At 40.6% G+C, this 144,179-nt stretch overlaps 1 protein-coding gene across 4 annotated transcripts; it reads left to right on the forward strand.

Annotated features, from left to right (window-relative positions):
• The first annotated feature begins 31,142 nt into the window (after positions 1-31,142).
• gria3b (glutamate receptor, ionotropic, AMPA 3b) lies at positions 31,143-115,601 on the forward strand. Of its 4 annotated transcripts, none has more exons than XM_069171202.1 (16): positions 31,146-31,407; positions 31,849-32,007; positions 55,980-56,219; positions 73,035-73,222; positions 86,562-86,615; positions 87,572-87,733; positions 88,461-88,628; positions 89,022-89,126; positions 91,165-91,269; positions 93,165-93,371; positions 95,558-95,931; positions 96,849-97,047; positions 105,459-105,706; positions 106,487-106,601; positions 111,022-111,269; positions 113,765-115,601. In XM_069171202.1, exons 1-15 carry the CDS (start codon positions 31,329-31,331, stop codon positions 111,265-111,267), a joined length of 2,649 nt encoding a protein of 882 aa, XP_069027303.1. In that variant the 5' UTR covers positions 31,146-31,328; the 3' UTR covers positions 111,268-111,269; positions 113,765-115,601. The 4 variants fall into 4 exon arrangements, with proteins under 4 accessions (XP_069027306.1, XP_069027305.1, XP_069027303.1 ...); XM_069171203.1 differs by lacking the exon at positions 106,487-106,601 and adding an exon at positions 109,480-109,594; XM_069171205.1 differs by lacking the exons at positions 111,022-111,269; positions 113,765-115,601 and adding an exon at positions 109,480-109,608 and having other exon boundaries at positions 31,143-31,407.
• Positions 115,602-144,179: the final 28,578 nt, after the last annotated feature.

Raw genomic sequence — 144,179 nt, forward strand, 5'->3', positions numbered from 1 at the left:
CTCTCTCCCACACACACACACACACACACACACACACACACACACACACACACACTAGTACAAATGTAACATTAGTCAGATACACTATACTTTAGTGCATCACCAATATTACTAGACTCCATTGTTGCCAATTTTCAGTAAATATTTACTTCCAGCAGCCATTTATCATTCAGCCATGAAAATGTGTGATGCCAACAAAATATTTAAAGCATCACTGAGCACCCAAAAAGAGACACGCTATTAGAGGCTAGACTTCAAAAGAGGTCACAGGGTTGTTTTTTTTCTTCCTCTATCGAGCCACTGTATGTATGGGAAAATGGAAATGGAAGTTAATAACACCGGAAGAGATTCAAGAGCTTACTTAATCAAAATGACAGGTGATCGTAGACCGTTAAAAACGACAAAGCAGAGGATGGCACCAGCGCACTCCTCAGAAATTAGATGGATATTGTCCCACCTGCCAAGGGCTGTATGATTCACAGCAGACACTAGTTACATGGTGAGTGTACTGTATACACACAAGCAGTATTAATCATGCATACATTCCCACAGGGAGTGTGTAGATTTTCAGTCGAACTCCACATCTTCCCGCAGATAAAGCCTTTGCTTGGCCAGAGGTGCAACATGTAGGAAACTCTGAATAATCACAGTTGCAGCGCAGTTCTTCAGTGTGCATCAAGAATACATTTGCAAATATTTTTGTGCTGTACTGCTCCACAACAGAAGCACTACGGATATATTACTACTATGTATTTTTTAGTAAATAGTACTACTACAAATCAGTAAGAGTGAGTGAGATGACACTGTTCCAAAAACATGTGCATTTAAAGATTAATAACACGACTAGTTGAAGTGCCTCTCTTTATTAAATCCTGAAGCCAACTTGGGTTCTGCAGCAGGACAATGATCCAAAACACACCAGCAAGTCCACCTCTGAATGGCTGAAGAAAAACAAAATGAAGACTTTGGAGTGGCCTAGTCAAAGTCCTGACCTGAATCCTATTGAGATGCTGTGGCATGACCTTAAAAAGGAGGTTGGTGCTGGAAAACCCTCCAATGTGGCTGAATTACAACAACTCTGCAAAGATGAGTGGGCCAAAATTCCTCCACAGCTGTAAAAGACTCATGGCAAGTTATCGCAAACGCTTGATTGCAGTTGTTGCTGCTAAGGGTGGCCCAACCAGTTATTAGGTTTAGGGGACAAACACTTTTTCACACAGGGCCATGTGGGTTTGGATTTTTGTTTCTCCCTTAATAATAAAAACCTTCATTTAAAAACTGCATTTTGTGTTTACTTGTGTTATCTTTGACTAATATTTAAATTTGTTTGATGATCTGAGACATTTAAGTGACAAACATGCAAAAACATAAGAAATCAGGAAGGGGGCAAACACTTTTTCACACCACTGTATATATAAGTCATTATGGTTGATTCAGCTACTGTTAGTATATTAAAACCAGCCAAGCTTCAGTGAGTGCTGACAGTTTATGTCTGTTGGCTGCAGTGTTCCTCTTTCACTCATCAGTTGATTATTGTGGAACATTCAACACTGCAGCTGCAGTAAATTTGTGTTTATGTGGTCAGTTTATTCAGACATGAGCCTCGATCTGTATTAAGATTTGGCGAGATTTCTATTGATTAAATCATTTCATGCTTTAGTTACTTTTCAGTTTAAGATCTGACCCAATGGATAATATTTCAAGCTTTTACAATACAACAGATCGTGTCAGATGAAACCAGTGGTTTCCAACGTTTTTGCCTCTTGACGTCTAAAACAATTTGTGTAGTCAGGGTCACATTTCAGATGTGTAAGTTTTTGACAGCTTAATGAAACAGTTATTTTCCCCTTGAAACCTTTCACATAGTTTAATTTAAATTTTAGTGAATCAGAAGTTAGTTTTTTCTCCTTTCCTCTCCCAGTATTCATCATACATCATACAGGACTTTTCTTTTAATGGAATATTTTTACATTGTTGTATTGATACTTTTACTTAAGTAAAGGATCCAAATACTTAATTTACCATTAATTGCTGTCCATGTGGTGTAACCACTCGGTCAGCGATTCAGATTCAGTTTAATATATTATCTGAAATACAAAGACATACTGATTTAAAAACTAGAATAAATGAGTGGGGAAGACTGATGAATACAGATGCATCCATACAGGGCACAAGGTTTCACTGAATGATTTGATGACTGAAAATAAAATGAATCATCAGCTGTGGCCTTCACAGTGACCAGATCTTAACTCAGTAAAACATCTCAGTGAGATCTGGGCCTGACGTGTCACAGAGATTTCTGCGACCATCATCAAACACCACATGAAGATATATAATTTACAAGAAAGCCAGTGACCTCAGTGCTTGCATTTATGATTGGTTATTTGACACATTTGGTTTATGATTAACCTTATACTGTCCTGACAGCCACAGTAACACATCAAGAAACCAACATCAAGAAAATAAATTGTGACATATAAGCAAGTATTGTAGTGTGTGATGCATTGCCTTTGTGTGTAAAGCAAACAATAAATCAGATCAGTTATTTACATAATTGGCAACTGTGCTTCCTGTGTTAGGCAAAAATGTTTCAGTCCAATCATATGCCTTAACCTGATGTCAGAGAAGAAAAATGAAGGAATAACTGAAACTCTTCCCATTCGTTTGCTTCCCTTTCATGATAAATGCTTAGAAATTCATACAAAATCCTATGTGCATTTCTAATGCACAAGAAAGTATTTCACACAATCTATGTATATTATTGTATTTGATAAAGTCACATGATTAATAATCATTTTCGACACATTGAAATGCAAAACATTGGACGGACTTCCCATCTTCACAGCTCACAACAGAAACTGAAAGAACTTGTTTATAGTAAATTAGCTCAGAAGAATCAGTGGTTCATTATCAAGTCAATTAATCAATGTCACACACACACACATCAAATCAATTCATCCTGAAATCTGAAAAAAGAAAGAAAAAAAAGGGGGGGAGGGGCAAATAAGGAATCCTTATAGAAAATTAGACCATATAGAAAATAATCCTATATGTTGTCACTTTAGTTGCACTGGTGTGCAGCGCTACACTGATGCACTCATATGGTTACTGGCATCAATTGAGTCTCCTGTCTTTTTCTGGCAAGCTGTGGAACTAGTCAGACCAAATGAGGACTTGTCAGAGCAGATGCAAATATACTTGATTTTCCTTGCCGTGATTGACAACAGCTCCTAATGCCCTGGTATATTCTGTCCTCCTACCATTCCTGGATGATAGGATTGAATGACGGCTTTTCTCTCTCTTCAACAGCATTTTACTTATTAATCACATTGAGCGTATGAACCGTGAAATGAAAGTCATCCCGCTAAACTACTCCGGCCTTGACTAAATAAATGGTCCTCCGAGGGAAATAACTTTTCACAGGATTGGTTTGGGAGCAATATTGGGGGACAAAGCAAAAATACTCCAAATATGTTGTAATTCAAACATCAACCTCGAAGAAAATTAAACAAGCTGCTTCTTTTCCATTGCTTTCATAGGACTTTAGTTACAGGAGATACATTTCCAAAATGAACAACAAACTTCAAGTGTTACCCAGAACCCTTTTTTTTTTATTGAGGAAGTTTTGGGGGAGATCTTTAATATTCTTTTGTTGTTTACTGTTTTTAATATGTTTTTGTTCAAGTAGATCCTGGCATGCATTTAAATCGAGGGGTTCTTGGCAAAATCGACCTCCTGTTATTGCTAATTTATACGAACTGTGCTCTAGGATAAAACAAACAAAACAAGCAGACTTAATTTTAAAGGAGAGACTGAAGCCTTGAATATACAGTATAGGGTTACTTCTGTTGCCAACTATTTTCAGTTATCGCACCATGATATGTAAGAGGTCACTGTAAAATTAACACATCACCATATAAGGATACAGTAACGTGAGATTAATAATTTGAAGCCAAGTCCCATTGAAACCACATTTTTCATAACAACGTAAATATAGTAGGGCCTAATGCTGCGCAGTGCTTGGCATCCGCTTTGCCACATTATTTGAAAATGAGTCAGTTGCATCCTTTGATTCATTCAAATGAGCTCAACGAACTGTGAAAGATGTTAATTTTCTTCATGGGGGCCTTTTGTGTTCCACATCCCTAAGGAAATGGCAAGAATACATTTCAGAAGTTGGACCAGCTCAAAGTTGGTTCACATTCAAATGTGATGTCACTCTCTGGGCACAGTAAAACATTTACTCATTTTAGGTGCGCTTTGACTCACTGAGCTCACATGGTGCTGTGGGTCCAACCTCAAGACAGTTAACTAATATCTAAAGATATAATTTGTTACAGTGACTCCATTTAGAAAATAAGAGGCTTTGAGTTCAGACACAGTGTGAACTATATGTTACTCGTGATGCCATTCTATTTAGTATGTCAGAAAAGGATTATTATGTCCCAGTATGTAAAATGCAGTATGTCAAAAGTACCAAGATGTCCTACTACATCCGGTCGTATTGTGCAGTATGCAGGCCAGCATCCTTCTCTGGCTGTTCTGACCAAGCCGCAACCAACAGTGAAGTCACCCATTGGTTTGTGAACGCCTGTTAGGAAGCTTTGAGTTCAGATTTTGGCCGCAGCCAGAACTGACCATGTTTGGACACGCTTAGTGAGATGGAGTGGTGGATCTGACTCGATCTGATTGGAAACCCGACGATACTACGTCGCGCCCACCAACAGCTGTAACCTAACTGCACCACAGGCCTGTCAATCAAACGCACATGCCCTCAGCAGCCCCCCCCCCCCCCCCGAGATGCTGCTGTAGCGAAAAAATTTCCCCTCGGGGATTAATACAGTACATATAAAATAAATAAATACAATTAAAATAAAATCACAACTTTTTGTGACTTATTTTTTTTCATTAAAATGGGTTTATTTTCAGATGGATAAAACTAATAAGGACGGACTTTAGCTAGCAAAATGGAAATAACTTTTTATGTGACTTATGAATGTGAGTCTATGGAGGATTTTTGGCGCCAAGGTCTAGCAGCACTCAGTGGTATTGTAGTTTAAGGCACTTCCGCATCGGCCTTATTTTTCAGACCTGGAAGCTATGTCACCTTTTCTATACAGTCAGTGGTTCTGACCCACAATCCCTTGCGCAGTGGAAGATACGTCACATCAACTGAGCCTCTGAGAGGGTTGGTGGCAGTAATGCTCTGTCCTGTTGTTATTTGCAAAAGGAAGAAGAAGGAGAAGAAGAGGTATTAAAAGTCCAAATCACATCTTTTTTTACTGTAGCTTCAAATATTGCGCTACAGATCGCAAAAGATATGACAAGGTTTAAGCTCCTTAAGAGTTTGTAAGAGACACTGCAGTATGTACTGAAAGTAAAAAGAAAAAGTATGTAATTCAGATCACAGCTGATGTTTCAGAGAATGCACATAGGCTACTGCATTTGAAAAGAAACACTTGGTTGATTTGTATATCTTGCAGATCAGACTTCATAAACAACACCTATCACTACATGCTATGTGCAGTCTAGGATGACATCAGCTTTTGAATTTAGTTTCACCTTCATGCTAGCGCATTATTCAATGTTCTTCCTCCTACTCTTTACACATTTCCAACATGGTGCATAGTTTTACAGATGATCAAAGACTTATTTTCTGACTCAAGATGATACAAAGTATCATATATGCCCCCTGGTATCCATGGACATTGTAATGCACAAAGTGTTTAATCTGTGATTATAAACTATGGAGGTTCATAATCAACTCTGACAATATATAATCCATCAAAGGAAATGTGACTCTGCTAAGACCTTCTACCATTTAGTTCAAAGAAATCACGTCAGCCCTATTTGATATCCACGTTATCTGATGGCTCCGTTTGTAAGAGGCTTTAAAGCTATGTCAAACTCACTACAATGATAATGACACTGTTTTTTCTTATTTAATGTTTTTTTTCTAACCACAGTTCCCTGTCCAAACTATTGTGCTGTTTCAGACAAATAAAACCCACCTTATATTACTCTTTACCCTGCAATATTTATTTTTACAAGAGCAGTGGAGGATAAACAGGTTCGAAGATGTTAAGGGCAATAAAAAGGGGTTTAGAGGAAAACAGCCATTTATTTTACAGATAAATATGGGTACACATTTTGTTAGATCAAGTGATTGTTTATTGTAATTGGACAAAGGTTGTCTTTGTCCAATTACAATATATAATATCTACAAAGCGTTGTACCTTTACATTTTTTATCAAAGAACCTGATATTGTGAGTTGAAATTCTTTTAAACGGGAGAGTTTTATGCTGATCAAAGCTGGAGAAGTGCGTTCTGGCCATCAAGGAATTCAGGAATTTTCCTGGTGGGCCAGTCTTGTGAGGGTCTGCCTTTTTTCGCCCCCAACTCTCGTATTATATAACTTCATTCAATAGGTTATCTTAGCTGCAGCGACACAGCTAGTGTAAGCCGCAATAGTAAGTAGCAGTTGCCATCACAACTGAGGGTATCGAGCACCCGTTGCCAAAATATGGCAAGAAAGAGGCCTCCGCCGGCCGTGAACAGAGGGAGCGTAAAAAAAAAAAAAAAAAAAAAAAAAAAAAAAGGCTTAAATGGTTGACACTGCAAAGTGGGCTAAGATAACAGATTTACTGAAGCCGTGTGCAGGTGATTATGAGGACAGTGGCAAAGAGGCAGGAACATCAAAGAGGAGTGAGCAGAGAACAGTGCTTTGTGAAGCTTTGTGAACACTGCTTTGTTCTGTGTAAGCTGTGAACTGGCTACATTCACTAACTAAAGAACAATATAGTATAGAGTCCTGCAGCAGGTTCCAAACTAGTCTGACCCAGTACACAATTATTTAGAGACGTTTACAATTCATTTTTGTGTTAAAAAAAAAAAGGGCATCCACTTTGACTGTAAACAGGTAAACATGTACATTTTATAATTTTGTCTGAGACCACTCATTAATTAATTCACTCATAAAGTGATGTAATATCAGATAAGCAGCCCAGCAATAAAAAAGGATTTGTTAAATACTCACTCTACAATCAAAATAAACAGATGAACATGGATCTGAACGAGAGAGGAAGGAGAAGGAGAAGGAGGAGGAGGAGAAAGATGAGGAGGAGGAAGAGGAGGAGGAGAAGGAGGAGGAGGGAATAGAAAGCATCACAGATCCCATTTAGACTTACATTGTTGAATGTGATTGTGTGACTGTGAAGCAAATTAGAGTACAATGCATCATTCATATGATCAGGTTGGAATATTCTATTTAAGTATATTGTTATCTGTCTATTCTGCATTACAAGAAATGTATGTCAAATATATTGAATAATACATAGCATATATATGACTATGTCAAGATTGGACTATTCATTATGCATTCAGTGAATTCAACACTATTTGATATTCATGTCAGACAGTTAAATGATCTGTGTTTGAAGCCTCTAACAAACAGGTGAACCTCAGTCAGACAGGGATCATTGTGAGAAAGTCTTTGCAGTGATCTCTAAGGCGACAGGTGTAAACACTGTTGATCTGTTTACAATATTTTAAATATTTCAGACATTAGAAGAAGGCTATTGAGTCAAATTCGGTGTCAGGTGATCATTACATTAATTCAATTTAGAATGACATGTCGTGTCAGTTTATATTTGTTTGTCAAATTGGGACCACTTGACTGATTCCCGGGCTGTGTTTTGTTGCCAGTCTGCTATTGGCTTGTACTATGAGTTGTGTAAGATTGTCTATGGGAAAACTAATGGGACTTTAACTTCCAGAACCACGGGGCCCCAAAAATAGCACCTTCCACTGAACAACTCTATACATGATGGATGTACAAAATATTTGTTTTAATTATTCAAATAAGCCTCATAGCAAATACGATATTGGACTTGGTCCATTTTGTCAAACAGGGAAGGAGATAACCATATTTTGGATTAAACTAATATATAGTTGCGGCTCCTGCAAAAACTTACGTGGAAAATATCTGTTAAAACAGCATGGAAGCATCAGACCTCTGAGGGGTATTTGGCAGCAGGCGGGTGTCGCTAGAATTCAGGCCGTCAACTCCTGTTGTGAGCTACTGACTGGAGCATCTCCTTTATATTCTGTGAATGGTACAAAACATTCTCTGTCTATTTAAAAGAGGCTGATATTGATTATGTGATTTAAGACCTGAACCTTTTTTTAAATATGAAGGACCCACCACTCTGTTATATTTGTGTTTCTTTAGGAAAATGGAAACTTGTATAGGCTGACTACCTAAAATACTTACATTTTTTTCTTTTTAATTAAACAACTAAATACCCACATTATATATATAGATGCAGTTAAATTTAAATATAATTTTTTACATTTAGCTGAGTCCGACAAGATAAAAGTCTCAATGATTTACCTGCTTAAAACCAGGGGAGCTACATCCCAGTTGTCTTACACTGTGAGCTCTAAACAAAAGGCTGAAATCAGCCACAAACAAACAGTATTCTCACTACACTGTGCATCACTGCTTTCATCACACCAAAACAGCTGGAAATAATTGTACACCATTAATTTTTTGAGGACAATTAGTTTCCCTTAATGGAAAAAACAAAAAACAAATGACCTTTTCCGTCGGTGAGAATATCAATGGCGATTTATACCTTTAGGTAACTTTGAATCCAGCGGTCTTGATGGATGTACATCAGAAAGCGATTCAGGAAGCTGTTATAAAGGTCTCAGGTTTGTGCTCTGTCAAACTCCTCTTGCTGAAGATGAGAGTGGATTCATGCAGTGCAGTCCGTGACAAGGCAAGACATTGATGAAGGAAACAGCAGGGGCCACACACTCTACGTCCCATCTCCATGGTGCAACATATTAAACTCTCATTTACTGACAAAAGACATTCAGCCCTGCTGTTAGTCGCTCTAGTGCTACAACAAGTAGTGGCAGAATGAGAGATGGCCTCTCTTTGTCTTAATCACCGTTCACGTATCTGCTCTCCACTTTAAGCTTTTCAGTAGTTTAAAAAACAAAAATGTGAAAAGCAGGAAGGACACAAAGTATCACAAAACTGAAGCACTTGCAATAACCAGCAGGAAGATATACAGTGCATCCGGAAAGTATTCACACCGCTTCACTTTTTCCACATTTTGTTATGTTACAGCCTTATTCCAAAATGGATTAAATTATTTTTTTTCCCTCAACATTATACACACAATACCCCATAATGATAACATGAAAAAGGTTTTTGGGAAATTTTTGCAAATCTATTAAAAATAAAAAATGAAAAATCACATGTACATAAGTATTCACAGCCTTTGCCATTACATTCAAAATTGAGCTCAGGTGCATCCTGTTTCCACTGATCATCCTTGAGATGTTTCTACAACTTGATTGGAGTCCACCTGTGGTAAATTCAGTTGATTGGACATGATTTGGAAAGACACACACCGTCTATATAAGGTCCCACAGTGGACAGTGCATGTCAGAGCACAAACCAAGCCATGAACTCCAAGGAATTGTCTGTAGACCTCTGAGACAGGATTGTATCGAGGCACAGATCTGGGAAGGGTACAGAAAAATGTCTGCAGCATTGAAGGTCCCAATGAGCGCAGTGGCCTCCATCATCCGTAAATGGAAGAAGTTTAGAACCACCAGGACTCTTCCTGGAGTTGGCCGCCCGGCCAAACTGAGCGATCGGGGGAGAAGGGCCTTAGTCAGGGAGGTGACCAAGAACCCGATGGTCACTCTGACAGAGCTCCAACGTTGCTCTGTGTAAGAGAGGAGAACCTTCCAGAAGGACAACCATCTCTGCAGCACTCCACCAAGCAGGCCTGTATGGTAGAGTGGACAGACGGAAACCACTCCTCAGTAAAAGGCACATGACAGCCCACCTGGAGTTTACCAAAAGGCACCTGAAGGACTCTCAGACCATGAGAAACAAAATTATCTGGTTGATGAAACAAAGATTGAACTCTTTGGCCTGAATGCCAAGTGTCATGTTTGAAGGAAACCAGGCACCGCTCATCACCTGGCCAATACCATCCCTACAGTGAAGCATGGTGGTGGCAGCATCATGCTGTGGGGATGTTTTTCAGCGGCAGGAACTGGGAGACTAGTCAGGATCAAGAGAAAGATGAATGCAACAATGTACAGAGACATCCTTGATGAAAACCTGCTCCAGAGCGCTCTGGACCTCAGACTGGGGCGAAGGTTCATCTTCCAACAGGACAACGACCCGAAGCACACAGCCAAGATAACAAAGGAGTGGCTTCGGGACAACTCTGTGAATGTCTTTGAGTGGCCCAACCAGAGCCCAGACTTGAACCAGATTGAACATCTCTGGAGAGATCTGAAAATGGCTATGCACCGACGCTCCCCATCCAACCTGATGGAGCTTGAGAGGTCCTGCAAAGAAGAATGGGAGAAACTGCCCAAAAATAGGTGTACCAAGCTTATAGCATCATACTCAAAAAGACTTGAGGCTGTAATTGCTTACAAAGGTGCTTCAACAAAGTATTGAGCAAAGGCTGTGAATACTTATGTACGTGCTATATTTTTGTTCTTTATTTTCAATTGATTTGCAAAAATTTTAAACAAACTTTTTTCACTTTGTCATGATGGGGTATTGTGTGTAGAATTTTGAGGGGAAAAAAATGAATTTAATCCATTTTGGAATAAGGCTGTAACATAACAAAATGTAGAAAAAGTGAAGCGCTGCGAATACTTTCCAGATGCATTGTAGTATACAGCTCAGTACTTAGATTTTTTTTTTTCATTTCATGTTTCACATCCAGGAAATGTAAATTTGCTCCACACATTTTTCTTCTTATGTTGATAGAGTCACTATTTTCCATTTCAAACAGAAATTAGACAGTGAATCCTTTTAACAGAGGCGTCTAAATTCCTACAGTACAGTAAGTGGTTTAAAAGCTGCGGACAGGGATAAAAAATAAAAAAAAATAAAAAAAAAAGTGACTGTCTGTCTAATGGGTGGATTTTGACATAGAAACACCCTAATCTGCTGTTACTGCTGGTGTAAACAGAAGTGTTCAAGACAACTCTATCAAAGGAAAGCACTGTCGTTTCATGGTACTGTTTTTATAACCAACCAAAATGGAGGAACTGTTAAAAGTGAAGGTGCTCAGACGCTTTAGTCTTAAGAAGTAAATTTAAAATGATTGAATAATGATAGAATTCTATACAATGTAACGTTAATGCACATTTTCTGGTTTTGTTTGGGTATTTAAAATGTTTTTGTTTATGTATTAAGCCTACACCATTACAGAAAGGGGACGCTCAATCACATAGTGAAATACCAAACACTCAAGGCGTCTCAGGGGTGTCAAGTGCCGTCTCAGAGATACGCACAACGTGTTTAGGCATCAAAAATCACGTGGTTAGATTTAGGGAAATACCATGATTTGGGTTAAATGTGATACAGTTGCAATTTGGTTTGGGTTAGGCACCAAAACTACTTAGATAAACAGTTAGCACTTGAAAAGCACTTTATCAAAACTTTAGAGGTGTCAAAGTGCTTTAGAGTTTGCCTCCCATTTACTCACTCTCACACACATGCACACACCAAGGTGTTCGCCTGCCATCGGGAGCAACTTGGGCTTCAGTGTCTTGCGCAAGGACACTTTGGCATGTGGACAAGAAGACCTGGGAAACAAACCACCAACCTTATGAATTGTGTGCTATTTGCAGGCACAGCTGGTGCCGGTTAAACTTCTTTTTGTATGTTACACAAATTGAATACACGATGATATACGTGATGTCAGTAACTTGCTTATGTTACATAAAATAAATCCACGGTGACTTGATCACTCACAAACTCGACCACTGAACAAGCCGAAACATCATATTATATAATTGTTTTTCCAGATTTTGAGCTGTAGTCTAACAATTTAGCCCTGATCAAAATCGTTCTGCTCTTTACACCTTCCCATTTCATGTTGACGATAAAAACTGTGTTCATTTAGTGTTTAATATGTTCCAGACATTTGAGATAATCAACTTCATTTTCTCAGTCGGTGAGTGGTCATTATGTTTGGGCTGATTGGTTAGTCATCCTGTTCAGTGTGAAATAAAACTTGTTTTAGAGAGACTAAAAAGGAATTAATAGAAGGAACACCCTTTTGCCTCTGTTGAGGGATTTCATTGAATTCCACTGCAATGAAGCTGCCATAGCTCTGCTTTTATTTTACCATGAAGGCAAACTAAATTAAGTCCTATATATAAAAAGTTGACTTCAGCTAATGTAAAACAACATTCCCCACACACCCATAAACCCCCATATGTCAAGCTTGTATAACCAGCATATGCTGAGTTGTTAGAAGACAAAGTTTCATTCTACTTTAGTCAAGACTGCTGTAGCAGTGTTACCATTCTCCAGAGGTCCATAAACTCCCTTTTACTTCCCTCAAGCTTTCTATCTTTGTGGTTATGTATACTGGCTTACAAACTGATGATATAGAACGAATTTGGTTACGTGGACTTTCAGATTACATATGTAACATGAACTTAAAAAAAAAAAAAGAAGCAAAAACAAACAACAAAATCTGACAAAGTCTGAACTTCTATGAAACCAGCAGAGACTTTAGTCATTCAGTAGTTTATCTTATCGCTCCAGACTAGTACAACACCAGTGTTGTAAGAATTCCTTGATTCAACTGAGTGAAATGTTTCCTTCAACATGCCCGGAAACTTTTACAGAAACCTTCGCAGAAACATTTGTTTCTGCAAGATAAACAGGAACAATAGTCAAGTTCAACAATAACAGACGCTGGTTTTCTCACTGTGCCAAATGACTACTTCTACTTAATCAGGAAGTCAACTTTAAGGAATGGTAATAAGGAAAAAAACAAAAGATAAGTAAATAGCACAAATCTAGAATAGAGGGACAAAGCTGCCAGAGGGAGAAGATAATTTGAACATACATTTGTCAGCTAACGATGATGTCAAATTTACCCTAAGGTCCTTCAAACATCACAAATCATTAAAAAACAAAAAATCTCCTGGAAACAAACTGCCCCCTCGTTTCACTAAGTCGCAGTTTTTATTTCACATTGCATTTTATCATAGGAAACTAATAGGAATAGTCATAAGACTTTGTGTGTTGCAAAAAATGTAATGGGATTTCAACATTTCCTTGACTCAAAAGCCAGCGTAATCTGTATTCCAGGCTGGATCGGTTTTGTGCTATTGCCTTGTCTTTACTCATTCACCTTGTTCACAGCAGCTTTGGGTGACAAACCCAAACAGAGCATAACATACTGAGGAGTGTTGCAGGAAGAGGGATCAGTGCCCAGGGAATGAAAGCTATTCGCTTCAGACACGCTTATGTCAATGAACTGTGATCTCTTAAAGGCACTGCAGCCCCACTGGACACAGTTTCAGCTGAGTGACTGAAAATACCTGATTTAAAATCAACTTCAAATTAACTGATAATCCTGTAGCTCCACATACTCTCACAAATATGTAATATTGAATAATTGTTCTCATTAAATAAATATTAAGTATCATATTTTTGTCACTTTTGTATAATTGTGTTCTCTTTTATGACTGGTGTGAAAATCCACAGATGTTTTAGGTCACACTTGTGCAGAAATAGGCTACACTAAATTCTAAAGGATTCACAAAGTTTCAAGCATCACTGTATTTCCCAAAAGGCAGAAATATTAACAAATAAAACAAAACCTTACCCACTGTGTTGTTGCATCAAAAGATAGTTGTTTTCCTCAATGGTCTCAGATTTGAAGTGCAAAACCCTTACCTCCATCGTGTAACACTATTTTAATATCATATACAGTATATTAATCATCCTTTTAAGCCCTGTTTGCTCTTTGTATAATCCTTGATGTAGAGGAAAAAACTATTTTGAAACATGCATATTGCAGCACTTTTTCTGTTTCTGTTCTGCAAACAGGCTCCCTCCCACTGTGCATATTACCGTATTTAGATGGGAATAAATTTTATCTCTCAGCTTCATATGACAACAGTTTTCTCTTTTAAACAAGGACAAAGCTCCACAGCGATAGGTTATTTAAAGCACAGCTGAGATTTAAGTGATTTAAAAAATAGACCGTAATTTCTCTTCTTTCCTGTCTTTAACAGAAAACAGTAACTTTGCACCTCAGCAGCGTTAAATCTGGTCATTTGGAATCATTTCAGTGTCGAGCTGTGGGTGCCTTGTGACATACCGATTGTTTAACTTCAGTCTGTGGAATAAAAAAAGGTGTTACAATTAGGGCCTATGTCATTTTATAGTACATCGGTGTTTTGACTCTGCCTTCAGAGCTCAGCGAAAATCCCATTACCAATTATCGTAGCTGCCTGAGTTACTACACGAGGGTAAAGCCTTTATTATAATGCAAGTTCATATTTTAGACAAAACATGCTGTAGCAAAAACAAGAGGCACAGCCAGCTTTACAAATTATATTACCTTTACTTGCTTTGTTTACTTGTATTAGTTTATTATATGCTTTGAAGAAGCGAACACCATGGAAACATTTAAACAGTAAACACAAACCTATTTGGGGTTATTTCTCTAATGTGGCTTTTTGTGGTAAATGAAATGTCCTTTTTCCATTCTTCATCTATATAGCAGTTTACAATTCAGAACAAACATTGTCCCAAAAGCAATCTAATGTTTGGCTTGACTTGAACACCACCATACTTGTGCATGTTTACGATGTTCATTATATTGCATAGTGCCTGAGGGATATGACAGGACTTCTAGGTTTTATTGAAGGCAGTGGTGCGTGTCTCATTCTAGAAAACCAACCTACAAGTTAAACATGAAAATAACCATATGAGTATACAGTTTAAAAAAGAAGCCTGATAATGCAGTGGATCCTCAATCACTTCAAATTTGCCCTCATTAACTTTAATATTGTCGTATACTGTACCATATCCATCTCTCTTTAGAAAGTCTGTGACTGATACAGGATACGAGGTGCAATCAAAAAGTTACGAGAATGTTCCTGTTGCGCACGAATGGAGTGCAGCACAGTAACGTACATGGAGCTGGGGGAGCCTTGACTTTTGTGAGTAGGTATTCCAAGTTGTGTCGTTTGATAAACATCAGCATCTGTACTACACATATTTGCGTGACAACTAGTATGTGTGCATGAGCAATTTAACACTTGAGCAGAGAGCCCTTTTTGAAGCATATCATTGGTCTCTGTTGCCGATATTCTGAATGGGACTCAAAAGTCGATGTGTGCTTTCTGCTCAAGTCCATGGTGAAACTGCAAATAAGCACGCACCAGTAGTAAAAGAAACAATCACGTAACTCAGGTGCTGATCTTATTCAAGGGATGTAACTTGGAATATTTACTCATGAGAGTTTTTGCTTCACCCTCCTCTGTGTACTTCACTGAGCAGCTCTCTGTTCGCGCACAACGGGAACAGTCTTGGAACATTTCGTTCGCACCTTGTGTACTGTACTGCTCTACTCGTTTCATATTTCATCTAGACAGACCGATTTTCTGTGATAAGCTGTTTAGTTAAGGAAAACAAAAGCTTAGTCAGGACTCAAAAGCAAAAGCACGACTAGGTTTAAAGGCCCAAAGGAGATATGTGGCTAAATCCTAGACTATGTAAATGAGTTCATAAGGGGGCGTTTGATTAATGGGACCTATGCAGGAAAGAAAAGTCCTCCGATATCCTCAACATAAATCAACTTTTACTTTAAATAAGGTTTTAGGATTCAAGGTGCATTTAACAAGTTTTTGATCTGACGAAGAGCTAAAAATCTGACAGAAAAAGATTGAAGAGATTTGATGTAACACTTTGATGCACACTTTTTCCTGCTTTTTGATGCATTTTTAAATGAAAGACTTTAACATGTATCACAAATTCACACTACTGCCGTCATACATTTATATACCGAGGTAATATAATGTTTTCCTCACAGCAAAAACACCTGTGAATTGTTTTGTCTAGGTACTGTATGTACTGTAGGTTGCACTAATACATAATATAGGGGAAGCTGCCGTCATAAGAGCTGCAGGTGGTTTAACTGATAAGATAATGTGCTAAATGTGAAGTCACAATAATCTTGACTTTAAAAAGTATCGTCACAAACCTGTCAAGCTGGATGTAGTTCAGCATTTATAATATTCCCTCCTCCCTGTGGCCACACAGTTATAAATTGTGTCATTTAACTTCCACAATATTGAGCAACTGTTACAAACACATTTCCCCATAGGCATTAATATGTACTTCTGATTCTGAATACTGCATTTTGCCTAATTTTGTCTGAGTTTTTTTTTTCTTTTTTTTTTAAAAGATTTGTGAACTCAAGTCTATATTGTATTTTTGCAGCAGTATTCTATTTTTCTTTGGAAATACTTGATTGGCATTGTAACGCAGAGTAAAGGTCACAATTTGAGAAAAATCTTCAGTATTTTATTGTTTCCATATTCTGAAAAGTTACAAAAATTTTAAAAGACGTAAACCTTAGTATCTTTTCTGAGTCTGTGCTGTCCACTAATGGCTTGAAACAGCCCGCAGCCTACCCTGAAAATCTGGACAACATCAAAAGTGGAGCGAATACTCACCATTTCTGGACCTTTTTCTGCAGGCAGGCGTCCACTCTGAAGTTGTAACGGCAGCCTCGATGGTGCTCAGGGCCACTGCAGGGGCAGATTATATAACATCTTAATACTGAAAAGTGAAGAAGATGAAGTCTCTCAGTGATGGTGTCTGTTTACCCCTCGGTGTAGGTACAGCAGGATAACTCATAAAGCCAGACAAACAGGAGCCAGCAAAAATTTTAAAAGGAACAAGATGCCTACAGTTGCTGCAGTATCAATCAAATGTATGAGATCTTTGTCCTTCAGTGAATTCTAAATTTAATAAACTGTAAAACCACAGCAGCCATGCACTTTCTGATATTTACTATGGATGGCTGCAGGTCAGGGTCACTGGTAAAAGCCTCCTTTCTTGTATTTGTGATCACTGAGTGTTTTCTAGAACAGTGCTTTTGTTTGTAGCATCCCTGCCACCAGCACTTCCCTTAGGAAACACACACAAGCCACCACACATAACCTCCACTCCAGTGCTCCACCAAAATTCTGCAAGGTGACAAATGAATGCTGTCGCTCGGCTAAACAACTACTTGCACTTTTATCACAGTTATGTACTGTACTTCAGCGCTTTGTTGTTGTTGTTTTGTGTGCACTGCTCAAAAATAGCACACTGATTTTTCTTGCTCAAACAAAATGCTGAACTTTGAATTTCTACACACAAAAAACAGGAAGGATAAAAATAGAAGCTTGCCCTTAACTACTTAAAGAATTTTTTTTTTTTTTAGAGGATCCTCTATCGCTGGTATCTAAATAAGAACACTACAATTAGAGAACATAGCTATAGAGTGGTTGAATAAACCTGTGACCTTGTGCCCTTCACACCACCTGGTTATGCACGTCTATCTGTGGACCATTAGGGGAGTCCCTGAGAGAGCGCGTGTCACTCTGCATTAGTCCAGCAGCCTCGTCCATCCATTGCATCATGTCTGATAGGATTCAGTCTTAGATAGATAGATAGTTACTTTATTAATCCCCAAGGGGAAATGTTTTTATATCATAACCCGCTGTGTCAAATCTGAAATCACATGTGCCGCACTGAGCATTATTGCCCCTGCTCTGATCCTAATCACGCTAATGCATTCTTTTATGCAAAGGGCTGGACATAATGTCTTGGAGGAAATATCAAGATGAAGTTCACACATGAGGGTTGTGGTAAATCACTATATCTGCAGCCGGACAGTGTTGCTCCGTGTCCAGACAGCATCACGAGGCAAAGTTTTGGAAATATTATTTTATCTTAAACTGACTGGAGACCGTACAGGTCGAAGAGGTCTGCCTCTCCTCCTGACTGACCACGAGAGAAGGAGCATGAAAATATGGAATATGAAAACCATATATATAACATATACTGTATATGAGTTCCAGTGCCTCTGTAGTTTGGTTTGTTTGTATGGGTGTACAATAACATACTGTAACATGTAGGGTGAGTTTTTTTCTGTCGTTTTTCATGTTGTCAAAAGTTAATGTCTAATAACTGAGCAGTCATCTTTTGAACCTGTGACTTCACTGCATTGTAGAAGTGTTTTATCATATTATTATGTAACACCTTACAGTTCCAATTAGATCCTCTAGAGCTGCAGGGATGATAGATAGTGTCTTGATGCCTGTAACACTTTCTTACTGGTGTTTCAAAAGATCATCCTGTCACATTCTTTATTGTTCTACATTGTCAAACTTAACAGTACATGCTGTACATAGTTTCTTATTTTAAAAAGGGTAGATTTACTGCTCTACATTCTTGATTTTCCATACAAAAATAAAAGAATATTATTGATTTTGTTGACAGAAACAATAACTGTTGCTCGTCGATTTTATCAACTGTAGCCACCTTGTGAACTAAGAGACTCCTTGTGTTGGTTGAAGGCGCTGCCTCCAGCTGACTTTATTTTCTGTTTCGAGCTGAGCTAAAACCCAATAAAGGGATCTTGAATATGTACTTGAGAGCTGCATATCATGCTAAAACACTGGGGCACTGTATCCTTATCAGTTTATAATCCAGCTGGAAGATAAAGAAACAGCATTGTTCCTGTAATGCAGAGTAGAGCTGGATTGAAGAGTTTTAAGTGTGTGTTTGAGTGTGATAAAGAAAAATGCGTGTATAGGTTTACACACTTGGACAAACAGGACGGGTTAGATTTATTATTTCCTGTTTGAATATGTTTCATGTTTAATAGGAAAAGGTCCACAGAATGACAAATAATAGACATATCTAACAAATAAAAACACTATCTCGGAAAATGATGTTGGCTGCAGTCGCTTAAATGTAAAATTCTACAAAATTAAGATTGAGGAGAACAAAGCTGCTAGTTTTATCTTAAGCGCTGATATACAGTAATAGCATGCAGGACCAGCTTCCACAAAATAATATTGTATGAAATGAATTTAAAGTTATTTAAAAAAAAAAAAAAAAGAAATCTGTAAAAATATGCTGAGCAATTGTAGATTTACTGATATATGCCATGCAATCATAACGCAAGTTAATTTGACATAGAGGCTCAATTCTTTGACTGCAACTTCCACCATCCAAACAGTCATGGTATGAAAGATGTTTCACATGGTGTCAAAAAAAAGTGTGTCACGTCATAAGACAAATCACATCTGGCTAGCTTTTAATTAACATGGCATTAGCTACAAGGTAACAATGATTTCAAAAAATTTAAGAGATATATTATTTTTATGTTAATGTATTCACACCGTCGTACGAGCAAAAAATGCCCACTGATGAGAATATCAAATGAACAGCTATTTAATTAAAAAAAACTGAAAAAACGTCTCTGGAAGTTCAAATGAACAAGTATTAAATTAAATAAATCATAGTCTATATTTTTCTTGGACTTATTTAAATTTTAATGGCGATACAAATAGTCTGGACAGTCACACTGTATAACTTTGAAGTTCAGAGGAAAATTATAGATAGAGATCTCTATTTTTTTTGATTGAAACTGATATTGTACGGATATATTAACATATTTTTAACAAATACAATTTTTTTTTTTTTTATTGTTATATGACTTTCTGGACAGGTAATATTGGAAGTCATGTCATCCACCCGTATGCAAACAGTTGCTCTTGCAGCTGGGTCTGCTGTGCTTACTCAGTGACATCGGACAGTGGCTCTTTGGGGGAGGGCTTTAACAAAAGGTGCATCTTAAAATTTTAGTCAGTGTTAAATTAAACAGCCTCATACAAAAACTGTTTCATGCTATTGGTTTCTTACAGTATATGACAGTTTAACCGAACAAAAACAAGTGTGTTCAATCTGACACGCTCCCATGCTTCCTCTAAAGTGCTTCTAAATGATGATCTAATATTTGTGAAATACTTCTCTCCGATGATTGGCTGATATTATTTTTTTTTTCTTTGAAAGGAAATTATCTAATTATCTTGCCCTTTCTAGAGAGCTTAACCTTTCAAAATGTCAGGTGAAGAGGTTTTAAAACAAGTGTGCCATATTCTCAGAAAATCCCTGTTTTCGGGGGCTCTTGATGACCTATAGAAGTGTGGCAAAAAAGAAGGTCCGACAGTGATGAATCTTACAGCCCTGAGCAATTTGTTATAGTTCAGATATGTTCCTGGGAATCCTGTTTAAAGCAGAACTCCCACTCAGCTGGACTGACCCATCTGTGGACTTGCATAACAACCACCTGTCAAGACTTTTTACAAACTTCAAAAATTTGTCATGTTGGGTTTGTGCTCAGTTGGGTGCCTTATTTCTACATAACATTGAACACAAATCTGGGTTTACTAGATGGGCAATAGACGATAAAGTGTAGCTATCCCCCTCAGTGACAGGGCCATTTGTTTGATCCGAGGCAGATTAATCCAACTCTATCTTCTTTGGGTTTCCTCTGCCTTTGTTGTCACCACTCGAGCTGTCTTTAGCAATCATCAGCTTTCATGTCATATAAATGAGGTGGTTTATTGCCGGTGTTGCCGTGGCTCCACCACTGGTCAAAATAAATGGAAATGAATAAGGGTTATTTTGCAAGGACGTACGTACATGTCGAGCAAATGTGGCCGAGCAATAAAGGCTTCTGTCAGAGGGAATTGGATCACACGGATGACACATCTAGTGCACTTTACCTCTAGATGAAAAAAAAAAAAGAAAATATGTGAAAATTTAATGCCTCTAAGAGGAATACGATGTTCAGAAAAAGTGATGGTGGAAATGTGATAAACTGCAGCATGTCCAAAAAGAGATGTCACCAGAACAGGATGTTAAAAATAAAACACAAGCTGTGACCAAAAATCTTCTTTCAGCATAAGAGCTCTTTTTAATTTTTTTTACATAATTTCTTTGCATGACAGCTTTGCGGTTATTAGTTAAAAGGCAACCAGTATTATAAATATTGTAAATATATATTTTTTTTATATTGTAATCAGAATGTAGTCATGGTAGGCCATACCCCCCCCCTGCTTTTAAAGAATGCATTACAATAAAATTATGTTATTTTCCGAACTTACCAGGCTGTTCTCGCTGTTCTACTATTTGCCTTCACCCACATTATATTTCACATTACTGACTATCATTTTTCAAAATATCTCGTTGTGTAAATATTTTGTAAAAGCACCAATAGTCATTTCTAAACATTTGTCATTGGGCAATTGAGAAATTTGAGAAAAAATATCTTGACTTGATATTTGATTTTTTTTCTGTATCACCCAGCCTGAACTGAAAGGGAAATGCAGTACTTACAGAATAAGCCCAGCAGCTTTCAGGGGTACGTTCTCAACATACAGCGGAGCATCTGCATTTGCTCTGTAAATAATGTACTTGATATAATATATAATTCACACAACGTATGCAGTGAAGCAGCCCTCACGCCCTTCACACAAGAGATGGGGACACTACAGAAACCTATCGCAATATGTTGCCAGTGACTTTTATTTGATCTTTAAAAGACTGGGTTGCAACTTTTTACGATAGCACTATTTTCATCAGCTTTGCCGCTCACCTGTATATCCCAAGGTTAATCTATCTTTACATAGAATCCAAGGAAAACAATGTAGTGCACAGCATGAATTGTTTATTTTCTGCATTTGTTTGGGTTGTTACTGCGTCCTTTCTTTTTCTCTTTCACATTATTGTATGCTGTATGACTCACTACTGATGGTAACCTTTCTGAGATGGCTCGGGCTCGGCCTCAGTGTTCTACAGTCATATAATCGTGCAGAGATAGTTTTGACGGGCTTGTATTCTGCAGGTGATGTTTATAGGCTCATGGCGGCTTTGCAGAGGTTCTAATATAATTATAGCAATAGTTGCCTCCCAAACTGAGCCTGTCTGTGCTCTGATGCCACCCACCACTTCCACTGACAGCACATTTCATGAGAATATGCAAATAAGTCTCAAACATTTTTTTACATTAGAGTTCATGTTCCAAGGTGTTGTTTCTAGGGTGATTTGTGATTGAAAACAAAAAAAAAAGCTTCACTCTCATTCGTATAATCATTTGCTGCGTATTGTCGGACTGGTAAAGAACTTGTGGGCATCATACATGAGAAATATTGCACCTGGTTCTGTTCAAAAAGGGAAAAAGGGGTTTCATTTGAACTTGCACTGCTAAACTGTTCTGTTGAAAGCATTGCATTAGCTTGATTACAGTTTTATCTGTCAAATGAATGCACGGAAATAGCTGACATAACGTTATGTTGCAAATCCAATTTTGTATTGATTGACAGTGCGCGATTCACCGAGCCGATGTTATGGCTTCCTCCAGTATTAGAGCATATTGCAGTGTTATTTGCATCGGAAAGAAGAGGGCATTTGCTGGGAGTAATTAGTTAAGCTCCTCTGATTTTGGAAATTTAATTGCAGGTACAGTAAAACCGGCTAACAATGGGATAACTGAAGCATTACAGTCTGCGTGGGACTAACAAACAGCAGGAGCCTCCCTCCTGACAAACAACACTAGTACACACACACCACACACACACACACACACACACACACACACACACACACACACACACACACACACACACACACACACACACACACACACACACACACACACACACACACACGTATGAGCATGGACATACACTGACACACACACTTAAAAAAAACCAACATTGGCTGCTGACCGCTTCATTCTTTGATCCATTAATGACATGCAATATTAATTCTCCTTGCTCGTGAATGTTTCATTAAAACTACAGAGACGCTGAGTGCATTATTAAGAAGTATGGCACAGACTACCTACCGAATGTCTATCATTTATCATGTACCGTTGGCTTCAGTGTGTTGTTTCTATGAAATGCTTCACCTTGAATTTCTGCTTTAATTGTATGTTGGAAATGAAAGCATGAGGGAGTATCATTAGCCTAACATTATGTCTGTATGCGTCTGAAAACATGTAGGTCTGTTATATAAAGATAATTACTTTCCTCGCTGTTAGAAAAATGACTCAGAGGCTGGATTCAAAATCAAACATATCGGACATTTATTCTTGCAAGACGGAGCAAATACTTGTACACTCAAAGAAAGATGTCCAGCATTGCTCAATGTCACTCCTCCGTAGGACAGCTTTTATACAGTTTTACAAACAGTTGACAGTCACTCCCACGTCCTCTTGTATTTCCGGTTAGCTAGTACTGAGTTCGGTTGTAGGTCACAAGATAAAGACACAGAGATGTCGTAAACGAGACAGTAGAAACATCCTTGAGCAACAGGTAGATAAGTACATCTTATTTTTTCCCATCACTCGCTTTTTCCAACATGACTGTAGTTATCATTATTTGCGCACAATTTGTGAACATGTACATTCAGCGCTGCTCATGGTATTTGCTGTTCAGCCTTCACAAAATCGTATATAACAGTGTTGTTAAGTCACCTTAAACTGTAGTATTTACTCATAGTGAAAATCTCTCATGTTGAATGATTGATTTCTCTTTACATTAGCTGGTTTATCTTAACCATCATAATAGCTGAAACATCAATCACAGGAACAGTGCTGGTGATGTGACACAGTGGACACTGGTAATTATTTAAAAGGATCAGTGACTATTAATGGCATTTTGCCTCACCTTGCCCATTATCTGTTGCAACCAGTTTGTTTTCCTCTCAATTAAGCACGGAGGCAGTGAACAACACCCATCTCCTATTACTGGGATATGGCAACAGAGGCCATGGGGGGAAGGGAAAATAACAGGCTGCTGTTGTTGTTGCTGCTGCTGCTGCTGCTGCTGCTGAGGGAATGTTTGGAGCATTTTCTTGGCTGTAATCATTTTTTTATTCCCTTCACCATAACCTGCTCCACCATTGAACCTTTATCACTCCCGTTTTGAGGTCTGAAATGACTGGGTCACCGAAGCGTGATCTGAGACAGAGCTATGATGTGCTTTTTTTGTCACCTTTATATTCCACTCCATTTTCCAATTTTATTCCATTTGAATTTTTACCTTTTTTGCTTTGGAGAGTACATGAAGTTGAAAAAAAAAGAAAAAGATTTGTTATCTTCCTGTAGAAATATCTTACAGCTCGTTTTTTTTTTTTTTCTTCTGGGCAGGCCTTTTGACACTGTCAGACAGATCTTATACAATCACATACAGGATCTGAAATCAAATTTTTATCGTCTCAGCTCAGGATTAACATCTTCAAGCCTTTGCTGGTCTACTCCAGTAACCACATTCATGTGGCAAAGATTGTTTGGTTGTTGTTATTGAACAATAGACTGATTTTCATTTAAATAAATGTATTTAAAGTTCTCAGATATCTTATCAGACACATATTGATTTATTTAACTGTGGTATAATCCAAACCTTAAATATATTTTATTTATAATGCTCTGAAGAAGAGAAAAGTTGCACACCCTCAAATCTACAAGCTATTTCAGAGACTAACTGGCCTATTAGAATTTGTAATATTTTTAGAATTTGACGTTGCTAAAACTATTGTGTAGACTAGCATTTTTAGCCAAAGATAGCAATTTAAAATGGCTTTGTAGCTAAATATTTTACTTTTAGACATCAAACTATCTTTTTTAGCCAAAGGCAGCAACTTTTAATCATTTTGTGGTGAAGAGTATCATTTTTAAATGTCAATCCAGCATTTGAAGTTAAAGTTAGCAATTTTAAGACACAAAGCTATCATTTCTAGCTGAAGGTAGAAAAAAAAAAAAGTAAAATAAAATGAGCTAAAATTGCTCTAAACTAGTATTGTTGGGACTTCGCACACCAAAATATAACCCTTTTAACATTTTATAACCCCAAACTAGCATTTCCAGCTAAATGTGAGTTGTAGTGGCTAATAAAGTATGCTTTTCACCTAAAACTAGCTTTGTTGGAAAATATTCAGCTTTCATGTCAAATAAATGTGGAGGTTCATTGCCAGCGTTGCCAGTGTTTAATCACTTACCGCATTATTGCCCATACGTTTTTCTTTATGTAAACAACTAATCATTTTAGCAGCAGACCACACAATCCTCTGACTGCACACACATATGTGATGATAGCATAATTACAAGAAATACCCAGTTGATTTATCTTGCGCACACGTGCGTGTGTGCATAAGCATGTTTGTCCTGTACATATTTGTGTGAAGTGGAAGGTACCCTTCTGTGTGCAGACAGCCAATTCCATGTAGCTCAAACCTCATGTGGTGAAGATGTCTTCCTGCCACACTGCGCTGACTGCCGCGGTCGCATGGTTCTGACTGTGAAAAGCCCGAGGCAAGAGAGTGAAGTGTGTCAGCCTGTGCAGCTGATAACACCGCCTCTGTCACACTCAGGCCAAAGAGTGTTTGCTGGGGAGCCAAAGCGCGTGATGGGTTTGTGACGCAGCACGCAGTGGTATTCGAATAGTGAAATTGGGATGGGCACTTTTTCCCTCATCCCTTGAACTGTCACGTCGTTTATTTTATGCCACACGTTGTGTTTTCATTTTCCTCACGGGGAGTTCACGGCGATTCTTCCTGAACACCTTTTCCATCAGAATGTTTTGCCTCGCTCTCTTTTTGCACTTTTCAAATCAAATGTGATTTTTCTATCGTACAGCGATTGCACAGAATGTTTTGTTCATCTAGATTTGTTGTTGCTTTATATCTGTGACACTGCCACAATGGCAAGTGCTTCTCTATCTCCTTAGGCCATTGCCTTCCCACAGTTTCTTTCATGGAAAGAGGCACTGACAGAATAAAGAAGAGCTCCTTGAGAGCAGACTCTCTTATCAGCCTCCAACATCTGGCCAATACTGATGGGCTCTTGAATAGCTCTCCAAATATCATTGAGTTTGAGCTACATAATGCTTGTTTAACTGCATCCTTCCTACAATACTAATTCACCCCCTCTCATTATGTTTCTTTTACCAGAGGAACCCATTTCTATGATTACAGAAATTAGTTCCTCAGCAGGGCAGGATTTATGTGAGGCAGTATACTAAAGGCTTGGAAAAGAGATATTGAAAGGTAAGTTAAGACATATGGGCGCAAAGGAAAATAAATATGGTGTGACCAGCCCTAATCATACATTACAAGTCAGAAAAATACTGATTTTGCACACTGTTAAGTGTTTTAAATCTTTGACATGAAAAGCAATTTTATATAAAATGCACGCAGTTGTTAAATGAGTCTTGCTAAATTGATAATCATTGTTGATTTAAAACATATGGCCTTGATGCACTACAACCTATTAGATTAAAGCTCAGAGGTAATCTGTACCAGATATAGGAGTTTATCACACCTGGTTCAGTATCTGCAAGTCACTGGGTGCCAAGCCTCTGATCATGCACGAGGAGGGATTGAGCAGATGTGTTATACGGAGCCAGTTTTGTTCATGTCACAATAGTCTGACATAAGAAGGATGGACCAATCAATTATGGTCATGCTTAGATCACAGAAGAATTATCTTATCATCTCCACAAAACATGTTTTGTTTTCCTGTGATCATGAAATAATTATATCTTAATGTAAAGGCCAAAATGGCTTTCTTTTGCGATAAGAACATTTTGGTTGGTTTCACCTGCAGTGTTCTTTTATTATTATTTTTAGGTTGGTTTATTTTTGCTATTTTCTGCCCTTCTTCCCCCATTTGTAAATGCCAAATCCCCATGTACCCCAGGAACTGCTGAGCTCACCCCCACTGTTCACCTGGGGAGGGTGTAGACAGCCATGTGCTGTCACCGATACACCTGCAGTCACCAGCTGCTTCTTTTGACCTGACAGCGAGGAGCTTCACAGCGCCTGCAAAGGTTCAGAGTGTCTCCGGCAGATCCACACATCTCCATGCAGATGCCCTTTCAACCAGTGGGAGTCACCAGCGCAGGTATGAGGAACTCTGCCAAGTGAGTTTTTACACAGCTGAAAACCCAGATGCCAACCAATGCTACATTTAGGCAAGAATATGGGCTTTTTGTTTTGCTTCCCAAATTGTATTACTTTATTACACAAAAAAACAAAAAAAACAAACTGAAGCCTAATCATCTTTTCATTAGGGACAGAGGTATCCATCAGTTGAGACTATGTTGAAAAAAATAAATAAATAAATAAATAAATCACCACTACATTTTCGAAAGATGTGATTGTTTTTCTCACTGATTGCTTGAATAAATGAGCTACATGAGCAAAGACAGTTTTAACATACACACAATGTGCCATATGAATGCAGAATAACACAGCGAGGGTCGGCTGACTCAGTATTATTACCTGTCCTCACCCATGCCTCACTAATTCACAGGATGCTATGCTAACACAATGCATGCTGTGGAGACATCCCAAGTAAGACACTGGTTTGTGAACGGCCATTATGAAGCCTCGAGTTCGGATTTTGGCCGTCAACATCTTCCTAATTCAGAGCGGATTGGAGCCAGTAGTGACAATATTTGGATGCCATCTGATGGCATCACAGACCTGTCAATCAAACTCCTCCAAAAACATGGCTTTTTGAGGCCTATTTTTCTAATCAATGATAAGATTATTTTCAGATGGACCGCCAGAAAATTAATAATAAAGAGGAACTTTAGCTAAATAACACCAGAAGAATTTGTGGAAAATGTTTATTGACTTTGTATTTCATGAGAGAAGTTGAATGAGAGTCTACGGAGCTATAGACTTTTTGGAGCCAACCTCAAGTGGACTTCGGTGGTATTAAAGTTTATGGCAGTTTTGCATCGGCCTTATTTTACAGACCCAGAGGCTTCGTACACTTTTATACGCAGACGGTGTTTCGTCAAGTTCGGCACACAACACCATGGGAAGGCTCAACAGCAGCCCTGGTGCCCCAGAGCTACTCTCTACCCTCAATACTCAAACCCACCACCAATGCTCTACCTGTTTAACATCTAATCTAGTTTGAATTGGCAACATTATTTGTGCTCAAAGCCACAAGATCATAACTGCAATACTATCACCAACACCATTCCTTCGTCACCGAATCCAAAGACTAACCTGCTCCCACCATCTCCCTCACTGCCTGCTGCAGGCTCCTTCCACGGATTCCAACCTCCCGCAACACTGCTGATGTTGAATGATGATGTTGCAATGAACCCTCAACACCCTATGGGACAGAGGTATTCATCAGTTGAGACAAGGTTTCGAAGAAAAAAAGAACAGAAATCCCTACGAACTTTTGGAGAGATGTACTTGTTTTGCTCACTGGTTGCTTGATTAACATGGGCTACATTAACACATGGGCCAATGTACTGTAACTCTGAGGAGTGACAAGATGTATCAGAGAATGAGAGAAAAAAACATTTGATCAAGCATTTCTCTAACATTTGCTGTTTGTCTCGTGGAATACTTAACAATTTCACCTCTTAAGACCACAAAAATCATTTGTACGTAGAGAAATGAGTACAGTTGGTTATTACAGTTGACTCATCTTGACGGTTTATTTGACAGTCACAGTGTGGAGAAACAGAAGGGAAATATGGGGAGCGAGAGGGGTATGACATGCAGCACAGGTCCCCTGATGCTCTCTATCAATTAGGCTACTGGGGCACCCTCATGCTCATGTTAATGCCAATAACTTTTGATGTTAACACACATTTAGATATTGCTTAATTTTAAAAGGGTCACAACTAGAGTTGACAGGCCACTATTAGCTTATTATTGGTACTTATTACTGGCATAGCTATACATGCAAAAGCTATAATTTAGGTAGTTCAGAAACAATTGTAGGATTGCAGGATTAGTTTTAATATTAGTATTCAGCTGTAAAATCTCAGTTTATGCTGTGGTCACGATTCCTTAACAACTACATCTCAATGAGTCTTATCAATAACATTTTGTTTTGGCTTTCATCATTAATAAGTTCAGCAGTGACAAAGATAAAATTACAGTATCAGTTGGGCCGTAGTCACAAGCCCCAAAAGGTGGGGAACTACAGACATGAGGCAATCTGTGGCAACACACATTCACATATCAAGATTAGTGTGATCATGAGAAAACATAAGCTTGTTACGTTCACATCACAGAATAATTATCCAGTCATGATGAGCACATCATAGCTACAGCAGAGAAGGACATTTTTTAAATAAATGTTATAGTCTCTAACTTATTTGCTCACGTATCCTCAAAGAGTCAAAGCTGAGGATTTCATGCTGTTGTGTTAGGAGGAAAAGGCAGGGAGCAAATTAATAATTCTTGCTTGTGAGGCTCGCTCCGCTCTGAGCTACAGCCTGTGAATCATTGTCATCACGAGATAAAAGGCAACATCTTTTCATCTGTTTTCGAGTCTTTTCATTACCGTCGCTTGAGTATCACTCCTGTAAGTGTTTTTAAATCCAAAAAGGCATATCATATAATCATTTGTTTTCACATAGATCATATCTGTGAATTTTTACACTCGTGACAGAATGGGATTCTTGCAGAGATTGAGCCTCAAGGATAACGGAGCGTGGCCAAAATGTCCTAATTGCAAATAATGCAGCAAGATCATCATTATTTAATATCAATTAAATCAAGGCCTTATCTCAACTACTTGGGCTCCCCTGGCAGCGAATAATGCTCTTTCTCCATGAATTTTGTTTGAAATGAGGCATGATAGCTGAGTTCACACAGAGAATCAGCATGCACTGTAAATGAACAATTAAATGGCTCCTTTGTTATTCTTTCAATTAAATGTTTTATATTGCATTTTAGCAACCCAACATCGCTGGTGGTCTTCGATTCCTTCTAAAACTACCATTAACATTTCAGATCAGAGTGTGATGTGGTGAGAGTTTGTGGAAACAGCAGACCACGGAGGTCAGCAGGTCACGCTTTGATATTGCTCATTATGACTTCAGCCATTAAGGTCGAGCAGCAAACAATCTATGACTTTGACACAGGGGCTGTGGGGACCAGAGAATCAATGTGATGTCTTTGCAGATTCATCCCTGGAGACCCAATGAGTTGTGGGAATAGACATCCACTTTGACCCTGTTTGGAAAGGAAATCTCCTCCTCTGATGACGAGGTCATACCCTGTCATTACTTGATTGATACCAGTGATTGACAGCACACTTTCAAATGCAGAATCCCAGTTATATGCTTGATCAGCTGCATCATGCTAGCCTAACCCACCACTGGCTCTTGCAGTCATTTGTTTTTCTTTGCTTTTTGCCCTTTATTGCTAAAAAAAATAAACAAACTGAAAGCAGAACACAGTCTGTCCTATGTTAAAAGGAGCTCAGGGCATTGTAATATCAATAGCTGAAGCCTTAGCCATTGCAATGCAATTAAAAACTCAATTTTCAAAGCGCTTTGGTGAGGGTGATATATGGGCCAGTAATCCCTTAATTGTTCTCTTTTAAGCAGAATCACAGGAATGATAGATGTTTCATTAGAGATGGAGTAAAACTTCAAGTTAATAGAATAAGATGCAGAGTTTAGAGATATCAGTCTGTTTATTATTACCGATCCACCAAAGAAAGCTAAATCTGTATTTTATATGCTTTTCGGGCAAGTAAAAACAGAAAATAAAAGGAGCCACATTTTTTTTGTTTTTGTTTTCATTCAGCCTTTTAAAATGATCAGTTTCAGGACCATGGACAGTTCCGCTGTCTCTGTGTCCCTATGATTCCATCTGCCAGCAGCATATGTGTGCGTGCGTGTGTCTCCATTCATTATGTGTGATTGTTTGAATTATAGCTTTTAGCTTTTCATCATTACTTATTGCTTCACCTCATTGGAGCCTTAAACATTTGATTGTTTTCTCAATCACAGAGGAGATAAACATGAAAAGACTTGAGGAGCAGGTTCATTATGGACAGGCCTGAGCACAAACTTTTTGGATAACCATGTTCCTACTTTGGAAAATAACGTAATCGCCTTATATGGCGCAAACGCAGCCTCTCCGAGGATGCCTGAAATGCAGCAGCTGCCACAGCTGGACGTGTCCGCGCTATTCAGAATCATCGGCCACCTGAGATTGCAGTGTTTTTATTGATTCGGTCGACAGCAGGCTAATATTGACAAGTGCCGCGTTTATTCTGAGCCGTCGTAAACCAGCGAGTTGAGGTCTTTTATAATTTAACGTCAGATCAAGTTGGGCCAACATTGGCCCGCCACGACGGGTCCAATCGGAGTTCAGATCAGCTCCTTCTTTCCCCCAAAGCCCAACCCCTCCTCTCCGTCTCTCGGCTTCTCTCTCTCTCTCTCTTTCTTAGTTGCAAAAAATGCTCTGCAGCTGGGCTGCACCTCAATGAATGAATTGGTGCACTGTGAGCGACCATCATCTATCCACTGGAATTCCATCGCGCCCGGCTTTCATCCAGAACATATGCATTTGGTTAGACAGACCCTTTTAAGGAGTTGAACAGATAGGTCGGAGAAAATGGCACAACGCGTGGTTTTCTTTCTCCTGTGGCTCTTTGACCGGTCCTACGCAGGATTTCCCAATCAGATTAATATCGGTAAGTGTTTTGCCGTGTTATACGGCTAAAGAGTGTGTGTTTTTTGTATGGACAAATGAAATGCAAGATTGCAATTTTATACCGGATACGGCGCGCGGAGCTCTGCGCAACGACAGAGACTAACTTGAATTTTGTCACGCTGCAAGCATAAAACCGATGATTTCGGAAAACTAAATTAAAGCTACACTTAGTGCTGATCGTATCTTTGTAATTACTGCCTGAAAAAAAGAGACGCTTTTAATAAGGGAGACGGAAGACGGTCAGTTCCGGCGAAGAGTTCCAGACAGGCGCGCTGGTCAAAAATGTATTGTCGCTTTTCTTACAAATAATAATTAGCTCCTTTTATAGCACTGTAAGACATACAGCGATTCAGCAAAATAAGGTCAACGGGCACTAGACTGGTTGCGATTGTTGTCTGATCTTGGTTTTCATCTTTTCAAGGGGGACTGTTCATGCGTTCCACGGTGCAGGAGCACAGCGCGTTCAGGTTCGCTGTCCAACTCTACAACACCAACCAAAACACCACTGAAAAGCCTTTCCACCTCAACTACAACGTCGACAACCTCGAGTCGTCCAACAGCTTCTCAGTCACCCATGCATGTAAGTGTGCCTCTGTGTCAGTCTTGCCTCGATTCCCACCACTTCCAAGTGCGGGCAGAATTATTCATGTCGAACTCGCGGAGCTTATTGAGGCTGCAGCTCGATGCAGGGGAAGCAGGGCAGCTCTTCTCACTTCACTCTGATTTATAAAGTCTCAATGGAAATCGCAGAGTTTTACCACTAAATGTATAAATCCTGTTAAACTATTTTTTATTCATGACGGGAACATTTTCACAGACAGCTGGTTAGGAACCAATTGCAGCATTCGTGACTGTCTGAGGTTTACAGGACGTGTTTTTTTTTTTTTTTTTTTTTTTTTTTTTTTCGTTTTTTACATGAATTCCACTTTATAAAATAAGTTCCCACGGCAACATACAGTAAACATGCAACCAATTACACAATATTACGACTCAGTTAATATGTTGCAGACAAGATACACATTTCATGGAGGGTTTTTAAACGGACTGTGCGTCAATATTTATTATTAAATCCCATTAATGACTTATCAATGAGGAAGATATTATATATATATATCAATATTATATGTTGCTTTTCTTTAATGCTTTTTGGTTATAGTCCTCTCATGGTGCACCTGGAATAACTTCACTTTGAGGCTGATTTTCCTTTTGGCTGAGGTTTCTTGAACTCAGCAGAAAGTGGGAACAAAAATGGACAAAATGGGAAGAAATGGGCTTGAGAGTGCCATTTTGTGATGTCATTTGAAATGAAGAGTTCAGTTTGACTGAATGGTCGACTCTGTAGGCCCACAGCTGTCTGACTGGTGCGGTTGCATCCCCCTAACCCCTGTGTGGCACGGTCATAATGGCCCCTCTGACTCTCCATGTGCCAGAGCGTCTCCGCCTGCTCCGTCCTCTTGACTCCCCCTGTGTTACAGAGCATGTCCCCGAGCATTGCAGAGTCAGCTCATTAGCACTCAGCCCTCATAGCACCTAACCGTGCTGTCATTGGGTGAAAGGGGAAAAAAATCCATAGCTCCCCAACCAACGCCAGCAAATGAGTTGGGCTTAGACCTGCAGAGGAGGTGGGTCTGAGCAGTGAGCAGTGAGGGAGACGAAGCCGAGCATCATATCACAGGCAGCAGAGCTGCAAGTGCCTTAACGAAGGCATCCATAAGAAACAATAAGCTAATGAGAGTGAATAAATAATAGATAGTGCTGTGCAATTTCACGCATGTTGAGGAGGAAGGGAAGCATAGGAGAAAAAGTCTTGATATCAGAATATAATTAAATTCAGGGGCAGACAGAGCTTTAGCAAAAGGAAGAGGTTCCTGTGGGAGCCATGACCCCGTTTCCTGTATTTTGCTGCCATGTCTGAGCATCTCCATCAAGAGTATTCTCTCCATACTGCCTCAAACTTCAGATTAGAGAACTACAAGCCTTTTAATGATGCAAAGAAACTGTCAAAAAGAGGAGGGTTATCGTCAAATGTCTTGATGTTTCGTGCATATTAATAAACTGCTCTGCTCGGAAATTCTACCCTGGAGGAATGTTTACCTGCTACAAAAAAAAGTGTTATACTTAAAACACTAAAAGTCTTCATCTTAATTGTAAGATAATCCATTAAACTTTGAGCAAAGGCTGCTCTCAAATGAGTCCGAGATGCAGCTTTCTTTTGAATCAGACTAGTGTAGTATATGATCTGTGACTTTTGCCAAGAGAGTTCCCTGAGACTCTTGTTAAGCTGAGCTCACAAACCGCAGACAGCTCATGCTGAGTTCACAACAGTCCACAAGCACCTCAGATTGCCTCGACCAATGTAGAGAACAAAATAGAGGTGACGGTTATTAAATATCCGAGTTTTACATTTGTCAGCGCCACTGTTTGTTCTTTAAGCTGTCACAATTATTTGGTGGACATTCAAATTCCCTTTGTCATCAATGGACTCATGTGAATGACTCAGACCTTTGTCAGCAATAGCACACGTCTACTCTGTGTCTGGACAAGGTTTTACAAAAGTGGCATTTTTGTGGGTTTGGGGATTAAATCTATTTTGAGACAAGCTTTCTTTGCTTTGATCGAGACGAGATGTGGCTTCCTGTTTTTTTGTCTGTGAGTTCAGATGTTGCATCGCTTTAGTGTGCATTCTCTCTTTGCTCTGAGACAGCTAGTGTCAAAGCCCTGCACTCTGACTCATCATAAAGATCACTCCCCCTCATTTGCTGTACATCCTTCAAGTGTACACTGGGAGAGCAACTGGATTGTGTGCTGGCACTCGAGTGAAACTTTAGTTTATTTCACTTTCGAGAAACAAAAATACGGAAACCCTTGTGTAGAATGAAGGCACAGTCTTGTGTTAGAACAATTTCTTTCAAGTCAGTTTAAAGTCGTATGCTATTAATTGAATTAGTGACCGTCAGAAAAACAATGCCTGCCTTCAGTAATCCTTAAGGCTTTGCTTTGTACCACAGCGGCATTTGTATGTGCTTTGATGGCAATACTGTTGTTGCTTTGAAGTGACATCAGAAATTGTGAAATGTGTAATTACCATTGCAGAGTCCATAATAGCTGTGGATGCTACGAGTCAGGTACGCTCACAGATGAGGCAGGAGGAGTTCAAAGCAAAGAGTGACAGTTAGAAGAAAGCAGAGCAGACAACATTAATGTTCCTGACGGTCACGGCCAGCCAACTTAATGACACCACCATCCATTTCTTTCCTTTTTACCCTTCTTCTTCTCTCTTTACCTGAGGCGAAATAATAATAATAATTAAAAAAACAAAACAAAACAAAAAAAAAAACATCAAGCCCCCCCCTCTGCCTCTCCTTGCCACGCTATTTATTAGATTACTCGCCTTGATTCCAGTTAAAGGCAAATTTTGCACTGCTTGGCTTTTGAATCTCATCTCACTACAGCTCATTCCTCATTCTGTCATTAAGCTAATGGTCTGTGTCCCCACTGCCAGCCGTTTTACATGTGCCTACCCCTCTTTTTTTTTTATTGAATCCTCCAGGTCCTTAAACCCTGGCAGTGGGAAGATGCTTCATTGGCTACACTGTTCACCCACCTCCTTCCACCACTGTTGGCTATAGACAAAACTGCTTGGGAGGAAAAAAGGCACTGTGTCTGTATTTGTCTTGTCCAATGGCAAGAAAAGGGAGAGGGACACGAGAGAAACGCTGTAAGGTGAAATGTGTCTTATTGTAAATGGAAGGAAGCGGAGGGGAAAGGAATAGTTTTGTCGCCGAGAGTTAGGCGGATGAGAAGATTGATGCAGCACTCATGTCTGTACAGTACATAGGAAGCTGGAGCAAACTGACAGTTAGCTTAGTTTAGCATAAAGACAGAGCTGGATTACTTACTGGCCACAAACCAGCTGAGACTTCAGGACGATACATAAGTGCTGGTAGCAACAGCAGTTTTAAACTTTGCTTTTGTACCGATTAAACAACCAAATATGTTTAAATCAGTGAGCTTCAGAGGTGCTGGTTGATGGGATTTTTGGCTCGTGGTTCACTTGTGCGAAAATGACCTGACTGGCTGATGGTGCCAGCTTCATGTACGCCAATTCAAGGATGGGACGAATCTTTTTCTCCACTGTTTGGCTAGAAAGTAAATAGGCATGTTAAAATGCAGAACAATTCCTTTAGCACATCCCTAAAGGATATATGTGTGTGTCGATCACAAAATAATGTTTTGCACACTGTACTTATAATACTGCAGGATGATCTCTGGTGATAATATGTGAGCCATGTCGCCGTGGTTACATGAGCACGTGGGATATGAGCATCAACGCTCAGGACTACCACAAACACTTCAGACCACAGTGCACAGGCCTGATTTCTGTCTAGACACATCCTTAGAAGCATCATCTCCCCTGACCTCTACGCCCACCCAGAGAGCGCTAACTCCGCACATGTTGGTGAGAAATACCAACAGCCTCTTTGCACCAGCGGCCTACACTATGACTGAGCACATGTGGCAAACGGCATATGTTGTGAGGCGCAGACGAAAGGGCCCTTACCAAATCTTCGCATGTATTGTTGAGTATAGCTTTTGGGGCTGCTGTTGTCGCAGTGGTGTGTGAATGGATGGTAAACAAAGCGACAGGGAGACATGTTTTCGCAGTGCTCGGCCTGACAGAGACAGGCTATGGTCGATAGAAGCTCCTCAGGTGATTGTAGTGGTGCCACAGTTCTTGTTCTTGCAGGCTGTAACTCAGCTTGAAAGGTGTGACGAGGGAAACACGGCAGGGGAAGCTGGGAAAGGGAGAGAGGAAAGTGAGTGGTGGGAGGACCGAGGCAAGGACTGCAGCAAGAAAAAAGAAAGAGGAAACAGAATTTGAGTAAGGGTGTTTTTTTTTTTTTTTAAGGTTGCTTGGAGTATGTGTGTCCAAGACTGTGTGTTTGAGAGAGAGACACTCCTCCAGGCTGTGGGGGTTGTACCGGGACATGCCATTGCAGTCCAGCTGTGTTGGAGGCACAGATGGAGGTTTGTTTATGGATGCGCAGGCATGTGCATATGCACGTATGTGTGTGTGCACATATGCACAGAGCCACACACAGACACATACAGAGTATAGGTGTAAGGCATGTTGTCTCCAGATCCACATTTGTTACTCGGTAAATCTCACTGTTTTGTACTGATTCTCACATGACACAGTTCATCATTCATCCACAGTAAAGGTCAGAGTAAAAATATTCTAGGCTGCGTCCTGTGTCTATGCAAACAGCACAATTTTAGAGAAAAACAAACATTTATATGCAGACTAGGATTTATGTGGAAAAAAAGAACGATGTAAAAAAAATCAAGTAGGAAGTGTGTTTGATAAGCAGCATGACAGTGCAGAAGCCTCGGAGCGAAACACGAGCCACAGCAGTGTAACATAATGGTGTGATTTTGAGGCCAGCAGGACAGGCGGTCTCAGAGGACAGCCGAGGTGGTTCTATGGGGGCCTAAGTCAAATGAGTGGTACAGACGAGGCCTGGGATGGGGTTACATGCTCTGGGAGTTGCGAGGCCTCTGAGAGGGGAGCAGGATGTCAGCAGAGGGGGGTGACTGACAGCGCAGTTCAGATAGAAAAGGATGAGGCACAGAAAGGGTGGTGACTGTCACACACGGTCACATGTAATCATTTTTTATAGTAAGTTATCATCATTATTTTTAGGAACTTCAAAATTGGCAAAATTCCCATTAAACCTATTTTAAATGTCTTTGCAAGTGCCACAGTAATAACTATTACATTACAGCAACACGCTTAATGTGTTTTTAGTACTGATGCAGTACTAATGACTTTTCCTAAATTTACCACTTTCTTGAAGTCTTGCTGGTACGACTGCAGTCACCGGTATTATTTGTTATGTTCACATGAGGCTAACGCTTTTTTCATAAAGCCAACATATAAAAGGCTGGAAATATTCCAAAGGCCAAACCTCCAAAGGGAACATTATTGTGACCTAATGTCCTGGCCATGAGATGCCCTCTGCTGTAGCTGCATTTTTTTTTTTAATTTTTTTAATTTTTTTTTTTTAAGTCAGGCACGTAGCTGATGCTGTAATGAGATTCAAAATAGAAAACATAGAACACACTCCAAGGCAGATTCAACACAATGCATTTTTAATCAGCATATCAAAAGATCCTCTTAAACCCAACCTGAGGAGAAGTGCGGCTGTCGGAGTGTTATTTGTCTTGGAATCAATGATGCCGGCAGATGTTGTTTGGTAAAACAACAGATTTCCTCCCTTGCTACCGTGGTGCCGTCAAATCTCCATATATCTTTCACAAACACAGAAAATGGCCAAATGCCCAGCAGTTGGCCTTTTTCAGCAGCTGCGGAGGCTGAAGAGTATACATAGTGTAGCTACAGATTTTTGATTTGGAATTACTGTTCGTACTTTTAGAGATTTCTCTCATCCTTACAGTTACCAGTCTTTTGTGGTGTGTTCAGACCTTCCTCTTCCTCTTTGAATTACCTATTGATTTCCTTTATCTATCTGCTCAGTTATCTCTTGCAAGTGTCATAAATAGCAAGTGAGAAGAGGGTTTTAAGAAGAAATGATTGTGGATTGACTGTCACGGGCAGCCTGAGGATATAATCACCCTACAGCCTGTAGTTTCAAAAACAGCAAACACAGAGTCACAGTGTATCAACATGATAACCAATGTTTTTTTTATATAATGCATAGTGATTCTAGGATAGCACAACAACCAAAAAAAAAGGAAACATGTGAAGCTATAACACTGATGAATTTCCTCATATATAAAAACTGTCTCAGCTAAAAACCCTGATGTCACTATTAACAAGAGTAGGCTGAGGTACAATTTGTGGAACACTCCCCCGTGCGTGAGCTTTACTGCAGAACCACCGATGCAAGGCGTAGATCAAGCCCCCTTTTTCGGCGGCAGACATGATGCAACATGACAGCCCATCTATGCTCCGCACATCTGTTCACCACTGTTCAAATAATGGGGTGGTTTCTGAACTATAAGTCAACAATGACAGTCCAAGTCCGTGTTCCCTTATTGAAGATGATATCAACACTGCCTTGTGATGAACAAGAGGAGCGGGCTGACCGTATAAAGAAATAAAAAAGTAGCAATAAACACTATGAGGGACTACACGGGAGGAGACACACACAAAATCTTAGTGGTGCATTGAACGCACTTGCTGCTGTGCTCAGTGCAAGGAAAAACGAGTTTGTGATAAGAAAGAGGCTCTACATGTGGCGCATTTTAAGTAAAATGAACAAGGGGTGCGAGCCACTGTTCTGAAGTACTCGTCTCAGGTGCATCGGGGATGTGTCTGCCAGCAGTCCAGCTCTATGCAATGGCTGCTTTCCATTTTGTTTGCTCTAAGAGCAAAACCTCTTAAGGAGAGGGAGCTATGTTGTTTGTGGCACAGATTCTTTTTCATTTCAAAATGTAATTTACCCTCATGCACCAGTTGTGTAAAAGGCAGGGAGAGAGGGGGTAAAACAAGAAAAAAAGGAGTGTTTTTCAAACTTGTCACTGGTAAAGATCTCTGACAGTGCAGTCAGCATTTTTTCGTACTTCTTTTCTCCCGCTCTCTGTCTTTCTCATTTCTATCTCCCCCTTTTTATGTATATTTAATCTTTCCCACAAAGCCCATTACAGCTATGTTCCCGCAGCCATTGCAGTCACAGTCAGCTAGCTATTGGCCATTCACTAGAATCCACTACAATACCCGTAATCACTGAATCAGTAATCCCCTACTTGAGCTGGAATAGCACATCCGCATCGTGCCTCATCGGAAGTTGCTGCATTGGTCTGGCTTCACTGGGTCCTAAAGAAAAAAGAAAAGGGAACTCTGTAGTCTTCCTCAATAGGAGCTGGTGACTGCATTGTCCTAACCAAGGTCAGACAGCTTTTAAAAGAAAACACTTATTATTTCCGAAGAAGCCCCAGAAAAGCATTAATTGGCACCGCTGCGCTTTTTAAGCTAGTCAGACCACTTGGACTACATTATCAGCTGCTTATCAGTTTGGTCTCCCTCCATATGTGTGTGGTGGAGAATCATTTCTGTGCTAAAGACAGTCAAAAATGAAGATGACATCGGGGCTGTGTTGTGATGAATACAAAGCACCAACAGGGAGTGTCACGATGTACTCTCCCAACTTGTAAATATTGGATCACAGTGCGATGGGGCTTCCAGCTTCCAGCTCTCCCGTCTGCCGACAGAGCAGATTGATCCGCACGTTTCTGGCCTGTTTCAAAAGAGGCACTCACTCGCAGAGTCCTGCCAAAGCGGCATGTCTGTGCAGAAACAAGGGCTCCATCATAACTGATTGCTTGTGACAGTTCACAGTCGCCGGGCCACTGAAGCATCATAACCTTGTGAAACTAGTGGATGGGCACTCTAGCATACAGACTGAAGGAGAGGAGGAGGCAAAAAAACAAAACAATTGGCATATTCCTTGCAGTGTTACAGGGATGCAAATAAGACATGCCGTGCCACGAATAGCCTCTGTGGTTAAAGACGTCTTATATAATGAAAGACATATTGCAGACTAACACCTCTGAAGATGGGCCAAATTTATAGACGATTACTGCAACTATGATTGCAGTTGAGGAACGAGAGCAGAGCCGGGTCAAGAGAGCGGCCTGCTGATGTGTTGGAATAAACTGCTATTGACAATGAACCAGAAATATCTTCTGGCAAGGCGCAGGGATAAAAACCCAGAGCCTCTCAAATCACTTTAGTTGTGTTGTCACCATAACAAGAGCCAATATATTTCAGATTGTTCGCTGATTCACGCCGAATGCGCGACTTTAATCACATCTGCATGAATGCTGTAAAGAGAAGAATGATAATCAAATAGCCGTGAGTAATATGCTTTAATTCGGTTGGGGACGATTACAAAGCTCCGCTGGTGCTTCGACTTGGCAGCTCCTTGCTCGTCAAGAAGGTGGTTGCCATTTCTGTCCATCAATTTGTCCAGCTTATATTAAGAGGATGTATGTGTGTGCAAAAAAAAAAAAGAAACATGTAAATATCACCCAGCGGTGTGGTCTTGCTTTACATGCTTCTTTCTGTCCTTAGTGCTCACTATCCCCATGAGTGAGAATTAAGCGAACATGATGTGCTCTTTCAACCATGACCCTCCTCTGTTTCTCCCTCCAATGGTTAATTCGGAGAGTGCTGTTGTGTGGCTCTTGCCATTTCACACATGGCTACGTAAAACCTGTGGGCGGTTGCTCCCAGGCCGCTGTCCCATGTTTGTGTGTCCATGCATGACTGTGTGATGAAATATTGAAGTGTTCTATCATTCCATCATCAACCATTGGGCAGCCGTCAGCGCCACTCCTGTCCCCTCATCTTATTTTTCCACCCTTCTTTATCTCGGCGATGTGGCTTTATTTTCTGCAGCGTGGCGTGCATATCGGGAAGGCAAACCTCATCTGGACCCATGACAGAGCTAATCCATCGCAGCTGCCGAATGAAAAGGCCGTTTGGAGTGAATCCATTCCAAAGGCCTCAATGGAAAGCTTCTCTCAGATGCCGGTGCCCTTTGCAGCCCTGACAGTGCTAGAATATGATGAAAAAGGACAAGAACGAGTTCAGTGGCTTAGCTATGTTTATACAAGGAGGGAATACTGGAGGAGAGGGGCACAGTGCTAAAGATGGAGAGATAAAGTGACCGGTTACTTTGTTTGTGAACGACGAGGTGTACGTGTGCCTGAGATGTGAACTGGATTGGAAGTAGATAGGAAGCTTTCCCTTTGTCTCCCCTCATTCTTCTTCAGTGCTGAAGTTCAACATTCAGAATATGCTGCCAGTTGAGAGTGAGCTTTTTGTACGCCTCTGCAAATGAGCCGCGCACCTGCTGTCGCAGACCCACAATGTCTGTGACGTGGACAGTGACCAAAAGTAGCTCTTTGAAATTAACTTACAACAAAGGAATGTCCTGTACGTTTGAATACTTGATGCGGAATGGCACCTTGTTCATTTATAGTGTAAATGGAGAGGTTCTAGCTTGTATGGCACCTTTGGTGACCCAATACCACTGTGCACTAACTGTAATTAAAACATTTGGAACGACACAAATAAAAAGTGCTAGAAAATATAAAAACATAAAAAAATAAAATGGAAATTAGAGAGACAAACAGTAAAATATTTGAGCTTATAAATACAAATATATATATTTTTTAATTTAATCATTACACTATTACCCTATTCCTGTCAAAAAACACACAAATAAAGCTAAATTGCCCAAATCCTATGCATATCTATGAAAAGGTGGGATGGTCCTCCTTAACAAACAGAAGGGAGCAGCATTGTATGTTTATTTATAGGTCTGGTTACCTCGGCTCTCTGGTTCCATTTGAATACAGTGCTTACAATGTCAGGTCACAAGACAGTTTAACATTAGCTTTAGCTCTTGTTCACAATGAACATGAAAAAAATGGGCTCAAATATTTTGCTGCTCCCAAATGGAATGAGTCCTGAAAACAATATGAAGTTACATCTTCTTATTACACTTTAACATTAACATAAGATGTACTTGTATGTCTGCCATCACACTTGTAAATGCTTCTCTTAAATGCATGTCTGTGAATTCTCTGTGTCTTTCTATGGTTAGCTGGGTTTTTTTGTACACAAGTTTTTCTTGAATAAGAGATCCTGATCTCAATGAGACTAAAAAAAATAATGATATGATAAATACCACACAAATACAGAAATAGAACAGCATACCTCTAAAGAAGAAACCCTAATTATTGAACTATTGCACTTGAGACAACAAACTAAATTCCACAACTGTTATCTCAATCCCAACCTTCCTTGACTGCTGGACCATGTATGAAACGTAAGCTTTTAATTTGAATTGGATACAGGAAGACGATGCAATCAGTGTAACCGATGGTGTTACATCATCACTCAGTCACTGAATTGGAGAACTCCTCAGGCAGTAGTCTGTTTGGGACACAAACTAGAATCTGCACAAACACCGATGAGGTTAACTAACCCACACAGAGACATGACAACTACTGACGTGACGTGCAAATGAGCTATAGAAAACCGATCAAGCAAATGTCAACTTTTTTTGTGTGGGTGCCCCACATGTCACCCAAAGCTAAAATCAGCTATTGTGTAAATAGAAAGTGAGACTGAACAAAATACCTTTCTTAGTTATGTCAAGGACACAGAGAAATATCTGTTTCTTTCTTCTCAAGGAGAAATGTATTTTCTTCCTGGCCATTGTAGCGCTGAAACTGCTGCCACTGCCGCTACTGTACAAGTGCCATCCCTAAGCTGTAAGGGGATAGACTTTGGGTCTTTTATGCATAAAGGAGCTTAAGTTTGAAAATTGCTCTCAAGTGACCGAAGTTTGTGAAAAGTCAGTGAACATTTCACTCCAATTTCAGGGGTTTGTCTCGGAGTAAAGCGTTTTAGCCCTAGGACACCCCTGTAACTGAATGAAATATTTAGGAGTAATGAAGTCTCTTGTTGCATGAGTTCTATTGTAAGAGTTGCGGAGCAGCAATGTTATTTTCACCATCAGCCAAACTCTGCGATTAGGACAAGAACTGATGAAAAATGCGTGTATGCAACTTCGGTCATAAAATGCTTTCATCAATTTTACATTAGGGCAAAAGCCCCAGGGTCAGACAATTATATTTGGAAGAGCGAACAAAGGTAACTAACTTACAGACCATTAGACACAGTCAAACTTCTTAGTACATATCAAACCTGCTCTACTTGCTGTTACTCCATTGGACCTATTTTTAGTGAAGTTACTGCATACTCAGAATCTCAGTGATTACTTTGAGCCAATGGCCAGAAACAAACTAAAATAAAATCCAAGTTGTAACTAGGAATATATCTACCTGAAAAATTTCCGTTTACAGCAAGGATTGTATATTTTCTTCGGTAACCAGGACATTGTTACTGAGATGTAATTTAAAATGTTTGTGTTGCATTTTGTGTTGCATCACCGACACAAAAATTCTGTGTTGGGATATTTTGGCATGAATCTCAAAATCACAGGAAATAAATTCAAAACATTTTGGTTTAGATGCCATCATAGGTCTTAGCTGCTTTTAGAGGTGAATAAAATAGGTTCTATCTCTTTCTGTGATTTAGTTGAACTTAATAATAATAATAATAGAAATACATTTTCATGGGAGCTTTACCAGTTTAGATTATAGGTAAATGTATACTGTATCATGTTTACTGTAGTATAAGGGTCAGCATTTAGTTGTTCTGACCAGGGAGACTCAGATTCCATCTATTACATTGTTTCTTTGTCACGTTAAAAACAGATCTTTCAAAGCCTTGGGCTTATTGTGACTTGACTACAATGTAGCCCGGTGACGATATCAGACAAGATATTAGACTGCCACCAAATCTTTTCATTGGTATCGGTGCCCGGCACGTATCCAGACAATGAAAGGTCCACCGAGAATAAAATGGAGCACATCTTTTCATCTAATGCGGGAAAACTTCTTGCTCTTCTCTCTCTGAGCAACAATATGAAATGGCTCTAAAGTGAAGCCCCTCGCTGAAAATCTTTATTGGTTTTTGTGGGGAAATTTGTTTTAGAAAAGTATGGCGAGTATGAGGCACATTTTAAGGGTCTGCATACTGTGGCCTTGGAATATAAAGGGAATACAACTCACTCACTTGTGTGGCCCTCTGTTTTCCATTTCAGTCTCTGTGCTACCTCCTCCAGCATTATCATTCAGGGACGGAACACCGTCTCAGCAAGAACCCTAATAAGATGAAAAGTGGTGCTGGACTCTACATACTTAACCAATGCCTGCATTGAAGCTGAGAAGGAAGTCTTTAAGTGATGTCCTCAAGGTTAAACAACTTGTCCCATCTCCCGTCCTCATTGACTTATTCCATCATTCTTCACAGAAAGACAAAGGGCTCGAAGAGATCGGTCCTGGAGAGGTGCTGCTTTACAATTCAGCCCTGTAATCAAGTTTCACAATGAAAATCCTTCAATGGCTTCGCTTGGATTGTTTCATTGCCGTAAGATATGAACGGTGATATGTAATTTGATTAGCGACACCAGGGGCAAAGGCTTAGTTTACATGCGCAGGAAGTGGAGCTCATGAGATTGGCAGATAGTCATCCCTTCTTCGTGTCCCTGTGTGGCACAATCTTGCCTTTGCATATGCTTATAAGCCATATATGAGACGTGGGGATCTGAAATCCCCCTAAAGGACAGAAACAACTAGTCAGGAAGCATTAACATCAGATGGTGTGCACTCTAACTGGAATATGGAAATTTCACGACTCCTCGCTGTCGTGTCTTGCAAATGAGAAGAGAAAACGACAAACAAAACTGGGTTATTAAGCACAGACAGAATTGATGTACATAGGAGGGCAGGAGAAACAATATAGCGTTTTGACATCGATGGAGAAATATACGTGCCTCCCAGCCAGACACCCACAAAGCTTGCCCTGCTTGTTTTTTTTGTTTCAATCATCCAATCATCCACAGGAACAGGAGAGGTTTTCAGCTGACAGGTATTCCCCCTGCTGTGTGGAATTGGATTCAAAACAAGCAGCTCTATATACCTGAAATATCACTACAAATTTGTACTCGCGTGAACCCGGCTCTCCTGTAGTCACGTCGAATAATTTAGAGGCATCTTCTTATACATTGCTTTAATCTCTTTGATTGGGCTGCGAGTTTTATTTCCCTTTTGTCTCCTTCTCTTAAAGGCAGTCCAAAGATTACCTGTCTCCTGTGATTCAGCAGAGCTAATCTGCCCGGTTTGTTGGCACAGACCAAGACTGACAGCAACAGTTTCACTGTTTGCTGTTGTGATCGGACAAGTTGCACTCCTCGCTCTTCCTCTCTCCTTTTTGTAGCTGCGCTCGGCACCCTGCCTCCTCTAACTCATCTCTCTCCCCACCGCAGAGATGGTGATCAGACCGGCACACCTTAAGTCGCCGTCCATCCTCATGCGGTCATGGCGCGATCCACCCCACGCTCTTCATTACTTCATGCATCACTCTCTTCTCGTCTTCCATATTCATCTGCAAAGAAGCACGCGCTTTAGGCCCGCAGTGCTGATTGGGAGGATTAGTGGTGTGTGAGGGACTTTGTCACCAGCTTTCTGGGAAATCCAATTACAGAATATCATAAGCCTTACATGTTTCATACTCTGCTGAATCCTCCTTAAAAATGCACACAGCCACACTCAAAGGGTCAGCCGCTATCCTCACTGTGCACTTGTAGTCACATCCTCCTGAAGGTGAGAGGAGAGATCATCTCTGAAAGGATAAGACAAGTCCGGCAGCACTCCTCCCGCCTCTGCATTGCAGCAAATGGTGGACTGCATGAGGCTGTCCAACGGATTGTTATTTGTTCAGCGTAATGGGCCGGGTTCTCGGAGCTTGGCTGTCGAGGTGAAGTGAAGGCCAAGGGTTTAGGTCTGCTCACAAAGATAGTCCTTAATTGCATGTGTCAAGGAAATGACATGCAGCGGACGTGGGGGCACACAAAGTGAGAATTCTGCATGTATCGCTTTGACTGCAATCTCGTGATCACGTCGAAGGGCTGTTATCTGAACTTTTGAAATGGCCAGCGTATTGAACATTTGAACAGCATTCCTGTTCAAACCTCTTGCTCTTTTCCTCTGCATAATGATGAACAGATGGTGTGGCCATGATAATGAAGACATCACCACATGTGCAGGTCGTCTTGTGGAGTGCAGCTCTGTTTGACCTGCACAATGTTTTCAGCCCAGTGTGTTGCTCTGTGTTCAAACAAAAGCATGAGGGTAAGACCTTGAAGGTGAAAATAGCTGTCAGAAGGAGATGGAGTTGAGAGTCATTGACTCCCCAGAGGATTGCTCACTGGCCACTCTCATAAGTACAGGACTATATCATCAGGATGGCAGGTGGAGAGGAGAGGGAGCTGATGGCTGAAGGGCTTCAGAGGAAAGTGAGAGAGGAAAGAGAATAGCAAATTAATTCCAGTGATAGGGAGGTAGCGTGCATGTAACTTTGGTCCTCGGGTCAGCTTTGCATTTACAGCACACTGTTTTCATAGTGATTTGCAGCAGTCAAATCTTTGATGTGTTGGCCATTATTTATGATGGCAAAAAGGTTTGGAATTCAGACCAAGGATGGGACTTAATCCAGTAGAAAGTAGAAGGAAAAGATATGCCAATACAAAAAAAAAAAGAAAGATATTCTGTCAGCCAGAGTTTTAAAAAAAACTGTTATTTGGTGACATTAAGCAAACCTGATTCGAACCTCATTTAATCTCTATTGATAGAAGTGTTACTTTGAGTAAATTATACAAATATTTTGTACGCATATTTACATGAATTCATCATTTAGATTTGTTTTGTATGTGTTACAATAATACCACACTAATATATCATAATCATTTCATATAATATATAATAATTTATTTTTCAATTGCCACAGAGTCCTACTTTTTAGTATTTTGGTGTCTTCTTGAAAAAATACTTTAAGGTATTATGTCATCCATCTTGCAAATATAATTCACTCACATATTCAAATTGTTCTAAAACATTGTGTTTCACTGGAATATTGGGTCAATCTATAAAGCAAACCATAGTTTGCATAATTATTTGTCCTTTGACCTACTTTTGCAAAATGTCAAATATTTGATGCAGAATCATATCACTTAACTGTGATGTGATTCATAAGCTTGTATTTCTGTCTTTGTTGCACACAGAGTTGAGAACTGTTGACATATTATTTGGACATCCTGGTATTTTAGGTTGGATATGCGAAGTCCATCAGAATGCTGTGACACAGTATGGTAGAGGATAAATATGTTTTCTATGGACACCTTTTAGGTACATTTCTTTAAACCTCGAGACTGTAAATGATCCCAGGTTTTCACACAAATTTTCAAAATGGCCTCCTCACTACTTTACATAAAGCTCAGACCAAAGAAAACTAAAATGAAATTTAAAATTGATCATTGTGATTATTCTAACTTTATAGACATTGTCAGTAATTATCAGTAATTACTATCTCCATACACTGTTTTCATCAGGATATTTAACCTGTTATCTGACAACACTCAACAGCTCTGAGTCAGTAACTGACCCAAACAAAAGTCAACTTTTGAACTTGGGTATAAATAAAAGTGAATCTCTGCTTATGCAATCTTGCATTTACACTGTACAACATTTTTCAGAAAAGCCTCCTGGCCTGCTGTGTATACAAAAAAATATAAGCAGCCTGGGTTTTACAAAATAACTTACACATACAGTGACTTACACATATCAAAACATGTGAATGTATATTTAAAAGCGCGTGTCGTATCTCACATTACATTTGGATTGACACTTGTTGTGTGTTGCCACACTGGAATAAGATGTTTCTTATACCCTCCGTTCATCCAGGCAGCGGTGAAGCAGAGATTTATCTGCTCTGTGTTGAGGCAGCTCTTTAGACACTGCTTCAATAGAGACACGCTAATTTGAGCCATTAAAGTTACTGGGCAGTAACCTTTTCCATTTGACTTTTATGAATGTATCTGGCAAACAAGGGAATGCATTGGGTGTTTACGATTAGCAGTTGTATACTATAGAAATAGAATAAAAAGCAGATAACCATTTTCCGTTATGAATCTACTGTATGTGTGCTTCATGCAGGCATCTGCATATATGAATCTTTGCCACAAAAAAAGATCTAAATTCAGAATAGTAGATAGAAAATGTAATGGAAAATGGACCACAGGAAGTGGGAAACCTGTCCTCTAGACGACAGGATCTCTCTGTGGGTGAGCTCTGGGCTAACCAGCTTTGGTGACAGAGCCGGGCTGCTTACCCCCCCACTATCATCCATCATGCACTCCACCAGTCAAACACCCATGTACATAAAGACGTGGGCACACACACACGCACACACACACACGCACGCACACACGCACACACACGCACACACACGCACACACACACACACGCACTCCTGAACTCACCCTTGGATTGCTTGTACTGTTTTTTTCCAACCCAAAGAGCAGATGAGGCACACAGTATTGGGCAATCCCGACCTGGCGGGGGTGAACGCGAATCAGATGAGAGATTCACTTAAACAAAAGTGGCTCTGTTAAAAAAAAAAAAAGAATATTATAAATGTCATCGCCTCCAGAACAGCTGGTTTTTTTTGGTTTAGATTAATTGTATATTTCCAAATGTACCCTGGGAAGTTTTCTTGTAATCAAAGAAGGCAAGAAGGTTCTGGGTTCAAACCTCGGCTGGGAACTTTCCGTGTGGCGTTTGCGTGTTCTCCTTGTGCCTGCGTGGGTTTTCCTTCCTCCCACAGTCCAAAAACATGCATGTTAGGTTGATTGATGATTCTAAATTAGCCGTAGGTGTAAATGTAAGTGCAGATGGTTGTTTGTCTTTTCTCTGTCTGTGTTGGCCCTGTGGTGGACTGGCAAGCTGTCCAGAGTGTATAAGAGTGAGCTGTGATAGGTTCCAGCCTCCCTCGACTCTGTTTAGGGATAAAGCGGGAGTAGATAATGTGTCTCCATGAGGACTAACAAACATGTGGAATCATTTCCCATCTTATAAAACCTTTGCAAGCTAGTTAACATCTTGACAACTGCATTGTTTGCGCTCTCACTGTTGTTTTCCTCTCTCCAATTTGCGCTGTTGTTTCTATGTGGAGTACTACCGCTGTTAATTGTGTGAAACCGTTTGGAGGTTTGTGGATCACATCGCATGCATGAAATCAATTCTGCATAGCTTTCCTAAGAGTCAAAACCTCCACAGGATACTTTTAAATCAGAATTTTGCAGAGGCAAACTGCTGTGGGTTCATTTCTGTGTTTTGTTGTTTTTTCTGTATTTGAAGCTCTTTTTTTTTCATCTAAATGCTGCGCTTATGTTGTCAATTTGGGGAAGATGTTTTCTTAATTTGCATGTGCTTTCTCAAGTCTAGAGCGTTGGGCTCTCAGGCCCACTGTAATCAGTTTTTTTTAAACAGTAACATGAGTATTTCACACAATATAATGTAAATAATATAGCCCTGCCTTTGTTCTAAGCAGTAAGTGCATCTTTTTGTTCTCTTTTCAAAGTGTGTGTACTGATGTTACTTAATCAAGCAGATAATTTAAAGTATAAATAGATCCTAGAAGTTGATTTAGCAGGACTAGTAACAGCTTCCTTTTAATGTTTCACGGCACAACTGCAGTTGAGTAGTTCTTGAATCTGGGTCTGCCATTCGAGTTCACAGTTTGAAGCACTTCACATCTCTATATGACAAGAGCTGATGCAATCCCCCAGGGCACTTACAAGCTATCTCCCTGTGACAGCATTCCTTCTTCCGAGCAGGACTGGCTGGTCCTGATGTGGGTGTGTGTGTGTGTGTGTGTGGGGGGGGGGGGGGGGGGGGGGGTACGTATGTATATGTGTGTGTGTGTGTGTGTGTGTGTGTTTGTGTTTGTGTGCGGAGGGTACCAGCAAGAGGAGCTACAAGGACCAGAGGGAGAAGAAGACTGAGACACAGGCAGGAAATGGAGGACAAGTGGATGAGAGGAGAAACAACGGTGCCAAAGAGGGAAAGCGAGAAGAATCGTGAAAACGACGAGGAAAACGGCTAAAGAGATACAATCATCATTGACATTTACAGTTCCCGGTGCTCTTCCCAAGGCTGTGCAACGCTCCAGATCATGGGCCGTAAAAGAGTACGGGAGTCGAAATACTCTTGAGTGCATGAAAAGTTTTTTTTTTTTTTTTTTATGAATTAGCCTGCAGGATACCACATATCCCTCTGAACTAGCATTCCAGGCCAGCCATCTCAAGTGATGCATCAGAAATGTAACATCCCCGTAGCACTGCCGAGTGTCCTGATTATAGAAGGGAATGAGGGCGGCACACTGTGTGTTTGACCAGTGAACTGGAGATGGGATGCATGGTTCCCTGCAGCAGGGAGAGTGAGGGGAGGGAGAGTGAGGGGAGGGGGAGGAGGTGGAGGAGGAGGAAGAGGAGGAGGAGGATGAGGAGCATGAGGAGCATGAGGAGGATGAGGAGGAGGAGGAGGACGACGAGGAGGAGGAAGCACAGTTAGCTGCAGACGAAGAACAAATACTGCAAATGAGATTGGAGAAGAAGGAAAAGTGGAAGAGTGGATGAGATAGATTTATACGTGTTGTGTTGTTTACCACTCAGACCTCACACAAGCTCCTGTGATGCACATGGTTGTCTGAAGACTTGTGAGTTAAATTACCATTATTGAAATTCAAGGTGACACTTGCAGAATCATTGAATTGTATGAACTGGTCTGTTATTTCTTCAGAGTTGGAGACCTGTTTAGCTGCCTTATTTCCACGGACAGCACAACATTTATTTCAATTTTAATTCATTACTGTGTGAGATGAAGTTGAGGCCAGCCTCTGTCCACTCCTTTTTTTTTCTCCCCAAAAGTCCAACACCAATCTTTGGTCCACTGACGGAGCGGGGCGATATTATGGGGCAAACAATCTGAAAAGGGAAAGAGAGAGCCACTCAGGTGGAGAGAGATACTGTCATGCTTGAAGAGGATGTGTGCTTTGGGGGATGACCAGATGGCTGAGGTAAAAAGCAGGCAACAACAGAAGAAGAGGTCAAATAGAGTGATGAAAAACAAGGAGAGTGGAGTGAAGCAGTCAGGTGCTAGAGGAGGGGGATCAAGACTGCACGGAGAGACATCTCTGGAAGAAAGTGAGTGAGGGAATATATACATGGCTCTTTTGATCTAAAATATGGTAATCCAGAACTTTCTAGAAGTGGAATATTTCAGATATAGTCAGTTCTATGTTTGATGTTATGAATCACAAGCAAGAGGCACCTGATGCACAAAGGTTAAATCCAGACCAAGGTCAGAGTTTAGCTACTTCCTGTCATCATGACCTACATTGGGTGCGTCTCTCTTGACACTGATTTGGTTTGTTGTCGGTGTGTCGTTAATTTGTAGCCTTTTCTGTTTAAATGGAGAAAAATTCATGAGCAGATTCATATTGTTGCCACTATATTACTATTATTATGGCATTAAAACCAGCATTTATTTTCCTCTCAGAAAATAAGTCCTACGTTTTGGCATTTTTATGTTTTTTCAAGTTGATTTTTGATTTCTTTGTCAGAACAAATTGCAATTAAAGTCTTTGCATTCCCCATGTGCTACTGCAGCGCTTTTTCACATCTCTTTTTTTCTTCTTGTATTGTTTAATTTGTGCCAATAGCCTGCCTCAACGTCCTATAATTGGTTCCAAAGTCTGACCCATTCAAAAGGTGTTCACACAAACTGAACAGTGATTCAGTTTGATCCCGACTGGAACCTCCATTTTTGGTCAGACCAAATTTAGGTCCTTTATACCGAAGCACCTTTCCCACCTGCTATTTCATTTTGGACCAAACTGCAAAGTCTGAAGGTCTGAATCAAAAAGATATAAATTAGGGTACCCTAAGAGATGAAGGTACAACCAGTCTTTTGTGTTCAAACTGCAGTTTTCTTTTATTTAAGTTGACTGACTTTTCCTTTTCACTGCAAATAAACTTGAAATTCCTGTTTGACCTGATCAGTGTTTCTACCGATTGCTTTTTGTTTGCTGTTTCCTATTCATAATCTTGCCGCCATATTTGCTCTGCTCCATTTGTTCTGCTGTCTTGTTACTCCCCGTAAAATGTAAGAATTAGAGTTATTTAAAATTTAAAAGGTTAAGAAATTTACATGTCCGGCGAATTAGCGAGGTAGAAAATTGGTGTTGCTTATAGCAAAAATGTAGATTAATTAGAAAGTTACAATGTTGTAAAGATTTTTGACTTAAATAAAAAAAATAGAAACAAAATCACTCATTCCTCACAGGCATTCCCTGCTGTTGATGATAAGAGACAATACTTCTTTGTTTTTGTCCTCGAGTGCTGGGTGAAACAGCAAATTGGTGTCCAGTGTTCTTTCACAGCAGTTTGTAAAAACGCTGGTTGTACCAGCCTGCAACAAGAAGGTTATTTTTTACTGATGAGATGACACATTACATAATCGATGATGACCAACAGCACAGCTAAAGCAGCTAAGCTCGAAAGTTGTGGAGCTCCGATATCACATATCACCTCTAGGCTACACTATATAAACGCCCTCTGAACCCACGAAGCCTCAAGATGTGGCATCATCGGTTGGCCTCCTAACCATGGAAATGGGCCAGTAGTGATTAAGAGTGAGAAAACATGAGGTTTCTGCAGAGCTCAGCTCAAGGCACGCCACTGGAAATCAATAACCCTGCTTCCATTAATTGTATGTTGTGTTACAGTAACCGAGGTTTGGTCTTTATGGTAATAATATGGCCAGAAACTTGTCACGAATGATGATGATGAGGACCGACTCCAGAGAAGGTGGAGGTGCACGTGGTGATTGTGCAGAATTCTTGTGATTCTCCAGGAAAAAAAAAAAAGTGCAGGTTGGCTTGTGTCTGATGGGCAGAGTTGCAGGATGCTGGCAGATCTGGTGCAGTGAGAGTAGCGTGTGCGTGCCCCCAAAACAGAACACATCATTCTTTGTCAAGAGAAATCTTAAAAATCTCGCCACCGTGGGACAACCTACCTGGAGCTCAGATCGCACCAGATGGCATTGCTCGTGGGATCGCTGCAACACAGAAGTCTTGCTGCACATAGACTCAGCTGCACGAATGGAGGAAGATGAGAGCAGAAAAGAGGAGGGTGAGGGGAATCAAGAGGGGATGCTGTGGACATGTCCGTTATTGAAGCTTGGGCATGCTCAAAGCTCAACCTAATAGGCAGAGGGCAGCTGAGCAGAGTGAAAGAGGCTGCCATATCTGGTCCCCGTGGATAGGTTCTGTGTCAGTACTGGTCCAAATTAAGAGGGAGTGCAGAGGAAAACTGGGCCTCGACAGGGGCTGCAGCTCCTACTGGCTCCCATTCAGTGTGGGAGATTGCACTCTTCACCCTGGAGCACTTACCCACAATACTGCTGTCCATCTGTTGATTCACTTATCAAGAAGCTCTGCTGTGTGTGTGTGTGTGTGTGTGTGTGTGTGTGTGTGTGTGTGTGTGTGTGTGTGTGTGTGTGTGTGTGTGTGTGTTTGTGTGTGTGTGTGTGTGTGTGTGTGTGTGTGTGTGACTGGGAATGGATACTTATACCTCGGAAGAGGTGTCTGTACCAGGACAGATAGGGAGGGAATAGAATTAAAAAGGATGAGGCAAATCCCAGCAGTGACTAGATCTCATTCACACAGCAGTGAGAGCCAACTGTGTGAGCACTGTCATGTTTTCCTCTGAGCATAAGTAAGGTTTTCACATATTGTAGCATGGTTCTTCACAAAGACAGACACATTCTCTCGAGGAGATAATGGAAAAACAGAGAGAGACAGAGCTATTATGTGTGTGATTGCATCTTCTGCTTGATTAGGGTGGAGGGACAAAATACAAACTGTCAGGTTGGTGATGGATTGTTTTAAGTTCAAAGAATACTCTGTATTTAGAGCAGCAACAAGAAGCAAAGATACAGCTGATGTATCTCACCATACAGCTTGAATGGATATCCCATCAGCCAATCAGAAACAAGTATTTACCATAAACATTAACATAAGATTGGGTAGCGTCTTTCCTCCCTGTCATCCTACGGCTGTATTAGAATATTCAAAGTGTTTACGGATGTTAAGAATGCTTGATTACCCAGTGGGATCACTTGAGAGTCAATCAAAATAAGTGAACAGCCATTCATGATAGGGTAGGGAAAGCAAAACACACCTGTAGCTCTAAATGTTAGTTTACACATTAATGGCTTCTGACTGAATGGAAGTCGCCCCAGCCTAACAATTTACGCTGTCCCACTAAAGTGCACGATGAATACACAAACAAACAGAAACATTTTCTTTTAGTCTCTCAAGAAATGTCAGCTGCACAAGCTGATGAAAAAAAACAAAACTGCTTGTTTTACTACGACGTTCAGTGAACTGAAGTGGTTGTTATAGATTTGCTTGACATTCAAACGATGTTGTAACCGTTAATTATTTCTTTTTACCTTTGGACTTGTCAGATAGCATTTCTAGTGCGCAGGGTTTAATTTTTGTGCAGCTAGTTGAAGCTTTATTTTCCCCTCAGAAGTAGACCTGCGAGCTCTATCCGTATACCTGTTCTCATTACATCTCATTTGTAATCAGAGCTATGAAAAGACGGCGGCTCCGCAGATGTAACCGACATTGCGGCATCGACAAAATACAGACGTGGGTATGAGGTCACTGAAAGTGAGTCCGTCTTCACTTTGCACTCGAGGCAGAGAGAGTTGTCTTTTTCAGCTCTTTCGTGGGAGGCAACAGAAGCGGCGACAGGCAGCAGCGGTGCTCACAGCCTCTGTGAATGCTGCAGTGAGTCGTTCACTGTGGATGAGGGAGCGCAGCTATAACTGGTGGGAGCTCCAAGTGGGAGCTGCAGACATTCAGTGAGCGGTGTGATGTTTCTATCCTTCCGCTTGCATTAGTGAGCTACTATGACTCGATCTGTTCACCTTCTGATGGAATGCATACTTTCTATTTGTACATTGACGTATATTTCTCTTATCCAGATGCAGATGAATGAATGTCAACACCTTATTTTTTAGAAATTTCCACCGTGAAAAAACACACAACTGTGAGGACAAAATTAAGACCCACATGCTCCATTGATAAGTGGAATTGGTGAGGATTCTGAGATACTATCAGCCTCCTTGTCCCCACCATCAGGCCAGAGTGCCACTTTAAATTGACGTAATTAATTTCACCTAAAGAAAGCTATTAATAATAAAAATAAAAAAACACTGATGTTATTGAACACATTTTAAAAATTCTATGCAACTGCAAGTCCTCCAAGTTTGATGCAACACATGTAAGGCACAGCGACATACTGTATATAAAGTGGACATAAATCCCATGACTCAAAAGTGAGGCCAATGCAAAAGTGCCTTAAAGTGCAATGCCACTGAGGGACAGTAGGGGATGACTCCAAAGAAACTCTAGCTCCAACAGATCCACAAAAAAAATGTCAACTTCAATCATGAAATACCAAGTCAATATGGTGTCATTAAAAAAATTCACAGTAAGATTCACCCTGCCCTGTCCTCCTCCCCAGCTTATCAAAATATGGTCACTTCTGGTTCCAAAAAAACCAAGATGGAGACGGCTAAAAAGCCAGATCAATCGGTGACTTCATAATGAGTCGCCACTTAGGCACAACAAATGTTACATTTATTTTAGTCCATTTTAGAAATGATGCCGGGCTGCACTTCAAACCAGGATGCGACTTGGTCCTGGCATAGGGACCGACAGGGTGAAAAGAGTTCCTACTCGGTGTAAACGGGAATTTTGACTGTGATATTGAGAAATGGATACATTTACTGGAGTTATGGGGGTCATATCAAGTCTCATGAACCCTTGATAGGCTATTAGTGGTGGGTTAGACAACCCAAATGAACCTTTATGGCCTAAAGGGATGAGCTACATGTTTGTGAAAAGTGCATACGTGTGTTTTGCTGACTACCATTTTAACATTTGTGTCTTCTTTCTCTCTGCTGTCCCTGCAGTTTGCTCTCAGTTCTCCCGCGGGGTGTACGCCATCTTCGGATTCTACGACAAGAAGTCCATGAACACCTTGACCTCGTTCTGCGGCGCCCTGCACACCTCCTTCGTCACACCCAGTTACCCCACCGATAATGAGGTGCAGTTTGTCATCCAGATGCGGCCCGCCCTCCGGGGTGCTGTCCTCAGCCTGCTCTCGCACTACAAATGGCAGAAGTTTGTCTACATCTACGACACCGACCGAGGTGGGTGACAGCGCAAGCCTTGAGTCAGGACTTAAAGCTTGAATTACAGCATAGGGCCACGTTACAGTGACTCAGAATAGCAGACGCACAGCAGGGTTAGCAAAGGACAGATTTATCCTGTAATATCTCATGAAATCCGTGCCTCTGTGCTGCACTATTTTATACAGTAGTTTGGTGTAATGTAAATGGGAAACATTCACAAGCAGCTCGTAACACTTGTAATAACACATTACACTTAAGGAAACGTCATGCTCTATGATCTATAACCTTTGGATTCCTCTAACAGTTCGCTGGTTGGTGTCAGTTAATCTTCTGTTTAATTGCGTTGTTGATATTGGCTCGTCTTTCATCCGAATTGAGGTATGTCACAGCTGCTGCTAAAATGTTTTCTCCAGAAATCAGAGGCTCTCCTGCTTGTGGGGGCTGCTCATTGTGCTGCGTCAATGAGGGTTCTGTGTAGTTCCCAGATTGCATTGCCTTGTTGACGCCGTGTATGTGACAGCTTGTCAACATGGCAAAGTGTTCATTTCTAATGTCAGACGAGAGAATGAGCTCATTATCTCTCAATAGAATAATGATTCCCTCCTCCTACGGAAACTTCAATTTGCTCAAACAGCACCTGGGCAGGAGGGAAGGATATGTTCAGGATGTGACAGACAAATCCAAATTATGTCTTCGTCTTTGTGACGGTGCCAGAAACGCTGGCTACAGTACGTCTTCCGACTGCACTGTACATTACATTGTTTATTGCTCATTATAGAAAGGTCCCGACCTGCAGATATGCTTCAAGCCACCCGTCTTCCCTCCCACATGCTCCCTGCTTTCTTGTTTGGCTCTGTTTTTTATGGTTCTACCTCCCATCCCCACTTCTCCCTCTCTCTCTCTATTTTGCTTTAAGGCAGAATATGAAGTGAGTTCTCTTTCTGTGGGTCTTCTAGGCCTGTAGGGTCCAGTGCTGAGGGCCTTAATCCTCCACACAGCCTGCAGATAATATGTGGTTAATTAGGGTCACTCTGACTAGGACACTCATTGGATCTTCCCTGCGGATGCTAGCAACCCACACGTCCTTCAGCACAACCAATACTGCATCCTCTCTGCTTTTCCACTTCTGTCTGGCAAGTGAGACTGTCTGGGGCAGAGTTAGATATACAGCAGAGGTGGGGTAAACAGTCTGAAATATCGAACACAAGAGATGGAGATTGACAAGATAACAGAGAGGGAGTGATGACAAACAGACGTACACTTTAAAGAGATAAAAGGGTGGCAGAGGGAAAGAGAAAAATAGAGGAGGAAACAAAACGCCGATTCAGTCCTGCAATTAAGTAAACAGCAGGCGTGTGTGATTTACAGCCTGTTACCTGTGTACAGACAATTCCCAGTGTAGAGTACATCCTCGTGCTGAGGCCCATGCCAAGCCACTTTTACCTCTCTCCTTACTGCCAGAGGTGTAAGACGATCCCTTATTAGTGGGAGGACATTGGCCCCAGGAGGGGATTAAAGTCGTTTATTGATGCACTCCATCCAGCACTTTGGGGGGCTTTGACACTTGGCTCATCAAGCAGACAGATGTGTCAGAGAGCCTCTACCTCCGCTTATCAGGTAGTGCAGCTCCCCTGGCAATATGGACACTGACTGCTGGCTAAACCAAGAGGAGTGACAAGGGAAAATAGTCTTCAAGGCTGCACGTTTTATTCCTTTTTTTTTTTTTTTTTTTTTTTTTTTTTAACCCTCTGGCTCTGACACAAGAGGAACATTTACAGAAAATATATTTCATTATTATTTTGAGTTGTTTCATCTATTTCAGGGTGGTCAAACTGTTTTGTCTGTCTGATGAGCTCAGGTGCCCCTTCATTAACACCACCTATTATTTTCCAAATCAGTTCTTTTGAATTGGTTGAAAAGTTGATTTTACGTGCTAAAAAAACATATTGTTCCAAACTTTGCAGCTGAACTGGCAGTGCTTCTCTTAGTTACAACAAATTGTTTCAACTGGTTATCCATAATTGTTGGGGAACTATTTTAACTGTTCATCACAAAGTTAATATTAAGGTATTCTTAGTGTTAAGTATTTACATTTCCTATTTAAACAGTAACTTGTCTTTACTTACCTTTTTAAACCTAAATCTATTCCTGACTTTCACAAAAGCTTTTGACTTTTTTTCATGCACTGACTTACAGCTGACTCATTTGAGTGGGATGTGTGTTGTGTGTGTTAGCCACTTGTAGCTGGTATATTGCTGCTTATACTGGGAAGTAGCTTTAGGTCAGCATCATACCAATTTATGATTACTTTTGCCAGTTTGGTTTTTCAATTTGTGGACACATTTACATTCGAGTCAAATCATAATAAACTACATCAGAATATTTCCATGTTTGTATTTGCAACGTCACATTTCCCCCCTCAGGTCTGCTTTGGGTCACCTGATGTTTTTTTTTTTTTTTCGTTGTCATTGTTGTTTTCTGCATTAGGATTGTCTAAAAAACAGAATTGATATGTTGAGAGAAGTCATCTATCTCCAACCTAAAACCTTATTTCCTATTTCTTCTCATGATACAGTCAATCCAAATCTTTTAATTCTGTTTGATTATGTGCAGCAGTGGTCACCTCTGTTATGTTTAAATGTGCTATTTAAATACATCAGACATGACTTGACTGGAATCTAGATAATCTTAACATAGGGAGAAAATCAGGATTACGTAAGGTGGCTGTGACATATTTCAGATTTTGCAGTAGATAAACAGTGAAATAAGCAAATAAACCCAAATGACAAATGACCTTTGCTCCCAGTATGCGATGAATAGCACCTGTTGCAATGTATTATTTATTTGAGTTCCATTCTGCCTTTTAATTTGTGTTTGATAAAAGCATTGATCATCCACAATACTGGAAGCAACTTTGCAATTATCTGCCAAACTCTCCTATTAGGGAGGGAAAACAGAGCGCTGCTGAAAAAAAAAAAACATAGCTGAGATCCACCAAGAGCTTTTATTCAGTCAATAGAAAAGATTAGTTACAGCCACACTATTCATTTGGTTCTGTTAGTGGACCGACAAAATAAATGCTTTTAGGCCTTAGTGCAGTGCTTTCAGTCAAAGAGTGATGGTCCATATGCTTCAGGCTGAGATGTATTGGAGGGAAATGGAGGTAAATTTGTACCCTAAATGCCAATATCAGACAGCTGCATGAAAGCCGACATTAGGATGAAGGAACTGCACTGGAAGCAAATGGAGCCTCCGCAGGCAGTGTTATGCCAGTTTAATGAGTGGCTACTCTCCTCTTATCTAAGGTAATATATTGACGTGCTACCTTATGTGTGTGTGTCTTAATATACTGTGTGTGGAGAGAGGAAAGATCCAGACTGATATCAGCAGTCTTTCTTTTGATTCACCCCTAAACACCACATATGACTAACCAGGAATAACCGACTGTCCCTGCGACACTCCTTCAAGCATATCCTCTTTTTTCTTACCTCTCCTACAGTCTGTTCTCTTTCACTTAAAGTTGCAGTGGCACACGAATGTCCTCTTAAAAACTGGAGCTGTATGGGGTGATGTGGTGAAGCTAGATGGAGCTTACCCTTTCTGTTCTGGCGGTCAGGTATGGGCTGATAATTGCCAGGTCTGTGCAGCAGAGACAGATGATTACAGACTTTATTGTCTCTCCCAGGCACAATCAACCCTGATTCAGCAATCTCACCTCTACTTGATTTATGAATCGCTCTCTCTCTTTCTGCCTCCTGTACGTACTTCTTCTTTATATGCTTTTAGCTTTTTATTGTGTGTCCCTGTCTCCTGAGTGTCTGTCTTTGAGCTCGCTGTGAGTACAACCGCTACAACTTTAAATACAGAAAAGTGGGGAAGAAAAGAGGAATTGGGAAACAAACCACAAGCGGTCAGATAATTTGTTGTGTTTGACGGCAGAGAACCAACTTGAATTTATCCAGAATGTAAGAGCTGCAATGTTATTGGTATTTGTGAAACAATTTGTCCATCATTTCAAGCAGAGGAATACAGAAGCAGACTTCTCATTATATACGACGACTTGATGGAATGACAATGGTCTCTGGCAACTTTTATCAGTGGTAGCTAGCTAATTAACCTTACGTTATCTCCATGAGTTGGTTGGAAACACTGTTTCTGGCCGAATGTTTAATGTTTCCAGCTTACTCATTTAAAAAAAGGAATCCTACAAGAGGGGCCTTCATTATTCACTTTATACCAACGTAGATAGTATTGAGGCTATAGCAGCACGTCCCAAGCAAAAAGTCAACATCTTCAGTTGATCATCTATGTAAAAGACATGAAAATAAAAAGCATTGTTCTCATATTGCTAGTAAGACCTAGTATACATACGATGTCTGTTAACCTCCTTAGGTTAAAGACAAAGTGGTTCGCTTGGCAAGCGTCTTGAATAATAAATGTAACACGTCTTGTGTAACATAAATGACCCCGGTGCATATATTTATCTTGGGCCCCTCCCCTCGCCCCAAACACAAGTTTGCAGTTAATCTATGCTGCTAACTCCTTGTCCATTTGCTGAAGATCTTCTTTCTAAAAAGTTGAAGCATTGAGTAAAAATGATCACACTGTCAATGCAAGTTATTACTACAAGGTCATTGGACAAACATGTTAGCATTTCCCAGCATACCTTCTTCCTCATTAACTTTTGAGAATAAAGCAACCAAACTAATAGGCCTGCGTGATGGGTAGAAATAATAACCTATTTATTTTTAATGCAGTTTTGGAACATTTCAATAAAGACAGATAAAGGTACATAAGACTCAAAACCATAAGTGTCATAGACAAGGTAGGAATCACAATTAGCAACACATCCAGTTATGGTGTTGAATGGTTACATTATAGACCGAGCGAGACAGTCCGTGCGCGAGCGGGCGCCTAAACTCCCAACATTGGGCCTCAGTGTGTTGCACTGGTTGCACTGCTAATTGTTAGTTAAGTTTGGCTCAGGTTGCTAAAGTATAAACTTCCCCTGAGCCAACAGAGAGCTCGGTAGAACTGCTCCAATTCCTTAACTCTGTTAGCCCCCGGTTGTATTTACCCTGGCTGGGATAATACATCTCAGTTGATTCATGAATGGAGAATTGTTTTCTAATGCAACGTACAATTCCACAAAATTAAGGTTGTTTAGATCGACATTATCTCTAATGCATGGTTACTACTGTAGGTATTAAGCTCGTCAGCCAAACATGCTACCGACTGCCGCTTATATTTGGGGAGATAATCCTCTCCTAACACATTTCCTCTTGTCTCTTTTGTTTTGAAAAGATATAAAAAGACACCACTATCCAACCACTTGAGATGCAGCGTATAGCTGTAAAGGCCTGCTGTGCCTGGTTACAGTTGCTAAGCCGGGACTGATCAATGTGTTTGGTGGAGGGGTTTAGCAAAGGGTCAATTGTGTGTCTATCCTACCTTCATCGCTGCTTTCTCAGTTGGTGTTTACATCTCTGCCTTGCCACTTTGCATAATTTTCATTCTACCAGTCTTGACAAACTCCAGTTCACCTTGACCCGAGCAACCAGATGAGAAAATAAAACATTGTGAATGATGTAAGTATGACTAATTGAGCCTTCTAATGGTGTGAAAACCCTTTTACTTCCATTGACATGTTGTGAATACCAATCTGCAGACAGCAATTCCAGTGATATTTTGCGGTAAGACCTGGAGCTGCCATCTCTTCAGATCCATCACAGTGTTGTGAGACAAAGGATTTCAGCCTGTCTCACAGTATCCACTGCCACACTGAGGCATCGATGGCATATTAAGAACAATGACGGGCCCTTGGATGTCTCTTTCCATCATTTCCTCCACCAATCAATATTCTGAATGTGATACAGTTAGAAGGAAAACGATCCAATATGTGGCTTCTGCACAGAAAGCACAGAGCTATTTACTTTCATCATTTAACTGCTGAGAGTCGAAACTACGGTTGAAATAGTGTTCGATGTCAAAGCCTCATTATAGCACCGGGAAGTCAAATGTTCTTTATACAAAAATCTGCCAGGTGGAAGCTGTATTCCAGCAGTCAGTCTTAACATATCTCCAGGGCACGTCTTTCATTTACACTGTCAATATTTCCAATGACCCGAACTGCAGCTGAGTCAATTTAGAGAACTAATGTGGAACAATAAGGTGCCTGTACAGTATCGATCATCAGAGTTTGCTCAGTTCTGAACTATGTGGTCTCCAAAGTATATTATACAGAGGTTTTTAGAGTCGCCTTTTTGTTACAGATTTCAATATTAAATTTGAATTGAACTGCTTTTAGTTTAAAAAAATAGGATATATCACAAGCAAGCCCCCACAGTGTTACTTAATACTGGAAGAAGTTGAACTACATCTCAGCTGTCCTCAAGAGAAATATATTTACTTTCTATAAAAAGTTAGGCGCATCTTCATTATCACACAGGCAGCAATCACCCAGACAACAGTCTGAACCTAAACCCGCATCAAACAAGCCAATCTGGGACTCCCATAATGAGAGCAATGACTGGTTTCTCTTGTTTTTAAACACAATTAATTTGTCCTAAATAGAAAACGAATAAAATCATGAAAATATGTAGTTCAGGCCTTTTTTTTTTCTTTTTTTTTTTTTTTATAGTATAATACAACTGCAGTAGTTTTTATTTTGAATGTGCTCCAAAGCAAATTAAACTCAAATCAAAATAATGATTAAGTAACTAAGAAAATAAAAAACATCTAATTCATATTTTCGACCCGAGCACCTGCAGAGAAAATTTGAATTACGTGTTTAACAATGTTTGTTGGATGACAGTTGGATAAAAAAGGGACCCTGAGCAACTTGGCTAAATGAAAGTCAAAGAGATAACAGAGCCAGTTAAAGCAGAGATGCATCAAAAAAAAAAGTGATGAGGTAATAAAAAACACAGTGAACTCAAACTGCAGTGTCATCTGCTTTACAAGTGCGAGAATGAAATATGTAGTATCTTGAGTGGCAACATTTGCAACCAAATCTGCTTTGTACAAAACGTAACAGGCAGTTTGTCATTGACAAAGTATCTATGAAAGTTTCATTTGGAGTTGCAAAGAAAAAGCCACTCTGTAACTGTAAAATAAAAAATAAAAAGATCATTCTGAGGAGTATATTGAGGGTCCGTTGTCTCAGTTAGAAGACATTGACAACATGTGACAAAAGTGAGTGAGTGGAAGAAGCGTGACACTGACAGAGGACATGCTCACACCGCTGACCTGCTGCTTGTGTGACGTGTCGGTGGGGAACGCCTCAAACAGCAGAATGGATCTCAGCTTTCCTGCACGTTCACACCAATAGCTGCAGGAGTCGACTTCATTACTAAGCACACAGTCAAGTAGGTTAAATTTCTCTCCTAACATAACATATCTTAATATAAATGTATGTATAAATCTGTATACCGTGTGTTTTAATATCTGATATGAGGTTTAGGCAATTTTCCGAGATTGTTTGGAATGTGGGTGAATGTGGAATCTCTCATATGATTACCTCTAACATGGCTGCTAATGTCAGTGGTTGGGTGACAAAATGATTTGCAAGCATGATAAAGTACCAAAAAAAAAAATCAATTAGACTGATATTATTCGGTCTGCATCGATCAAAAACCACTTGGCTTTGTATGAAACCCTCCTAACTCACCACAGGCCCTGTTAAACAGCCAAGACACAGATAACTCCTGGCCTGGCACAACTCGCAGAGTGATGTGCCAACAGGGCCAGGAGGCCTGCGAATAGGCGGATTGGATGACCACACATTGTTAGCCTCATCTCCTCGAGTTCCTGCCAAGCTACAGTAGATAGAATGGCAGATAGGGGGAAGGCGGGTTGGCAATCAGGCAGAGTCAGATGTACTGTAACTAAAGCGAACTTTGCTCCCTATTCCTCAGCAATCCCTCTAATTGGCTGTCCAGAGACAGTTGCCTTTGTTCCCTAAAAGAGTCAAACAATAAGTGATTCCCGCTGCTTCTGCTGGACGCCTTTGATGGAAAACCAAATCAAGTCTGCCCTCTAATTTGATTGGAGTGCTTTGGCATTGCTCTTCCTCTTGAACACAACAGAAACAAATCAAGGGATGTGATACAAAACCCGACGCACTAAGGATGGTCCAAACTAAAGTGATTCAACACATAAAGCACAATATTGCTTTTTACTCCCCATAGCCAGTGAAGAAGCTGTGTTTTTTTCATGAGAACTCTCTGTAGTTTGCATGTTATCTTTTAACCACCACTGGTTTGCAGATGTCTGCAAAACCAAAGCAACATTTTTCATGTCAGACTACAGTCATCTGCTTTTTCCCCTTTCAATTTGTTATACAAGTAATTTTTTATGCCACTTTGACACATTTCACACAAATAATGTCTATTCAAGTGCAATATTGTCACCCACAATTGTTGATTTACACTCTCTGCTCCCAATGTGAGATAATAAGTGTGAATGCCAGCTCCCCACTGCAACCATTCCTATATCATAGACCTCAGTTTGTTTCCACAGCTTTGTGGTCTCATCACAGACACCGTAATGGCACATCAGCTGCACCCAGCTGAGACTTTATACACACACACACACACACACACACACACACACACACACACACACACACACACACATACGCCTCCTGTGCTTTAGTGGCCCTCTCCTTCACGGCAGCTTCATAACAACTAAATTATGCATGCATCAGGAGAATAAATCAGCTTGGACACGCTGACAAGAAAGGGCACATCAGAGAAGCCATAAAATGCACAAGGAAAATAATATTAAAGAAATATGGATGAAGCTATGCATCACTTGCATTCTTTCTCTTTTTTATTTTGCACACATAAACTGATATCACTGTCAAAGTGACATCCCAATATACAGATAGTCCAACCTGCAGCACCAACCTCTGTAATTCAGTAACCCCTTGAAAAAGTACGAGTCAAGCACCTGTGCCTTAAAAAAAAAACCTGATAGGAGAGCCATCGTCTGTCACAATAAGCACACAATAAACCTCCATGCTCTCTCTGTGTCCTCTTAACTGAACCTGGAATAAAGCCATTTTACCACCTACCCACTGCTAGCTTCAGCAGCCATGAAATTACTGCCGGGAGCTTCTTTTTTTTTCATTATAACAAAATGTCCTGGCCTTTGCTTCAAGCGGCCATAGTAGAGGTAGATTGCTTTGATGTTAGTCCATGTCACAGAGCCAATTTGTTTGTTTGAAACAACAAATAAAATATAGAAGTCATCCTGGAGAGTAAACACAAGAGGAAAATAATATTTGAACCTTTTTCATAGAAGGTATAGCTCTCTTTTTTCTGTTTATTTTTCTCTCTGTTTTAGCTGATTAGCCAAAGCTGTCCAGAGACTTTTGTGAAGCGTTTCATCAAACGTGTGTGTGTGTGTGTGTGTGTGTGTGTGTGTGTGTGTGTGTGTGTGTGTGTGTGTGTGTGTGTGTGTGTGTGTGTGTGTGTGTGTGTGCCTCTCCGTGGATACAGTATGTGGCGATATGTCACAGTATGTAGTGTGAGCGAGAGGAAACAAAGACGGACAGGGAGAGATGGAGAAGCTCAGAAAAGTCTGTGGGTGGATTTTCATAGTGGAAAAAGCATCACTCTCTTCCCTCCTGCATGTATGCAGTTCTGAAGATACAGACAGCATGCAGCTTCTGTTTGATTTGACATGCGCTGTCATTTTGATTAGGACAAACACTTGGCAGTGAAACTGTTTTGGTTATAAGCCTACTGTAAATACCACATCAAAGCCTTGGCTACACACTTTTGGGCTACTTTGGTATTTTTTCTTCACGGTGAATGCTTCGTTTCCATCATCGCTGTAAAGCCTTCTTCTCCTCTGGGCAGGGGGGAGTGGAAGAGCTGGTTTCAAATCAGCTGTAACATTTCCTCTATAACATTTTTTTTTTTTTTTTAAATTAGATGAGTCAATCTGTTTCTATTTTTTTCCACCATTAATTGTCAGGAGTTTAAACCCTCTCTCAAAGGTCCTCTGATTATTGTGCTTCAAATACCTTCCACAGACAACCATCAGACATTGATTTACCTGCTCCTGTTTCATGTTACTGTGTATAGTTTTGCTGGTGAAGTTAAAAGTGCAGGTCATATAATGCCAACAAGCCACAAGCTATTTTATACAAGTTGTGGGTGCCAGATAATACCAATGGGAGGAGATATAAAGCCTTCCTCCAAAGCCAGAGATTTTGATCTCCACTACACAAACTCTGGAGGGATCCTCGGAGCCCTGTGAGCACGCTTAGCCCAGAGGCAAGTTACACTCACCAGACCCAAAATGTTGTCAGTATTTATTTTGGCTTCCTCAAAAGACGATGGAGAAAAAGCATCTCGGGAAGTATTAAAAAATTAGAACATGCATAGAGGCGCAGTTAATGAAGAGGGAGATGTTGACAGCTTGAGAAATGTTAGTGTCCTCCTGGTGAAGGCAGCTCTCAACTGTCATTTCATGGCCTATCAACTTGTTTCAAAGCCACTTATCAATGAAAATAGATGTACTAAAAATCAAGCAAAGTCAACCTACAATACACAAGTCAAGCTATGCATTAAACTATCCTTTGAACTTGGGTGACTTCTTCGGCTGGGTACAGAACTTCCTTTTATGGCACCATCCAAATTGCTGTGGTACCATCTCGAAAATGCCTCGTCATTCAATACCAAATTGCAATACCTTCAATACCATGCACACAAACACGTGTTCGTTTTAAACACAAAACTTTTGCTATGATACAGAGATGTGAACAGCATTTACCATACATAGGGGTGGCCTGCCCATGTAGGCAAACTTGTGAGGTTTTAACATAGCTAAGTCAATTTTACATCAGAGCGCCTTATTTTAGTTTTATCAAACACATTTTTGGCCACATATCTATCTGAGTTGCATGTGCTGCAGTAACGTTAGGCTTCTCTGTATGCAGCTGGGTATCTAACTGATTGTATGTGAGGTGTTTATTGAACATCGGTAACTACTAGCAGCTTGTTAATTGTAGCTATAGAAAACAACCTGGGGTACGCTCTCCCCCTCTGAAATGCATAAGATTTGTACAGTAATGTGTGATGCATTTGTCTTTAAAAAAAAAAAAAAAGGATTTCATAAAAATGGTATCAAAGAAAGTATCGCTTAGAAACCAGTATCAAAGTCAAAGTATTGGTGCCAGTGTCAAAAACTATTGAACAGTATCCAGCCTTAGTGACATGAGAATCTAACCTGCTCTATGTATAAATATGTACTTTTCACCCTTCATATATAATGTCTCTTTCACTCCCCAATTAAACTGATTTATGGAAAGGATTGAATTACAGCAATTACAAAATAACTTCCTCTCGTTGTTGGCGGCAGTTGTATCCAATCCAGTTGATTTTGATGCCCTCTGAGACCGTGTACAGTACTCAGCAGGTTGTTTCAGCCTGCCAGAGACCCTCATTTACCAGTGTATTAGCGAGTTAGAGGGGAGAGCAACCACATTTACTGTTGGCTCAACAACCAACGCCTCTTTCTCATGTGTGCCCCTTCAACTTTTATCCTTCAGAAATGGGCTCATGCTTTTCTGTTCCTACTTTCCGTTTTCTGTTAGCTGGTTGTGGTTCCCTTTATCTATTATGTACAGTACTGTCGTTAACAGTGACTTATTTACTTACATTTCATTGTTTGATTAGATTAGCAGATTAGGTTTTGGAGTGATGTGGATTATTATAATTCCAGCGATAACAGTGTAATCATACAGTGTAATATGAGCGAATGGTATAGCTGTGTCTCCAAAGCTGACAGTCGGTTGTGGCTAATGCTGAGGTGCACGCTTAGAGGCTTTTGCAATGTTTCTCTGAATTGCTTAGTTAACCCGGATCAGATGTGCGATATGAGACAGCGAGATGGAGGCCTGTGACACTCTGCACCGAACCCTAATGAGAGCCAGGGAACCAAAGGAGCTGGGCAATGAGATTAGATGCAACTCAATTCAATTACTGCTGAGCCGCCATGGGTGACGCTTCAAAACTCATCCTGTTAAGATCCGGTTCACAGAAGAAGAAGGGGGACTGCAGTGACTGTACGACACTGCCACGACATCTCATTCGCAACAGTTCTGATTTATAAGCACGCAGGGCGTCTTTAGGCTCCGTCTGGATTTAAAAGCAGAAAAAAGAAATAATTTAGTTTTCAGACACTGCAGAGGTTCATACACTGCTCCACAAATTATGCAGTTGTTTCAAGTGTGTGTGCGAGATTAAAGAGCAATTTAACACAACACCCCTTCACATAATCTGAATTTAGACTCAGACACACAACACCATCCCTCTGCCCTCACTTACCCCACTACCACTGACACTCCCACTCCCACTCCCCTCTCAACTCTGGAAGATCCTCTCTGCAGCACACATTACACTTCAATTGCAGCCTATATGACAACTGAGGCTGAAATTACACTTCTGTGAACATACAAATTGCGACTGGATGCAGAGAAGCGGGTTATGAGCAATCATAGGTCACAAAGGCGCCAAAGGAAACAAAGAATATCACAATAAAGCCTGTACTAAACAAAGTTTCACACAAATATCTCGATTACCAGACACACACACGCACACACACACACACACACACACACACACACACACACACACACACACACACACACACACACACACACACACACACACACACACACAAATGGACCCGCAATATTAATACATTTTGTTTACATATTTTATTTAGTTGATAACTTGTTGTAAAATTGCAACTTCAGTGATGCTTACGGATGTCGGAGCAAGCGCCTTGGCCCTGACCGCATCACTGTCATGCCAATAGTCACATTAAAGCACACCCTCTCGTGTAATATTGCTTAATTCAAGCATGTTTTCTTTCTTTGTGCCATCTTCAGTCGTCAGAGTTAAGCTTTGTTTTGGCCTGTATCCTGGCAACACTAACTAGTAGATGCAACACTGATGCAGTTTATCAGACGAAAAACAAACTGCAGCATTATAGTGAGTCAACGTGACATCACCCTGTTCACTGGGGTTGATCAAGTAAACATCATAGATTTTTCACAGAATTGTTTTTGATCAAATCACTGCTGCTGCAACGAATATTGAAATCAGTTGATAATGTTGTTCCCTAAATTTAAAGCAGGAACTGGGAAAGTCACAATAAACACTGCAACTCACTCCCTGTGATTGACGGAGGAAAGACATCCACGACAGCTGCAGTATTGAACCCACTACTGTCACTAGCTTCTGTAAAGGGCTTGCATGGTTAAACAGTGTGTTCAAGAATTGGTCACTTCCACAAATAATAAGTACATGAAATGTAGGGTGACATATTGCAAAAATACTAATGGTCAACTATCAATAATTGAATTCAAATATTTTATGAAAAAACAAAAAAAATGTAAAATAGCATGGTTAAAATTTCAAAAATACGAAAAAAGTATAGTATATATTGAGCGTAACCAAACCTTAATATGCAGGTAGACTGTATAATGTTGCAGTATATAAAATAGTTAGTATTCATGCAGGTGAAACTTAACTTCTGCTTAAATTTTACTCACAATAAATATAAAAAAATATTAGGTCCTGTGTATCTAGAGTTTACATTAATACATATACAAATATGTATACAATAATTGTGTTCAAGTATACGGTACAAATTGTTCCCTGCTACTGTTTGTCTGCTTTTATGTTTACAATATACCACGTGACCGGCGGCAGCGAGCAGCATGTAAAAAGTCTCCGTGTCTCGATGGCATGATTGGCACTGAGCATGATCAGCAGAAGCCGCTGCATGCTGCTGCATTTGTACCGCGGGGATTTATAGGTGGCGATAAGGAAACCTTGTTGGTGTCTTCCATAATTTATGTAGTTGACTGTATTACATTTTCAGATGCAACACTGCGGTGGCGCTCCTGATGGCAAAGAGGTGTATGGGATTTATAGCTTTCCTCATGTTGGAGATAAATATTGCTATCAAAAGCATTTATATGAGGGCCTCCAATGCTGTTCAGAAGGATGAGTTCATTGATTGGCTGAAGCTGGAATTAGACTCTGTTCCAAGGAAGGTGAGTGGCAGATGTAAGTCTTTGCAGAGAAGCATGGAATAGCAAAATGATTTATCATTTTTACTCGCTAGTAGATGAAGAGGGAACTATCAGTCTTGTTGCTGCTGTCAGATTAAGTTGTGCTCAGAGGGTTTTATTCATTTTCGATTTTGAAGTCTAAATCATAACAAACTTTTCTGCTGACTTTAGCATAAAACAGGAGCAAAAGTAATCCATTTCTGGACAGACTATTTACCACCACCAGATCCCATCTCTTAATTTCCATTCAAATGTAAAACTAGGCAGGCACGGAATTTCTGTGAATCTCAAATTAATCCAATTGTTCCCACACAGTTCAGGGTTTGCCAGAGGCACAGGGAAGACAAATTGCGCACAAATCAGCAATTTCAAAATAAAAGCCTTCTGCGATTGTAATCTGATTGACAGAACAGTGTTTCACTCTTTCACATAGCAGTTAGCATAATGCATCTGTTTCAATATATAGCGGGACAGGAATAAGTAATTACGGTGCACTAAACAAACAGCCCTGAAACAAATATCCGCCCTATCATTTGAACCCATATGCACGGCATGTCGTACACCCAATGTGATTACCGTGTATTACATGGTTCCTTGGAATTTTTACCTTTACCAGCCTTCTCAACAGTTTCCAAACCAACAGAGACCATTTTGACCCAGTTAATCTGCATGACACCTCTTAATGTGAGAGGCTTTCATTGCCGGGATGACTGCCATGCTATCCAGCTGTCTTGAGGTTGGTGAGGTTCTGAGCATATGCCTCAGGAAAATGAATAATGCATCCATGTTATTCAAACCTTCCCTCAGTAACTTTTGCTTTAGGTAGAGAGGATGTGAGGAGGTATGGTACATGAGAGGCTGCTGCTGCTGTGCTCATGTAAAAGTGATGATACTTCAGAGGAGCTTCAGATGTCTTCACTTCACCTGTAGTTTTTTCTTTTCCTATTTTTCAGAGGGAATTGTGGCATTTGTTCCCCTTCATATCGCTGTTATCCCACTACAGGGAAAAGTCTCAGACCTTGTATGTTGGATGCTCAGTTGTTACTACGGCTAAACAGTTGTGCCACCCAAAAACTTCAGCAACATCCCCTCAACATGTGTTATCATCTGAAGCCAGTGTTGTGCGACAAGTTACATATACTTGTCGCACAACATGTTAATAAGATGTGTTAGTCATTCACCTTGTTTTTTTAATTTTATCCAAATAAAAAAAAAAAAATAACTCATCAGTTTACATTCTGCATGTAACTTACTTTTGACTATAAACTATAGGCTACCTCCTTTGGGAGGTGACCTGATAACTGGGTTGCCACATAACCTTGAGGTCTGGCAGTCGGAAGTCTCCAGGCAGTGTGCCACTGCTCCTCTGGACAGATGACACGGTGTGTGTCGGTCGCCACTACTCGCTGTGCCGCTCGCCAAAAGGTCATCCGGTTGGAGACGTGGCTGTGTGATGTAGAAGTGGCGGCACACCGGGAACCCAGACACACATGGCGCAGTAGTCTCAGAGTCAAAAAGAAGAAGAAAAAAAAAAGCTACTTGACCATTTAGATGAAATGCAAAAGCAGAGCAATAAGGAGAGTCGCAAAATGGTTTTCTTGTTAGAGCTGTTGTTGTTTCTTTGGTCTCTGTGCCAGCTTTGTTGGCTGTCTGCAGCCGGTTCATGGAGATAAGGTTGTACAGAGAAATGTCTCACAGTAAAAGAAAATCTTTATGACAAATGTTTATTTTGCCCACTGTGGTTCAAACTGTAAGACAATTTGCATAAAACCCAATCACATCAAACTATATTAATCGTCAAATAAAATCTTTGCGTGAGCACGTGCCCCAGCTTCTTCTTCTTTTTTTTTTCTTTTTTTTTCCCTCTTTGTATCAGTTACCCACATGACAGGCAATGAAAAATGAATAGAGATATGGAAAAGAAGCTTATTGTACATCGAGTATGGAATTGCATTGTCCTTGGCTTAATGAAATACCAGCAAGTGTGTTTGATTTTCATTAATAACTTTCATGTTCATTCTCACTCGATGTACATTGGAGAGCCATTTTTATTCCAGCTGGCACTACACGCAATCTATCGCCCCAGAAATAGGGCTACATTATTCATTTTGTGGTATGTGATTTGACCATAGTGTTACTGAGTGCTCTGTTAAATGAAAATATTTCACGTGTGAATTAATCATTAGAAGGGCTCACGCTCCATTCTTCTGGTCGCATAATGATCTCTTTCTACCACTGGCCTGGATGAATCTTTCATTGTCTTTATCTTTAAACGAGCTGGCACAATCCTCCAAGGAGACACGGGCCGCAATGTGTTTCACCGCACTGTCAAAGTTAACATGTGGCTCAGCTAAATGCCATTATTTAATTCATGCCAAGCGCAAAAACATCACCCGCTGATCTTTTAATAATATGGAGATACGATTCCTGTCCTTTCACTTCATTATGATATTGGTTTCTCAATATGCAAATGAAAATGCACACACACTCACACGCTGGCACACAAAGTCTAGACTCCAGACAATATTTCAGTGGGCTTCAAGACTTTGGAATTCCATTTCAGATTGTAATGAGATGGCCTTTAACCTTTGGATTCAAGCAAAAACCTCTGCAGAATAAATTAGAGGCCACTCAGTTCGTGCATAACTGTTTTTGTGTGCCAGTCTCTTTTGTTTTTAATCCGCTGGGTCATTCTCTCTCTCTCTCTCTCTGCCTGCATCTCTCCTTCTCTCTAGGTTTCTCCATACTGCAGGCCATCATGGAGGCAGCGGTGGCTAAGAACTGGCAGGTGACGGCTCGCTCTGTTAGCAGCACAACAGACGCAGCAGAGTTCAAGCGCATCATTGAGGAGATGGACAGGAGGCAGGAGAAGCGCTACGTGATTGACTGCGAGGTGGACAGGATCAACACCATATTAGAACAGGTGGGCATCAGACTCGGTGTACAGGAGGTAACACATGTAGATAGCACAACACCTACACTGAACAGTTAGCCTTGTTTATTGCTTCCAGCTTTGGGCACATAAATGTCAAGCAAATTTAATAGACAAAACAACAGGTATTACAGCCACCAATTTTACGTGCCAAAGGTAATGTGGTGGATGTGGTGGATAACGGTCAGCCTGTGTAAACAGTTGCATCATGTCTTCTGTCACTCTGGAGGAGCTTTCTTAAGTCTGAGTAGATCTAATGATGTCAATATTAAAAATCTAGAAAATCTTCACTCAAGTGAATGTGTAGCTATCGCCAAGTGAGGTCACACAATGGTGATTGAACCTGCGGTCTGCTGATGAAAGCCATTGCATTTGCAATAACTAAAAAAAGCTTGGTGTATAAAGCAGGTAACTGAGACGAAGAAGAAGCCGCATACATTTTTTTTTCCGGTCTCTGCTAGCACTATGAGTAAACGGTTACAAATGCAAATCTTAAGAAACAGAAATAACGTCCCACCGGTGAAACTGTTTGGAGGTCAATGTCAAAAACACAGCTGCAATGATTGCTTATCGACATAGGCTGCGCCAAAGAGAGCAAAACAAAGAAGTGTGAGATTGGAACTTTAACTCTACAGTGCAGAACTTTTGTCTCCCTCTTCTGCCAGTGAAACTAATTATAAAAACCTATTCGACATGTGCTTACATTGTAGGATGCGCTGTAGATTTCTCTGGTACTACTGTTGTGGAAGTATAACAGTATATAAATGGTGGATGAATAAAAAAGAAGGCATCACACCCCTGTGAAATGACTCGTTTATCAGAGTTGGATCCATTCGGTCTGATGACATGGAATGTCTAAAAGAGTGGCATGATCTAAATATTTTATCCCCATTGAAGTTAGCACAAACTAAACTGGAAGTTACCCGGCACGGCTGGTGGAAGTCAGTGTGAATGCCCTGCCCATAGAGCATAGCTAGTATGCATTCATGCAGCCGACTTGGAAATATCACACCAGGCAACAAATGCACAAGCTTCTGTGAAATACAGAGATTTACGTGGCAGCGTGAGGTTAAATTAGCACGCATTTGAAATGTGAAACTCATTTGGCGTAGGCTTGAAGATAACGAATGTTAATATAAATATTAAAAAGTTCTGCACTATAGCTTTAGGTTTTTTCTTGATCTGGGTTGAAAGATGACAAAAATAGCACAATAAAAACTGGGCACATAGTGTAAAAAACAAGCAAAACAAAAAAAAAACACTCAGCAGACAAGCAGGGCCGGCCTTAGGCATCCAGGGGCCCGTTCCATCATCTCAAATAGGGGCCCTACCTTTTTATTTCTCACCCAATATTATTTACAGGAGCTTATACCAATTTGATCATACGAACTTGCTTCCTGTCCATGTTACACAGTTTCGGCAAGTGCCCGCTGAGATGGTCGTAGCCGTGTGAATAATCAACTGACTTCACTCTTGGTTCAATATGCATTGTTTCATGACAACTAACTTTGCAACTCCAGAAACACAGTAGAATTAGTCTAAGAACCAATAAATAAACCGAATACTGTTTGCCACATAATACTTGTGGTGGTATAGAAATGTGTATTTAAAAACAAACACATTATCTTAGAGAATGCTGGGAAACTCTCCGCAGTCCCCTTCGTACTCTTCCCCTGCCATTACCCAGCATGCCCCAATCCTTCGTGACCTGTAAGAATAAAGCAACCAAGTTGGTGATTGTTAGAAATTATCCTTTTGAAATTGAAAACGCATACAGTGTTGGAATATTTCAACAAAGGCAAATTCAGATAGTGTACACAAAATGAGTTGTGACTCAAAGCCATAAGCGTACAAGGTGGGATGGTAAATATATAACCATCAATTATTGTGTTACAACAACGTATTTCTGCTAACTGCATTACAAAATCAATTAACTTGCCATTGCTGTCCTAACGTGCAGTTAATCAAAGCCAACTATCAAATGGTTAGCAGAATATGAACAAGTCACTAGATAGACTGCAAAGCCACGTGATACTCGGCTCCAACATCGCGAACGACCTCCTGAGAGAAGCAATGTGAAGAATGTTGTCTTAAAATGGCCAAAAGTCAGTGGAGTCATCACTTCTTGCATGGCAATTGGAGGCCCCCTGGTGGCCCAGGGCCCATTTGAAACGGATGAAACATACGTAAGGCCGCCTATGCAGACAAGGAACAAACAGAATGGGTGGAATCGTGGGAGATGAAGGATCCATATTTTTGGAGCTTGGTTGATATAAAGGATGTTTCAACCTCTACAGCCTCTGTTCTTTAATCAATAATTTTCTACACACAATGGCTCACATGACAGATGTGTAACGTGAACGGTGTCCCTCAATTAACAAGCAATTCATCTGCAGAGAATTGTCACTGGACTCTGCAATTCCTCCACAGAGGATTTTAGCATGTTTTAATTCCCTGTTACTGTTCACTCTCATTGGCGTTATTTTCAGTTGTAAAAAAGTTCTAAAACCCGACTGTGCACTGTACCTGTCTGGTCGGCACGCTGATGAAATTACAGGGGGAACAAAAAGAAATGGAAAATTGTTGAACTGGCCCTTTCATGTTTTTAAACTCTACAATTTAGTACTTTGCAATTCGAGGATGTTGTCTGTAAAAGTGTTGGTATCCTGTGTGGTGACATCATCTGTCCTTCTGCATGTTTTTTATGAGAGTTTAAATGTGCAGCTAAATTTGGAACAAACTGACTTGTTTTTACTGACACCGAGTTTGTGTAACCGCCTTAAATCGTATAAGACACTGCACTAGTCCTACTTGTTTTAGTGGCTCAGTTTAGTTGGTTGTTAAGTTTGAGGCTGGCTTGTTTGAAAATCAGAGTGTGTTTGGAAGCTGCCCGAGAGCCTGAGGAGAAGAGGTCTGAGCGTGAGCAGCCATTTGGAGAGACCACTAATGATGCAGCCTTTCAAATCCTCCTCTAACAACCCAAAACCCCTCCGTGCCTCCATCACGTCCACGGCCCGGGGAGATGAAAGGTCCACCAGTCCTTGTAGTAGAGGAAACACAATTACCATGAATACATGAGTGGACATTATGCCATGCATCTCCTCTGTGCCCCCGCCCCTCTCCACCTTACACCCCTGCTTGCTGCTGACTGCATATAAGGCAATCAGTTGCCAAATTGGATTCTACTCGTTAACATTCATTTAGATATTGGCTTCTCTTTTCCTCCCAATATCCCCTTAACGACTGTTAGTTTCACTTGTTTTTTTTATGAATCTAATTTGATCCCAGAGTCATAGTTTAAAGCAGAATTGCTTTTAGTATTAATTTGCCGTGTCTAATATAATTCTTGAGCTGCAAATTTCCTCCCTTTACAATCCAGGGACTATACTCAAATCGATTTCCTTGCTGTGTTAAGAGTATGCATCAGCTTTCAAGAAAAGCCCAGAATATTCATTACAAATCACGTGAGGCATATTAATGGTTGTGTCTTTAATTGCTTTTTCCCCCTGCAAACAACAATAAGGATGCAGAGTAATAATCGGTTTGATGTTCTGCTGTTCCTCTCTTTGTTCCCATTAATGAATTATTTCTTTTCCCTGGTGCTCTCTCCACCCTTCAACCTCCTCCCGTCACCCTCATACATTTTTCTGTCTAAACCTTGTTTTAGTACAGAGAGTGAAAATAAAGCTTTTACAGCAGCTAACCTTCAAAGCAGCAGTGGGCTCAGTTTTGCCCCTTGTTTCAGTGACAACCACAGCGTCTGACTTATTTTTTAATTTTTTTTTTGGAGCTAATTGAAATAATCTGGCTAACACTGCCAATACGGATGAGTCACAGGCATTCAGGGAAGCTGCTGGACTTCACTCTGCAGCTGCCCCCTATTGGGCCATACCATTATACACTGAAACAGGAATGGACTGTCTCCCATGAGAGCAATCATGGCAAAAACTGCACCCACTGTCAGCTCTGTGGAAACCCGCTGTTTCTACCTGCTGCTGTAGTTCTATTAACCAATGATTTTAGACAGATAGCGCCTCAACTGCGGTGGACCGGTGGGAGAGTCTGAATAGAACCTGTTTTCCGCGGCCAGCGTGCGTGCGTGCGTGGCGTGTGCAACAATGTCGACAATGGCGCTTCAATCCGTCAAGGTCGCTGCCTGTTGAGAGAGGATCATGAGGCAGGGCAGATCCAGGCAACTGATTGCTGGGGGGAAATGGGAATCAGCTCAGTGGCTTAGTTTCATGATTTCAGCCTGAGTAATCCCACTGCAAAATGAACGTCTTTATACCAGGCAGTGAAGTTCATGGAGTGTACAGTTATCTTGAACAGGCAAATGTTAAGGTTTCACAATTTGGTACAATTGTTGTACAGAAACACACAAAAAAAGTCCTCCATAGTGCTCCTCATTACCACCGCTTTTGATCTAGTCGTTGCTAATGCGCTGGTCCTGCCGGGCCTTAGTTGCTCTGGACTTTCTAAACTTTCAGTGTTTCAATAATCTTCCGAAACGGCTAAAAGGACATCCAGTGGTAGAATATTTACTCAAGCACTGAGTAAAATGTAGCAGTATTTCTATTTTATCTTTATACTTATATTTTAGTAGGAAGGGTTCACTGTTTACTCACCAGCATTTATTTGATTATATTTATATCTATAGTTACTTATTTTCTCTATTTTAACAACAAAACAAAGGAAATGTAAAATAAACAATAATAACGTAATTACTTGAACCTACTATTTAGCTAAAACTTTCAAATGTGGCTTACCTGTTAATGCATCAATAATAATACTAATACCGTAAATATGAATTGTCGTTGTAGTGTCCTCGAATCCAGGGTTACATCTTTACTATAAGCTTTAATTCATTTATATTTATTTTAAAAAAAAAACCACCAACTGATATTCAGCGATTTGTTAGAAACCTATTCTCTGATGACAAACAACTGCAGTGCAAAGACTTGTGTACAGCAAAATGTGTCCAAAAGTCAAATATCTGTTTGTGCACAGTTCTGTTCAGGTACCATTAGTTATAGAAGCAGTATGAATACAGTATTAGCATTAGCTATAGAAATAGTATTATAACAGTATTAGCATTAATTATTTAAAAAAATTGTACCGTAACAATATTAGCACTAGCGATTAAAAAAAAATAGTATTAAATCAGCATAAGCATTAGTTATAGAAATAGTATTATAACAGTATAAGCATTAGCACTATAAATAGTATAATAATAATATACATGTTTTTGGTCTCCCAGAAGAGACACTTTTTTTTTTGTTCAATTTACAAACGACCGAGTTCATTTTATAGATTGTATTGCTCATTATACACCTATCAGCCTTAACATTAAAACCACTGACAGGTGAAGCATTCAGTATAATACAACAGCTCAGCCGTAAATGCTCCCTTCATAAGGATTATAATTGTTATTCAAACTAATTCAAATAAATACGGCAGACAACATATTAGGAACACCTCTCAGTATAACCCTGTGAAATTCAACAACACCACAAACCACAGTCTCTTAAATGGCCATTTAAATAAAACAAACACATTTCTCAATCCGGTTAAAATATTAGACTTTATGCTTCACCTGCCAGTGATTTTAATGTTATGGCTGATCGATGTAAGATGCTACATTTTCTGAATCTAATGTCCTTATTTATCGATGGCTTCTTCAGGATAACTATCTATAAAGTATAAAGGTAAGGCAACAGAGCATCTTTTCACAGCGAGGCCATTCTGAGTGGTGCTCTTAAGACATGGAAACATAAACACACAGACATATAACACATAAATAGGATTTAAATACAGAAATCATAAAACATTTCCACATAGGAAGCTGAAACCAAGGAAACTTTTTTTCTTGATTAAATAATGATAATTACAGGATTCCTAAAAGGGTTGCACGTGAACTTCCTGGTACCATAACCCCTTCATGAAGAAGTTGTTTTAGTTCTTATTCCAACTTCTGACAACAGAGTTCATCATAGATATAAACTACTGAATGTGTATTTCCTTTGGTTGAAGCACACCCAACCTAACAACACTTGTATTGCCTTCACTTTACATTTGACACAAAGTAAAAACACGGGAAGAGAAGTATTTGCATACTGCTGCATCAGGCCAAGTTTTGTTTACTCATACAAAAGCAGACTGAGTCTCCCCACAAATTTGTTTTGGGATGCCAAGGAGAGTGCGCCACCCGGCCATTATCATTTTATGCTGTAACAACCACTCTGGATTTATCGCCTATAGGAATTCTCCATCAATACTGCACTGCAGATAAATTAACCCTATGGCGAGCCTTCCCTCACAACAGAGACGGGAGAGCCTTTGCCAGCTCTGCTCTCTCAAACATATCCAATCAATGTGTTTCATTGAACCATCAAGGGTCATGATATTATATGTCCGCAGAAATGCTGGTGGCATTAAAGAGGGGCTGTAAACAAGAGCTGTGATTGAGTATAAGTTAATCATCTTTATATCGCTATCACTTGTCATAATGATGGGTTTCAACAGTAAGTTTATGCATTCTGGACTCTGACTGTCTCTTTGTGTGCTTGCATTTGTGTTTGACCCTATGTATACATTGTCATGCCTAATCTGATCCATCTATGAGATTGCCCATATCTGTCTGCATGCTCCTTGCTGGCCCTCTTTCCTCCCAGGATTTCAGTGCTGGAGTCTGCTCAGAGGCAACAACCTGCTCATCACTAGTGTAAAGAGAAGCAGACACAAAATAAGAAATAAAAAAAGAAAGCGAACAGCGTCTGGGACAGGCCCAGGGCAAGCAAGCTGTTCAAAGACAGGCAGGCAGCGAGCGCTCTGCCAGCCGCAAAGCTGCATTTTCATGAAGGGGAAAAAAAAAGAGAAAACAATAAAAACTGAAAAGGATTCACCGAAAGAGGGAGAAAAAAAAAACAGAGAGGTGCATCTGGGGATTTGTTAGAACAACATTCTGCCGCCTGTAGAGGCATTAAGGGTGGCCATATTGCCTCCCCATGGAGAATTGGAGATGGTCCATCTCCCCTTTTCTGTCGTCGGAGAAAATTCACAGCTGGTTATGTTGTAGAATCTGAATCTTCGTGTGATATCAAATTTAAGAAAGGGATGAAAATGTGACCATGGGAGATAAGAAGTTGTGGAAGAGGGAGAGAATGGCCGATTGACTGCCAGCAGAAAATTTAAAAAAAAAAATGCCGTCAATAAAAAGAACATCACTTAATCAACGTTGTGGATGACACAGTGAGAAAAGGGAGCAGCATCAGCGTTCTTTAAACCCGGGGATGACATATTGTGACATATTGACAAACACAGATGTAACTGAAAGTAATAAAAATGGAAATAAAGTCTAAATAAATGTACTTTGGCGGTCTTTAATTTTCCAGAGTTACAACACGAAATGTGACACATAAAACCCTCTCAGGCATTCACAGCGACTTGATTACTTTGACTTTGTTTTCAAGTAATGTTACTTGCTCGAAAAGATATGGGAGGGAAAAGGCAGGAAAGTGAAGTAATGTCTGTTCTGTTCTGATCTCAACATCCGCTTATTGTCCCCAAGTAGCTGAGAGTAGGGGCTGAAGGAAATATAGCCGAATCCTTCCTGCTCAATGTAAAGCTACGTGGTGCTTTAAAAATCCCGGCACCAACCTTGGCTGTTGAGGGCCATTTACAAACTGCGATTATAGAATTAAATGGGATTAAAGTGTTATCATTAAAGAGAATGTGACCTGCTGACTCAACGACTGAATGAGAGGCTAAAACCTGTGAGCTGCGACTGCGAGATTTGAACATGTTGCAATAACTCAGCAAGAATACAGGCAATAATAATGCAGTGTATAAACCAGAGAAACCCTTTTCACCTTATCAGTCGTGCGAAATTACCCTGATCGTTTTCAGCAAAAACAGAGTAGGCCATATTAGCGTTTCAAAGTATTGGCACACGAACGCGAGGGCATCTCAGCTGCAGTGTCAGTGATTCCTCGCTCCCAAGGTATCAAGTCTCAGGTTGTTCTTGTATCTCAGAGCAGTGATAGACATAATCATCTGAATAGGAGTCAGGTGTTTCTAAAATGTTCTGCATTTGGGGGAAGGCCAAGGCTTGTGCTCTCTTCAGGGGCATATATCGCTGCTGCCAAGAAAAGCATCTCAGCCACAGCCACTGCTGGCTATTAATTAGAGAATACTCTACCAAAGGCTCTTCTGCAGGAGGCTTGAAGTAAAAATGGAGTCTGAAGAAGAGGAAAGTCTTCTCACATCAAAGCACAGAGAGCTCAGATTCACCCTGTTGTCCTATAATATGTGAAGTGGAGCTCTTTGGTATCTCTGCAGCCACAAAATGATATGTAGCAGTTAAAACCGCTCCTAATTAACAGTCTGATTAGTAGTGCAAATATGATTTCAACTTTTGGTTTGAAAGGTTTCAATCAGAGCACACTTTTGTAACAATGATCCCCCTTTAAAAAAAAAAAAAAAAAAAAAAAAAAAAATGCATGTACTGTATACACAACCCTGCACCCAGTTATCTTTAAAATCCTAAAAATCAATGCTGTTATTATTAATTTTCACATTTTACAAGTTGTGTCAAAAACCTTCTCCTTTGACAAAGCTGATGAGAAACATGTAATTGGCTTCATCTTGGTGTTGAGGGCCATTGTCTGCTCTGCATGCAACTGACTGTGCACAGTTGTGGTTGACTTATGATAAGCTAGCTTCACCAGGCAGAGTTTGCACGGGACCTCATTGTTTCTTTTTTAAAGGATTTCTACACAGAACTTTTTAACTTTGTCATTGTTGCATGTCTTTGCTCTTTTTATCGTGGCCAGGCAATAACATGTTCTTCTTCTCCTGGGTTTGTTAAATTGTTTAATGGTGGTTTGTGAACAGCTTTTTGGTGCATTACCGCCACCTTCTGGATGTAGTAAAGTATTGCTACCAGGCACCTGTAAAAACAAGGGAAATATGACAAGAAGATGGTCGCATCACTGACTTGATTTTATATTTCTTAATGAATATTCCCACAAATTAACATTTATTTTGTTAGCGAGCCAAACTATAAAATTAGACTGTTGACACAGACCTATGCATTATAAAAACTGCTGCCTGTTTGAACAGCCAAAGATGGTCTGTTAGAAACAGAGATAAATGTCACTGTATTAATTTGATATTTAATACATTTAAAAAAAAAAAAAAAACAATTTAAGTAATTTAGTCAGCAATCATGTTTCAGTTTACATTGTCCAGCCCTGGATAGACAAACCTCCTGACCAACATCGAATATAGTAAAGAGGTGAAACTGTATTAGTCCAAATCCCTCGGCTATACTTTCAGGCACATCACAACAGTATCTTTTGCACCAAAAGAGCAGCAGCTTTTCAGTCTGTAAATCTAAAATGTTGACCAACATCAACTCCACAGCCAAAGGTGAGACTGAAAACTATCAAACACTTGCACCAATTTAGCTTCAACTGTAAGTGACTTCCCCGACGTGACATTCCACAGAGACAATGTGCATACCAAAGTAATGCAGCTATTGTCACTAACACTGAGCTGCATTAAATATATCAATAAGTATTGTTTCCTGACTCCTCCACTTGCACCTCCTGATGGCTTTTAAAGTAAAACTGAAGACTGCATCAATCTTAATAAAGTGTTAATAAAATGTGTGAAGCATTTTCATCACCTTAAATATTATACATATGATATTATATGATTTTATAATGTACTAAAATTCTAATTAGCGTATTGCATTGAAAATGTTTAAATAATAATTATCATATCAATTTAATATTCTTTTGTAGCACTCGAGCAGGGCTGTTTGACCTCCTTCCCAGACAACTCGTGCTCATTTATAGGCATACCAATTAGAGCTGCAATCAATAGCTGACTAATGGAAACGTTGATTGACAGGAAATTATAAACAATTTTGATATCGATTAATTGTTCAAGTCACTTATCAAAGAAAAATCACCAAAAGCAAATTGTTTTCAGCTTCTCAGTTGAGATGCTCTTTATTGCCATTATCCTACTGTTTTAAATGCAACATCTTTGGTAAATTGAGTGTCAGTTGGACAAAACAAGACATTTAAAAATGACATATTTTTTAAGTTTTTGGTCTATTTTTACTAATCTTAACAATTAATCAGCCTATTAATACAAAATGAAGATATTAATTAGATAAGGCCTTCATTGAGAAAGTGCACCTCACCAGTAAATAGTTAAGAGTCGGCATGTTTTTGGTCTCTGACTGTTCCTAGATCAGATAGCTGGTAAAAATAATTGCATCATTATTTGTTTGTCTTTTATATGCCTCAGTGAATTGTATGATATTTAAAAACTCTGGGGAACCTATCATTTTCAGTCTGCCTCTTCCTCTGTTGTGGCAGTGGAAAGGTCAAACTCGAAGGAAAACGATTATTTAAAATGTGGAGCTATAGTTTTACATTTTAAGCACTTTGTAATGTCAATTTAGAAAAAGTGCTCCATAAATAGAGATTATTATTATGAGATTATTGTTACATTTTGGGCTCTCTGTCTGGTGGGGCTGAAGCATGCCGAGACAGGATGAAGGTGAAGTCAAGGTCAGCCGAGTTGTCTGTCCCCATAAGGCTTTACAGAAAAACTCCAGTCTGCAAAACGCAGGCTTTGCTTCAGCTGCAGAACAAAAGGTGGGGGAGCCAGCAAGCAGATCGATCAGCAAGAGGTGCTGTATGAAAAACAGGAACTGCATTATTGAAGGGGTAGACACACTAAACACAGTGTCACTTGGAAACAGAATAATTGGATAGTCGGCTGGTGTTTGTATGCATGAATGCGTTCTACCGACGATCAACAACAACAAAAATCCCTTCATAGAGAATAGGAGGCAAAAGAATAGAGAGTTATGATAAACCAAGGTGTCTCAATAATCATTGCAAAATCATCTACTTTTACTAAAAACACATTTTAAGCTGAAGATCACAGCAGCACAGATGAACCTTTTAGGAAATAGCACTTCAATTCAATTTGTTTGTAGGAGTAAAATTTGAAAATGTATAAAAATCACTCCCATGTGTTTAGTTCAGATTAAAATACAGACTGGAGGCAATAGGAAGCGCGAGCTCTGACTCAAAGTCAAACAACAAAACATCTACCGACACCTCAAAAAGTCTCTAATTACAACGTAACTGATTTGTTAAAGCCATCTGCAGACTTTTGGTTGGTGGATTTTGTTTAACCCGGAAGAGAACATGTTTCTCCTGCCTTGTGCCAAACTACTTGAGTCCAGAAAGAAAGAAAGAAAGGAAGGAAGGAAGGAAGGAAGGAAGGAAGGACGGACGAACGGAAATAAGTGTTGTTAATAAAACTATGCCATGACAGATGCTTATTATATTCTTATTATATTATAATTAGTCAAATAAATTTAATTTTAAAAGGACATTTACAAAAAAATCATGATTTTTATTAATATCATACAAAGACAGTAATCACAATCTGCGCTATCTGAGGGTTTTATGTTCTGGGCAGTCAGCGGTGCATCACAACAAGAAACAATGAAATCTGTCCATCTCCACTGGAGTCGGGTCTTGCCGTCTGCCTAATTGAAGAGGTTGAAGGGAGAGGTTTGTGTGATTTGACCGGAGGTTCTGTGTATCTCTGTGTCATCAGCGTCTTGCTGTGCTCCATCCCAAGGTTGCCGCTTGTAGCCGTTGCCAGGCTGGCTGCGAGCTGCAGGCTGCAGGCAGGTGGCGAGGTCTTCCTCTGCCCAGCTGCAGGGCAAGCGTGAGGAGGGCTTACAGCCAGAGTCAAGGTTATCGCGCGGTGAAGGAGTGTGGCGCTTCTTTGTGACAAGAAAATGAAGCAGAGCTTAAAGGCCAAGAAGGCAGACTTGTGAACAGTTACTGTTAGCTCTGACATCACTGCAGTCAAATATTTCTTTCCATGAAGCTTCCTGTCACTTACTTATTAGAATCAGATTGATGGATCCTAAAAGCCGACTCCTGCTATTTCTGCATTATAATCAGCTCATTTCCTCTTTGTTTCCATTTCACTTTCTTGGTTTTTTCCCCGTCTGTCTGGCATCCTGCAGAGTTGGAGGTTTAAAGCCTTGATAATGGGGAAGCTGTCAGAGAACCTTGACCCACCCGAGCAGCTTGATAGCATGAGTGAAAGGCTTTGTGTGTTTGTGCTCCCTCATGTGCCATTTGTCGTGAAAAACAACTTCTCCCTTCGTGGACAACCTTCAGATGTCCATCATGAAGCAGACAAGCCTTTAATTTTTCAGGGTGCTCAGTTCAAGCAGGGATGATTGTTTAATTGTTTGGTGGTGCTGCATACTAAGTGCCCCTGGGTCAGATAGAATTAAAACTGCTAAATGAAATACTCTAACTGGAGATGAAGTGGGTGAAACTGAAAATACCCTGCGATGTGAAGATACAAGAGTGCTTTATATCATTCTCTCCTACTCAGCGGGAATGTCGTAAATGATCCGCAGTAACAAATATCCAACGTCCCCGGCTTGACACGCACACACAAACAGATGATAAACTGACAGTTTGTTTTTGTGACAGAGCCAGAGCCAGAACATGTGCAAACACGCTGATTTCGCTGTAAACTTGTGTTGCTGGTGTTTGTAGAACGCAGATGAAAACCAAGACATGCTTGACAGGTTTCTGCATGGCAGCCGCTCAGAAGTCCATCCACTGCAAAGTCATAAATAACAGACCTCACGAGGCCACAGTCGAAAACCCTGTCCAGCACGTAATGTACCGAAAGCCAGGACAATTTAGAGTTTCGCAGTTTGATTTATTTGCAGGCTCAGAACAAAAAAAAATGAGGAAAAAAAAATCCAGAATAAAAGGCAGCATATGGCTGATAACACAGTGATGGAATGGCTTAGAACACCACTTACTATTTTCAGACAAGCTGCGTGGGCTGAAACATGCTGTTATGCTCCAAAGGTGTGATGTTTTCAAAGTAGAGAGTGATCTTCATCTCACTGTCTCACTGTAAATTCCTTTGAAATTTTTCTCCAATGCCCACCTTCTGTCCAGCAGTTACTGAGGACTCACATCGCTGCACCAACGACTGACTTCAAAGTGAGCACAATATTCAAGGAGGTTCCACGTTGTTCCCGTTTCTCTCTCATCATCAATTTCAACTTAATGAACACCTGCTCCCTCTCCTCTTATTTCCACACAAGACTTTGCTTTGTTGAAACTTTGCTGGCATCCTGTGTGCTCGCAGGACCTTGCTGCATTTACACAGATTGTTGTAGCCACTTGGGCTCCCAATTCTCATCTCATGGGTGGTTTACTGTATCGATGTTTTTCTCTCTCTCACATAGGTTGTGACCCTGGGAAAGAACAGTCGTGGTTACCACTACATTCTGGCCAATCTTGTGAGTAATAACCGTGCCGCTCCCGTGGGAAGGAGTGAAACCTGCTTTCTGCTGCACGTAATGGAAGTTAGTCTCAGCCAGGAGCACAAATGTGCATTCACAATAAGTGGATTATAGGCTTTTGTATGAAATCAGAAAATACCGGCCTGTAAATGTTCTTTTTCTCTCTCCTTGTTATGTTTGTTGCTAATGCTTTACAAATGACAATCTTGCAGCCACACAACAGACCTAATGAACGACTGAATGTCCTAAGCACTAAATAAACAGCATTTAACCTTTTTTTTTTTAACTATCTTTGGAGGGCAGCCATCTTTTCCCATACTCTGGGGAAGGAAATGTTCACTCAGCCTTGATATTACCACGAGGGCTTTAATGCGAAGGCCGGCCCTGCTCTCGCCTGCCGATCTCCCACTGCTGTTTCTCCGACTTTAGAAGATGCGATTATGTAGCAGTCGGACACATGTCCTTGCGCACCACGACACAATGCTGCACTTTAAAAATACTGAAAAAAAACAGCAATTTGACCCTAAAAAGAAATAACGGTCATAGCCTGAGGGTAAACATGCAAATTTAAACGCAGTGTAAGTTTTTAAAATGCATTAGAATTTGGTATTTAACATGGCAAAGCTTTCCGAATGAAAGTAGGCCAGCTGGTTCAAGTAAAATATTTTGTTGTTACATGATATGACACAAACACGAGAGTGGCTGCTTGTTTATCAGAAAATGAATTCAGGTTACACCACAAAGTGTGAGGAGGAACGTTTGCCTCAGCGTAATGGCAAATACATGCTGCTTTCTCATGCAGCGTAGGACTCTTAATAAAATGCACCTTACGCACTGCCTGAGTAGCTGCTAATATTCTGTGGTGCTTTGCCCCAGGTTATATTAAAAAACCTCAAAGAAAAACAAGTTACACGAGTCTCCTCCTCCCACGTTTCCCTTGTGTCTCATCTCAGGGATTTTCTAATGTGAGCCTGGACAAAGTTTTCGCCGGGGGAGCCAACATTTCAGGGTTTCAGATAGTCAACCCTGAGAACCCGATTGTGCAGCAGTTTATGCAGCGCTGGGAGCGGCTGGATGAAAGAGAATTCCCAGAAGCCCGAAACACTCCTCTGAAGGTACTAGGGTGTGCAAGGCCTTTCATTGTGCATGCAGAATACAACGATCATCCCTTCTGAAGTGCTCTCTATCGGGTTCTTCTCCTCTCATCCTCTGTTTGCCTTTGTCATTCTCTCCTCCTCCCACCCCTTGCTTCCTCCGTCTTTGCTTTGCATCCCTCCGAGCAATCGATATATTGATAGGCGGTGCAAGCCAAGGTTATATTGCAGCTTCAATTTACATCTAATTAAACAATGATCAAGAAAGGAATGGATTTTGAATGGCATTTAATTAGATTTTGTCATGGTGCAGTGGTCAACAAACAAGTGGCTCAACCCTCAGTGGTGAAAAGGTCAGGCAAAGTTGGAGGGGAAGTGCGTGGGAGATAAAAAAATTTTTTTTTTAAAAATCACATTAATTCTCTGTTTTCTCTCCAACTCTGCACAAAAAGTTTTGAAAGAGGCCCTGACCCAAAGACGAGCCCTGGCTTTTCTAATCAAATCTGTCTAATCTAACTATTTTTGATCAAAAGCTAGGCGTCAGACCTCCACCCACACTGACCTGACCTGCAGGCATTGAGATGCATGGGCTTAAAACATCACATAGAGTGCCCCAATTTCACCAGAATGGTCTCATTGTACTTACAGCTTCCCAACAAAGACACTAGTCTTGTCTTATCTTGTGCCTCTCACCATGTCTTTGTGTGTCCCGCTGTTTTTGTTTTTTTTCTTTCTTTTTTTTGTACAGTACACTTCTGCTCTGACCCATGATGCCATCCTGGTGATAGCAGAGGCCTTCAGGTACCTGCGGCGCCAACGCGTGGACGTCTCCCGCCGAGGCAGCGCTGGTGATTGTCTAGCCAATCCCGCTGTACCTTGGAGCCAAGGCATCGACATCGAGAGAGCTCTCAAAACGGTGAGGAAGGTGGTGGGGGGAGGGAAGGAACGAGAGAGAGAGAGAGACAGAGAGACAGAGAGGGTGGGGGTAAGTCGGAAACCAAAGAAAAGGCTGGAAGAAGTGAAGCAGAGATAGCGAGTGAGAATGTGATAAAGATGGAAAGTGACAGAGAGAAGGGAAGAGAGCGCGGAGCGCTTCTCCTCCCTCATGCCTCCAGATATCTCAAATCCAGGCTCTCATTACCATAAAACTACATCTTTTATTAAAGTGTATCCAGTTCATCATTTGATTAACAGGCTGCGTGCACTCCAATAGCTGCGTGGACACGAGCCACCTTAATATACCAGCTATATATGCAAAGTGATGGCAATTACACACTCTACTGTCTGTGTCTGTCCGCCTGTCCATCAGGTCCAAGTGCAGGGGATGACTGGGAACATCCAGTTTGACAACTATGGCCGCAGGACCAATTACACCATAGATGTTTATGAGATGAAAACAGGTGGGCCGAGGAAGGTAAGGCAGACCGGATACCTCTAATCAGCTCTCATCCATCAACTGTCACATCCAGACCTGATCAAAAAAAGATCCTGGTCTTTAACGAAACACAGCTAACAGCTGGCACACATAAACACTGAGGTCATTACTTGTCAAAATGGTGGAATTTAGCCAATCGCATAATTCGGAATGACTAATTTATCATCAGCACTAAAGGAAAAAATGCTGGCCACATGTTTAGACGTCCCAAAACTTTGCCCCAAACCAGTTAGAGACAAAATGCGAGCTTGTGCAGAAGTGGAACATTTCAAACAAGCCTCCATCTCCATTTGTGAAAGTGTTGAGGGCTCTTGCAGTCGTGTGGGAGTAGCAGGGCTGAGAGGACAGCACAGAGTTATACTGATTGTCTCGCTCTACCTCTGTTAGGTAGCAGCGCTGATGAGCTATGCCAAACATTACAAGCCACACAAATCACACACAGCCTGCCATCTGATAGCTAAAACTGTCCTATCAAAAGGATGATATAAGACCATTTTGTTGCCGTGGGATAGTGTGGATATGATTTTTGGTCCTCTCCTGACAGTAATTACCATTCAAATAACCAATTATCCAAGGGGATCCAAGAATTCCTCTGGCTCCTCTTCAAAATTGTAATTCCCAGCGGTACGTTCACATTATAACCAGTACCATATGATGACCTCTGGTTTTATTTCATAACCTCACCGGGTTCCAAGAGATAGCTGTGAATTTCTCGTTAACTGGATAAGTGCGAGCTCAGTCTGATATGATGTGTGATTATGTCGCCTGCCTCCCAGGCCTCGAAAGCCCACACTTAAATTAGCATTGCATGCCCCCCCCCGCCCCCCGCCCTCTTCTCCAGCTTAACGGAGGAGGAGAGAGCGGCGAAAGAGATGGAGAAAGGAGGTCAGCAGGAGAGAGTGAGGGAGCGAGGGAGGATGAGACAAGCCGGGGCAGCACTTTGTCAGGACCTGGAGCCCCAGTCAGCCCGGTGACAGTTAGAGGATGAAGGTTCTTAGCTGAGACTGTCATGAGTGATGTATGGGCTGATGTCTGTCCCCGCTGCTTGGGGTGAGATCAGGACGCTGCCTCCGGAGCAACACTCCACGACACAAGTCCCGGCAGCCCGGTCCCCCGAGCAGCGTCTCTCAAATATCAATGTCGGACAAGAGCCGAGGAATGAGCGTTTAAGAGCTTTTCCCCTGTCCGGCACTAACGACATTCGCACAAACTGTAAGCACAGTTTGGGGCTCAACTTTGAGACGTTTGCTGCTTTCTAGCGCCTCCATTTGGTGCTGAAACTTGGTGCAGTGTTGTACACCTGTTTGTCCCAAACATTGAAAGATCTGAGGCAAAAAAAATGCAGACCAGATGCGAAGGGGGGGAATCCAAGCCAGCAACAGTTAGACTATTGGCAACAACATATGCAACATGTTTCATCGTGAGCCAGAGCAGCCATTATTTCAGATGGGCAAACAAACACTTGACATTAGTTTGACTTAAGCATCTGTACAGCAGAATGCCGAGTTAGCTGCAATGTGGAGGGGAAACTGTGGAGCCACTGGAATATTATACTAAATTATTAAATGTTTATGGAGTTCAAAGGCCTGAATATCATTATTTAACATAAAACCTGGGAAGCTGAAGGTGGGAGGGATCAAAGTTGTCCACCAAATGCTTGTATATTCCACAGTTCCAGCACATTTTGGCTATCTGAGCTGATGTTGATCATTATGTTTATTTGTAATCATGACACTTCACCGTATGTTGAATGTAGGAACACAAACTGTCTACTCCTTGCTTAGATTACTGGGAAACTTCTGTTTGTCTGGTCTGTGTTAGTCCTCTGTTCAGTCACTGCTATTGTGGTTGAACTTCAGGGCAGAGGCAGCAAGCCTTCTGGGAAATGCAGTGGCTTTTCAATAAGCCCTGCATCACTGCAGTTCCCAGTAATACTTGCAAGTGTGTCTTCTATATGCTCACTTATATGCTGTCGGTGAGTCGGGCTGCATCACTAAGCGCTGTTTTCTCTTTGCAGATCGGGTACTGGAACGAGTACACGCGATTTGTAAATATTATGGACCCGCAGGTCTCCAACGACTCCTCAGTGGAAAACCGAACGATTGTGGTCACTACTATTATGGTACACTTTCCATGCAGTTTTAAATGTTTCACGTATTCTGCCACTCAAGGTCATGGTGTTGATTCCAATGAGTGATACATTCTGTCCTGGGCGGGTAGAACCACATCTTTTTTGTGTTGCTTTCCATCCACTCACTACACGTTGAAACAGTCGGTCCGTGAGCGGGGGAGTGTTTCAACTGTATCTGTGTGGGTGTCAAAGCATTTTGATTTTCCATACTTCAGTGGCCTGTCGTAGCAGTGACATCACAATAATGGTATAAATGATAATGGTTGACTCCATCAATTACAAAAAGCATACAAACGCATACGTAAGTAGACCTGTCTGTCCTCATCAAGTAAATGTTCAGGGACACTTGGGATAGACTGGCCGCAGAATGACTAGAGAATGAAACTGCAATGGTTTCTCAAGCCGGGCAAAGCGAAATAAACAGTATTGGAGGGGGATAAGGAGGTGGGCTATTTGTCCTTGTTATCGCTTCTCCAATCTATTTTGTATTGCTCCTCCATGTGTTCTGTGTTGAAGTATACTTCCTGTCAGAAGCTTTAGACGAGGATCATTTCATGGGCCAAAGTATGATAAACAAACAACATATTCATGATTTATTTTCTTTTAACTGTATTTACTCAACTAAATGTCTCAGGCTTATCAGACAGCTTTCATTGCAAATGTATTTACTGCCTGTATAATGCCGTTATAATTACCTGATGCAGCACCTTGTTCTCTGCAAACAAACATTTTAAAATGATGAAGAAAAATGTTTGGAGAGCGATAAGCATCTCTGGAATTCATGCACAGTTAGATTTCATTTGTATTCTGAAGCGGCATCGCTCAATAGCAGGAGGAAACATTTAACGTCTCGAGATGAAAAATACAGTCAGGAGGTAAACACGTGTTAACTAGAGCGATATACTCAACAGATCCAAGGTGAGGGGATACGTTCAGCACAGAACAAACAAACCATTGCTCTCCTACTTGCACTCTAATTGTGTGTGGCTGTAATGACAATGCCTGCTCTCCTGAGCAGTCCTATTGTTTGATAATGATGATGCGCTCAGTAAGAGAAAAGACGAGCTGCACCAGCGTTTTGAAAAGGAGAGGAACACTAGCACGCTCCCGCTCTCCTGATGGAATTATTTTACTTTATGGAGAATTTATTTATTTATTTTTGCATTTTTCTGGATAGAAAATAACAGCTCATTGTGTATTATTTTAATTTGTTTTCTTTTTTGGAATGAAACAGCCTTTAACTGCGCATTGGTGCAATGTGCTTGAATATGTTGAGATAGTATGGGCACTCTCTGATCCCTCTCCTGTCACTGGCATTTACTTATGAAACCCATTCCCATTCCCATCCCCACCCACCTCTGAGCTGACCCACACCTTGCCGACCAATGACTCCCAGCCCTATTAAATCCTATTCCGGCCTTTTGTGTTCTACCTCAAGAAATGAAAAACTTTGCCCTCGCTTCTTACTAACCCTCCTTGATTTCAACACAGAGTTGCACCCTTGGGCTCCAAATGGGTTGGGTGCATTGGGCTTGGTGTCTGCTGGCTGCCACGGCTTGATGAAAGCAGCGTGATCATGTGGTCATGCTGCTGTTATCACTGCATATTCGTGCATTCGCAGGGGAATCATCTGTGTATGCACAACTGCATGGATGTGGTTATAGCAGCTTATAACATTCTGAATCAGTGCGTGTGTGTGTGTGTGTGTGTGTGTGTGTGTGTGTGTGTGTGTGTGTGTGTGTGTGTGTGTGTGTGTGTGTGTGTGTGTGTGTGCGAGTGTGTGTGAGTGCATGGAAACATATGACTGCATGTATGCATATTTCTGTATGACTAAATCTGTGCAAGGGCATGGGAGTGAATAAACCAGCGTGTGTTTGAATCAACAGGAAGCTCCTTATGTGATGTACAAGAAAAATTATATGCATCTGGAGGGGAATGACAGATATGAAGGCTACTGCGTCGATTTAGCATCTGAGATTGCCAAACATGTTGGAATTAAGTACAAACTGTCTATAGTAATGGATGGAAAGTACGGCGCCCGAGACCCTGAGACCAAGACGTGGAACGGGATGGTGGGTGAACTGGTCTATGGGGTGAGTACTGGGAGTCTCGCTTATTACATGACAGTTTGCAAGGAACTTCAACATGAGAGGAGATCTCATTTTTCTGTCTTAAGGTTATCACCAACCCATTGTGAACTCATCAGCTCTTGCCCAGTTTCAAAGTCTAATGCTGTCTCAGGAAGCTCAGCTGTGAGTGAATTTGTCAAATGCAGCCTCAAGCATTGGGGGAGTTGGTGATCATCTTGAGACGGAGAAAATGAAATCATTTCTCAGTGCTGTTCATTGCAATTAATCCTTCTTGCTTAGCCTAGAAAGCTCTCTTTCTCTCTCTTACAGTCGAAACAGAGGTAGGTACATGAAAACAATGAGTCCATATGGCAAACACACTGTGATCACTTTGATGAATGAAAGATTGTATGGCTTTGAAGTGATTGTGTAATTATGTTCAATGTTTCATGTGTATGATGAGTATGCCACATTGTAAATTCACAGCTGAGAAAATCTGCTTCAGAATCAACAGCTAAATGGTGGTTTGTGGTTTCAAACAACAAGATCCATATGTGTCGCTCTCCGTGAAGGTTGAACCTATCACATTAGCGAAGGGTCATGCCGTGTTTTGTATGACAGCGCGCTCAGGCTCTCGCACCACCTCAAGCATTCCCAAAATTATTCCCCTCCTCCTCCTCCTCGACCCGCTCGCCTTTCTCACGAGGCCGCAGTGGTTGAATAGGGGCCAAATACAAAATGCATGAGGGTTAGGCTTTCTCATCTGTTCAATTTCCTAACTATCAGCCAGAGAGATTGCCTGGTTTGATGTGCTATCACCACCAAATTATCTTTCAAATGGGAAAAGTCCACTCCCTGCAGATGGAAGATGAAAAAAATATCACAATCACTTCGCTGTCAAGTCCTTCCAGGCCAGTAATTTTACAGCAGGTGGGCCGGGACTAATAGTTTTGTACATGTTGACCTTTTGACCAGTAAATTAACTTGATTTTAGTTGTCTTTTAAAGGTTAGGCCCGAGGCTGCTCTTTATTGCTTGGTTTCCCTCACCATTGATTGAGTGCTGCTTACGCCTGCACAAGGATTAAATGGTTATAGCCCTTCAGATTTTTTTTTTTCTTTGACGGGGGAAAGAAAACAGTCATGTTTATTGGCTCTATTTGTGTTACTCCTGGTCTGACCTTGTAAGAAACATTTGCTGCTTTGCGCTGCTTCAATCCAATGTTTTCTCAGTTTCGACATAAAAAAAAACACAACACAGCACAGCACAATACAAAACAAAGAATTGTCTTTTACGTAGTGGCTCCTTTGAAGATGAGCAGTTATTTAATTAATCCCATACACGCAAGCTGCAGTAACACTGCCTAACATGATTAATTATTTGCTTTTGCTTTTACAGAGAAAGTCATTGTGATTTGTGAAAAGGCAGCACCACCTCCATGGACGCGTTTTGATAACATAATGTGATTGAAGCAGCAGAGCAAAGGAGGGAGATAAAGAGTAACAGCTTGGGAAAAAAAAAAAAAAGAAGCTAATGCCAGAATAAGCTGTGTTGGGGAAACACAGGGAACTGAATGGCATGTGATGAAGTGAACACAGCCAGCGCTTGCTGATTTCTACATATAGCAACCCTTTTACAAATTAAATAAAAACTTAACATCAATTTTTTTGTTTTTATTTTAATGCAAACAATTCAGTTCAGAGTTTCAATGCAAATGCAAATATAAAAATATGAAATTTATTGTTTTAAAAGGAACTGAGAAGCTTCTTTTCATTTGGTCAAACATGACTCAAACACCCCCCTGCCTTCGTGGATTGTTTCCAAGCTGCCTCTCAATGTGTTGCAGTGCCCTTATGAGCTTTTCTCCCTCTTACCTCTAAACGTGGCAACATTTCACTCTAGGATTTTGATTAATTTCACAGTTCTAATCTGACATGCATTAGCTAATATCCCAGGTCGTAACACTGTGCAAATGCAACTCTGCTTTTACCGTGTCTGTGAGTGTGGTTTTTCAGTCTGCCTTCAAAATGTGGCAGTCAGAGGCTTTTTTCTGAAAAATACTATGTAAAATGTGTGATAAAATATATTGTTTTATGCTTCATCTCCAGTGCCAGTCATTCACACATATATTTAAAATGACCTGTTTTTTGGGTTTTGTTTTTTTTAATGCGGGTAATGACTAACGCTTGCTGTGCATGTCCCTGTTTCCAGAGAGCAGATATAGCCGTTGCGCCTCTCACCATTACTCTGGTTCGAGAGGAGGTGATAGACTTTTCCAAACCCTTTATGAGCTTGGGCATCTCCATTATGATAAAGAAGCCGCAAAAGTCCAAGCCCGGCGTGTTCTCCTTCCTGGACCCGCTGGCCTATGAAATCTGGATGTGTATAGTGTTTGCCTATATTGGGGTGAGCGTGGTCCTGTTCCTGGTCAGTCGGTTCAGTCCGTACGAGTGGAACCTTGAGGAACAGGACGAGACCAAAGACCCCCAGACTCCCCCTGACCCTCCCAATGACTTTGGCATCTTCAATTCCCTCTGGTTCTCGCTGGGCGCCTTCATGCAGCAGGGCTGTGACATCTCCCCCAGGTGGGTCAGCTCCAGGAGATACCAGGAGTGGGCAGCAGAGCCCGAACCATTTATTGGTTGGCCAATATCAGCCTATCACAGATATATCGGCGTGTATTTCGTTCAATATGAATAATTTCCAAAGAGGATAATGCAGGAAAATAGTCTTGGGGTAATCTAGAGATTATCCTATTTGTGTGTTGTTGTTTTTTATTAGAATAATTTTGAATATTCAAGCCCCACTGTTTCAGTGCACTAATGTCATTTTGGACGATAAAGTTTAGCATTAAACTGGAAAATGTTCTGCCTGAATTACATATTTAGTCACAATAGTAACCATATTTCAGTTGATATATCAATATATTTTTGGCCATAATTGTAGTATTGGCTCAAAACATCCAGTATTGGTCAGGCTCTAAGGAACAGCAGAGCTGAATAGAAAAAAAATAGACTGCATGAAATTTTAACGGCAAGAGAAGAGATGTGTTTTCACTGAGTACACAGTCACTACAGCATCTTCATTTCTTGTCCATTTGCTTTAGGTGTTCATCATTTGGAGCTAAAGTCATTTCACATTTATTGCAGCTATTAAATGTGTAATTAAATTAGTTTATGCGCTGAAATTAGCATCACCAAAACAGTTTCATCAATACTTTCTTCAGGCTATGACAAGAACTTTGACCATGATTGTTTCGCAGTCAATTGAAAACTTGAATTAGAGCACAATTTTAAAAACCTGTACCACTTTCTGTGGAAATGTGCTTTTTTAGAGTGCTGACGCGGCACTGGGTTGTTTTAACGATTTACATGAAAATCCTGATGACTGATGCAATTACATAGAATAAACACGACTGGTAGATCTTGGTGGGTTGATAGGCACCACATGTCATTGTGTAACTACATTCTGTATTTCCCTGTCATCAACCTCCCTCCCTCAGGTCTCTGTCAGGCCGCATCGTCGGTGGTGTGTGGTGGTTCTTCACCCTCATCATCATCTCCTCCTACACAGCCAACCTGGCTGCCTTCTTGACAGTGGAAAGAATGGTCTCTCCTATAGAAAGTGCCGAAGATCTGGCCAAGCAGACAGAGATTGCATATGGCACCCTGGACTCAGGCTCCACAAAAGAGTTTTTTAGGGTGAGTAGTGCCTGAAAATTTGGTTTCACACGGACACACGACACTGAAGTAATCCGCCAGTGTCTCCTTTTCTTTCAGATTAAATAGTAAATAATGTAAAGGCCATACGATTTTGCACTCAGGCGTACAGATGATCATAGAAACTACTTTGTGTATCATCTTTGATAAAACTCTCCTTGCAGCTTTTCCATTTTCTACCTTTACTAAAGCACTCTTGACCTGCACAAGATTACTGCAAATGAGGCATGTTGACAGAGAAGCAGTTCTTGAACTTTGATGACATGGACGTGAAATTTATGCGGCAGTACTGCAGTGTGCAACCTTGAGGCACTGGGACTGTCAGCAGAAAGCGTGATAACAACGTGGAAGACTCAGAGGTGATGAAAACAGCGGGCTAATCAAAGCGCCCGCGTCAGACTCAAACTCAGAAGGGTCAGTTTATGAAGTATAATTAGCCAGCTGGCCGTGGCTGGCAAATTGGACCTGAAGAGGAAGAGCCCTGCAGGTCAAACAGAGCAGTCTCAAAGACATTTTAGACGGAATAAGCAATATGTCCATCGGCTTGAGGGACCAGCGTGGCAATTAAGACATGAATTAACTAAAATCTGGAAAATACATGAGTCTCTGAAAGGCATGCTCGCTATGCAGGAGTGCTCCATATCTATAAGGCGATCAACCCTCTAATGTAAAATCTATAGATGTCTCCGCTCATGGCGTGTCTGAATTGGCAGCCCAATGCTGTAAAAGAATTAATGACACAGCACTCTGCCTGTGACGACGAAAAGGCAATATGACAGTCTTTTATCTTGCGCTCTCTCATTACTCATCAGCAGGAGAGAAACAATTCATATGTTTCACAGCTGCAGCCTGTTGGCACAGAGAGCTCGTCATTTGTATTACCCCTGGGTTGAATTGCTCACAACAAAACGCAGAATCCGACCCATGTTTTTTCAGACAAAGAGGAACAAGATAACGTCTGCTGAGCTTGATGTTTAAAATCCTTTTGTTTCAAGTCTGTAAACTCTTCGGAGCAGCTTATAAAAGGCTGTACACGAGCGAAGATAGCGCTGTATATTTTCAGAAACATGGCACACGACATGTATGACAGCATCACTTTATTCTCTGTGCAGCGCCTCATAAAGCCTGTCATTACTCTGCCTTTCATCTGAGGTGCTGCACAGGTGTATGTTCAGTGCACTGCACGTCTTTGTGTCACAGACATGATGGATGCCAATTACAGATTAGGTTTGCAGCCTGACAATCGGAGCCACCAAAGGTCTGCCGGTGGAACGATGCGAGAGGTGGTCGGGAGAGTCGCGTTTTTTCCTCTATTCTGCATAATGACTGTCCTAGTTACATCCCAAAGTCTTCAAATAGGAAATGACATGTGTGAACCACTATTCCAGGGGACTTTTAATTAAAGCTGTAGAGGGCTGACAAGGAAAGAAAAAAAAAACACACACACGCTGATTTATCGGAGTTCAAGCTCTATTTCAGATCTGTTTTTCAGGAAATACATTCAGGCTTAATTAGAGCCATACGGCATCAGCCAGCTGGAAATGTTAAATCAAGTCCAACGTTTCAAACAAGACATATGTCATCATCTCTGACACTGCTGGCCTTTTAATTTTTAATGACTTCACCTGGTTTATCTTCCAAAACTCACTGACAAGAACAGCAAACTCAGCTATGTTAAATAGTTTTGCTTTCTGGTGCAAAAAAAAATTAGACAGAAACCCAAATATAGCTTTTAGACTTGAGCTACCAAACCCTCTAACTTGTATTTAGGTGGTTTTCTTGTATCAGTCTTCTGTGGGTTAAGACATCCCTCTAAGGCTATTTTTCTTAGCTCCTAATAATTTGACAGTTTGAACATGTAACGTAGTACCTGACAGTGACAATATTCCCATTGCTGTGTGTATCTTCATTTGGCGGGGGGAATGTGGAGACGCTGTAGAGGAATTTTCAAAGAGAGCTGTGTCAGTCGACCCCCACAGAAAGCCCAGATTCTGCAGCTCACAACCAACTAGGACAGCTGGCCTGGGAGCCCGCTGACGTGCCCAGCGGAAGCCTGAGCGGCTCTAGGCGTTTGGCAGTGCCTCCCTCCCCCGTTCTTGGCTCCCTCTTCCCCCAGACTACCGCTGCTTGTTTGGGCCTCTTCTCCTCTGTCTCCACCCTGTCTGTTGCTTTACCTTGAGACAATGCAGGATAGCTTTGCGATTTTGTGTGGCTCTTCCTCGTCTTAGCAGCTGTCATGCGCCACTGCACCACTGTGGTTTGTTTCATCATTTAAATTCCTGTCATGGATCTTTTCATGCAGTCAGTTGAATATTTGTGTTTTTGGATGATTAGAAAATGATGACTTGTACCAGGGAGGCCATGTTTATCCTCTTGATGAGGTTTTATTCCATCAAAAGGCTTGGCTCGGTTACATGTTGAAACGTACGTTGAAGGAAAAGCAGGATCGTAATAATGGCTGGGATGATAAAATGAGCTGATGTGGCTGTTTAATTACGTGTAAAGCCCGCTGTGAGACCATCAAAGCCAACCACACTGGTGTCCCTTCATGCACCTCATTTAACAGCGTAACAATGAAAGAATGATAATTGCGTGGAGATGAGACCGCAGCATTGTTTTCTGTTCTCCTCAAAAGATGATACATTACCCGAAGCCTCGACAGCAAACATCCAGCATCTTACTGATCTGCAGGTGTGCTGGAGATGGGAACAACAGCTTGAGTGCAGCCACCAATGCATTTTACTAAGCATGAAAATCAATTTCACGTCTCAGCTATTGTGGCACAGACACTATAGCTTCGGCATGCTCCAACGCAATGCTTAATAAGTAGCTTTTTATGCAGAGCAGACCTGCATTAGGGCAGGGTTGCATGAAGAAGAGCTGGCAAGGAGATTTATACGAGAAATCCTTAGGTTGCCCCGCAATCATATGCACCATATTGTTACACAACTCCCTGAGCTCTTGTCACTTTGTGTTTCAAAACGCAGAGTAAAGGAAAGGCTCCTATAAAGATTAGAGACTGTTTGCATAAAAGAGAAAGCTGACAAAAGTGACTAATGCAAGATAGGCGTAACCTCAGAGGAAAAGCGCTGCCCTCGGAGGGCCTCGTCGAACTTCACATGAGCTACAACAGCAGGCTGTTGGAGTCCAGCTACAAGCATCAAAGACAAGCAATTGGTATTCAGGCTGTAGCATGTGACACTTCAATGACAAAGTACACCCCCAGAGCCTCAACTTTCATCTCTGCATACTTGAGATACATTTAGTCCTGGCACACAGGATATTGGGTGAAAGTGGTAATGTCTACAAACAAAATGGAAGGGAAGTAAAGTCGAATGAAATGTAGTGGTGGGTGTTTACAGATGGGTTTTAGATACGTAAGCAGTGGAGCGTATGTGGGAGCGGCTGTATTGAAAGCAGAGGCACTGCCAAAGAATGTTAAAAAAAACAGGCTGCAGTTCGAGGAGCAGAGGTCTGGAAATGCTGCGTAACTCCGAATCGATACAGATTAAGTGGTTATTTAGAATAGAGAGGTCAATTTCTTTGACTTTGGACTTTAATCACTTGTCTCTTCTCAGACATTTTAATGACATTGTTGGAGATTCTGGAAGAACAAAATCCCCGATTTATAGATTTACCAACACTCTTAAAATGCAGAAACACAATGTCCTCTTGTCTTTCTTTTCTCCCCTGCATCCCAGAAGATTTTAAAGACGATTTTTTTTTTTTCAAGCCAATAAGCATTTTATCTCCAGATTTCAGAGAGATAGCTGCAGGTGTGAGAGTGTAGTATTCGTTTTAGTGTAAGAGGGTAATACTTCTATCTTCTAAAGCTGTTGCAGGCAAATAGTGCCCAGTGGCTGATGCATACAGAAAGGTTTCCTTTTTTTTATCAAAACTTTTATGGGACCTGTTGTAAATCTACTGCAGATAAGGACATGAATACATGACTATTGTAAATCCAAATAAGACATTGTTACACCGGCTTCTCCAATTCATTGATGCAATTTCTGTCATCAGTCGCTGTGAAAAAAATTAAGTGTGGTTAGGGGATTTCTATCTATATTCTACAAAAAAAATCACCATCCACCACAGCACTTGCTATGACAAACAGAAACCTTTTTATGACTTTAGTTAAGCAACTTTTACTTTAAGAGCAAAGAAAAACTACAGCACCTATGAGAAAAAACCTGCAAGTGAGGCAGGTGGTGACTGCAACGTGGTTTCGTCCATGTCCACTAAAACATACACGATGAAAGGTAGTTAAAACATAAATTATGAATAAACCACAAAATTAGACCAATTTCTTTTATTAGTCACCCAATCTAAGTGTTATCAGACTATTGATTTGGTGGTTATCATCACACTCTTTCCAAATGTACGGGGCCTACTGAACCTGCTGGTGGGACCTCTGGCGTGTGCAGTTCATGACCCAAAACAAAAGTCAGCAGGTATGTTTTTCAAGTCACGCACACAAATAACTTACGTAATGCTTTTTAATCAAGGTAACTTTTTTTCCTAAACGTCACCAAGTGGTTTTGGTGTCTAAACTGGAACAAACGGTGACAGCATTGACCAAGTGGTCATTATTGTTACCCTGATGACAAAGGGTCCGGTAAGTCTGTCAATGAAGGTCCAGTACGAATGTCGCTGAAGGTCATATACTCACTGTAAATGAAGCAGCTGCTGTGTGAATTAAAACACAGTTTAGTTCTAACTGTAGATTAACTGACTATAAAGTTTCACATCCAACAAATACAAACAGGTGATGTCTGAAAGCTGGCAACATGTTTCTCTCAGGCAACAAAAACAACAACACTTTCATTCAGACATAAATGGTGCAGGTAACTGTTTATCATGTGTGGAGGGACCATCAATACAATTTATATTCTTAAAGTGCAGCAGAGAGTAGCTATTAGCATATGAGTCATTTATTAGCAAATACAGTTTCAGTTTTAGCACCTACGTTTCACTCGGAAAAACATCTGCCCTCACACACCATTCAAAACAGCTAGCGGAGGAGATATTTTCCTTCGGAGTTAGAGGAGGCTACAGCAGAGCTAAAAGAACCACCAGTTCTCCTTTGGCTTTCCTTTAACCTCGTTTTGCTCGAGGCAAGTTCTGTTCTTTGTATTTCTCGTCTAAGGTCAGCCGGCTTGAATAACAGACCTGAGTTTGCCTTTATGACTATTACAAGACAGCAGGAGACTCACTGCGTCAGACAGATTTGCAGGAGGAACACCTACACAGATGATGTAACTGTGTCGCCTAGGTAGGAGGGCTGGCTGAGATCGCCTATTTAGGTACTCCATTACGAAGAGAGCAACACTGTGATTGCTTTAGTGTAATTTTAAAGACATTTAGAGGAGGAGGGGTATGCCACTTGCAAGTTACCCAACATAGAGGGATGTTATTTTTACTTCATATAACACATGAAATGCAGCCACTCCCTGTTAATTGGCAGGGAGCTAATTTTGAATTCAGCGTTATGTCCTAACAGGGTCATTATATGGCGTGAAGGACCACCACATGTATAAAGCTGTATTTATGGCTGTATTTAATTGCTCAACAAATTGTCTGTTCATTGATGATGGACTCCGCAGTCATTATTTCCTAATTGAATTTTATATGATCACCGTAGACTGCAATGTGAATGGCTACATTTTACAGGAGATGAGAATAGACTTTCAATGGTGTGTTCATACGGTTGTACTGTATGTGTGTGCGTGCGCGCGCGTTCGTGCGTGTGTGTGTGTGCGTGTGTGTGTGTGTGTGTGTGTGTGTGTGTGCGTGTGTGTTTATGTGTGTCAGCAGTCAATAATCAAATATCTCCCTTTCCCTGCTGGGCTTGCTGACTGTATCTTGTTTTCTATCTCTGTGTCTGCTGTAAGCTTCTCGCCGGTTGACTGTAGTAGCCGTGGAATCGACCTAATTGGGTTTTGATCGCACTTCGGCCCTGCTCTGATATTGACGAATTGACTTCATAAAGCACTGAGGCAGCACACTCTGTTGTCAGTAATCAATGCCCAGATCCATTCTTTTCTCTTCATTTGAGGAAGCATCTGGAGATTTCCCTCTGCTCAGCTGATGAGCCTTGTGTCTTTGGGGAAATGTCCTCCAAACTCATGTCCTTTTTATGATGTCTGACACATGCAAACTGAAACACACTGAACACGACTGTCGGCAAAAACATCGCATCTAACTTGGAACCCCCCTTCCTCCCAGTTGGTGGTATTTGCATTAAAATAGAGTGGCTATCACCCCAACTACAAGTCTTTTCCATCTGAGCGGGGAACATTCATCATGCAGACTTTTTAATTTGTGTTATATGTTGCGGTCTCATCTCGTCCTTGGCCTGATGTACTGTGACAGATGCCTACAAACAAATTGTACATGATTACATAAAGCCAGTAAAGCACTTTAGTTAGTTCAAGGTTAATGCTTTTGTTTATTAATAGAAATGCATTGGAGACAGATATGATCTCGTTGGGGGGGCTTTACCAATTCAAAGCAGTGATGTGTTTGTTCTGTATGTGTTTGATCAGTATGTTTGGACTCAGAAAGCCACAGAGCTCAGTATGTGTTGTGATTCAAGTGGACGTTATCTTCAATTTTAAATAAAGAGCTTTACATAAGATTATCTTAACCTTTTAACAAGCGGTTCAGGTAACAATTATTTGTTCTTGTTTTTTTTTCAATAAAGCACGTTCAGTCTATAAAATATAAAATTATAGTGAAACAACCATTACAGTTTTGGTCCAACAAACCATGCAAACATCTGAGAAGCTGGAAGCAGCAAATACTTAGAATTTTAGCCACTCTAGCTATTTAACAATAGTGTGGCTAAAAAGTGCCTTCATCAGATCAGACTTTAATTTTGTCCAATATTTTGGTTTCTGACATTCCAAGATGGTGAAAATGATACGTTATACCTGCTAAACCACAGCATGTTAGCATTGTCATGGTGAGCATGTTAGTGTGCTAACATTAGCTTTACCACTCTGCCTGTAGACCCTTAATCCAGTTGAATAAATTGGATCAATACAATTCATTGACAATTGCTAAATGAATGACTTGGTGCCATATGAGTTGAAAAAAAAAGGCACCGGGAAGAATACTGGTGTATCAACAGCTGTATCGATATTCTATATACCAGAAGCGCCCAAATTGCTTTCTATGAAGGGACGGAAACATTTATCCGGATAGAGGGAATTTTGCATAGATTTCTTATTTAAATATAAAAGAAAATTTCAGAATAAGACCAGTCTTTAATCTGTGTATTTATTGTAAAATGTTCGCTTGTCAGTGTGTCACTGCCGCGATCTTTTATCTTGACGGGCAGCCCAAAGTCAGTGACAAACCAACAGCACATGAGCATCAGCAGGAGAGGGAGAGAATACCATCATTCTTTGTAGATATGACGTAGGCTAATGTAATTATGAGGCCAAAACGAAGAAGGTCCAAATTGGACTCCTCTACTCAACACAAACCCCTTTATTGCCTATTTGTAGCCTTTACTTAAAGGAACTATATTTTTAATGTGGGATCCAGTCTTCTGTACACATAGGGGTAATCTGGAACTATGGTTCATCCCTGCTTGGACCGGGATCACACCAGAATGTGTGAAATGCCGATGCCAAAATAAATCCAGCAGCATTGAATAATTTAATTGATGCTTATTATAGATAGCGCCCGACTCCCCCAGCTTTTACAGGCTCGCTAAGCCAGACCCCAGGCGCTGGGAAAACGCTCATTTTTGTCACTTTGTGATGGGTTGCCTTGTTGTTCACTTCTCCTGCTTCTTCTGCACATCGCCTTCAAGTCACAGCTCGGATATTTCATTAACAGTGTTGTTCAAATGAATGAGTGTAATAACTACTACAAGTTAAATTAGGACGATAAAATAAGTCTCAGTTCACTGGGGCTGAATATTTCAACAAACTGATTCAAAGCCTTTACGAGTTTTTCAAGTAAAATGATCATTACCTGCAATTCACGGTCTCAAAAGTTGAATTATATTAAGATATGTATGCATAAGTGGTCCACAAATGCTGGATTTTCTACTAAAATCCAATTTCCATGACACATTTTACTGTAGGTGATATGTGATCTTCATTCACTTTCAGTTAATATTTGAAGAGTGTACATTTAAGCTCATGAAGAGAAATGGATTTTGTAAATTCTTGTACTTCATGATCTCGTAAAAGTCTGTCAGCTATATTTCCGGAAGTATTTAAAGATATCGTACAGCCTCTTTCCTAGATGTCTATAAATACTTCATGATGCCAATTTAAATCATGTGATCATTAAGCACAAAAATCCTCCAAAATCCATTATGCCCGTATGATTTTTTTGATTTCTGAACTACTTCTCTCCTTTTCTTCTCTGCACAGCGATCCAAAATAGCAGTGTATGAGAAGATGTGGTCATACATGAAATCGGCTGAACCCTCAGTGTTTGTTAAGACTACGCCCGATGGCGTAGCCCGGGTACGAAAGTCAAAGGGCAAGTTCGCCTTTCTCCTCGAGTCCACCATGAACGAGTACATCGAGCAGCGGAAGCCGTGCGACACCATGAAAGTGGGAGGGAACCTCGACTCGAAAGGCTACGGTGTGGCGACGCCCAAAGGCTCAGCATTAAGGTGGGTGGAATAATATAACAATATCCCCCATGTTGTTATAGTATTCCACCTACCCTGATGTCCCCCTGTTGTCATTCTCTTCTCTTTTTCTTGTTTTTTTTTCTATGGACACAGAGGTAACGGTAGTATGCCTTTCAATGCACTTGGATACAAAGGTTAATTAATGATGATCAATGTTTTTTCTATACTTTTATATATGTATGAAGAGTTGCTATTCTATAGTGGAGAAATCCAATCCAGATAATAAGGCTAAAGCTAACAGTCATTTCATATTTATGTCTCTCTACTGTTGCTTTTCTCTCTCCTTCGATCTCTCCTTCTGTCCCACGTGCTGTCCTACCTGACTGTTGTGTTGTCGCTTTTAATTTAACAGTTCAATGGTTTTTCAATTTAGCCCTTAAAAGCTGCGCTGTCACTTGTGACGAATGTTAATTGCATGATGTTTGTTGTTGTTACTTTTCTTCTCAATGACAAGTGTCCCCATCCCGCACACTTCAGTTCTAAACTACGTAACCCTTCATGCCACCTTTTCCAAGATTTAACACTGTCTCTACCTTATATGAGCCTTTCTTATCTCTCCATATTCCTGAAATTCTTAAACAATTTGTCCTTTCCTAGACCATTCTGACCAACAGATAGTCGTCTGTGCATAAGCCCCTGCTTTGACAGTGGTAGTGTCACTACCATCTATTCTTATGATGCTTAGTACAATTATTACTTTGCATTAGATTTCTCACGGACCTGTGCATTTTCTTACAAGTTATGTTTTATCGTTTCAAGAAATGCTGTTAACCTGGCAGTTTTAAAACTGAATGAGCAAGGCCTCTTGGACAAATTGAAAAACAAATGGTGGTACGACAAGGGAGAGTGCGGCAGCGGGGGAGGTGACTCCAAGGTCAGCCTCGATGTCACCACAATCGGGTACCATAGTGCAGAGTAATCGGCAAGGCTGTTACACTAACCCAACCATAACCAAAGCAACTGTTCACCCCGACCAACCGGCTGCTGCCTCCAAGGCAGATCACCAAATTTACTGATAGTCTCACCAGACGGTTTAACAGCGCAGATCAAACCATGGAGCTCTTGCTTAACCAACAGAAAAATAGTATTTGTAGAAGTTGACTGTAATGTTTGAAGATATAAAAAAAAGTACAAAGAAGAATTAGGAGTTTTGTGTGTTTGACAGGAGTGACTGGAAATTCTCCAAAATAAAGAATACAGATGAATGTGGCTGCCCTGCAGTTGTGAAAGGTTGAGCTTTGTTTATTCACCCTTACACATGTGCAGGGCAGATCACCATAGTCCCAGATATTTAGGCTTTATCCAGGTAGCTTTGATAGTTTGAGGGAAACCAGCTGATGAATTCACGCAGATGCAATTCAAGAAGAGACTTCGGAAGAGGTGAAAACCTTCACACCTCCATGTAGGTGAGGTTTGCTAATCCAGTCAAATATGGCTCTGCAGTAGTTCACTGCACTGCTGCTTCACATCCGTGACACTGGCCCAGAACCTTTGAGCTTGAAAGCCAATTCTACTTAATAGTAAAAATGGCTGCTCAGCCGAGGCCGACAGGGAAGCAAGGGGAACAGCGGCGTCTTGAGGGGACTAAGCATTGCAGGCAAACGTGAGAAGTCTAATTAAATAAAAGACTGAAGTTTTTTGGGTTTTTTTAATGGTTGATCCGATAAACCACCTGTGGTTTTATTCCACCTCATGCACTTCCTATCTTAATATCCCAGCTGTGACCCTCTTTCCCATCAGATCTCCATCCTTTTCTGTGGTTAAATGATGAATGATTTTTCCATTATGGCAGCTAATGGTGCAAAGTGACAATTTAGTGTTACTAAGATTATGTGCCATGAAGCATTGGGCTATTTTCACAAAATTACACAAAAGGCAGCGGCATGATATTCTTTACAATGCAGGTCAATTTAATGACAAGTGATGGTGTCAGGTAATTGGCTAGACTGCAGACAAGCTGCAAGGTCCCATGGACTGCAGACTGTGTGATTGCATATTCATAATATCATTTGTCATGGATTGATGTGGAAAACGATGAACCGTCAAGCAGCAGCTATTCCTTTTCAAAATAGCACCAACACAAGAAGCAACATGAGGCACATATCAAATAATGTGTAGCCTCAGTTTCAGTGTCAAAAAGGATTTTTGAAGTGTTTTTCAATGTATTGCTAACACTGCTATGTTCTGTAATCACCGAGCTCAGGAAGCCTCCCTGTGCCACTCAGAGCATTTGAAAGCATCTGTCTCTTGTGCTGCCATCGATCCATTATCATGCAGAGGTATGTACTGTCCTGTCCTGTCTGTTTCCTGGCTTGTTTTGGCTCTCCGGGACTCAGGGAAAGGCCCAGATTAGGTGGAATAAAGCGGCCTGGACCACTGTGTTCCAAACAGTGGATCGCTTGGCCCAGACCTGCTCCCAACTACGGCTTCCAACAGACATCAGGAGATGCACATAATCATGCACACAGCTGCATGCACATCCGCTCGCACACCGTTAACACACCACTCTTTCTTGACTTGAGGCGCAACACACTGCTACCTAGATTGAGTTTCAGACACAGAGCATGTTACAGGGTAATTGCATTGTTAATCAATGTCTCTCCAAGCCAAGACAATGGTCTGGTCTTCACAGTCTGTTTCTCCAGATTGGCTATGAGGGATATGCAGTGGTGTAATCTTCTCTCAGTGCATTATGTGTTGCATGGATCCCCTGGGGGGACATGACTCCCAGGGAGTAGTCAGGTCGCTCATTTATCAATGCACTATTTTTCTTTGCCTCCAATTTGCTTTTCACTTTCACAGAAAGAATAACCTAAACCACAAATGACCCACTGTTATAAATACAGACGTATATTACGCCTTCAAAATGTGATCGTTATCTAGCTCTGCACTTGTTTTTTTTTTCCTGAAGTAATTTAGTGCAATGGAACATTATGCTACTTCCTGTTGACATACAAATGTATATGTCAAAATACAACTTCTAGAGATATCAAACAGCAAGAAACATCTGTGTCAAAACTTAAATTATGCAGCTACAGGCAAATATGAGATGAATTATTCCACTGATACTGTTGAGCCTGCAGCTCTGTGCGGTTTTAGTTGAGACACATTCATCTGACACTAATCTGGTGTAATTGGAAGATAAGGTTTTCTTAGTGATGTGTTGGGATAGAACACATAAGAATTAATTAAGCTTTCACTTTTGGGCACAGTTACTTGAATCTGTAATTGGTTGTAATACCTGCAGAATTGACTGTTGTCAGTGTAGTGACAGTAGCATTAGCCAATCAGAGGGTTAAACACACACTGTGCATGGCAAGGCAATGTCTATTACGTAGATTTTTTTTTTTTGTGTTTGTTAAGACAAAGCTCCTGTTGGAATCAACTTGTTATTTGCTGTACAGAAAGCCTCTGAGACTACCTGCCCCCCCACCCCCACCCCCCACCCACCCACCCACCCACCCTAAACCAATGTACCATGGTGCTTTTGGATATTCATAGACTTGCAGATTGTACTTTCGGTACCTGCTTGTCGTCCTGTCAACAGCGTCTGCCGATTACTCAAAGCGATATGGGTAGGTCCTGGCTTTAGACTAGGGGTTATGAAGGTAATAGGTAGAATGCCTGCTCTTTGTGATGTTGACATAGCCAGGTGCCCTGCTTTATCGCTTTGTAAAGTATGTAGTAGTTTAAAAGTTGAATAACATAAAATAACATAATATAATGTTATTTATGTTATTTCCCACGTGAAGAACTCCTGTAAACCTTGCAGTATTGAAACTCAGTGAACAAGGCATCTTAGACAAGCTGAAAAACAAATGGTGGTACGATAAGGGTGAATGTGGAACCAAGGACTCTGGAAGTAAGGTCAGTCGCTGCAGGTCTTTTGTACTGATTCCAAATTGCATTTTGACGTACTGTTCATATGCAAGACAAGACTTCTCTGACATCTATAGTATGCATTTTGTTTATTTGCTACATACAACTTTTCTTTTTTTCTTAGTATTTCAGTTTTTCTGCCACAGGCTGTAACAGTTTATATGTGGCTTTAACCCGAGGCACTGCTTCCCCAAATTCTTTTTTTCTTTTATACTATAAAAAACAAACTTTTTTAAGCAATATAAAATGTAGAAACTCTTTTTTGTGAAAACCGTAATGATAATACTTTGGGGGAAATTGCCAAAGTGCCTTTCAGACATACTATTTTAATTGAATCACAGCAGTTAACAATTGTTGATAAATGCTATTTTTGCTCATTTTCATTCTTGACATTCATGACACTTTGACCATTATGCTGCTGTTTCTATTTACCAAACTGTTAATGAAAATTTGATTTATTTGTGTTGTTACTAGTTTGCATCGAGATGTGTCTATTAGATTCCTTGGCCTCCTGTGGTGTGATGAACAAGCAAAGCCTCTTATTGTGATGATTTACGCAAATTCGACTTTTTTAAGCGGCGAGAGCACCGTAGGGTGTCCTCTAAATCTTGTAGCTGCTTTGAGACGAGGTTAGAGGCTTTGTTTGCACATTATAAGAAGTTGAGGAATGTAATAAACCCACTATTTAACCCTCTGAGATACAGCCAAGGCCTCAGAAGATAGGTTCCCCATGCTCATAGGGTTAAACTGCAAATAGTAAAACTCTCATGAACACATTTTTTTATGAATATATTTGGTAGGTAAGCAGCAGCAAAATGGTTTGACATTTAGTGGATTTTTTTGTTTTTTTAACTTTAATCGAGCTATCATTCATTTACAATGAATTTGACTGTACTGTATGACAATGTTGCCATGAAAGTTATACGTACATGTCGCTAAGAAGATGGTAAAGACAGGGATTTTCAGAGTTGTTGACCTATGCGATACTGACCAGCTTCCTTACATGGTCAAGAGCAGAAGCCATTTTAACATACATGTAGCGCAGGACAGGGAAAGCTCTACATTCACCAGCAGATAAGAGTAGTTGGCTTCTTTCTCCTTAGTGGAGAATGGTTTGACTATGGCAGTCTGAAGTTCCTTATCAATATTTGTGACAGGACAATCAGTTCAGTTGAAATTTTAGGCTAAGCACCTCATTACATGTTTAATTTTTGTTGCGCGTAGCTGTTAGTATCTATAATCTTCCTTTGGTAGCATCAGTAAGACAGAGCAGGATAATTTTCTACTAAATCAGTATTACTGTTGAGTCAGGACATGACTATGTAAGGCTCAGTTTGAAGGATACATGCTGCATTTTGTTCTGCTGCCCTTGCTCCACTGCAAAACTCTTAACTATGTTCTTCACTTTCCCCCAGGACAAGACAAGTGCTCTCAGCCTAAGCAATGTGGCTGGTGTCTTCTATATTCTGGTCGGAGGGCTGGGGCTGGCCATGATGGTGGCTCTGATAGAGTTCTGTTATAAATCACGACAAGAAACCAAACGGCTGAAATTGGCCAAGAATGCCCAGAATTTTAAGCCGACTCCCCCGACCAACACCCAGAACTTTGCCACATACAGAGAAGGCTACAACGTATATGGAACCGAGAGCGTTAAGATCTAGAGGTACGTTGCCTCGCCCAGCCGTCTACAGGGTCCCTGTGGACTGCGATAGAAGAATTTGGTGCACAAGAAATCTTTTTTTTTTGTTTTTTTTTTTTTAAATCAACACGGGGTCAAAATTATACATACAGCTTAATATTTGGATAAATGTCCCAGAGCAAGTTGCTTCTTGACCAGACGCCTTTGGTAGCCATCGACAAGCTTCTGGTTGAATTCGTGTTGGACATTTAACGTTCTTCTTGGCAGAATTGATAGAATTCAAACTCATTTGTTGGTTTCCTGGCACTGAACCCACTTTTGGGCACAGTCCACATATTTTCAATTGAGTTGAGATCAGGACTTTGGAAAGGCCATTGAAAAAAATTCAACATTAGCCTGCTTGATCCATTTCACAGCCAGCTTTGTCGGTGTCTGGGCGTCTTAAGTCCATTTGGGGCAATGAACCAATTCCACCGGCAGCAAAATAGTCCCAGAGCATGATGCTACACCATACTTACAAATTAGTACAAGGATCTTAGGGTTTAATGTCTCACCTGTACTCCTCCCAACATATCTTTGGTAATTTGGACCAAGCAAGTCAATCTTTGTCTCATCTGAACATAAAATTTGTCTCCCAAAAAAATATTTCTTTGGCCATGTGGTCAGCTGCAAACTTGAGTTGTGTTTGAAGGCATCTGTGTTGGAGCATGGGCTTCTTTCTTGGATGGCAGCCTCTCAGTCCACGACTTAGTTTCTTAGTTTTTGTCTATTACAGATGCACGTTGTACACTCATTCTGCCCCAGAAAAGGAACAGTTCTAAGAAATCATTGAAAGCTAAATATTGTGGTGACATTCATGTAAATTAGTTTATGTAAACTTCTAACCACAACCGTATATCACTTAAAAATGTATGAATATGGGATAGCAAATTTGACATCTATAGTCTTTTTTACCAAATTATTAAAAAAAAACATTTTCCTACTCACTTCAAGATGGTTTTTGTTTTACTTGCCAAGGTTTTAAGATATCTACCTCTTAGATTTCAGCCTCCTTCTCAAAACAATTAAGAAAAATGGGATGTAATTTGTGGTGTTTATAGCATTGAAGCAATTGCATTTAAAACAATACTGATTTAATCATTTTTGGGCACCTACATATGCAACAAAGCATGATGTAAACACAACATTGGAACATAATCATTTATTTGGATAGCTTTTGTGGCTTGATGAATGCAAGCCCAAAATTCAAACTTCTTTTTGCTAATTTTTGGCCTCCATCAACAGTTTTCACACACAAATATGGCTGCTAACTTGCTTTGCTGGAAACTAGGGTGTATTGAAATCATTTCAGGAAGCTATTCTTGCTGAAAACGTCAGCATGCTTGGTTGAAAGCTTGTTGAATAAACCGACAAGAAAGTTGCAGCTCATGAATCCAAATGAACCGAGCTGAAAGATGTTAAAATGCTCCACGAAGTTTAAGGCATCCGGAGTCATATGAAAGTTCTCTGTGGGTTCATTCACTTCGAGCGACCCCTGCCTATTTGCACACGGTCATGCAACCGATTGCAAAAATAGAAATAAATAATGTGCAGCTATTTAAAACTTCCACAAAATCCTTTCTTACCAGAAAAGGAGACCATATCATCAGAGATAATCCTCAGAACACAGTAGTTTTCATCGGTACAATCTCTATTTAAGTTTCTCCAGAAAAAATTAAATAAACACTTGCAGCGAAAGCTCGCTGGAAAATATCGCTAAAAGCCAGAGGGAAATCGCAAAATAACTGCACAGCAGTTCTACAGAATTTCACTGAACAAAGGGGAGTATGCGCTGAGAAGTACACAATTACATGTTAGTTTTGTGTTTGATTAGACTGATTGAATGCGTGTTCTCATTAAACACAAAGCATGACATGTCAACCTATTTTAAACACCCTCATAATATATTTTCTTAATTAGCTTCTTACTTTGAGTGATGGGATCCACTGACGCAGACAGTATTTACAAGGGAGACTTCTGTGTTTTTTTTTTTTCTCTTGCAACTGGTTTGAAGTGGGCAGGACTTGGTTGGAAAAAAGTGATGTCACGCATGTTAAAATAGTTCAAATCTGATGACAGTTCGGGGGAATGTTTTTCTTTATTACCCGCAATGTCAATCAAAATGATCAAACCACATCCACTGACCTGATGAAGCAGATCAGTTTACTTCAAATTAATAATGATAAATTGTGGGTTTTTTTCCTCCTACTTTCACGAACTTGAGCTTTTGTAGCTAAAATATTTGATACTGTTGAGTGACTTGGAAAGGTTTTCAAACCAAGCTTTACAGGCTATAAAAAAAAGTAAATACATTTCGAGGTCAGACGAAGAAAATCCCCACATTCACTGATTTGTATTCATTTTGAAATGGAAGTTTTGAATTCGCAGTCACATATTTCCAGCATGAGTTGTGTAGCTGTAAATTTGTAAACGTAAACCTCAACTCTTCTCATGTTTGCTTCTGCTCTGTATGTTGACAGGTTTAGGAAACATTTCCATTTTCCCTTACAACTGTGACTGAACATCTATGAAAGGCACAGGATCACGGGGATTGAGCTTCACGCCAAATCCTCTCGGGTGGACTCGGCACGATAATCTGCAATGACGACACGACTGGACTGGTCATGGGAAGAGAGCCGATGTGGTTCCCTCCTCTCAGTGCCTTATGGAACTCAGAGTCCAATCAATGCAACTCATTCACAATGATATTGCTTTTTGCTTGAAACTCATACAAAACAAAAGAATGGTGCAGTGAGAAAAAGTGTGATATATATATGTATATATATGTATATATATATATATATACATATATATATATATACATACATATATACATATATATGTACACACATACATACATACATTTAACATGAATGAGAGAACTAAAGCCATCATTTGCAACCCTAAGCACATAATGAAGTGCCAGAAAGACAACGAATCTTACATGACAAGTGTCTAATTGGTTTCTTGTAATCAATATGATCGGATTACTCTTCATCCTTCTGCTGCCAGATTTTCACTGGTTATATGTGTTCAAAGTATTTTATTAGATCTACGCAGTGCACTGTAAGACACTGGTAATTAGACAATAGCTTTTATACTACTGTAAGTCACTCCTCGTGACCTTGTACTTGTTTTAAAAGATGGATTGATCTTATTGGAGTGAAATGCCATTCAGCCCAAAACAATGATGTGTGTTTGTACTTTAAACTCTGGTGCTGCTGCCACTGTCTTCTGAAAGTTTGACGGGACTCATGAAGATGAGAAGATGATCTGGTGTGGGCTTTTACGCACTACACAACCAGGTCATAATTCGCACTTCCAATACTGCCAAGAGTGTGTTTTGTATGACGACGAGTGTGTAAAGCAACGTATTCATGCCTGAGTAAAGAAAATCTGTTTGGGATTTACAGTTTGTAAAATATCAAAGGAGTGCTGACTCGCTAAGGTTTGTCGTTCTGAACAGTCTTTCCCTAGAAGTCTGGACTCATTCAAGTCTCCTGTACATCAAAGTAAAACCAAACAAAAAGGGTAATTCAATTGTAAATGAACTGCAATCCAATTTAAGGATAACAGTAATGGCTTTTAAACTGTAGTATTTTGGATTACCTTTCCATTTTCTTTAACAATTGCACATTTTACAATGAGCTGTGGTTTGCTTTTAATTTGATTTCCTTTAATGAGCATTACAGTGTTTGGTGACTTCACTTAGTAAAATCAAAAGTATATGACTACAACGAAAAATAGATTTATACAAGATCATACCAGGGAGAGTCCTGAAGCTTAGCACATTTCCATATTGCTGTAATAATTTCTTTTCTTTCAAAAAGACTGTGATTCCATAGGATTTAGGAAGATACTTATCTAATCACCTGAAACTATGGGCAGATAGTTTTATAAAAAGAATTTTTGAAAAAACTGATAATGTGAAGAAAAATAAAGAGAAAGTTGGGAGAGATGTGTAAATTTAGATAAATGAGAACTATTTATATTACATGATGAAATATTGGTTTTCCCTTTTTCTGTTTTTTGTTTTTTGTTTTTTTTTCTAGGAAAATGCATGTGAAATCAGTGATGCTTGACAAGCTCCGCTACTCACAAAACAGACTAAGGTTAATATTAGAAATCCAGCCCTGGTAATTCTTTTGTAAATCAGTTTCACCTTTTTCTTTTTTGTACGTCTGCAAAAACTAAAATCGCCAGGCATAGTAGTGGGTACAAAAGAGCAAAAGATGCATGCATAATTTGCTGAACCTCATTAGTGAGGCGCTGTACAGAGAATTTTAATACATTTTGTAAATAAAATGTACAGAAAGGGTCCTGTGTCTGTGTTCATGTCCTTTCGCACAATTTTTTTGAAGCTGCCTACGTTGAGCGTGGATGATTCTGTGGCCTGCGGGGATTACAGGAGCACAGCTCAGCTCAGGTTAAACACACACGGCATACTTTAACGCCAGCATGGGGGAGTATCAGTAGCCTGTGCAGCCCTCTGCAGACGAATATACAGAGAGGAGTTTTTTTCCTACAATAGTCCAATATTGAGCCGTTAGTCAGAGGAAATGTGTGCATGTTTTGGATCAATAGTAAAGCACCATCTGCTTCACTCTCGCTCTCCTGCCTTGCATCCACTGATTGAGGGTTCCATTGACAGCTTCATCTGGCATGTGGTCTGTCTTTCCTTCTCTCTCTTCATAAGATGCATTGTGACATAATCAATAATGTATTATAATAACCACCAATTGTTTATAAAACATACTCGGCGCATGCTGTGTCACTTATAATTCCATCACAAGCTTTAAGCCTTTATTTTAGGTAGGATGTTTTCGTCAGGATTTCCTTGAAGTAAATACAGCAAAGGGACAGTTAATCATTTAAACCCCGCTTCTTCCTACAGAGTAAATTCGCACGTATACAGTAAAGCAGCACAACGCTCACTAGATTGGCCCGTCTGTGTCATTTTACTGGTCTCTGCGTCTGCATTGTGTGTCGAAATGAATTCCTTCTTCCAGAGATCCAGCCAGCCACAGCTCAAATAACAAATCCAACAAACATGGCAAAATACCAGTGTGCGTATGTGTGTGTGTTTTTTTCATTCATTTTTGGATGCAAACACTATGATTCAGGATTTATTCACTGCACCAGTCATGTGGAAGAGACTTGGGCTGTATGAAATGCTATTCTACGATCCAAACAAGCCATTTCTGACAAACCATGAAAGGATATTGCTTTTTTGTTCTTTCTCTGCCTCGCTGCCTCTCCTTTTGTATTTTTTTTTCTTTGTTATGCCTGGACTGCTTCCAAATAGGAATAAGACAATGTGGGGGAGTGGTGTGTGAAGATGCCACTGCACTGCAGTACATGATGCTCCTGAGACTGTTCTCTGGAATTAGTTTACTCACCTATCAAAGAGGGTGACACACTGACACTGTTTGTCCTGCAAGAATAGGAGAAAAACAAGGGGCGACTGGCAATTAGGACAAGGCCATTCATTCAGAAAGTGACACAGGGAAGAAAAAAAAAAAGCCTGCTAATCTAATCAGAGGAGCCAGAGAGCACATTTCCTTTCACCAGAGGACGACTAATCATCCCCCGCTGCGTCGTCGCACACTTCTTGAACGTGTCGAGCAATGCGACTGTAAGGGCTGGCTTCTCGCTGCCTCTTCGGGCCTGTGGCTGTGAAAGCTAATCTGATCTAACATGGCCTCTGTCACTGAGAGGAAGAAGGTTATATGTGTGTGTGTGTGTGTGTGTGTGTGTGTGTGCGTGCGTGCGTGCGTGCGTGCGTGTGTGTGTGTGTGTGAGAGAGAGAAGAAGAGATAGAGTTTGTGCCTGAGAAAGAAAAGAGAGGAAAACTCAAAAGGCTGAAGGAGGACGTATCACGGGGAGGATACTTTGATTACTGCTGGAGAAAGGGTAAAAAAAAGCTTTCTGGTTCAGTAGCTCCCTCACTTTGCAGCGAAGTGCAGTCTTTCACCCCATCTCTCTCTTCAAGGACACAATGAATAAATCAGATTCCAACTCACTTGTTCCATTTCCCCTCTTTTCTCCACTTTAGCTCTGCAGCTATCTTCAAGTGCACCTGAGGAGACCTGCAAGTCGGCAAGTTCAGCTGGCACTGATCAGCTTCTCAAACATCAAAAAGACAGTTCAAAGTCACTGTCATATTTTTTTGAATTAACTTTTGGCGTAAGCGTTTTTCTCACTTCGTCTGCGCTTTGTTCTTCTCAATATTTCACTCCTCTGACTTTATGAACATTACCAAATTCTCGTTTGATTTCATTAAGCTCTTTGAAGAGCTTTTTAATGAATGCAGAGACAATAGAGACGTAGAGAGATAACACATGGAGATCATGTGTGGAGCCTCTGGGGCGCCGCAGTAACCAGAAATGAAAAGAATATTAGAAGAGAAACACCATTCGTGTTCTGTGGCAAATAAGAAATAATGATTTGCATAAACTGTGTCTCACCACTCATTCTTGATTTACATTTGCCATGTTTTGTAGACACGTCTCCCATTTATGCAAAAAGCCCCACTTCTCCAGACGGTGAATAATGCTGGTGTGACTCAGAAGCTATGCACAAAGCAAGAGGAGATCCCGTTACTGTTTGATTAAACCAGAATGGGCAAGACTCACGATGCGACTCTGAATGGCGTGTGATCGCCGGCGATAGGTGCACCAGCTCCAGCATCTGCAGAGACAGCTGCCCTCATGGGAGTTTTGTGCATTACGCACTCAGGGTCTACAGTTTATGGAGAATCAATGCTGAGATATGTAAGACACATGCAGTCATGACAGCAGAAACACCTCAAAGTGAGAGGTCAGATGAGAGGCTGCTCAATCTGACACACAGGAAATTCACATATTTGGAATAAACTCTGAGTTCAAGTCAACTCTTTTTGCTTGTACATGTGAGTCCATCAAATTCACTCTCAAGCAGAGTGAAAGTAACTCATTTCTTAAAGTTGATTTTTTTTTTTTTAACACTTTTCAGGAGTTGAACCTGAACTCTTGGGGAGTTAAAACGCGACTCCTATGAAGAGTAAAATTAATTTTGTTTAAAAGTGAACTCTTTCACAGTGTTTACAGTCAACGCTTAAAAGCGTGTATTGTTAGACATTCATGGAGTTAAAATGTCATCACACTATAAAGGTTTTAGGTAAGACTGACAACAAGATAACGTCATATTCACCACAAATGTATATGCATTGTGATTATTTTCAGTGTCCAACAATTAATGCTGCATGAAAATTTTGTGTAACAATTTGGAAACTAACCAATGTATTGGTGCCACTGTGATTGGTATATACAGTATATATGTTATGTTCCTACACTTGTGGTTTTGAATGATAGCCCCATTTTATTTATCATTATGTCTTCATTGAAATATTAATAAACAGAATGTTTTAGCAAAATTAAATATAATTTCTGCCCATCACTTAGATTTAATTTGGTTGCTTTATTCTCAAAAGTTGCAAAGAAATAACTATGGCATGCTGGGAAATGCTAATACGGCAACAAAGCTGTGCAGTCAACACTCAGCGAATGAACATCAGAATATAACCACACCAAAGAGTAACACTGAACACAAGCTGTAGTCTAACTTAGAAAATAAACTCTCAAAATCAAACTCTGTTTAACCCCAGGATATTTCACTCCAGAAATGTGCTGTGCAGGAAGACCCACATCTATACAAGTAGAAGCTCAAAATATAAAGAGGCAACTTGTCCAACAAAATCCTTCATTCTGCTGCAACACGGTGGCTAAATAAAACATTTTAGCTTGTGTACATTGAAGCTTTAAGTGATCAGTGCATCAAAGCTGCAGGACTTGTTCATTCCCTCCAGACAGTCAGTCCCACTCACACAAACCGCTCCGGGTTCAGGAATATTGCAGTGGACTAAAGAAAAAGTCCACTTTCAGAACCTCAAGCCCCGTAACATACCGCAAGTGTCGTTTTCACTTTCCTGCAAACTGCCTCAGTGATTCCTCAGGTCATCATTACCTGCATTCCTGTCATTTCCAACCAAAAATAAAAGTTGTGCCCAGGGAGGCCTTATAGGAAATGTGGGGCCCCTTTGCGCAAAACATCTCACGGCTGCATTACATTATTGATTGTTAAAGCTCTGAGGAGAAATTGATATGTTTTCCTCTAGAAGAGGGATTTCACTCCTGTATTACTACATCATGAGGCTTTGCATTTCAATTGAGGGACACAAAAACTGATGTTTAAATATTGCCTGATAAACAAAATAATGTACTATTTGACTTTTATTTGAAGATTTCTTCTTCAGTAGCCTAATGGACGTTGAAAAACAGCTTTTGGTGCATTACTGCCACCTTCTTGCAACTGGCAACGATAAAAAAATATTTGTAATGACTTGCTGATATACCAAAATATCGAAGATCATGAATCATCTGAGGCTGTATCATCTAAATTTGTCACTTATTCTTCACATTAAAAATATGTCCCTTCCTAATAATCATTTTAGTGTAATACAGTAAATACACTCCATGGTTTATGATACATTAAATTTTGTTCTAAGCAGATAAAAGGACGTGTTTATCAACAAACTTGTACGAAGCATCTGTAACTGGTGTGTAAACAGCTAGATGAATCCCTGTACAGTACAGCTGACATTATATTTAATGACATATGTTAAAAGGTGCAAATCATTCACATGTGGGTTTACTGCATGTTCATAGAAAATATTTGTATTCCCTTTCTGAGTATAGTTCAATGAGAAGCTTGATACCACTCTCATATCTGTTCGATAAATATACACTTTAAAAAAAAAAGTCCATAAAAATACAGCTCAATCTATGATGTTAATATTAAGAAACTTTCTGCATCAATTTTTCTCAGTTGTACGCATTGTATTGTGGGAGCAAACACCTGCATCAAGCTCAAGAAGTGCAAGAGGCACAGCAGCCATCAGGCTTGTCCGTTACTCAGTTAAAGTTTCGGACCCCGGAGTTGGAGAAACTTTTCTGACACTTCTGTGGTGTAAAATTTAGAATAAAAATGTTCAAACTGAAGTGATTTATGTAAAGGACCACATGAAACTTGTGATGATTTGAATTTTCAGTGGGAGGAAAAAAAATATTTGGCAAATGCTACTGAAGATGAGGATGTACAGCCCAGTTCAGACCAAAGATTTGCGAGCGAGATGATTTGAAACCCGGGAATAATCACAATTCACCAGTCTGCAACATTCTGAAACCTACTAGTTTACACCAAAACAAACTGGATTAAACGGTTCAACATCTCCATAGCAACGACATTTTTTAAGTGCTATTTTTCAGGCTTTTTCATGGCTGAATATTATCTGTACCACCTTAAAACATTAATGAGGATGTGATAGTGAGTCACTTGCAACAGCCCCTTACAAAAAAAAAAAACAGGAATTTCACATGTATGTGATCACATGACCACATGTGAAACACGTATTTTGCCCATGGAAAACATGTAGTTTTGGAACATTTTCATGGTGTAATGTGTGAAGCCTATGTAGATTCCTATGCGAAAACTTTCCCACATAGTTTCACCATGTTATCATAAGTTGCAACATGTGGTAAACATGTGTCATACATGCGATCACATGTGTGCCATGTGGGAAACATGAGAAACTCGTGTATTTTCTGTAAAGGGCAGCATTTCTAGTTGTAATGAAAAGACAAAAGCATAAAAAAAAACCGAGAGGATCGAAAATTTGGAGCTGTCCATGGATGTTTCAACAAAAGGTTTGTGTCATACAGACACAGCTGTTCCTTAAATAAACTGATAAGGTGATATTTTCTTTCCTTCATCCAAAGCTCTGCAAAGAGCAGAGTTGCCAAGCAACCAATTGTCCTATTTACACTTTGGATTTTCTAAATATTAAACAGAGGTGTCAATCTTCTCACCAACAACATATCTTGAGGTGGATTCCTGTGCAAATTCACTGCGGTGAGTCCCAGATCTCAAAGCAAATACTTTGGGATGAAGCAGAACAATATCTTCACAACATGGATGAAAAAATCTGCAGATATTACTTGACAGACGTGTCGGAGGGAACTGCAGTGTTGGAAAGAAGAATTGGAGGGGCTGAAGGCATGCAGAGCTTCGTTAATCACATCATTAGAACTGACAAGCATCTCAGTGTGACTTCACATCTGGACACTGCACTTGCTCAATAAAGCTAACAGCAGTGCTCTTTTATACACCAATCGATTTGACATTCAGCTGACTGCAAAAATATACCCTTTCAAATGTAATTTATGTTGACCAGATGTATTACACACTTCAGTCTACATTTATAAATTGAAATGATCATCGGTCATCAGCTGCCAAGATACAGCAAGTACTTCTCTAGCTAAGAATAAATTGTCTTAATGTCTACTTGTTTGAGTTTTGCTGGTCACTGGTCTCCAGCGTGGTCTTTTACAGCGTAATATTATTATTATAATAATAATAATAATAATAATAATAATAACTTTATTTATATAGCACCTTTAAAAACAGAGTTTACAAAGTGCTCTACAGAGAAGCAAAGCATATACATAACGTCAAGGAGGCAAAAAAGACCATACCATAAAGGTAATGAATACAACAAAACCAAACAAATAACCAAAACGAGCAAATGGAATAGAAAACAAACAAATGAATAAAATAAACAAACAAAAACAGGGGAACAAAAGAACTGCATAAAATGACATAAAAGGACGACATCACTTAAAAGCAATTCTATAAAAATGGGTTTTAAGAAGTGATTTAAAAGAAGTTAATGATTCTGCGAGCCTTATCTCCTCAGGTAGGTCGTTCCAAAGTCGAGGGGCCCTAATTGCAAAAGCACGGTCACCCTTTGATTTAAGTCTGGACTTTGGAACAGCCAGAGGAGCCCCACCGGAGGATCTAAGGCTGCGAGTTGGCTCATATGGGGCTAACATTTCAATAATGTAGCTCGGGGCCAGACCCAGGTGGGCCTTAAAAGTGATCAACAAAATCTTAAAATCAATTCTAAAACCAACCGGGAGCCAGTGGAGAGAGGCCAGAGCTGGAGAGAGGCCAGAGCTGGAGTAATGTGATGTCATCTGTTAAAACCAGTAAGAAGCCGAGATGCTGCATTCTGGACTAGTTGGAGGCGGGAGATCGATTTTTGGTTTATGCCAGAAAGGAGGGAGTTGCAGTAGTCGAGTCGAGAGAAAATGAGGGCATGAATTACTTTTTCCAGGTCAGAGTGTGACAGTATGGGTTTGATTCTGGAGATGGTTCTTAATTGAAGGAAGCAGGACTGGACCATTTTTTTGATCTGTGTTTCAAAGCTTAACTGAGAGTCAAACATTACTCCTAAGTTTCTGGCAACAGGTTTTAAATAAGCAGGCAGGGGACCAAGTTGAATCTCAATGAGACTGGTGTTATTGTTTGGGGAATTGAACAATATGACTTCTGATTTTGAGTTGTTGAGCTGATGAAAGTTTTGAACATCCAACAGTTAATGTCAGAGAGACAATCTAAGACAGCATCCAGGCTCTTTGGGTCACCAGGTCTCAGCGGAAGGTATATCTGTGTGTCGTCTGCATAGCAATGAAAAGATACATCGTGTCATTGGAGGGTTTGGCCGAGTGGAATTATGTAGATAGAAAATAAAATTGAACCTTGTGGTACACCACAGGTAATGTGTGTCGTGGAAGACGAGTAATTACTTATGGTGACCGAGTAGTTTCTTTCTGAAAGGTAAGAATAAAACCAGCTAAGTGCAGCGTCCTTGATGCCAACCCAGGTTTTGAGGCGATCAATTAAAATGGTGTGATCTATGGTGTCAAAAGCTGCACTTAGGTCTAAAAGAATTAAAACTGCACTCTCCCCCCTGTCTGCTGATAAAAGGAGGTCATTAGTTACGTTGAGGAGGGCAGTTTCTGTGCTATGTAGTGCTCTAAAACCAGACTGAAATTTCTCAAAGATGTTGTTATGATTCATAAAAGCTAAGAGTTGTGTTGAAACCACTTTTTCTAAAACTTTTGATAAAAATGGAAGTTTAGAAATTGGCCTAAAATTGGGAAAAACAGAAGGATCAAGCTTGGGTTTCTTTAAAAGAGGTTGGACCATTGGATGTTTAAAAATCGATGGGTAAGTGCCATTTGCTAAAGAGCTATTTATAATCAATAAAATGCTGGGCCCTACAGTGCCAATAACCTCTAATGTGTGATCTGAACATCATAAGAGTTTTTCTATGTTTCTACTTCACACAAGAACAAAAGGGGCTATGAGTCAGCTGCTGTCCATCCCTCTATAAACCACTGATTGGCTCCTGATCAAAGTCCCGCTGGATGTTGTTGCTCAACTGCAGCATTTCCTAAATCACTGTGTTTGTCCTCGGGGGGACTACATAATGGATTTTCTACTAATCTGTGAGGAATGATAACATTGTCACATATTCCTAAATAAACAGATCAACCCATAGAAAGGTCACTTCATCATTTGTTGACTCATCTGTCAATCTAATGCAATAATAACTGAGCCATGCTTCCCAAAAGCTTCTTGAAGCTTGAATGATTGTAGCACACAGACTTAAAATCGTAGTCAGATGACCTTCGCCTTGAAGGAATAGTTTGACCTTTTGGAAGATCTGCTTATTTGATTTTCTTGCAGGGAGTTAAAACTCTGTTACACAGATCATGGATTCACAATTTTTAAATACACATAAAGGAATATAACCACAAAGACACACTCCAAGATCAACTGTTTTCACCTTGAATAACACACATGACAACAGCCATAACAGACATTTTATAGCAATGTAACAAGTAGCCGGCTACTGGATAGAGTCCATAAAAAACACAGTCAGATGTTAACCATTAGGACTGTTTAGCAGTAAAATATAATTCTAATGAAAGGGTGTTTACCACTGCACAAAGAACTAGTGTATATAGTACGTAGCCTGCAGTATGCGTACACTGTACACAGCACGCAGCCAAGCCAAACATATGACTGCAAGCTGTTGAGCTATTTAAATTAAGGACGGGCATTTCAAGCAAAAATACTGTTCGATAATCACTCGGAACTAATAGAATTTTGTCTGACTATTACACACAAAAAGAGAAAAAGAAACTCACTTGCGCCGTAAAGTTGGGCCCAACAAATGCTATCCAACTTCTAAAACCATCGACCTTGGACAGAGCTGATGAGAACAATGACTGGAGCTTCATCTTTGAGATGAGCGTGGTTGTTTGCGCTGCAGATACAACATCAAACTTACTTGTTGCCATTGATTATTGATCAGTCGATGCATTATCTGCTCAGTGCTTCACTTTAATGACTGTGCTCAGCTGTGGCAGACTGATGATCTCTGCTAGCTTTACCTGCAGAATTTGACTGCACCTCATCTTCATTTGTTTTGAAGGAGTTCCACACAAAATGTTCTGACCGCAACATCCAATCGCACAATTTTACCTGCAAAGCTGGACAGCCTGGTAACAACATGTTCTTCTTCTCTTTAACTTGTTAAATGGCAGCTGGCAGACAGCTTTTAGGTTCATTACCGCCACCTGCTGATGAGAGTAAAGCATTACAACCAGGTAAAAACTGGAAAAGAGGAAAAACAATAGTCGCACATACTAACTGATTTGTTATAGTTCAATGACTATTCAGATATTCAAAAGTCATGACCCACCCCTAATTTAAATGATTAAAAACTGTAACATCCGCGCATAAGTCTCCATGGACTTTATGACTGAACTGATCCACAGTAAGCAACATTTGAACTATCCAAGTTCTATTTGGCCTGAAGTGGAATTACAATTACAGCCTCATACCAAATTACATTACATTAAATTAAATTATATTTTAAAAAATATACTTCCAGAGAGCCACTGATCATAAGAGTACCTATTAAAAACATTAAATATGGCTCCAGAGCTAATCTTACAGACTTTCACAGAGTTGGATTCTGTTATTATAGTCTGCTCTCTTTAGCATTAAAGCAGTGCGAGTCCATTCGAAGCTCATTATATCAAAAGCAAAAAGGTTCTGTCAGTACCTGACAGCGCATGGAGGCCCATCATTGTTTTAAAATACAAAGATTCCACTACACTACTAGTCAAATGAGGTGCAGGCCGAGACGTTACTTGAATAACAAGGATGAGATGAGTCAGAGAAGTAATTTCATTCATTCACTGAAGCGTCAGCAAAGAGGAAAAAAGCGTGTTTGTGTGTCTGTAAGCAAGTGTGAGGAGGTAGAGGAAAAGATGTGGTAATAGTCTTGTTGTTTGATGTTCCTATTCACAACTGACAGCAGTTACAAGATAATAGCAGGGCTTTTTAAAATGTGACAAGCCCTTAAGCAAATAAATAAAACGTACCCTCTGAAGGAAAGAATGTAAAAAAAAAAAAAAAAAAAAAAAAGAAGAAGAAAAAAACGTGAATGAGACAAACAGAAGGAATGGGCCCAGCTCATTACTGCTGGAAATAAAATGTGCGTGTACAGTCGATGAGCGACAAATCGTCCAGATCTTTGAAGAGGAAGTGATGCTCCTGTCACAGTCGCTCCTCTAGAACCTAATTAGAGCACAAAAGGCAGAGCGGCTCTTGCTTGTCGTCCAGGTGAGCAGTGACGATGTACCTCAAAACGCCTTTGAGCACTCATGAAAAGTTGTATCAAAGCTTGACTGTAAATCGCTGCTCTGCACTCCCTTTTAATCACACATACTGGGCTACAGTAGATGAGATAGAAAGTGTAAAAGGCCAGCCGTGCTGCGTGTTTCACATACAAAAGTCTACACGTAACAGTCGCAAATGAATCTCATTATAAGCACACATGAAGAAAAAGGTCGATTACAAAGAATTTCTGCATATATTATTTTACTACCACTTTTTCCTGTAATTTCTACTCTTTTGATGAGCTATTTTATCCTTGCATACATGCTGGGGTTACTTAGTGTTAAAATGTCATTGTTTTTGAATGGAGAATTAATGAGGTGTTATTTTATTCTCTCCGAGCGTTACACTTTCATATCTTGTAAGAGCCATAAGGTCAGGGTAACAGTGTTTGCCAGTAGATGTGCATGACTTGATTCTCTCTTCTCCTCAGTTGCTTCAGTCTGTACAGTTCATGTTGCTGATGCAAGAGCATTATGTTGTTTTTCTGTCAAATATTTACATCCTCATGTTTATGTATTCTCATGCTGCACCGACGACTGACAAACCAAAAAACTGGATTACAGAATTGTTTAAAAACTCTGCTTATTGCATGGTCTTACTCACACATTGTATCACACTGCCCTGGACAATATTGCTTGACATCACGTGAAAAGTGAAATCCCTGCCAACAACATGGGAGACCTTGAAAAAGGAGGGTGGAGGGCTGGGGAGGGTGAGACTGTGATGGAAACACTACCTCGTCTAAATTCAGAGGAATCGCTGTTTCAAGCGGAGTCATCAGCATATTTTCAAATTCACTGTCATTTCCTTCATTGACTGTAACAGCAAAAACACTTCATCTGCTCTGCTGCTTGACGGGCCGCGCTATTCAACGGGGACCAGCTCAATAGAAGTGCCGAGCCTGCAGGAAGGCCACGTCCAATCACGGGGAGCGGACAAGCGTACTGGCCTCAGAGAGAGAGAGAGAGAGAGAGAAAGAGAGAGAGAGCTGGAGCAATGGGAGAGATATTATTGTCTGGAAATTGCATTACAGGGATGCATGAACAATAGAAAGAGGCCTGGTCAAAAGATTCCCTCTAAATGTCAGCAAGGCATTTTTAGTTACCTCATGCAAAGTTACTTGTGAAAGGAGTGTTAAAGAGATGAGGACTGGTACATGAGCTAAAATGCTTCCATTCTAAAAATACACACCACTAACCTGACACCCTCTGGACTTGTCTTCAACACAAAACTTTCTTTTTCTGCACTCAGAAGGTAATGAAGAGAGGAACACTTCAAAGAAAGAATCCTTAAGGAAAAATGTTTTACAGTGGCAAATTTATGGGATTTTTCAATTGTCTGCGCATAACACCCATGTCTTATGTGGAAGGCTATTTTTGAGCAATCTCCCTCAGCAATAGCTCACTTTAATAGAACAGTAACGGGATACTAGCCTAGAACAGTGTTCAATTTGATTACGCAGTTCATGGGGACTGCGGACTTTGATAAAGGATTGATTTATTTTTTTCAGGGAGCTCGAAATAATAATCCTCTGCTAAACCTTCACAGCCTCCAGGCTCAAACTTTTAATAACGTTATGAGAGAGATGAGAATAGTGCATCACTCCGGGCCTGGTGTGGCTCTGCTCAGTCGCCTTGTACAATACAGGCTCTTCATGTAGCTTTTGGTGCTACTGCATGATGGCTTGTTTGTTTTTGAGTCCTTTATAAGCCATCCAGGAAGGTGCCCTTGGGTTTTATCTTAAAAGTCATATGTGCATTGAAATAACCTGTGCCATGAGTCATAGCGGCGATGAGTGTTTACACGGACAGTAGCTCTTTGTAAAGGCTACGGAATCCTTATAATAGATGTGAAGCTCGGTATTAAATACCAGGGGAGAGCTCAGAGGTTATAGGCTTTGCCGTGCTGCAACTAAATGCAAAATTAAGAAAGGCCAAGATAAGGACACATGAGGGAGATTGTGATATAAACAGGCTGAACTGCCTTCGACTGCCACAGGGGGCTCATAAAAACTGAATGGACACTGTGCTTTGTGTGAATTATTTAAATCTGGAGGGCAAAGAAGACCGTGCAGATGCTGCACTCTCAGTGTGTGGGGACGGACGTCGCTGCTGACATGACAAGACACCCGCATTTAGAGAAATGATTCATAGAAAACATGTCAAGATGTGTTGATGAAAAGAAATCAGAAGATGTTCACATATGTAGAAAATAACTAGTCATAGTTACAGATTACATCTATAGTTTTGCTACAGCAAACATCTAACCTGGTTCTTTCTGAATGTAAACAAATACCAGCACCTTTAAAAAGGAGCGGTGTGTAGGATTTACTGTCATCTCGTCCTGAGGTTTCAGACTGTAAACAGCTGAACAACCCTTCACCTCACCCTCTTATTCCAAGCATGTAAGACAATCTACAGTTGCCACAAAAAGCATGAAAGGCCTTCTCTTAAAACAGTGCTTGGTTTGTCCCTTCTGGGCTACCATAGAAACATAGCGATGCAACATGGTGTGCTTAATGTAAGAGGACCCACTCCCTATGTATACAAAGACGGGCTCGTTTTAAGCTAATGAAAACCCAATGATTCTTAGTTTCAGGTGATTTTACACTAATGAAAACATAATGATGAAAATTATATTCATCATTTTTTTTCAATATATCTTCTTAATCCTTCACACTGAACCAGTACAGCTTACTTGCTAATGTTATCTATTGGCTGCAGGCCGATTTTGCTACCTTCAAACTGGTAGTTGTGCTAAGCCAAGCTAAGCTAAGCAGCTGCTGGATTTTGCTTCAAATTTACTGTACAAACATGAGAGTGACATGCTGCAACAAATAAAATCGGTGCCTTTTGGGGAGTTGAAACAAAACCATGTAAGCAACATTGGGATTCAACTTCAAGTCCAAAATGATTGTCTTTTAGCTCCTGTTTTGGTCACCAACTCCAAAAGGGAATACCTGGCCTTTTAGCAGCCAAGTGCTAAACTAGGTTCACCAGCGAGTCGCTAACTTTGTCTCTCTACCATTTGGTGCTAAGCAGGTAGTGTTTAGTGGGTTTTTAGCAGTTCGTAGATGAAAACAGCGGCCTGCTTTGGCCAAAAACAAAGCGACAAGAGTAAACCCAAACAGAAAAGTTGCAGAAAAGACAGTTAACATTAGGCTGATGCCCAATAAGCCAAAGGTAAGCTGCAGGTTTGGTCTGTACATTTGTCGTTACCAGGAAACCCTTTTAGCAACACCTGGATACATTGTTCATATAAAACCATTGAATACGGCGGCTTGAAGGAAACTAACTCACAGAAGGACTGTCACACGAAATGTGATCGTCACCATTTCAATACAAAAGGCATCAATGTGCTTATGTTTCCATCTGACTGGTGCTTAGCTATGAGATACTGTATGCCCATACTACCTCCCAGACACTCGCCATCATGTCATTAGAGGTTGGGATGAGATAGGTGTCTGGCTTTACCCGCTATCATCATATGAAGATGTTATTATTTCACCAGCCGGCGCTCGTCTACCACAGCCACAAAAGCTCATTACAATTGATAACTGATAGCATCTCTTAATCATGACTGGACAAAGGCCATGGACATCCCAACAAGTCACCAGATTGAATTAATGGTATTCATTAAGGCCCAATGAGAGCCTTTAGAGATGCTGCGACCTTATCCTGCCACTTCATCTTCTTGGGGATTGACTGAGGTATAAAAAAAAGAAGCTCAGGGAGGGAAAGGAGTTGAGAGGGAAAAAAAATAAGAATGAAAGAAAGAAAGAGATTAAGGGAAGATGATAGAATGAGTCCCAAAGAAGGGCAAAACACAGGAATGGAAAATATGAGAGGTGTTCATTTCAATGCTTGTAGACATCACCTTTCCAACAGGAGGACAATGGTGCCAGCACAGATTGTCCCAGAGCAGATTACCATCAGCTCTGCAGTGACTTGAGCATGCCTGGACTAATGGTCCTCCAATGCCACATTTCATCAGAAGTCTCCTGAAACATATGTGAACAACATTACAGAGAAGGAGAAAATCACTTCTCCCTCATTAATAGGAGTAACCTGAGGCTTAATATTCGCTCAGGGACCCAGGACCTTGAGTTAGAGGACATCATTCAGCTGCTGCTTTCAAATCAGAACTAGCCCAAACGCGCCTGCCTGTACTATATGAATCATTTACGTCCGTGCTCCAACAGCTTGCTAACACGCTGCTGTGCTCTCGGACTCCCCCAAGCAACCCTGAACCAGCAGCTCAGGAATACACAATGATTTGACCCCATATGCCCATGCAGAGAAGCTATGTTATGTAGTTAAGGCAGCATTGCACACTTTCCCCCTCACAGGGAGGGCTTAGTGTTGGGTCAGAGCTGACTGCACTCTTCCTCTCTTGACGGTGCTTTGGACCTGGTTTAGGCTTGGCTGGTTAGGACAGACGTATTCAGTGAGTTCTAGTTACAGCTGTGCTTTGTGATCCCAGTAAATGGACTGAGACCTTCTGAGAGTTAGAGCTAAAAACAAAGACGTGCAATCTGGATTGAAGATTTATTCACTGCTCAAAAAAATAAAGGGAACACTTAAATAACACAATGTAACTCCAAGTCAATCACACTTCTGGGAAATCAACCTGCCCAGTTAGGAAGCAACACTGATTGTGAATCAATTTCACCTGCTGTTGCGCAAATGGAACAGACAACAGGTGGAAATGATCAAGACAACCCTATAAAGGAACGGTTCTGCAGGTGGTGAACACAGACCATTTCTCTGTCCTCATCCTTTCTGGCTGATTCTTGGTCACTTTTACATTTTGCCAGTGCCCTCACCACTAGAGGTAGCATGAGGCGGTGTCTACAACCGCACAGAAGCTGCTCAAGTAGTGCAGCTCATCCAGGATGACACATCAATGCACACTGTGGCAAGAAGGTTTGCTGTGTCTGTCAGCACAGTGTCAAGAGCACGGAGGACATACCAGGAGACAGGCCGGTCCACCAGGAGGTGTAGAGGGGGCCGTAGGAGGACAACAACCCAGCAGCGGGACCGCTACCTGCTCCTTTGTGCAAGGAGGAACAGGAGGAGCGCTGCCAGAGCCCTACAAAATGACCTCCAGCAGGCCACTAATGTGCATGTTTCTGCTCAAACTGTCAGAAACAAACTCCATGAGGGTGGTACGAGGGCCCGACGTCCACAAGTGGGGCCTGTGCTTACAGCCCAACACCGTGCAGGGCGATTGGCATTTGCCAGAGAACACCAAGATTGGCAGCTTCTCCGTCGGCGCCCTGTGCTCTTCACAGATGAGAGCAGGTTCACACTGAGCACATGTGACAGACGTGACAGAGTCTGGAGACGCCGTGGAGAACGTTCTGCTGCCTGCAACATCCTCCAGCGTGACCGGTTTGGCGGTGGGTCAGCGACGGTCTGGGGAGGCATTTCTTTGGAGGGCCGCACAGCCCTCCATGTGCTAGCCAGAGGTACCCTGACTGCCATTAGATACCGGGATGAGATCCTCAGACCCATTGGAAGACCAGATGCTGGTGCAGTGGGCCCTGGGTTCCTTCTGATGCATGACAATGCTAGGCCTCATGTGGCTGGAGTGTGTCAGCAGTTCCTGCATGATGAAGGCATTGATGCTATGGACCGGCCCGCCCGTTCCCCAGACCTGAATCCAATCCAGCACATCTGGGACATCGTGTCTCGTTCCATCCACCGACGCCACATCGCACCACAGACTGTCCAGGAGTTGACTGATGCTTTGATCCAGGTCTGGGAGGAGATCCCTCAGGAGAACATCCATGGTCTCATCAGGAGCATGTCCAGGCGTTGTAGGGAGTGATACAGGCACGTGGAGGCCACGCACACTACTGAGCCTCATTTTGACTTGTCTTGAGGAATTTCCACAGAAGTTGGATCAGCCTGTGATCTGATTTTTCCACTTTTATTTTGAGTATGATTCTGAATCCAGACCTCCATGGGATAATGATTTTAATTTACATTGATCATTCTTATGTTATTTTGTTCTCAACACATTCCACTATGTAATGAATAAAGATTTCCAACTGGAATATTTCATTCACTGAGCTCTAGGATGTGTTGTTTAAGTGTTCCCTTTATTTTTTTGAGCAGTATATTTGCTTCTAGATAGAAAACGATCATGCTAACACTATGGTATACAAACTGTACATACTTCTACGAGTTGTAATATTTGTATCATATAAAGAAAACATTCCTTCCCATTTTTTGGTAAATGATTTAAAGTCTGACCGGTATATCGGCCGGCAGTTTCTATCGGGCGATATTGGCCTATGGGTTGAACACTTAACACTTTAAACGCTTGCCCTGCAGGTAAAGTAATTGAAAGCTCATTAGCTCTTTTCAGACATGCAATATAGAACATTTAATCTGATGTTCTTTTTTTTTTTTATTTAGACAAATGTGTCTTTTACTTAAATGTTTCTCACAGCTGTATTTAGACATGACAGGACATTTAAGGAAATACCCACAATATGATGTGATATTTGCCATGTGGCACACAAGATGAGATCGTGTATGTAGTCAGTGTCTTTACAGAAACACGGAGAACAAGAGGCAGTTTACATTAAGGTTGGGGTTGAGAATATAATTAGTGCAGTAAGTCAGGAGAGCACCCACACAAATCTGCTAATATCCTCAGCAGCTACAGATAAATACATGTCTCACAGCAAGGTTAAATTGCATACATTTTCACTTGCATTGTTACACATTGCCCCCATGCTGTGCCGTCACACTGGATAAAGTGGGTTAATCGAACGAGTATGAAGCACTTTGCAGCACGCATTTGAGAATCTCTCGCTGCAATATGGCTCCCTCTGATAAAACGCTGTCACCCCACTGCTGGCTTTGTTTAAATGGTTATTCTTTGAAGTGCATACATTTCTTTTTTATTGTACACGTGAGGTACAGAGCTTCACATATGAAAACAGACCGGGAGCCACGTGTATGACACCATTTACTCTGTAAAAGGTTGCAAAGTGTGTGTGTGTGTAGATACAAGTTAGGCTGGCAACTAGTATTGCACGGTTACAGTTTGGGGACAAACTGCCCAGTTGTTGCACCCTATAGCCATACATCATTGTCGGCTGCCTGCGCACAAATAGCACTCCCCCACTGTGAAATGTATAGTTGACTAATGACTGTGAGGTAAACATACCAGTTCATTCATTTAGTCACGGCTCAGTCAGTAATTACACAGAGGGATAGCTATCAGAGTAAGGCTCATTGTATAAAGCTTTAGTGAGTCATCTGCAGTGAGACAAAGTGGGGAGTGTGTGTGTGTGTGTGTGGGGGGGGGGGGGGGGGGTGCAGCCCTCTGTAAACCTTTTAGGGTATCAGGTTTTCAAGGAACAGCAGGTAGTGCCCCATGGAAGAACTGCTAAATGTGTTCTTAATTATCAACTCAGTTATTGTTCATAAACAAACATGCTTGAGGAAAAAAGCATTCATCTGAGTGCAATTCTTCTTTTGGACCATTTTTTTTGGCTTTCATCTCTTTTGTTTGCACATAAAAATGAATGCGAGAACCTATCATTTTTAAAAGAGATCTGAGGTTCACAGGTTAAGCTACCTTCCTTTGGCACTCTCCTTTTTTCTCTTTCCATTTTCACCTCTCTCCGCTGTGACTGGTTAGACAGTCGTGGATCATCTGTGAGCCTATTAATTAGTCCAATCACTGGCAAACAGGCCTGCATTATCATTGCGGCACGAGAGTCTTTCAAAGCTGAGATTAAACCATGCGCACTACTGTTTCAGTGCCAAGGGGAGTAGAGATTTAGCTCCAATGGCACTGTTCATGGATAAATCACCACTGCTAAGCAGCCTGTAGGCACTGCCATGGCAAGAAAAAAAAAAGGAGAGGGCAAATTAAATGTGCTGCTGTTTATGACAAAAAGGCCATTATATATATATATATATATATATATATATATATGATGACAAACTCGAGATGCACACTTTGGTTCAAAGCGAAAAACGCTCTGCAACTTCAAAAGGAGGGAATGTCTGTAAGAATAAGAGTGGAAAGACAAAAGGAAAAAGAAAAGACTGAAGAACTGGTGTAACAGAGAAGAAGAGCTATGCCAAGAAGAGCTTTAGCAAACCAAGGTCTTCTTTTATTGAAGGGGAAAGATGAATGGCAAAAGACGTGAGAATTAAGTGACAGAGAGAATGAAAGATGGCGGATGGGAAAAGGCAGCGAGTAGAAGAATGTGCAGCAGTGAGTGTGTGTGAAAGGCCTGTTAGTGTATGAGTGTCTGTGTGCGCAACCCAAATGTTTGTGGCCCAGACTTTGGTCTGAGGGAGTATCAAGGAACTGTTTTCCAGCTTAGGACCTGTTTACGCCCCTTAAAATGCAGATGTTGGTAATAAATCCTGCGCTTGCTCATTTATTTGGGGGGACTGCACCTTGCTTTATTAAACCCATCTATCACTCAGGGCTCCTGAATCAATGGGATGCGGAGGAAAGCAGTGTCAGCACAGCGGCACGCAGAGAGAATACCAGCAGCCTGTACAAGTTAGAGGAGAGAGGAGCATTGAAGCAGGAATAGATCAAAGAATCTGTCACACATTATGAAAGCGTGGTGACAGAGGTCAGTTTCTTGTGTGCATCAATATAAAAAAAAAAAAACATACTTTATGAGATCCACTTTGGTGTGGATGAGAAATGTGGCTTAAATATTGCACACTCTGGAGAGAGAAGGCTGCAAAAAAAAAAAGTATCAGGTGCTGTATGTAAACACACAGCTAAATGCAGTCAGGTAATTAATTACACTCAATCTGCACTTAGTATTCAAATATGCAGTGTTATCCCATATGGTGTTCATCTAGGGGAACCAGAGGTGAACTGCTTCAAACTGAGCCCATCTGGAGACTCCCTCCCTGGGATTCACTCTCCTGTGGTAGAAAGGGCCACATCAACCTCTATTCCACAGCTGCCACATCCACAGCCCAGCCTGCCAGGCGCTTGTTAAATAAGTCTGTCTCAGCCTGCGGACCTGAGCAAAAGGAATATGGAAGAGATCTGGCTCAGCAGAGGGAGATGAGAGAGTGGGGAGAGAAGAAAGTTGGAGAGCAAAGAGAGAGTGGGAAGGGAGAAATGGGTGGAAGGGAAAATAAGAGTCTGCGGTGAGAGGCGAGAGAGTTCCCATTCAAACGGACATCAAAGGCTCAACATTCTGTGTACTTTTTTTTGTGCTGCTGCTAATCGGCTAACTGACACAGCCTCCTCGTCGGACAGAGGGAGCACTACCTGAAAGGCAGAACTTTTTTAAAAGATGTTAGGAAAGCCTGCCTTCATCAGTCATCCTGACCTGCCAGTCGCAATGATCAATGCTCGGTAATCTGTCAGTGACTTATGTGTCTGCCCACCTGAGTCTGCTTGTTTATTCACATGGCGGACAGAGAGTGGACAGAAACAAACGGCTGGATACTCTCACCACAGCTGTTCACTTGTGTTGGAGGAAAACTTCAGAAACATATTGAGGATAATTGCTGTTATACTCACTTGACTGACTTCAGAGCATAAATATGAGAATGTAGTCCAATATTACTGGAACTATGTGAGAGCGCAGGCAGAGACACGTTGTGATCTCTCTCCTCGATCGCGTTACTGTCAATAAACATCACTGTGTTGTCACCCAGCAGGGTCGTCTTTGATTTCTTCACTCCAACTCCTTGATTTCCATCACAATATCTTGCAAACCAAATTATTAGGCATATTACTTTCAAATGACTACATGTCCAACCCGTTTTCATCCCAAGTCATCAAATACTGTTTGTCACAGCCCGCTAACTCTATACATACGCACAAGTTTTAGGCACCCAAAGGGACATGATTAGGTTTGAGAAAAGATCATGGTTTTAGTTTGAATATGACATGGTCGAAATATTGTTCGGTTCAGGCACCAAAACTAATTGATTAGGGTTAGGAAAAGATAATGATTTGGGTTCAAATACGTAATTTTACACAAGTATTGTTATGTAAGTAACTTATTATACTTTAAAGAAATCTGGTCTGTGTGAAATTCCTGTGTTTGTTCCATCCAACCAACCCTTCAACCCTCCCTTATGTGGACTATTTGTACTACATCACATGCCCTCCTTCTTTGACCCAGGTAGCAATAGTGCCGATGTCAAACGGTACCTTGTGGGTATCTCTTGGACACCAACGGCTTTGACAAAACAGCGCCCTGGGAATAATAACGGCCTGCGGTATCAGTTATTTAAAAACAAAACAAACAAAAAAACACCAAGAACATTAAAAAAAGACCTACGAGACTGTACTTGGGCGTGGCAGAGCTTTGAGCCTCACGCTAACATCAGCATGGTAACATGTTCACAATGACCATTTTAACATGCTGTTATCTTGCAGGTATAATGTTTACCACAGTCACCTTCTCAGTTTGGCAAGTTAGAGTTCTGCATAATTAGTACTTTTAATATTGAATATATTTTGCTGCAAATACACTCACTTCACTTGCAGAACAAAAACTAATAAATTCGGAATTCTCCACACGAGCTGCACACACCTACGCAGTCAGGTGTTGTTGGGAAAAGGCAGAAACTGTGTAGAAAACTTGGTCAGACTAGTAAGCAGACCAGTGCAGCCTCATCTATCAAAGCTAACAGGAAAACTCTGGGGCACCGTGCACCAACCGCACACACTCAGGCTGCCTGGGAGGTCTTGCCTGTGTTTATCGAAGGGTCAACACCCACATGAGCTGAGGTCCACTGGAAGGTCAATGCACACGTCTCTCCCGGGACTCTCATATAACCATCAATCACCATCCTGAATCAAGTCTATTGCGGGCGAGTCAATTATAACAGCCAATTATGCAATTATGACAGCCTAATTGCAGGTAATGTCAGTGAAAGCCCAAAGTCAAACACAGACATGCAACAAACTGAATATTGAATGGAGTCTGCAAATAAACATGACAGCTTACAACATGTTTCTTAATGGCTTTGTACAAGCTCTTAGGAAATATTAAAACAAAGAAGCCGCTATTATCTTGTGCTTTGACTATTCTGTTGTGTTCGCACACATTTGAGAATAGTCTGCGAGTGATAGTTGAGTGCCTAAAACAAACATCTTAAAAGCAGCGACAAAAGCTCTAATTTCAGAAATTCAAGGACTTCTATTGGGCGGGATCATCTGAAGGTGCCATGACGCTCATGCATAAATCATGCAATCATCATCAATGCATATTCAGGGAGGCTGCATCGCTCTGCTTCTCTATGGGAGATAAGAGGGAGCCCGGATTGTGACAAAACCCAGCTGATTGTAATGAGCTTTTTTGTGGCTTCCTGCGCTGACAAAACAAGCCTAAATTAATCATGATACCACCCTCCTACTGCGGCATGGAAGCCGAACGCTTCCATCGCCACACCCTGCCGTAAATTGGACCCTGAGACAGAAATTTCTATGATGCAAAGAGAACCAGGCTCCAAAACGCTTTAATTTAAGTCATTCACAGCAAATGGGTGAAAGAATATGTTTTCAGTAATTGGCTTGCCTTTATGAAACATGACTCAAATGGTTGCAGTTTGTTTGTTGCACCATCTGCAGTGAGAGGCATTAGATAAGTGAGCAGGAGGAGGGAATAAACAGCAGCAGAAATACACGCTGAAACCTACAGCTGGCATCACAGGAAGCAAAATATGAGAGTGTGTGTCTGTGTGCGTGCATGCATGAGAGCGAGCGTGCGTGCACTGAAGTTTCTGAAATTAGCCTGCATTGACTTTCCGTCTCTTCCAAGACAACTTAAGCTCTCTCATTTCTTCAGCATAAATGTTGGATTTTGAGCTAATAACTTTGAATTTCCACCAAAGTACATCTCACTTCAAAGGAGGAAATTGACATCTGTTTAAGTTTGTCACTTTGAATATTGGTTTGGCACATCATGCTTTTGGTATTGTTGCTGACAGAAGGATGAGGTGGCAAATTTGCCACTTGAAATTCTTGATAATTTGGTTATGATTTGGTTGGGCCCAGCAGTGGGGCCGAGGCCTATCAAAATAAACGTCCGTCACTGAACGATCAAAGTTTCCCTATTGGTAGGCCAGATGCCACATGACTGACTGAAGTTACACCATTGGTCAGCCCAAATACAGAGACTGTCCACTTTCAAATGAAAAGTCCACATTAGCAAAATTAGGGATATCAAGACGTCCTGGTTTCCCTTAATTTCCTTCAGCTCATCCTTCGATTTTATTCTTTCAGTCATTACCCAAAGATCATAAATCACAGGTGAAGGTAGAGATGTTGACCAACCGAGAAACAGAGCGCTTTGCCTGACAGCAACCTAGTACAGCGACCACTTGACTGCTGCTGCTGCTGCTATTGAAAAGCCCTCTGGAATTTCTTGCACGGCCGAGCCATACAAGGTTTGACCTAGTTTAAATAACTGGTCAATGATCACGGATAAGTAGACAAAAGCAGGCTTCTAATCTCAAACCAGCTACCGCTGATATTGTTGGCAGACCTATTTCAGCTGAATTTATAATTATATCAGCCAATTTTAAATTCCTGATAGTTTTTAAACTAACATGTTTGATTTATGCTCCATTGTTACTGAGCAAACATTTTTTTAACTGTGTATGACACTTTGAAGGTTACAAGACTTTTAGGATGATGCTTCAAGCATAATGCTATTATGGCCAAAATCCAATAAGGAACAGGGTATAGGTGATGAAGTCACAGAATCCTGGAGCAGCTTCTACATAGAGGAGAAATACTATGAGCATGAGAAGGCCTTTTCTATAATCCCACAACATGTGGTTAGCTATTGAAATGTTGGACGTAACACTGGTCTAAGATAGTTAGCCAGACATGAGAGCATTTACAGCCAAGCAGGGTGCCTATATACAGTTGCTATAATAAAACTGAAGATTCACTGTTTGGGTGAGATGGTTTAGCAAATGTTTAATTCACCAACATTTTGATTTGATCCCAGTTTTGCTGAGCTGTGGGACTGCAGAATAACATCCTAAATAAGTGTGGACTGTCTTTTAGGCGGCCAATTATACAATTAAAAACTAAATACTGCAATACTCAATCGTTCCCTAACTGTGTGGCAGAAAGTCCAAACTGACAGGCCAGAATTAGAAAGATGGCAGCTGCTTTAAATTTGTAAAATGTGTTTTTTCTGTCAGAACATCATCAGATATGAGATGACCTTATCAGCTTATCCACCATGACAGTGTCCTCCTGGTCAAGGATAATGACACTGTGGAGGTTATGACTTGACAGGAAGCCGAGGACACGTCTCATCAGACTGTTTAGTCACACCGAAAAGAGATGCTCACATCCTCTATGTCTAACTGATACTCTCCTCATGATTCCATTACCTAGAGTGCCAGAGGGCCCATGGGACAAGAGCCATCCACACTTGAAGCCAAGAAGCAAGTGAAGGCAAGGACGAAATGAAGGCAGGTGCTAGGTGGACGAGTGGAACATGAATATATCAAAAAGACTTGAATGTCTCTTTCCTTGCCAAACAGATTGCCTGGGTTGGGTAGATTTCATTCCAGCCATACGCCTCAGGGATATACTGGGTCTTCTCATTTTTAGGCTCATCTTCCCATTTTTGCATGTTCAACATTTCGTGATAATAGAGAAACTGGGTCAAACTAGCACTCTCACTCTCCGGTCTCATCATTTCAATGGAAGGAGAACTTCTGAGCATTTGCATTCACTGTAAATAATTTCAAGTTGGCTCAGTTTAAAAACGTAAGTTCCCCTGCTACTTTAAAAATAGGAATTAATTGAACTTCAAGGTTAAATAAATACTTCAAAGTCTCGTAACTTTAAAAATGTAAAACCAGCTGAGCAACATTAACTGAATTTGAGTAATGATAAACTTAAGATGAATTCAACAGACAATCCCTGCAGACCGATTTAATTCACATGTTCTCAGTTTGAAGAGTCAGTCCTTCGTTGTATGAAGAACTTCCCATGAGTAAAGTTTAAGTGCATGAGGGCCCTCTATTATTTGCATCTTTTTGATTATTATTAGAAGAATCAGACATTTTAAAAAGAAGAGCTGTACAGTAATGCTTGCCATTTGTATCCTTTTTGTTCAATTGGCAGCCAATTTTTGGCCCTTAGTTGCCATCAGTGGGAATCACTTTTTAATATACAAAAAATTTAAACCAGAAAAACATGCATCCCAAAATGAATAAATGTCTTATATTTGTTGTTTTAGTGATATTTAAATATTCTGTAACAGATGGAACTAAAACCAGACAACGCTACATGTGCGTCGGTGTACCTGCAGTTTTAAAGACAACAACAAAGCAAATTAAGTTGTTTGACTGTGGAGAGAAAGTTTTGACTGACATAACAAATAAATGAGCAAATTGAACAAGATGAACCTGCAAGTCTTGGGAGAAAAAGTATGCTGGCATCTTTGAGCTGAATGGAACATTATACTCCAAACAAAGCATGTAAACCATACACCTCGAAAAAGTGATACATCAAGTTCACTAGTTCAAGTTGGCACATCCTACAGAACAACAGGGTGAGACAAGCACCGGCACTCAAACCAACACGACAGGGTAGCTCAATGACATAATAAGGTGGAGGCCGTGAACACCGCCATTTGCAAGATTAATGCTACCAGACAGCAGAGCTTTGTCAAACTTTGGTGAACCACTATTTTCTGGATATAACTGTGAATAGAAGAGTTGAAATAAGTTGGAAGCATTACCTCTGCCCTAAGACTCATTGCCTCAAGGTTATCAAATGCAAAATTTTACATCTGAAAAAAAAAAAAAACGGTTGTGCTGTGCTCAACACGGGACAAAACTAAGAGAAATACACACATCCTGCGGGTTCAATATGAGAACAGGGGTGCCCCAAAGTAATTTACCCAAAATGACCCGGCACATGAATAATGCACAAAAGCTATACAATAAAAGAAAAGAAAAAAAAAAAAAGAAGAAGTTTAATGGTTCTGCCTCGCCTTACACAAGCTATCCCCAGAGATGTGACATTACAAAAAGAATTATATAGAAATTGCAGCTTCCAGAGCAATATAAGCCATAATAAACTTGCTGACTGCAGTAAATATGACTCTCCTCATCTCGGCCAGCAGTTTAACTGGTGCTGAAAGGGACTGGACTGAAGGATGTACGGACTGAAGTGACTTTGACAAGGAACTTGGTAACCATGTTTATCAATGCAGAATCGGCTTTTAAAAAAAACCTTTAACAAAGGTTTCCCGGGCAGAAGGGAGCAGGCGAGGGGAAAGGAGTGGATGTGTGAAAGGGGAAGTGCAAGTGAGGATGAAAAGGGAAGAACGGGGAGCGAGTTAAGAAGCAGGGACAGTGAAAAGCATGGACGCTAGAACTGAGCCCCTCCAACCGATAGGAGACTATAGGCAGCTATTTGGATGCCACCCAGACACCTGGAGCTGTTATCAGGTTGCGGTGAGTGGGGCTTTCACAGGGTTGTGAATGGGAAGCCGGAGCTCAGCACTAACTGGCATTTCAAGGCTCTTTTCCTCTGATGATGGTGGCGTTTTAAAGCAGGTCAAGCTGACATGGCAGCAGCCGGGACCCCTGTGCCCTGATCTGCTTCAAGGAAATCTGACTGAATGAGGGGACAACCAGACCGTCTAACTGCCAGGGCAGCTCCAGGTGCCACATTACACACATCAGGGAACAGAACAGCATGTTTAGCCAGTAATACATCTGTCAACATACAGAGATGTAAACATCTACAGTATACAGTTGTGCATACAAACTCCGACAGTGACATTCAGTGGTTACCCGCACAGACAGTGGTATGTCTTTTTGGAGGGAAACAAATAATTCGGGTTGCAATTAAAAAAAAAAAAATGAAGCCGATAAAATATTGTTTTAACATAAAATGAGAATAACACTTTAAAATACAAACTACAAACTTCCCAAGAACAGAAATGCTCTACTGTTGTGTTTTTTGCAACTGGGAGTGATGGAAGAATTCAGATATTTTATTTCTGTGAAAGTAGAAACACCACAATAAAAAACAGTCAGGAAATAAAAAAAAATTAAAAGCATCCACAAATGTATCAAAAGTAAGTTTTATGCAAAATATACCCTACCAGTGTTATCTTTTTGTATAATATTGGATGATTGTCAACAATGCATTACCCAAAAAGCAGCATTTTAACGTTGCAGTTGTTCATGCTGGAGCTGATGCGTGTTAGTGTAACAATTGTATTTTCTGTTGGATATTTTAATCTGTAAAAGCACATGATATTCAAATAGATGATAGTATGCTTTACATCTTAAACTGCAAGTAACTAGCAAAATGTGAAAAGCACAATATATATATATCGAATCTGTTTTATTATTCCTGTTGCCTATGTCAATTGTTGTGAATTTTATTTGTATTAATTCTTCTTCATTTTGTTTGCCTCAGCCCTGTAATGTCTTAATCCTGGAAATACCACAGAAAGGAGTTTATAACTTTGTTTTGAAAAGTGTTGTACAAATAAAGTTTTTTATAATTATTATTATTATTATGGTTTGCCTTCGAAATGTAGTAGAGATGGGAATTTCAAGCAAACATGCTATTCAATATTGGCTGGGAACAGTTCCAACTATTATTAAGTGTCATACGTTTTAAGTCTGGTAGCATGTTCTTCTCCTTTTGTTGTTTAATGGTGGTTGGCAAACAGCTTTTAGGTACATTACTGCCTCCTTCTGGTGGTAGTAACATATTGCTACCAGGCACAGCAAAAAAAAAAAAAAGGGAGGGAAATATAACAAGACGATAGTTACATAAACTATAAAAACAATTTATGACTCGTGCCTAAAATGTAGTAGAGCTGTAAGGAGTACAATTATAAGGGGACATATAGCAGAAATACTCAAGTACAAATACCTCAAATTATACATAGCAGAGTGGCAAATGTTCTTTTCATCACTAATAATTGGTCTGACCTGTTAATAACCACTAAAGACATCAAATAATTATATTTTCCATTTTTTTAAGGAGATTAAGGGCTATGAATGTGTGGAAATATGAAAAAGTATTTGCGCCAACAATGATTCCAGCGAAAAAGGACCAGAAACGAAGAAAGCCTGACAGTCATTCATCTTTAACTGGTGTTCTGGCTGAGCGGAGCTAGAAGGAAAAGCAGAAGGAGGATGGTTGTTTTTTTTCCCCTGCTGAACATTAGTCCTTGGTTCTGTCAGTCAGTGCTGAACCAGCCTTTTAGTTTCCTCGCTGATTCCTCTACTATTCCCTCTGAAATGCTAATATGGCAACTTAGTGTGCCAGCCTCAGCCTTTCCCAGCCTCACATCTTTATATCTGGTGGAGGAGATCACTCTCTCCTCCATTTTCTGTCCCTCTGTTTCCTTGTTCTAGGTGGGCACAAAAGCAGAGTTTAGTTCCGGCCTATTTAAAATATATACAAATGTAGGAGAAGGTCAGCGATCATGAAAATGTCTGCATCCTCCGAGACAAGAAAGAAAAGAAAAACAGCCACATACTATTAAACACTACTCCTCGTCACAATTCGCCAACGCAGTGACCTTTCTTTGTGCCAGTCTAAAGGGAGCTAATTCCAGGAACCTTTATCCGCTTTGCATATGGATGAAAGCTATAATTTCAGCTTCATTCTCTCAACTTCCTTTGACAGTTCTTTCAGTGTACCTGAGTCTCTAGGGTGCCCACAGGAATATGAGAGATTGCTGCCTTCAAAGTCTCAACACATGGTGCCTAATTCTTCCCGATGCAGATGCTCACAGGCTTCACAGCCTCCTGACAGACACAGCCCCTCATTCATCTACGGAAAAAATGAAAGTGACAACAATTAAAAAGGACTCGGCGTATCAGTCGAATCCGGCGCATGAGGAGTTCACATTTGGGTTTCAGAAAAGAGTGTGATGACATCGCTGCTGTATCTAAAACTCATATCTGACTTGCTTAGGGGACTCTCAATATTACACTTCACATTGTGATTACAATGCACCGCGTCTGCACTCTATCGGACTTGCTCTCTGGCTGGCTGAGTCCTCTCCCAGTATATATTCTAATAAGCGGCAGAGTTAATCGAGAGCATAGACCAACACAGCTTCCCCCTGGGAGCAACCAGGCAGTGCTGCTGACTGTGGCGCTGACAGCCAGAGAGCATTAAGCACAGGGGCACTGCCGCCCAGTGCTGGTGCTCAGTGAACCATGACGGTGTCATTTCTTTTAATAGGGCCTCTTTCTTTTTCTTTCTCCCATAGTG

This window comes from Embiotoca jacksoni, unplaced genomic scaffold (assembly GCF_022577435.1).
Source record: "Embiotoca jacksoni isolate LCO1_2020_lvr unplaced genomic scaffold, fEmbJac1.0.p SCAF_5, whole genome shotgun sequence".
NCBI lineage: Eukaryota > Metazoa > Chordata > Actinopteri > Embiotocidae > Embiotoca > Embiotoca jacksoni.

Bases quoted from the DNA above. Each gene is read 5' to 3' on its own strand.
- gria3b (XM_069171202.1), top strand. From the start codon at position 31,329: ATGGCACAACGCGTGGTTTTCTTTCTCCTGTGGCTCTTTGACCGGTCC. The intron at 88,629-89,021 runs GTGAGGAAGGTG...CCTGTCCATCAG, and splicing joins TCGAGAGAGCTCTCAAAACG to GTCCAAGTGCAGGGGATGAC. The intron at 97,048-105,458 runs GTGAGTAGTGCC...TTCTCTGCACAG, and splicing joins CCACAAAAGAGTTTTTTAGG to CGATCCAAAATAGCAGTGTA.